Consider the following 142,960-nt stretch of genomic DNA (forward strand, 5'->3'; position numbering starts at 1 on the left):
CGATATTCTGACCTCTGTGGAAGTCTGAGACCACTTTAGGCATAAAGGAAGGGTCTAGCCTAAGGATTATGCCATCCATGGTGATGGTTAAATATGGCTCCTGTATGGACAGGGCCTGCAGCTCTCCTATACGCCTAGTGGTAGTGATTACTAGTAAGAAAGATGGTTTTAAGGGTCAGGATCTTTAAACTGATGACTGGTAAAGGGTCAAATGGATCCTGGGTTAGACTATTTAGGACTAGGTTCAAATTCCAATGAGGGGTCCGGTCATGGAGCCTAGGACGGATCCTAGTTGTAGATGTCATGAAATGTTTAACCCAGTACTAGGTGAGAGTCCTAAATCCAATCCCTTCTGGAGAAATTCTAACATTTGTGCAATATTGGGATGGAATGGATCGGGCTTATCTGGGGATCACCAGGATGAAATTTTTTTCCATATCTTGCCATAGATGGCGTTGGTTACCGGTTTCCTACTTTTTTGTAGGGTTTTGTATTACATCATCTGAGAGACCTCTGGCTCTCAGAATCCCGGCCTCAGTAACCAGGCCGCAAGATTCAACCTGTGTAAGTCCGGGTGTAGCAGGGATCCCCGCTGAAGGTCGACCTTCTGGGGCAGAAGTATCGGGCCCTCTTGAGACATGTCTGTCAAAGCACCGTACCAGATTCTTCCTGGCCATATAGGTGCCACCAGAATCGTTGTGACTGGGTCTGCCCAAATTTTTTGTAGAGTTCTTGCTAACATAGGAATTGGCGGGAAGGCGTATGCCAGAGCAAACTTCCAAGGATGGGAGAAGGCATCCAGCCCTTGTGCTTCGCTTGAGGGGTTGAGGGAGAAAAGTGCTCGACTTTGTGTTCTGACTGTTGGCAAACAGATCTATGTTGGGACATCCCCACCTCCGAACCAGGGACAGGAAGACCTCTTGGTTTAGAGACCACTCCCCCGGATGGATGTCTCTCCTGCTGAGGAAGGCCGATGGGGAATTGTCTGATCCCTTTATATGCACTGCTGTGATGGAGAGAAGATGTTTTTCCGCCAAGGAAAAAATCCTTGCAGCAGTTAGTTTCAGGCTGGCATATTTCGTGCCTCCCTGGTGTTGGACATAGGCCACTGTGGTCGTGTTGTCAGAAAATACATGTACATGGGGACCCTGAATGAGGACAGCTGCGGCTTTTAGCGCTTCCTCTACCGCCTTTAGTTCCCTCAGATTTGAGGAGCTGGACCTGGTGTTTGGGGGCCACAACCCCTGAAAATGAGATCCTTCTACTACGGCGCCCCAGCCTCTCTGGCTTGCATCCGATGTGAGCACCTTCAGAGGAAGTTGATCCCAGCTGACTCCCTGTTGGTGGTTTTGAAAGTTCAGCCACCATGAAAGGAAGGATTTCACGTGACCGGGAAGGGGAATCTTCGTGGTTAGTGCATTCTGATGTCCTTTTGAATGCAGCAAGACATAGGTTTGAAGGACTCATGTGTGGGCCTGGGCCCAGGAGACTGCCTGGATGCATGATGTCAATGAGCCCAGGAGTGACATCGAGTCTCTTAAGGTTGGGCTCCTCTGATTTCTGAATTTGGAAATCCTCTGAACGAGGTCGAGCTGACGGTCTCTGGGTAAGAAGGACATTCTTTTCCCCGAGTCCAGAAGAACTCCCAAGAATTTCTTCCTCGAAGACAGGTGAAAATGTGACTTTTCAAAGTTTGGAATCCACCCCAGGGATCTCAGGATGTCCAGGACCTTCATCCCATCCTGTTTCAGACGAGGAATGGATAGAGCGACAATAAGACAATCGTCCAGATATGGGATGATACAGATCCCCTGTTGTCGGATGAAGATTACTGCTTCCGACATGATTTTGGTAAATACCCACGGAGCTGACGAGACTCCGAATGGAAGGACATTGAATTGATAATGGCTGACCCGATGAAACTGCAAACCTGAGGAACTTTCAGTGGTCAGGATGGATCAACATGATAATATGCGTCCCTCAGATCTACCGTAGCCATTACCCAATCCTGACCAATAAGCGGGATTGCTGATCTGATAGATTCCATTTTCAATCTTCGATATTTGATCACCTGATTTAGGGGTTTCAGGTTTATGATGATCTGATGTTTCCCAGAGGGCCTTTTTTTACCAAAAATGGGTGAGAATAGTGACCCTCCCCTATTTCCTGATATGGTACCTGGGAAATCACCTCTGCCTGAAGCAGACCCTGGAGATCCAATAGCAAAGATTCTCAAAGGTGTTAAGACTATAGGGAGGTAACTGTCAAGTGATGAGGGGGCTGGGGGAGGACTCTCAAATTCTAACCTCAGGCCTTCCCGTATGGTACGCAGGACCCACTGGTTTGCGGTGATGGCCTGCCATTGGGTGAGAAACCCCGAGAGTGGGCCCCCGACCGGATAGCCGTCATTGCCTCTCAGGGACTTGCTGATGTTGGGGGACAAGGATGTTCCTGGTTTTACCCCCTTTTGGGTAACTCCACCAACCTGATTTACCTTTACCTTTGTAATCCCTCTGGGGAGAGACGAAAAAAGCGTTTCCTAGAGCATCTCTCTCTGGAAGAGCTTTCTTTTTATCTGGGGCCTTGTCTAATATTTTATCAAGGGCCGGGCTAAACACCCTGAAAGGGAATACCGCACAGTTTGGACTTGGAGGTAATGTCACCTCACCAGGATTTAAGCCATAGAGCTCTCCTAGATGAATTGGAGAGGACTGCAGACCTAGCGGCTACACGGACACACTCAGCAGAGGCATCCGCAAGGAACCCCGTTGCCTTCTGGAGTAGAGGCAAAGCGTTTAGTATCTCTTCCCTTGAAGTCACCAGAGAAAGGTGATTTTCTAATGTATGTAGCCAGAGGAATAGGGATCTGGCAACACATGTTGAGACCACATTTGTTTTTAGTAGATTGGTGGATGTGTCCCAGGATTTTCTTAACAAGCTCTCGATTTTCCGATCCATGGGATCTTTGAGTCGAGAGGAATCTTCAAAAGGAAGAGCCGTCTTTTTGGTTACCCTGGACACCTACCTTGAGGGTCTCCCATAAAGAATACTCCCCATCAAGAGGGAAGCGATTCTTTAAATCTGAAGGAACATTCAGATCTTTCTCAGGTAGGCCCCATTTATAAAGGACAAGGTTCTTAATGTTTTCATGTATGGGAAAACCTTTTTGGGTCTTGGGTTTTAACCCCCCCAAACATATCGTCCTGAACGGAGTGACTCACTTCCTCCTCCTCCACCCCCATGGTGCCCCTCACCATAGTAATTAGCTCTTCCATATCTTCAGAAGGTAAAACATATATTTTTTATTATCTGGTTTGGGGGGTGGAAGTGGAATCCTCATTCTCCCAAATGTCCTATGAACCCGAGGTACGGATCTCGCCTGAGTCAAAGTCATATTCCACGGGAGCCATTTTCCTTTTCTTAGGAGGGGGCTTTGGTGTCAGGGCCGCCATAGAGGACTGAACCTCCTGTCTGATGAGGGTTCTGATACTGTCCAGGAGAGAGGGCTGTTCATTACATAGCACTTCATCCGTGCATGGTTGGCAGAGCTTTTTCTTATATGTGGAGGGAAGTTTGGAAGCACATGCACCACACTTGCAGCTGGACATCTTATCCTTTTAAGGGGCAGGGACCTTATCTCCCTAAAAAGAGAAAGGTAAACTACGTCACCTTACAAATAGACAGCAAGGGACCTCATCCGCTACTTACAGTAGGAGGGAGAACGCTGGGCTCTGCAGAAGCAGAGTGTAGGGGTTTGTCGCCATCCATATGGTTAGTCATTCACCAGTCACAGAGGGACATAGACAGATGGGCCTTACCTGGTGGCTTTCCCCCCAACCAGGAATTTATATCATCAAAGTCTCCAGCGTGATTTGGTGCTCCTCCTCCCCCTGGTCCGTAGGGGGTAATCCGTAGAAGAAACGTCCGTAATGGCTGCTGCTGGAAAAATGCCGGCCGGCGCGCGCCCCATCATGGAACGCAGAGGAACAAAACCAGAAGTTCGGGAACGTCACTTCCGTTGCATGCGTGGCTTCCGAACAGCAACGAGGAGGGAGGACAATGCCGGGGAGTGGAAGAGGGTAGGGGAATATCAGATATTAGACTTATCTATCTGACATCGGAGGGGCGCTGGGTCACACCTATTTTGGCAGAACACGGATGGTGGAGACACCAGCACTCCAATTGGTGGAGAGATAACAAATGATGATTTGGCATCCAAAGAGGTCACTACTGTGGAGGGCACGGTGAAAAAAGATGGAGGAAATCAACAAGACCTAGAATAAAACAGAGAATTTTTTAAAGAAACATCCTGCCTAAATTGTACAAAAAGCGCACCAGCAGGGAAGGCGGGCCCAGTGCCTCACAGCGCCGATGCTGCAAGGCTGAGTCCCCAGGGACAACACCAGTAATTGAAGAGTCCCATATTGGCAAAATGTTCAGCCCCATTGACACTCCGCCCAGGATTCATCTCCACCTATCAAACCTTCCACAGTCCCACCTCCCACTCTTGGAAAAACTCCACTTCTGCACCATGTCCTCAGCAATCACACAGTAACAGTGCCCATCACCAGATCACATAATAGCCAGCCGCACAAAGAGACCCCCCAACACAAAGAGACCCCCAACACGCAGCCCCAAGAGCAACATAACCTCCTTCCTCATGCAGACTCCTAGCATGAAACATCACCCTCTTCCCCAGGAAGACCCTAGTATGACCACGCAAGCAACATCACCTCGTTACCCAGACGAGACCCCCAGCACGCACACGCAGCCCCACACAAGCAACATTGCCCCTTCCCCACAGAGACCCCCAGCCCCATGCGTCACCCCCTTCCCCAGAGATCCCCAATACGCAGCCCAATGCAAGAAACATCACCCCTTTCCCCAGGAAGACCCCCCAGCATGCACAACCTCAGTATGCAGAAGCACCCCCATGCAAGCGTCACCCCATTCCCCAGAGATCCCCAGCACGCAGCCCCCCCAAGCAAGCAACATGATCCCCCTTCCCCACAGAGACCCCCAGCCCCGCTCGCAAGGAACATGACCCCCTTCCCCACAGAGACCCCCAGCACACAGTCCCCCTTCCACAGCTTCCCGCGCAAGCAACATGACACCCTTCCCCAGATATACCCCCAGCATGCAGTCCCAGGCAAGCATCACCCCCTTCCCCAGGCAAGCATCACCCCCTTCCCCAGGCAGACCCCCAGCACGCAGTCCCATGTAAGCATCACCCCCTTCCCCAGGCAGACCCCCAGCATGCAGTCCCATGTAAGCATCACCCCATGCCCCAGGCAGACGCCCAGCACGCAGTCCCATGTAAGCATCACCCTCTTCCCGAGGCAGACGCCCAGCACGCAGTCCCATGTAAGCATCACCCCTTTCCCCAGACCCCAGCATGTAGCCCATGCAAGCAACATCATTCCCTTTCCCAGGCAGACCCTCAACCACGGCCGGACTGGCCATCGGGCAGTTTGGGCAAATGCCAGAAGGGCCCGTGCCAGTAGTGGGCCACTGCACGCCGACTCACCCTCCCCCCCAGCGACGCCGCATTCAACTATACCAGCGTCTATGACGCCGGTACAGTTGAATGCAATGATGGAGGTGAGAGCGTCACCTGACACTCTCTCTCCCACCATTCCCCGCTCTGCCTCTGCCACTGCAGGTGCGCGCCCACTCACTGTGTCCCAGGCAGTGCAGCGGTAGCCGCCGAGATAGGAGCAGATAGCACCGCAGGCACGAGGGGAGGTGAGGAGTGTTTTTTTTTTTACTGGACTGTGGGGCCATTCTGAAGGGGGGGGGAGAGGTGTGGGCTCTGCTATATACTACTACGTGGGCAGTGCTGTATACTACTACGTGGGCAGTGCTGTATACTACTACGTGGGCAGTGCTGTATACTACTACGTGGGCAGTGCTGTATACTACTACGTGGGCAGTGCTGTATACTACTACGTGGGCAGTGCTGTATACTACTACGTGGGCAGTGCTGTATACTACTATGTGGGCAGTGCAGTATACTGCTATGCGGGTTGTGCTATATACTATGGGGGGTATATCATTTTATGGGGGAGACTGTTACATACTATGTGGCTGTGTTATATACTATTGTGGGGGTATATTATATTCTATGGGGGAGGCTGTGTTATACTATGGGGGCTGCATTATATTCTATGGGGGCTACATTATATATTATGGGGAGGTGGGCTGTATTATATTCTATGGGGTGGCTGCACTATATTCTGTAGGGTGGTGGCTGCATTATATTCTGTAGGGTGGTGGCTGCATTATACTGTATCGAGGATTATGGGGAATACGTTATACTATATGAAGAACTATGGGGTGCATTATACTATGGGAAGTGAATTGTACTACATGGATGACAATGGCGGTGCATTATACTATATGGAGCACTATGAGGAGTGTATTATGCTATATGGAGCACTATGAGGGGTGTATTATACTATATGGAGGACTATGAGGAGTGTATTATACTATATGGAGGACTATGAGGAGTGTATTATACTATATGGAGGACTATGAGGAGTGTATTATACTATATGGAGGAGTGTATTATACTATATGGAGGACTATGAGGAGTGTATTATACTATATGGAGGACTATGAGGAGTGTATTATACTATATGGAGGACTGAGGAGTGTAGTATGCTATATGAAGGACTGAGGAGTGTATTTTACTATATGGAAGACTGTGGTGCACATTATAATATATGGAGGACTATGGGGTGTATTTTACTAAACAAGTAAAATGCTGCATATTCAGATTGTTTATGCTGGAACAAAAATCCATGTTCTCAGCAGCACATCGCCAGAATAAACTGTAGATGTGCTGCTGATAACATGATACTGTATGGTGATCTGTTATTGTTCTGTCCCCTTCATTCCTTCTCAGACGGGAGAAAGAGTCCGGGAAACAAGCGTCAAACGACTTCAGTACTGTCGATCACACTCGTTTAGCGGCCTGAACTCAGCGCATGTAAATACAATAGAAATGCTTCTGTGTGATGTGCAATATGTTAGCATTTTGGGCCCCATTTTAAACTTTGCCTAGGGCCCCACTTTGCCTAAAACCGGCCCTGCCTACAAGTGTACAAAGATATTATACAGTCACCATGTGACAAGTGGGCCTGTGTAACTTCATATGCCAGGGCTGAATTTTAGTCCCAGTCTGGCCCTGCCCTTAACATGCAGTCCCATGCTAGCATCACCCCCTTCCCCAGGCAGACTTCCAACACGCAGTCCCATGCAACCTGCACCCCCTTTCCCAGACAGACCCCAGCATGCAGTCCCATGCAAGCATCACACCCTTCCTCAGGCAGACCCCCAGCATGCAGTCCCATGTAAGCATCACCCCATTCCCCAGGCAGACCCCCAGCACACAGTCCCATGCAAGCATCACCCCTTTCCCCAGGCAGACCCCCAGCATGCAGTCCCATGTAAGCATCACCCCATTCCCCAGCACGCAGCCCACGCAAGCAACATCATTACCTTTTCCAGGCAGACCCCCAGCATGCAGTCCCATGCAACCTGCATCCCCTTCCCCAGGCAGACTCCAAGCATGCAGTCCCATGCAAGCATCAGCCCCTTCCCCAGGCAGACTCCCCGCACCATGCAACCTGCAGCCCCTTCCCCTGCTGGGGCATGTGTATGAACATCCATTTACCTGATCTGCGACCCCAAAACACTCAAGATCCCACCATGACACCCGCAGCTTCCTCCTGCCTGCTCTGTTCTATGGAGTAGGAAGAGGCGCCGCCCCTACCTGTGACGTCACCAGAGGTCCTTCTGGCCTGGATTTATCCTCATGGTGTGTGCTGTGCGGCTCTGCAGGTGGAGGTAGGTGCTGGAGATTCCCCATTACTAGGGAGGCAGTAACCCCTTCAGTGCTGAGAGCTTTTTGGAGCTTTTCTGCTGCCACTTTCTAAGAATCATAGCGTTTTGTTCCTTTCCCTCTGATACATATGACCCAACTATGGTAAACAGGAAGTAAGGGAACAGGTATTCCTCACATAGCACACTGCCCCTTTCCTGCCCCCACACAGTATAATGTTTCCCCAGTACTGCCATCCCCCCCACACAGTATAATGTTCCCACAGTACCGCCATCCCCCCACACAGTATAATGTTCCCACAGTACCGCCATCCCCCCACACAGTATAATGTTCCCACAGTACCGCCATCCCCCCACACAGTATAATGTTCAGCCAGTACCGCCATCCTCCCCACACAGTATAATGTTCCCACAGTACCGCCACCCCCCCCACACAGTATAATGTTCCCACAGTACCGCCATCCCCCCCACACAGTATAATGTTCCCACAGTACCGCCATCCCCCTCACACAGTATAATGTTCCCCCAGTACCGTCATCCCCCTCACACAGTATAATGTTCCCCCAGTAACGCCATCCCTGTTGTGAATTCCGCTCTTGGGCTCCCTCCGGTGGTTGTAAGTGGCACTTTTGTGAGTTCTGCTCTTGGGCTCCCTCCGGTGGTTTTAAGTGGTATGGCTGCTCCTTGGATTTAGCTGTCAGCAGCTGCTTCCACTGATTGTCTATTCTGCTCGGCTATTTAGCCTGGCTCTTTCCTTCAGCTTGTGCCACTTGTCAATGGTTCCTGGTTGGATTCACATCTCTTTGGATTTCCCTGTTATCCTGACCAGTTCAGCAAAGCTAAGTCCTTGCTTGCTCTTTTCTGTCCACAGGTTGTGGACTTATCCGTTCTGTGCTTTTTATGTTTGTCCAGCTTGTCAGTATGAATTAATTCAGTGTTGCTGGAAGCTCTGGGAAGCAGATTTACCCTCCACACCTTTAGTCAGGTGTGGAGATTTTTGTAAACTCTGTGTGGATTTTTTGTAGTGTTTTATACTGACCGCACAGTATTCCATCCTGTCCTATCTATTTAGCTAGACTGGCCTCCTGTGCTCATCCTGGTTTCATTCTGTGTATGTCTTTTCCCTCTCCACTCACAGTCATTACTTGTGGGGGGCTATCTATCCTTTGGGGATTTTCTCTGAGGCAAGATAGTTTTCCTGTTTCTATCTTTAGGGGTAGTTAGTTCTCAGGCTGTGACGAGGTGCCTAGGGAGTGTTAGGAGCATCCCACGGCTACTTCTAGTGTTGTGTTGAGCTTAGGGACTGCGGTCAGTACAGGTACCACTTCCTTCAGAGCTCGTCCCATGTTGCTCCTAAACCACCAGATCATAACACATCCCCCTCACACAGTATAATGTTCCCCCAGTACCGCCATCCCCCTCACACAGTATAATGTTCCCACAGTACCGCCATCCCCCCACACAGTATAATGTTCCCACAGTACCACCATCCCCCTCACACAGTATAATGTTCTCACAGTACCGCCATCCCCCCCACACAGTATAATGTTCCCCCAGTACCGCCACCCCAACACGGTGTAATGTTCCCACAGTACCACCATCCCCATACACAGTATAATGTTCCCACAGTACCGCCATCCCCACACACAGTATAATGTTCCCACAGTACCGCTATCCCCCAACACACAGTATAATGTTCATACAGTGCCGCCGTCCCCCACACACAGTATAATGTCCCCACAGTACCGCCATCCCCCCCCACACAGTATAATGTTCCCCCAGTACCGCCACCCCCACACGGTGTAATGTTCCCACAGTACCGCCATCCCCACACACAGTATAATGTTCCCACAGTACCGCCATCCCCACACACAGTATAATGTTCCCACAGTACCGCTATCCCCCAACACACAGTATAATGTTCCTACAGTGCCGCCGTCCCCCACACACAGTATAATGTCCCCAGAGTACCGCCATCCCCCCACACAGTATAATGTTCCAACAGTACCGACATCCCCACACAGTATAATGTTCCCCCAGTACAGCCATCCCCCCACACACAGTATAATGTTCCCCCAGAACAGCCATCCCCCCACACACAGTATAATGTTCCCCAGTACAGCGATCCCCCCCACACACAGTATAATGTTCCCACAGTACCGCCATCCCCCCACACACAGTATAATGTTCCCACATTACTGCCATCCCCACACAGTATAATGTTCCCCCAGTACAGCCATCCCCACACACAGTATAATGTCCCCACAGTACCGCCATCCCCCTACAAACAGTATGTTTCCACAGTACTGCCATCCCCCACGTACAGTATAATATTCCCACAGTACCGCCATCCTCCACACAGTATAATATTCCTACAGTACTGCCATCCCCCCACAAACAGTATAATGTTCCCCCAGTACCGCCATCCCCCCGCACACAGTATAATACTCCCCCAGAACCGCCATCCCCCCATACACATTATCGCTGGTTTCAAATGTCTGTATATTTCCGGAAAAAATGGTACCGGAGATGTCCGTGTGTGTACTACGTGTGCCGCATCAGTACTACGTGTGCCGCATCAGTACCACACGGACAGCCGCCGGAGAAGAAGCGCTTACAGTAACAACTGTTCCCTGCATACGCATAATCAATAGTAAAAAGTTGGTCACACAGGGTTAATAGCTGCGTTAATGGAGTGCGTTACACCGCGGCATAACGCAGTCCATTAACGCTGCCATTAACCCTGTGTGAGGGCTGACTGGAAGGGAGTATGGAGCAGGCACTGACTGCGGAGAGGAAGGAGCGGCCATGTTGCCGCCAGACTGTGCCCGTTGCTGATTGGTCGTGGCAATGGTCGTGGGCGTTTTGCCACGACCAATCAGCGACTTGGATTTCCATGACAGACAGAGGCCGCGACCAATGAATATCTGTGACAGACAGAAAGATAGACGGAAGTGACCCTTAGACAATTATATAGTAGATATATGAGGAGATGACATACAGGTAGGTATATACTATATACAGGAGGAGATGACACGTATATACTATATACAGGAGGAGATGACATACAGGTATATACTATATACAGGGGAGATGACACAGGTATATACTATATAAAGGAGGAGATGACACACAGGTATATACTGTATACAGGAGGAGATGACTTACAGGTATATACTATATACAGGAGGAGATGACAAACATATATACTATATACAGGAGGAGATGACTTACAGGTATATACTATATACAGGAGGAGATGACTTACAGGTATATACTATATACAGAAGGAGATGACACACGTATATACTATATACAGGAGGAGATGACATACAGGTATATACTATATATAGGAGGAGATTGTTGTGAATTCTGTTGTCAAGCTCCCTCCTGTGGTCGTGAATGGTACTTCGGTGAGTTCTGTCCGTGGGCTCCCTCTGGTGGCTGTCAGTGGAGCTGCTGCTTCTGAGGTTCCTAAGGCTAGGGTCACATTGCGTTAGTGCAATCCGTTTAGCGCTAGCGGATTGCGCTAACGCAATGTTTTCTATGGGGCTGCGGTCGGGGTCGCGGTAACGTCCCCGCTCTCACAGATCACCGATCTGCGAGAGCGGGGAACGGACCGCGGGCGCGCCTCGGACGCTGCAAGCAGCGTCCGGTGGCGCGCCAGGAATCACCAGCGCGTCGCTAGCGCGTGCCGAACAGGGCACGCGCTAGTGAAGCGCGTTCCCATTGCCTTCAATGGGCGCGTTAACGGCCGCGTTGCACGGCGTTAATTTCGCCGTGCAACGTTGTCCGTTTAACGCGGTCCCATAACGCAATGGGAACCCAGCCTTACACAGGTGACGTGGTTTATCCTTTGGTTGGCTTCTCTAACTCCACTTAGATCGTTACTCCATGCCAGCTGTCAATGTTTCTGCATTGGTTCAGTTCGCTCTTGGATCTTTCTGGTGACCTGTCTACTCCAGCAGAAGCTAAGTTCCTGATAGTATCTAATTAGTTCATTGTTTTCTTGTCCAGCTGGATATCATGATTTTGTCTTGCTAGGTGGAAGCTCTGGGATGCAGAGTGGCATCTCCGCACTGTTAGTCGGTGCGGAGGTCTTTTTGCACACTCTGCGTGGTCTTTTGTAGTTTTTTGTGCTGATCGCAAAGCTACCTTTCCTATCCTCTGTCTATTTAGTAAGTCTGGCCTCCCTTTGCTGAAACCTGTTTCATTTCTGCGTTTGTGACTTTCATCTTTACTCACAGTCAATATATGTGGGGGGCTGCCTTTTCCTTTGGGGAATTTCTCTGAGGCAAGGTAGGCTTTATTTTCTATCTCTAGGGCTAGCTAGCTCTTAGGCTGTGACGAGGCGCCTAGGGAGCGTCAGGAGCGCTCCACGGCTATTTCTAGTGTGTGTGATAGGATTAGGAATTGCGGTCAGCAGAGCTCCCACATCCCAGAGCTTGTCACAGTCAATATATGTGGGGGGCTGCCTTTTCCTTTGGGGAATTTCTCTGAGGCAAGGTAGGCTTTATTTTCTATCTCTAGGGCTAGCTAGCTCTTAGGCTGTGACGAGGCGCCTAGGGAGCGTCAGGAGCGCTCCACGGCTATTTCTAGTGTGTGTGATAGGATTAGGAATTGCGGTCAGCAGAGCTCCCACATCCCAGAGCTTGTCCTGTTTGAGTTTTAACTATCAGGTCATTCCTGGTGCTCCTAACCACCAGGTCATAACAGTACAGCTGGCCAAAAGTATTAATGCATCTCAATAGAGGGATAAGAGAAGTTCTGAGACCATTTTTTTTTCTTTGCACTGTGTTTTGTCTTTCTTTTCCCCTAAACCTTTGGGTGGTTCAGGGCACAGGTGTAGATATGGACCTTCAAGGTCTGTCCTCTTGTGTGGATCATCTCACTGCAAGGGTACAAAACATTCAAGATTTTGTGGTTCAGAATCCGATGTTAGAGCCTAGAATTCCTATTCCTGATTTATTTTCTGGGGATAGATCTAGGTTCCTGAATTTCAAAAATAATTGTAAACTGTTTCTAGCTTTGAAACCCCGCTCCTCTGGTGACCCTGCTCAACAAGTAAAAATCATTATTTCTTTGTTGCGTGGTGACCCTCAAGACTGGGCATTTTCCCTTGCGCCAGGAGATCCTGCATTGCGTGATGTTGATGCGTTTTTTCTGGCGCTTGGATTGCTTTATGATGAACCAAATTCAGTGGATCAGGCAGAGAAAATCTTGCTGGCATTGTGTCAGGGTCAGGATGAAGCGGAGGTGTACTGTCAGACGTTTAGAAAGTGGTCTGTGCTTACTCGGTGGAATGAGTGTGCCCTGGCGGCAGTTTTCAGAAAGGGTCTTTCTGAAGCCCTTAAGGATGTCATGGTGGGATTTCCCACGCCTGCTGGTCTGAATGAGTCTATGTCCTTGGCCATTCAGATCGATCGGCGCTTGCGTGAGCGCAAAGCTGTGCACCATTTGGCGGTGTTCTCTGAGAATAGGCCTGAGCCTATGCAGTGTGATAGGACTTTGACCAGAGCTGAACGGCAAGAACACAGACATCGGAATGGACTGTGTTTTTACTGTGGTGAATCCACTCATGCTATCTCCGATTGTCGTAAGCGCACTAAGCGGTTCGGTAGGTCTGCCACCATTGGTACGGTACAGTCTAAATTTCTTTTGTCCGTTACTCTGATTTGCTCTCTGTCGTCCTATTCTGTTATGGCATTTGTGGATTCAGGCGCTGCCCTGAATTTGATGGACTTGGAGTTTGCCAGGCGCTGTGGTTTTTCCTTGGAGCCCTTGCAGTATCCTATTCCATTGAGAGGAATTGATGCTACGCCTTTGGCCAAGAATAAACCTCAGTACTGGACGCAATTGACCATGTGCATGGCTCCTGCACATCAGGAGGATATTCGCTTTTTGGTGTTGCATAATCTGCATGATGTGGTCGTTTTGGGGTTGCCATGGCTACAGGTCCATAATCCAGTATTGGATTGGAAATCTATGTCTGTGTCCGGCTGGGGTTGTCAAGGGGTACATGGTGATGTTCCATTGCTGTCAATTTTGCCTTCCACTCCTTCTGAAGTCCCTGAGTTTTTATCAGATTACCGGGATGTATTTGAGGAGCCCAAATCCGGTGCCCTACCTCCTCATAGGGATTGCGATTGTGCTATTAATTTGATTCCTGGTAGTAAGTTTCCTAAGGGCCGTCTGTTTAATTTATCTGTGCCAGAGCACGCTGCTATGCGGAGTTATGTAAAAGAATCCTTGGAGAAGGGTCATATTCGCCCGTCGTCGTCACCATTGGAAGCAGGGTTCTTTTTTGTGGCCAAGAAGGATTACCGCCTTCTTAATAAGATCACAGTCAAATTTCAGTATCCTTTGCCGCTGCTGTCTGATTTGTTTGCTCGGATTAAGGGGGCTAGTTGGTTCACCAAGATAGATCTTCGAGGGGCGTATAATCTTCTGTGAATTAAACAGGGCGATGAATGGAAAACAGCATTTAATACGCCCGAGGGCCATTTTGAGTACCTGGTTATGCCATTCGGGCTTTCTAATGCTCCATCTGTGTTTCAGTCCTTTATGCATGACATCTTCCGAGAGTACCTGGATAGATTCATGATTGTATATTTGGATGACATTTTGGTCTTTTCGGATGATTGGGAGTCTCATGTGAAGCAGGTCAGAATGGTGTTCCAGGTCCTTCGTGCGAATTCCTTGTTTGTGAAGGGGTCAAAGTGTCTCTTTGGAGTTCAGAAGGTTTCATTTTTGGGTTTCATTTTTTCCCCTTCTACTATCGAGATGGACCCTGTTAAAGTTCAGGCTATTTATGATTGGACTCAGCCGACATCTGTGAAGAGCCTACAGAAGTTCCTGGGCTTTGCTAATTTTTACCGTCGCTTCATCGCTAATTTTTCTAGTATTGCTAAATCGTTGACTGATTTGACCAAGAAAGGTGCTGATGTGGTCAATTGGTCCTCTGCGGCTGTAGAGGCTTTTCAGGAGTTGAAGCGTCGTTTTTCTTCTGCCCCTGTGCTGTGCCAGCCAGATGTTTCGCTCCCGTTTCAGGTCGAGGTTGATGCTTCTGAGATTGGTGCAGGGGCTGTTTTGTCGCAAAGAAGTTCTGATGGCTCGGTGATGAAAACATGTGCCTTCTTCTCTAGAAAATTCTCGCCTGCTGAGCGCAATTATGATGTTGGCAATCGAGAGTTGTTGGCCATGAAGTGGGCATTTGAGGAGTGGCGACATTGGCTTGAAGGAGCTAAACATCGCGTGGTGGTCTTGACGGATCACAAGAATTTGACTTATCTCGAGTCTGCTAAACGGTTGAATCCTAGACAGGCTCGATGGTCGCTCTTTTTCTCCCGTTTTGATTTTGTGGTTTCATACCTTCCGGGATCTAAGAATGTGAAGGCTGATGCCCTGTCAAGGAGTTTTGTGCCTGACTCTCCGGGTGTTCCGGAGCCGGCGGGTATTCTTAAAGAGGGGGTAATTTTGTCTGCCATCTCCCCTGATTTGCGGCGCGTGCTGCAGAAGTTTCAGGCTGATAGACCTGACCGTTGTCCAACGGAGAAACTGTTTGTCCCTGATAGATGGACTAGTAGAGTTATCTCTGAGGTTCATTGTTCGGTGTTGGCTGGTCATCCTGGAATCTTTGGTACCAGAGATTTGGTGGCTAGATCCTTTTGGTGGCCTTCTTTGTCACGGGATGTGCGTTCTTTTGTGCAGTCCTGTGGGACTTGTGCTCGGGCTAAGCCCTGCTGTTCTCATGCCAGTGGGTTGCTTTTGCCCTTGCCGGTCCCGAAGAGGCCCTGGACGCATATTTCCATGGATTTTATTTCTGATCTCCCTGTTTCTCAAAGGATGTCGGTCATTTGGGTGGTTTGTGATCGCTTCTCTAAGATGGTCCATTTGGTACCCTTGTCTAAATTGCCTTCCTCCTCTGATTTGGTGCCATTGTTTTTCCAGCATGTGGTTCGTTTGCATGGCATTCCGGAGAACATCGTCTCGGACAGAGGTTCCCAGTTTGTTTCAAGGTTTTGGCGGTCCTTTTGTGCTAAGATGGGCATTGATTTGTCTTTTTCTTCGGCTTTCCATCCTCAGACTAATGGCCAAACCGAACGAACTAATCAGACTTTGGAAACATATCTGAGATGCTTTGTTTCTGCTGATCAGGATGATTGGGTTTCCTTCTTGCCTTTGGCTGAGTTCGCCCTTAATAATCGGGACAGCTCGGCTACTTTGGTTTCTCCTTTTTTCTGCAATTCTGGTTTCCATCCTCGTTTCTCTTCAGGGCAGGTTGAGCCTTCGGACTGTCCTGGTGTGGCTGCTGTGGTGGACAGGTTGCAGCAGATTTGGACTCATGTGGTGGACAATTTGACATTGTCCCAGGAGAAGGCTCAACGTTTCGCTAACCGCCGGCGCTGTGTTGGTCCCCGACTTCGGGTTGGGGATTTGGTTTGGTTGTCATCTCGTCATGTTCCTATGAAGGTTTCCTCTCCTAAGTTTAATCCTCGTTTCATTGGGCCATATAAGATTTCTGAAGTTCTTAATCCTGTGTCATTTCGTTTGGACCTTCCGGCTTCTTTTGCCATCCATAATGTGTTCCATAGGTCGTTGTTGCGGAGATACGTGGCGCCTATGGTTCCCTCCGTTGATCCTCCTGCCCCGGTGTTGGTCGAGGGGGAGTTGGAGTATGTGGTGGAGAAGATTTTGGATTCTCGTGTTTCAAGACGGAAACTCCAGTATCTGGTCAAGTGGAAGGGTTATGGTCAGGAAGATAATTCCTAGGTTTTTGCCTCTGATGTTCATGCTGCCGATTTAGTTCGTGCCTTTCATTTGGCTCATCCTGATCGGCCTGGGGGCTCTGGTGAGGGTTCTGTGACCCCTCCTCAAGGGGGGGGTACTGTTGTGAATTCTGTTGTCAAGCTCCCTCCTGTGGTCGTGAATGGTACTTCGGTGAGTTCTGTCCGTGGGCTCCCTCTGGTGGCTGTCAGTGGAGCTGCTGCTTCTGAGGTTCCTTACACAGGTGACGTGGTTTATCCTTTGGTTGGCTTCTCTATTTAACTCCACTTAGATCGTTACTCCATGCCAGCTGTCAATGTTTCTGCATTGGTTCAGTTCGCTCTTGGATCTTTCTGGTGACCTGTCTACTCCAGCAGAAGCTAAGTTCCTGATAGTATCTAATTAGTTCATTGTTTTCTTGTCCAGCTGGATATCATGATTTTGTCCTGCTAGGTGGAAGCTCTGGGATGCAGAGTGGCATCTCCGCACCGTTAGTCGGTGCGGAGGTCTTTTTGCACACTCTGCGTGGTCTTTTGTAGTTTTTTGTGCTGATCGCAAAGCTACCTTTCCTATCCTCTGTCTATTTAGTAAGTCTGGCCTCCCTTTGCTGAAACCTGTTTCATTTCTGCGTTTGTGACTTTCATCTTTACTCACAGTCAATATATGTGGGGGGCTGCCTTTTCCTTTGGGGAATTTCTCTGAGGCAAGGTAGGCTTTATTTTCTATCTCTAGGGCTAGCTAGCTCTTAGGCTGTGACGAGGCGCCTAGGGAGCGTCAGGAGCGCTCCACGGCTGTTTCTAGTGTGTGTGATAGGATTAGGGATTGCGGTCAGCAGAGCTCCCACATCCCAGAGCTTGTCCTGTTTGAGTTTTAACTATCAGGTCATTCCTGGTGCTCCTAACCACCAGGTCATAACAGGAGATGACACAGGTATATACTATATACAGGAGGAAATGACATACAGGTATATACTATATACAGGAGATGACATACAGGTATATACTATATATAGGAGGAGATAACACACAGGTATATACTATATACAGGAGGAGATGACATACAGCAGGTATATACTATATACAGGGGAGATGACATACAGGTATATACTATATACAGGGCAGATGACATACAGGTATATACTATATATAGGAGGAGATGACATACAGGTATATACTATCTACAGGAGGAGATGACATACAGGTATATACTATATACAGGAGATGACATACAGGTGTATACTATATATAAGGGAGATGACAAACATGTATATACTGAGGAGAAAGTGAGAGGTGTGAGGTGAAAATTAAAAGCTGTGAGTGCAAAATGAGAGGAGTGAGGGAAAATAGTGGAGTGATCGGAAAATGATAGATGTGAGGTCGAAATGAGATGTGTTAGGGGGAATGAGAAGAGTGAGGGGGGAAATAAGAGGAGTGAGAGGGAAAATGAGAGGTTTGAGGGAGAAAATGAGATGTGAGGGGGAAAATGAGAGGCGTGATGGGAAAATAAGAGAAGTGAGGTGCTATAACTAACCACAGATATTTACTATGCCCAGGCAACGCCGGGCTCTTCAGCTAGTCTATATATATAATTGTCTAAGGGGTACTTCCGTCTGTTTGTCTGTAACTAACCTCCGTAACGTAAATCCCGCGTCACTGATTGGTCGCGCCCGGCCGGCCGCGACCAATCAGCGACAGGCTTAGTTTGGCCGCGAATTGACCCCTCCCTTCTCTCCTCATTTCAGTCCCCTCTCCCTACTCCCCTCCAGTCAGTGCCAGTGTGTCGCCCCATCCCGGACCAACTTTTTACTATTGATGCTGCCTATGCAGCATCAATAGTAAAAAGATATAATGTTAAAAATAATTTAAAAAAACAAATTGTGCTATTCTCACCTTCCGCCGTCCACCGATGCGTGCGATGCTGCCGCCAGCTTCCGTTCCCAGTGATGCATTGGGAAATTACCCAGATGACTTAGCAGTCTCGCAGACAGCTTTGGTGGATGCCGGAGGGTCAGTATATAACTCTTTTATTTTTTTTTAATTTTTTAACAAGGATATGGTGCCCACACTGCTATATACTGCGTGGGCTGTGTTATATACTACGTGGGCTGTGTTATATATTACGTGGGCTGTGTTATATATTACGTGGGGTGTGTTATATACTGCCTAGCTGCTATATACTACGTGGTCAGTGTTATATACTGCGTGGCCTGTGTTATATACTACGTGGCCTGTGTTATATATTGCTTGGGCTGTTATATATTACGTGAGCTGTGCTATATATTACTTGGGCTGTGCTATATACTACGTGGCTGTGCTATATACTACGTGGCTTTGTTATGTACTATGTGACTGTCTTATATACTACGTGGCTGTGCTAAGTGCGACATACATACATTCATACATATTCTAGAATACCCGATGTGTTAGAATCGAGCCACCATCTAGTATGTTAAATAAACACACAGCCAGAATAAAATCCTTTATTTGAAAAAATTACAGAGACTCCTTTAATATTCTAAATTAAACCATAATTACCGCATCACCCAATTCCTGTGAAGCCCTCGATCTCCTGTAATAAAAGTAAAATAATAAACCAACAATATATCATATCTGTCCATTGTTGTGTCCCATGCTGTAATCCATATCTGGGGATATACAGTTTTCAATCTGGATGGTGCCAAGATGCGACTGTCCCAGCTGAAAACCACTGGTAAATAGTGTTGAGCATTCCGATACTGCAAGTATCGGGTATTTGCCGATATTTGCTGTATCGAAATTCCGATACCGAGTTCCGATATTTTTGTGATATCGGAATCGGAAGTTCCTAGTCATCTTCGGCGTGTACGGTGCGTGTGGTTCCCAGGGTCTGGAGGAGAGGAGACTCTCCTTCATGCCCTGGGATCCATATTAACCCCTTCCCGACCTTTGACGCCACATAGGCGTCATGAAAGTCGGTGCCAATCCGACCCATGACGCCTATGTGGCGTCATGGAAAGATCGCGTCCCTGCAGATCGGGTGAAAGGGTTAACTCCCATTTCACCCGATCTGCAGGGACAGGGGGAGTGATAGTTTAGCCCAGGGGGGATGGCTTCACCCCCCCCGTGGCTACGATCGCTCTGATTGGCTGTTGAAAGTGAAACTGCCAATCAGAGCGATTTGTAATATTTCACCTATTATAACTGGTGAAATATTACAATCCAGCCATGGCCAATGCTGCAATATCATCGGCCATGGCTGGAAACACTAATGTGCCCCCACCCCACCCCACCGATCGCCCCCCCAGCCCTCCGATCTGTCCGGTACACTGCTCCGGCTCCCCTCCGTCCTGTGCTCCGCTCCCCCCATGCTCTTGTCCGCTCCCCCCGTGCTCCAATCACCCCCCCCCCCCCGTGCTCCAATCACCCCCCCTGCACTCCGATCCACCCCCCTCCGTGCTCCGTTACACCCCCCCGTGCTCCGTTCCACCCCTCCCGCGCTCCGATCCACCCCCCCCATGCTCCGATCCCCCCCCATGCTCCCCCCCACCCCATCATACTTACCGATCCTGCTGGGGTCCGTCCGTCTTCTCCCCGGGCGCCGCCATCTTCCAAAATGGCGGGCGCATGCGCAGTGCGCCCGCCGAATCTGCCGGCCGGCAGATTCGTTCCAAAGTGCATTTTGATCACTGAGATAGATTATATCTCAGTGATCAAAATAAAAAAAATAATAAATGACCCCCCCCCCTTGTCACCCCCATAGGTAGGGACAATAAAAAAATAAAGAATTTTTTTTTTCCACTAATGTTAGAATAGGGTTAGGGGTAGGGTTAGGGCTAGGGTTAGGGGTAGGGTTAGAGGTAGGGCTAGGGTTAGGGCTAGGGTTAGGGCTAGGGTTAGGGTTTCGGTATGTGCACACGTATTCTGGTCCTCTGCGGATTTTTCCGCTGCGGATTTGATAAATCCGCAGTGCTAAACTGCTGCGGATTTATGGCGGATTTACCGCGTTTTTTTCTGCGCATTTCACTGCGGTTTTACAACTGCGATTTTCTATTTGAGCAGTTGTAAAACCGCTGCGGAATCCGCACAAAGAAGTGACATGCTGCGGAATGTAAACCGCTGCGTTTCCATGCAGTTTTTCCGCAGCATGTGTACAGCGATTTTTGTTTCCCATAGGCTTACATTGAACTGTAAACTCATGGGAAACTGCTGCGGATCCGCAGCGTTTTCCGCAGCGTGTGCACATACCTTTAGAATTAGGCTATGTGCACACGGTGCGGATTTGGCTGCGGATCCGCAGCAGTGTTCCATCAGGTTTACAGTACCATGTAAACATATGGAAACCAAATCCGCTGTGCCCATGGTGCGGAAAATACCGCGCGGAAACGCTGCGTTGTATTTTCCGCAGCATGTCAATTCTTTGTGCAGATTCCGCAGCGTTTTACACCTGTTCCTCAATAGGAATCCGCAGGTGAAATCCGCACAAAAAACACTGGAAATCCGCGGAAAATCCGCAGGTAAAACGCAGTGCCTTTTACCCGCGGATTTTTCAAAAATGGTGCGGAAAAATCTCACACGAATCCACAATGTGGGCACATAGCCTTAGGGTTAGGGTTGGAATTAGGGTTGTGGTTAGGGTTGTGATTAGGGTTATGGCTACAGTTGGGATTAGAGTTAGGGGTGTGTTGGGGTTAGGGTTGGAGGTAGAATTGAGGGGTTTCCACTGTTTAGGCACATCAGGGGTCTCCAAACGCAACATGGCGCCACCATTGATTCCAGCCAATCTCGTATTCAAAAAGTCAAATGGTGCTCCCTCAATTCCGAGCCCTGACGTGTGCCCAAACAGTGGTTTACCCCCACATATGGGGTACCAGCATACTCAGGATAAACTGCGCAACAATTACTGGGGTCCAATTTCTCCTGTTACCCTTGTGAAAATAAAAAAATGCTTGCTAAAACATCATTTTTGAGGAAAGAAAAATGATTTTTTATTTTCACGGCTCTGCGTTGTAAACGTCTGTGAAGCACTTGGGGGTTCAAAGTGCTCACCACATATCTAGATAAGTTCCTTGGGGGGTCTAGTTTCTAAAATGGGGTCACTTGTGGGGGGTTTCTACTGTTTAGGCACACCAGGGGCTCTGCAAACGCAACGTGACGCCCGCAGACCATTCCATCAAAGTCTGCATTTCAAAAGTCACTACTTCCCTTCTGAGCCCCGACGTGTGCCCAAACAGTGGTTTACCCCCACACATGGGGTATCAGCGTACTCAGGAGAAACTGGACAACAACTTTTGGGGTCCAATTTCTCCTGTAACCCTTGGGAAAATAAAAAATTCTGGGCTAAATAATTATTTTTGAGGAAAGAAAACGTATTTATTATTTTCACGGCTCTGCATTATAAACTTCTATGAAGCACTTGGGGGTTCAAAGTGCTCACCACACATCTAGATAAGTTCCTTTCGGGGTCTAGTTTCCAAAATGGGGTCACTTTTGGGGGGTTTCTACTGTTTAGCCACATCAGGGGCTCTGCAAACGCAACGTGATGCCCGCAGAGCATTCCATCAAAAGTCTGCATTTCAAAACGTCACTACTTCAATTCCGAGCCCCGGCATGTGCCCAAACAGTAGTTTACCCCCACATATGGGGTATCACCATACTCAGGAGAAACTGGACAACAAATATTGGGGTCAAATTTCTCCTGTTACCCTTGGGAAAATTAAAAAATTCTGGGCTAAATAATTATTTTTGAGGAAAGAAAACGTATTTATTATTTTCACGGCTCTGCATTATAAACTTCTGTGAAGCACTTGGGGGTTCAAAGTGCTCACCACACATCTAGATAAGTTTCTTTCGGGGTCTAGTTTCCAAAATGGGGTCACTTGTGGGGGGTTTCTACTGTTTAGCCACATCAGGGGCTCTGCAAACGCAACGTGACGCCCGCAGAGCATTCCATCAAAGTCTGCATTTCAAAACGTCACTACTTCAATTCCGAGCCCCGGCATGTGCCCAAACAGTAGTTTACCCCCACATATGGGGTATCACCGTACTCAGGAGAAACTGGACAACAAATATTGGGGTCAAATTTCTCCTGTTACCCTTGGGAAAATAAAAAATTGCAGGCTAAAAGATCATTTTTGAGAAAATAATTTTTTTTTTTATTTTCATGGCTCTGCGTTATAAACTTCTGTGAAGCACTTGGGGGTTCAAAGTCCTCACCACACATCTAGATTAGTTCCTTTGGTGGACTAGTTTCCAAAATGGGGTCATTTCTGGGGGATCTCTAATGTTTAGGCACACAGGGGCTCTCCAAACGTGACATGGTGTCCGCTAATGATTGGAGCTAATTTTCCATTTAAAAAGCCAAATGGCGTGCCTTCCCTTCCGAGCCCTGCCGTGCGCCCAAACAGTGGTTTACCCCCACATATGGGGTATCAGCGTACTCAGGACAAACTGGACAACAACATTTGGGGTCCAATTTCTCCTATTACCCTTGGCAAAATAGGAAATTCGAGGCTAAAAAATCATTTTTGAGGAAAGAAAAATTATTTTTTATTTTCATGGCTCTGCGTTATAAACTTCTGTGAAGCACCTGGGGGTTTAAAGTGCTCAATATTCATCTAGATAAGTTCCTTGGGGGGTCTAGTTTCCAAAATGGGGTCACTTGTGGGGGAGCTCCAATGTTTAGGCACACAGGGGCTCTCCAAACGCGACATGGTGTCCGCTAACAATTGGAGCTAATTTTCCATTCAAAAAGTCAAATGGCGCGCCTTCCCTTCCGAGCCCTGCCGAGTGCCCAAACAGTGGTTTACCCCCACATATGAGGTATCGGCGTACTCGGGAGGAATTGCCCAACAAATTTTATGATCCATTTTATCCTATTGCCCATGTGAAAATGAAAAAATTGAGGCGAAAAGAATTTTTTTGTGAAAAAAAAGTACTTTTTCATTTTTACAGATCAATTTGTGAAGCACCTGAGGGTTTAAAGTGCTCACTAGGCATCTAAATAAGTTCCTTGGGGGGTCTAGTTTCCAAAATGGGGTCACTTGTGGGGGAGCACCAATGTTTAGGCACACAGGAGCTCTCCAAACGCGACATGGTGTCCGCTAACGATGGAGATAAGTTTTCATTCAAAAAGTCAAATGGCGCTCCTTCCCTTCCGAGCCTTACCATGTGCCCAAACAGTGGTTTACCCCCACATATGAGGTATCAGTGTACTCAGGAGAAATTGCCCAACAAATTTTAGGATCCATTTTATCCTGTTGCCCATGTGAAAATGAAAAAATTGAGGCTAAAAGAATTTTTTTGTGAAAAAAAAGTACTTTTTCATTTTTACGGATCAATTTGTGAAGCACCTGGGGGTTCAAAGTGCTCACTATGCATCTAGATAAGTTCCTTGGGGCGTCTAGTTTCCAAAATGGGGTCACTTGTGGGGGAGCTCCAATTTTTAGGCACACGGGGGCTCTCCAAACGTGACATGGTGTCCGCTAAAGAGTGGAGCCAATTTTTGATTCAAAAAGTCAAATGGCGCTCCTTCCCTTCCAAGCCCTGCCGTGCGCCCAAACAGTGGTTTACCCCCACATATGAGGTATCAGTGTACTCAGGACAAATTGGACAACAACTTTCATGGTTCAGTTTCTCCTTTTACCATTGGGAAAATAAAAAAATTGTTGCTAAAAGATAATTTTTGTGACTAAAAAGTTAAATGTTCATTTTTTCCTTCCATGTTGCTTCTGCTGCTGTGAAGCACCTGAAGGGTTAATAAACTTCTTGAATGTGGTTTTGAGTACCTTGAGGGGTGCAGTTTTTAGAATGGTGTCACTTTTGGGTATTTTCAGCCATATAGACCCCTCAAACTGACTTCAAATGTGAGGTGGTCCCTAAAAAAAATGGTTTTGTAAATTTCGTTGTAAAAATGAGAAATCGCTGGTCAAATTTTAACCCTTATAACTTCCTAGCAAAAAAAAATTTTGTTTCCAAAATTGTGCTGATGTAAAGTAAACATGTCGGAAATGTTATTTATTAACTATTTTGTGTCACATAACTCTCTGGTTTAACAGAATAAAAATTAAAAATGTGAAAATTGCGAAATTTTCTAAATTTTCGCCAAATTTACGTTTTTATCACAAATAAACGTAGAATTTATTGACCTAAATTTACCACTAACATGAAGCCCAATATGTCACGAAAAAACAATCTCAGAACCGCTAGGATCCGTTGAAGCGTTCCTGAGTTATTACCTCATAAAGGGACACTGGTCAGAATTGCAAAAAACGGCAAGGTCTTTAAGGTCAAAATAGGCTGGGTCATGAAGGGGTTAATGTAAAAAATAAAGAATAAAAATAAAAAATATGGATATACTCGCCCCTCCGAGGAACCCTGGCTGTCACCGCTGCGAGCGTCTGCCTCCGTTCCTGAGAATGCAGAGAGTGAAGGACCTTCGATGATGTCACGGTCACGTGAGCGGTCAGGTGACAGCCAGGCAGACGCTCGCAGCGGTGACAGCCAGGGTTCTTCGGAGGTGTGAGTATATCTATATTTTTTTATTTTTATTCTTTATTTTTTACATTAATATGGATCCCAGGGCCTGAAGGAGAGTTTCCTCTCCTTCAGACCCTGGGAACCATCCAGGATACATTCCAATATTTGTGTCCCATTAACTTGCATTGGTATCGGTATCGGCGATATCCGATATTTTTTGGATATCGGCCGATACCATCCGATACCGATACTTTCAAATATCGGAAGGTATCGCTCAACACTACTGGTGAATGAGCTGCTCAGAGTGCAGCATCATTCACCAGCGGTGACATCATCTCCGGCTTTTCCCACGGTCCAGAGGTCACCTCAGTTCAGCCCGGCTGTGATGATGTCACTGCTGGTGAATGATGCTGCGCTCTCAGCAGCTCATTCACCAGTGGTTTTCAGCTGGGACAGTCGCATCTTGGCACCATCCTGGTTGAAAACGATTTAGCCCCAGACGTGGATTACAGCGTGGGACACAACGACAGACAGATATGGTATTTTGTTGGTTTATTATTTTACTGTGTACGTGTCTCCGGTATGTGTGATAACTGTCACTACATGTACCAGAGACAGGGACGTGTGAAAGGGGCCTTAGATAGTACAAGTTGCCCCCACAATATGGCACCACCCACCCACCTCCTAATAAATAACCCTTCCCTTCCCCCACTCCTGGTGCAGATACAGATGACCCCAGGACATAGCACCGACATCCTTTATCAGTTTCCCAGGGCTGGAGATGTGGCCCCGGGGCCGGTGCTATAGATGTATGAGGGGCTGTTATCTGCGGTGTGAGCTGTACATGTAATGGAGACATTCTGGGGACAGGTTAACTCAGAAGTAGAACTTCTTATCTTGTTAGACAATGGAGCTGGATTTTAGTTTATATTTTTTCACTTTCTATTCTTAATGTCTCCGTTCTAGGACCCCATTGTTAGGCCCCAGCTGTCATGGTCATATATTGGCATGCGTTGCTGGGAACAGAGGCCCCGCTCCCTCTCTATGCCCCAAATATAGTAAAAAATAATCATATTTCAGAGCGAGCTGAGACCCTCACACAGCTGTTAACCTGTTAAATGCTGCTGTCAGTCTCTCACTGCAGCATTAAACACATGTCAGCAGGGGGTCGCGTCATTCCATTTGCCCATTGGCACGCCGTGACGTGATAAACCATGTGTATGTCAGAGTACAAGAAGAATACCAATCGGGTGATTCTATAGAGGACTGCACATGTTGAAAGCAAGATGGCCGAATATGCCAAAGCTATAAATGCTTTAGTGGATGAAAATAAAGCTTTGAGGGAGGATATGGATATGGTTCAAGATAAGATGCATGACTTGGAAGATAGATCACGGAGAAATAATGTGCGTGTCAGGGGTATACCGGAGGACATTCCAGACAAAGATCTAGCTGAATTTTTACTTCAATTCATGCAATCTGTGCTCCCTTCCTTGCTCCCCAGGGATTTCCTAATTGATAGGATACATAGACTCCCTAAGCCACGGCATGTGAACCCAACCTTGCCCAGAGACACTTTGGTGCGCATACACTTCTATTCTACCACAGACGCCTTCATGCAGAAGATGAGAAAAACCCCTGAGCTCCCTGCTGAATACCATGGCTTACAAGTGTTCCCGGACTTATCAGCGCCCACGCTGGCAAAGAGGCGAGAATTTGCTCATGTCTGTAAAGCACTACGTGATGTTCATATCCGATACAAATGGGGTTTTAACCCTGTCAAGCTGATAATTTCCTATGAAGGTCGTGGTGTAGTCTGTCAATCTCCCAAGCAGGCTGAGATCATGCTAACTGAATGGAAGATTTCCTTCGCTCCCCGTCAAAATCCGACAGGAAAGAAAATCGTCCAGGACCGGTTTCAAACTTGAAGAGGAGAATGAGATGATGTCCGGATGCAGGACTATGCTGTGAGGGTGCTACGGATTTTATACCCTGTTTTTCTATTTTTGTTGTTTTTTCTTTCTCTCTCCACCTTTTTTCTCTCTGCTCCAGCACCCCGTCCAAGATAACTCCCGGTTATTTTCATCTGTTTGGGAGTAACTCTTGGAAGTGCCCTGAGCTGGCATCCACCTACGGTCTAGGACTGACCTTTTAGGTGTTTATTGCCTGACCAGCCTGGCCATTGGCCTAGTGGCTACATGACTTTGTGTTTAGAAGTTCTTCTAGTTTTCTTTGTGTTTTGTTCCCCTTGTCTTCCTTTCTTTAGGTACTCCTTCGATATGGGTCTTTTTAATGTGGTTCCTGTGATCTTTTATGTGGCTAACACAGGTGCACTGATGCGGGTTAATGAAGATATATGTGTGATAGCAAGGTTTAGAATGTTCAATTATGAGTGTTACCATTATGTCTCTAAATGTTAGGGGGTTGAACTCCCCCTGTAAGAGGTCCATCCTATGGAAAGAAATGAAAAAATCAGGTGCAGAGATCATCTGCCTGCAGGAGACACATCTGATAGAAGCTGATAATTTTAGGCTTTGTCACCCGCAATTCTCTAATATCTACTTCGCTAATAATAACACTAAAAAAGCTGGGGTGTGCATCATCTTTAAAAAATACCTTAGCCTTTAAGTGTATTCAGAGGGTGGCGGATCCTGCGGGCAGATTTCTGATCCTCATATGCACATTGAATGGCGAGTTGCACACTATCACAGTCCTGTATGCCCCAAATCACTCGCAGCAATCATTTATCCGCATGGTATTACAAAGAGTGGATGATTTGGCACAGGATGAAAAGTTATATTGCGGAGACTTTAATCTCCCCATGGATAGAGATCTAGACTGCTCACGAGGTGGTATTCGGCCTAGGGGGGAGTTGAAAGGTTTAACCAAAGAATATCATCTACATGATTTCTGGAGATACTCCCATGCGAGCGAAAAAGATTATACCTTCTATTCTTTCCGACACCGTACATACTCTCGGATAGACCACATTTTGGTAGATACTACGGTTCTTTCCAGATGCATCTCCTCCAACATAGGACTAATTACTTGGTCTGATCATGCCCCCATTGTGTTACAGTTAGCATTAAAACATCATGTGAACCCTGCCTTTAGATGGCATCTGAACCCTTCTCTCTTGCTAAATGAGAGGGTGACGTGTGGTATCTCTAATGAGCTGACCCACTATTTCCACGTTAACGATAATGGGGAAGTTTCAGATGAAACGTTATGGGCTGCACATAAAGTGGTTATTCGGGGATATCTCATCCAACAAGCCTCCATACTGAAGCGCAATAGGGGGTTACGGGATGACTTCTTAACTAGACATGATCAATTGGAATCACTGAACAAAACCTCACCCTCTCAGGCAGTATCAGATGAGATATACGGGGTTCGCTTTAATTTGCGGGAGAATTTGCTCTCTACCTATGCCCATAATTTACGTAAATTCAAAACTCACTTTTATGCCACTGGAGACAGGGCGGGAAATATACTGGCCCGTAGGGTACGCAAACGAGAGGCTAAATCCAGATTGGATGGTTTGCTATGTCAGAATGGGTGTTTGGTTAGGAATCCGATTGAAATCGCAGAGACTTTTGCAAAGTATTACTCCCATTTATATAACTTACATTCTGACCAGCAGACCCGTCAACCCACCCAGGTAACAATAGACTCATACCTATAGTCAGTTAATTTACCATGTGTATCCCAAGAACAATTACTCTTGTAAAATGCCCCATTTACAGAGGAGGAGATTAAAAAAACCATTAAAAGTAGTAAGCTGCATGCCGCACCTGGTTCGGATGGGCTATCAAATGAATATTATCGCACTTTCCAAGATATTCTGGCCCCATATCTATTGAGGTTGTTTTCAAGTTGGCGGGATTCAGGCAACGTTGCTGTCTCCAATCTGGAAGCTATTATTACCACTCTCCCTAAGCCAGGTAAGACCCCTGATAGTCCTGGAAATTTTAGGCCCATTGCTTTATTGAATTGTGATTTAAAGATATATACCAAATTGTTAGCCTCCCGCCTTCATTTGATAATCCCCTCTCTTGTCTCTCCCGACCAGGTCGGTTTCGTGGCTGGCCGAGAAACTAAGGATGGTACCCGCCGAATGTTGAATTTCATCAGGGTGGCGGAACTGTCAGGCCTTCCCAGTGCCTTTCTGTCTTTGGATGCTGAGAAGGCTTTTGATAGGATACATTGGGGTTATTTGGGAAGTGTTCTTCGGAAGTTCGGTTTGGAGGGCCCCATCCTATCAGCGATTTCAGCCATATATTCCACTCCATCTGCCAGAGTTCTCGCCTCTGGAGTAGTGTCTGCTCCCTTTCTGATCACCAATGGGACGCGGCAGGGATGTCCACTATCCCCCATTATATTTGCATTATGCATGGAGCCTTTGGCGGAGAAAATCCGTGTTAGCTCTGATATTTCAGGTTTGATGGTTGGCCCGGCTGCTCATAAGATTGGTCTTTACGCGGATGACGTTATCATAACCTGTGTGGATCTGGAGCGGTCGTTCTCGGCCGTCATGGCTGAACTAGAGGAGTTTGCAGCAGTATCCTATTACAAACTGAACGCATCCAAATCTTTGGTATTCCCTGTCGCGGTCCCTTTGGTCGTCAGAACTGAATTAGAGAATAAGTTTCCCTTTCGTTGGACTGATCAGGGTATCCCTTTTCTTGGTATAAAGCTTACATGTTCTCAACATATTATAGAGGTGAATTATTCTGCTCTATCCAGGGAGATTTAGACTCCTTGCATATGTTCATGACATCCTGGGTGGCCAGAATCAACATTTTCAAAATGAAAATTCTCCCCAGGATATTATATTATTTTAGATGTCTCCCTTTGAGGGTTCCAAGCAAAATTATAACAAACCTTCAACGCTTAACAAATAGATACATATGGGCCCACAAAACTCCTAGAGTGGCTAAATCTCTTATGTACTACCCTTATGATTTGGGGGGGAATGGGATTACCAAACTTGATGGCGTACTATAAGGCTTCGGTGGTGGCAGGGTTGCGGGACTGGTGGCAGCTTGATAAGGATCATAGATGGTTGCAAATTGAAAATTTCTATGCAACTAGAGGTTCCACCCGATTCATGTTAGAGGTTGAAGCTTTGGGGCCACGGACAGGTAGGCTCCCTCTACCGACCATGTCTACTGCACTGCATTTTTGGAGACAGACGGTCCCGACCCTTATTAAAATTCCATTAACTGAAGTGTCACTGAAGGCGCTAGAATTACATATTCCATATTTAGATTTACAGCCATGGATACGGGCTGGTGTAAAATCACTTCATCAGCTGCTTGATGACACAATGATTAAACCGTTTGATCGCCTAGTTGCGAAACACCCTGATATTCGGCATAGATTTTATCAGTATTTACAATTAAGACATCTTATACACACTAAATAGCTGACATTTTTTTTTAATAACAACTTACCGTATATACTCGAGTATAAGCCGACCCGAGTATAAGCCGACCCCCCTAATTTTGCCACAAAAAACTGGGAAAACTTATTGACTCGAGTATAAGCCTAGGGTGGAAATGCAGCATTTACCGGTGAATTTCAAAAATAAAAATAGATCATTATTTCCCCATAGCTGTGCCATATAGTGCTCTACACCGTTCATTATTTCCCCATAGCTGTGCCCCATATAGTGCTCTGCACCGTTCATTGTGCCCCATAGCTGTGCCATATACGGTGCTCTGCACCGTTCATTGTGCCCCATTGCTGTGCCATATACAGTGCTCTGCACCGTTCATTGTGCCCCATTGCTGTGCCATATACGGTGCTCTGCACCGTTCATTGTGCCCCATTGCTGTGCCATATACGGTGCTCTGCACCGTTCATTGTGCCCCATTGCTGTGCCATATACAGTGCTCTGCACCGTTCATTGTGCCCCATTGCTGTGCCATATACGGTGCTCTGCACCGTTCATTGTGCCCCATTGCTGTGCCATATACGGTGCTCTGCACCGTTGATTGTGCCCCATTGCTGTGCCATATACGGTGCTCTGCACCGTTCATTGTGCCCCATTGCTGTGCCATATACAGTGCTCTGCACCGTTCATTGTGCCCCATTGCTGTGCCATATACGGTGCTCTGCACCGTTCATTGTGCCCCATTGCTGTGCCATATACGGTGCTCTGCACCGTTCATTGTGCCCCATTGCTGTGCCATATACAGTGCTCTGCACCGTTCATTGTGCCCCATTGCTGTGCCATATACGGTGCTCTGCACCGTTCATTGTGCCCCATTGCTGTGCCATATACGGTGCTCTGCACCGTTCATTGTGCCCCATTGCTGTGCCATATACAGTGCTCTGCACCGTTCATTGTGCCCCATATCTGTGCCCATATACGGTGCTCTGCTCCGTTCATTGTGCCCCATTGCTGTGCCATATACGGTGCTCTGCACCGTTCATTGTGCCCCATTGCTGTGCCATATACGGTGCTTTGCACCGTTCATTGTGCCCAATTGCTGTGCCATATACGGTGCTCTGCACCGTTCATTGTGCCCCATTGCTGTGCCATATACGGTGCTTTGCACCGTTCATTGTGCCCCATTGCTGTGCCATATACGGTGCTCTGCACCGTTCATTGTGCCCCATTGCTGTGCCATATACGGTGCTCTGCACCGTTCATTGTGCCCCATTGCTGTGCCATATACAGTGCTCTGCACCGTTCATTGTGCCCCATTGCTGTGCCATATACGGTGCTCTGCACCGTTCATTGTGCCCCATTGCTGTGCCATATACGGTGCTCTGCACCGTTCATTGTGCCCCATTGCTGTGCCATATACAGTGCTCTGCACCGTTCATTGTGCCCCATATCTGTGCCCATATACGGTGCTCTGCTCCGTTCATTGTGCCCCATTGCTGTGCCATATACGGTGCTTTGCACCGTTCATTGTGCCCCATTGCTGTGCCATATACGGTGCTCTGCACCGTTCATTGTGCCCCATTGCTGTGCCATATACAGTGCTCTGCACCGTTCATTGTGCCCCATTGCTGTGCCATATACGGTGCTCTGCACCGTTCATTGTGCCCCATTGCTGTGCCATATACGGTGCTCTGCACCGTTCATTGTGCCCCATTGCTGTGCCATATACGGTGCTCTGCACCGTTCATTGTGCCCCATTGCTGTGCCATATACGGTGCTTTGCACCGTTCATTGTGCCCCATTGCTGTGCCATATACGGTGCTCTGCACCGTTCATTGTGCCCCATAGAAATCTCTGCCGCCGCTGCTGCAATAAAAAAAAAAAACACATACTCACCTCCCTTGATTGCAGCTCCCGGCGTCTCGTTCCGGCGCCTCCATCTTCCCGGCGTCTCTGCTCTGACTGATCAGGCAGAGGGCGCCGCGCACACTGTATGCGTCATCGCGCCCCCTGCCTGAACAGTCAGAGCGCAGACGCCGGGAAGATGGAGGCGCCGGCCGGGAAGATGGAGCGACGCTCGGTGGCTGGAACGCGGACAGGTGAATATGCTATACTTACCTAGTCCTGGCGATCCTCGCGCTGTCCCTCTGCCTGGTCTTCGGTGCCGCAGCTCTTCCTGTCAGCGGTCACCGGCACCGCTGATTAGAGGAATGAATAGGCGGCTCCGCCCCTATGGGAGGTGGAGCCGCTTATTCATATCTCTAATGAGCGGTCCCACGTGACCGCTGAAGAGGGGAAGAAGCTGCAGCACAGAAGCCCGTGGGACGGCAGGGACAGCGCGAGGATCGCTGGGACTAGGTAAGTATACCTCAGCGCCCTCACCCCCTCACCCGCCGACCCTGCCACCCACATTGACTCGAGTATAAGCCGAGAGGGGCACTTTCAGCCCAAAAATTTGGGCTGAAAATCTCGGCTTATACTCGAGTATATACGGTAGTTCGTACAGTAAATGGTCTTTTCTTGGTGCCTGGTCCTAGTACTCGCAATACATCTATTTTGTATAGAGCCCTGAATGATCCTGATTCAGAGGTTAAGTTGAAATTCATGAGTCAGTGGGAGGATGACTTGCAAGTCACCCTAGCGCCTGATGGGTGGCGGGATGCGGTGTTAGAGGTTCGGAGAGTTTCCTCCTGTGTAAACCATCTGGAGCAATTGAAAAAAGTCCACTTACGCTGGTACTACTACCCAGTTAAAGTTGCCCATTTTGGCCCTCAATGCTCCCCATTGTGCTGGAGAGACTGCGGTATGTTGGGGACGCTTAGCCATATGTGGTGGTCGTGTCCGAAATTACAGTATCTTTGGGTTAGTTTGCAGGACGTGATAGCGGAGGCGACTGGGATTCGGATGGCCCTGCGACGTAGAATGGTTTTATTGCATATTGGTTTGGATGAGATCCCACATGAACTGAGAGGTGTGTTCTCACATTTGTTTATAGCCGCTAGACTGGCAATAGCTTCCAAGTGGAGAGTGACTAGCGCACCGACCATACAATCTGTGATTGATAGGATGAACTTTCATTGCCAATACGAACGGGCGCTGGTGTTATTTGCGTCATCAAAAACAAAAAAGTCTCAGATCTGGAAGCCGTGGCTTGATAGCCGGTTTTCCTTTATCCCTTCGTGAAGAGGATTGTGCTGTGGTGATCCGGGATCTGATATCTCGGCCTGTGACAAATTCTTGCTTTGTGCCTGGCTGTTTAGTTTATACGGAGCTTTGACTTTCAGGAACCGGTATTTTGGTAGATTAGCTAATGTTTAGACCTTCGATCTAAATAATCTACAGTTGCATACCTATGTATACCTACCCCCTTCCCCCCCCCTTGCGTTGGATTGTCTGTTTTCTTATTGTATTATTATTCTACTCTGCTCTGTTTGCAGAATTGTTGTGTTTATCTGTTTAATCTGAAAAAAAATATTTTTTTTTTAATAAATATGATTCAGCAGATTACACAGTCTGAGAATACAACATCTACACATTCTATCTCCTGATAGGTTTCCCATATTATGTCCTGTAATTGTATTATTCCATGGGAGTCCTTATGATGTTACATCTTCATCTTCTTCCCATTCAGGTCTCTACAATATTGGATCCTCTCAGTGGAGATCTTCTATATAGGAGGATTTCTCTGATTGACCCATCAAGGATGGAGAGAGACAGAGACAAGATGGAGAGGATATTACCCCTCACCCTAGAGATCATCTTCCGGCTTACTGGAGAGGTGAGAGATTCTGATGACGTCACATTACATCATTCTTATCTATGGGAATAACAGATGGACGGAACTGGAGAGGTGAGGACTCTGGAAATGTCTGTAGTGAGATTTATTAATGTGTCTCTCCATAACCAGGATTACACAGTAGTGAAGAAGACCTCTAGTGAGCGCTGTCAGGACCCTGTTACTGAGGGATGGGGAAGACTCCAGAGCCCAATCACAGGGCCTTCACCTCACCCCATGCTACATGAGGATGTCAATGACCAGAAGATCCAAGAACTCACCTACAAGATGATTGAGCTGCTGACTGGAGAGGTGACACTGCTGGGAATGCTGGGACATTATACAGTAATGCTATGAAGGGATCAGGGGATGACGGTATCATTGTATGGGGTCAGGTTTCTATAAGATGCCAGGATGTCACCGTCTATTTTTCCATGGAGGAGTGGAAGTATTTTAAAGAACACAAGGAGGTTAACCAGCCCCTCACATCACCAGGTAATAGGACTAAATACACATGACCTATAATTATCTATATGTAAAGAATGAATTCAGTCCCTGTATTTGTTTCCTCCAGTTTTATCCAGTAAGAGGACAACACCAGAGAGATGTCCCCAACCTCTTCTTCCACAGGACTGTAAAGAAGAAGATCCCAATGTTCCTCAGGATCATCAGGTAGATGGAGAGAAGGTGTCATGAGATCTGCCCTATGATGTGTAGACGGCTGTGAAGGTCTTGTGCTCAGTCTTGTTTTATCCACCAGTATTATATGTTTTATACTTCTGTAATGAAAATGAGGGAGCCGATTCATTAAGACTCCCATTGTGCTTCCTGGTCTTAATGAAAGCTCTCGGTGGAGTTCAGTGAACCTAATTCACTGAAATAAATGTAACCACTAAAGTGACGGAACATCATAAATTTGATTACTGGGTATAGTGATGCCGTGCCCCGCCCATGCTACGCCTTGGCACAGCTTGTCAGGACTGGAATGTAAACGGCAAATGTCACAATATCCTTCCGCGTTGCGGAAAATTATTGTGACTTATGAAGATGCCTCAACAGCTGCGATCGATGCTAGTACTGATCATAGGCATTTAATCCCTTAAATGCCGCTGTCAATAGTGACAGCAGTATCTGGACCAGGGATGTCAAACTTATATACACAGCCAAAATTAAAATCTTGGACAAAGTAGCGGGCCAACCTTGATATTTATTATTAAAAAAAAAGACCAAAATTGATGTTTTTCTTTAGCAACAAATATAACAATTAACTTTTTAACATGGAAACAAACTTAAGGGAGTTGTCCCATGAACAAATACCCTTTTAATTGATAGATCTTAGAATAAAATATTGGAATAATAGAATACGTTATTTAAGAGCAGTAAAAAGCTCATGGCCCAATGGCCAAATTTATATATGTAATAACAAAGGATAACAAAACTTGAATAATACAGTGTAAGGTGGCAGCTGGCCAGGTGGTGGATGGGAGGTGTGTGTCCCTGAGGTGCCAAGCCTCGGTGTTGTAGGACTCGGAGAAGCAGGCTCAAGCTCATAGTGTTGAGAGGTGTTTTTATTAGCCTGGATTGTGGGTCCAGGTCTTAGGAGCAGCTGAAAGAGCTGGGTGGGATCGGCTGCTCACTTTCCTCCAGACTGGATCTTTGGTTCTCTGATTTAAGGCATCTGGAGCTGTCTCACTTGGTCTGCTTGTTTTGCAAGGTGAGGAAGCTTTGCATGTGCTGTTCAGACTCTGCTGGAGTCTGAGAGGAAAACACTCACATTTAAACAGCTGAACCCATGTGTTATATGGACTTGTTATTTTCCGTTTTGTTCTGTTGTACCTTTGTTTACCTGGAAGAGGCTGATTTAGTTTGTAACTCTGACCATAAACTACAGCTCATCCAGCATCGGGGGTAACCACTATGAGACCACCTTGTCTGTCTAAAGTTATTACACCCCCAATGTACATTTCTCACCTATGAATGCTCTGTTCTACAGCCAAACTGCTTCAGAGACAAAAACAGTTGAACGTAACTAATGTTGTAATGCTGAAAATGAATGAGGCTTAAATTTGCTTATAAGCTCTAATTTTCAAGATCCAGAGAAGGTTGTAATTACTTTTGACACCTGTGATGCTGCGATCACTAGCGCGTTGGGGAATACTCGCTTGGCAGCGATATAACACACAGCAAGACCTTTTTTTCTTTCAAAGTTCAACTGGATTTATTACTCCATAAACCCCAGCGGCACACACACAAAGTAACAGCCTTCAGAACCAGCAACATAAAGTAACAGTGTTCATAACATGGCTCTGCTCCATCAGGACTGTGACCATACACAAATGGTAGAGTCCAATATTCTGGCTCGCTCTTGAGCCAAACACACACAGTCTGGATTACCTGCTTGACAGCGTTGCAGGTTTTCACCGGCTGACATCACACAGGTCCTGTCCTCCGGAAAAGCTGCCTTACGGGGATCACCAACTTGCCTGGCAGGCACACATCAGTTAGTTCCAGACCCACTGAAGGACGGTAACTTCCCCCAACCCAGATAGCCGTCACAGTCTCTGCAGACACGGCCTCTCTGTGTGCTGTTCAGGATGTCCGTCCCCACTTGGAACCCTCCAAAACACAGGCCACCAGGTCCAAAGCCTCACCATGTGCTCTCCTCCAGGAAGTTAGCACCTTCAACACGTAGGCCTTCCAGGACCTTACACACAGTCCAATCAGACCTCAGTCACATTATAAAGCCGTAACCACTCCCATAGGTGGGAGGTTTGTGTGATTAGTCAGACCCGCCCAGCTCTCCGACTAACCCTGTAAGCCTCCCTTATTATAAACTACACAAAACACTTGTGGGACTACAGGTCCCAGAGCAACATTACTTCAGGCTTACAGCGCAGAGTATCTCCTGTTGTGAATTCTGTTGTCGGGCTCTCTCCTGTGGTCATGAATGGTACTTCGGCTGGTTCTGTCCATGGACTTCCTCTGGTGGGTGTTTCTGAGTTTCCTTCCACAGGTGACGAGGTTAATTCGTTAGCTGGCTGCTCTATTTAACTCCACTTAGATCTTTGCTCCATGCCACCTGTCAATGTTCCAGTATTGGTCTAGTTCACTCCTGGATCGTTCTTGTGACCTGTCTTCCCAGCAGAAGCTAAGTTCCTGCTTGTATTTCTTTGGTTTGCTATTTTTCTGTCCAGCTTGCTATTTTTATTGTTGTCTTGCTTGCTGGAAGCTCTGGGACGCAGAGGGAGCGCCTCCGCACCGTGAGTCGGTGCGGAGGGTCTTTTTGCGCCCTCTGCGTTGTCTTTTTGTAGGTTTTTGTGCTGACCGCAAAGCAACCTTTCCTATCCTCGGTCTGTTCAGTAAGTCGGGCCTCACTTTGCTAAATCTATTTCATCTCTGTGTTTGTATTTTCATCTTTACTCACAGTCATTATATGTGGGGGGCTGCCTTTTCCTTTGGGGAATTTCTCTGAGGCAAGGTAGGCTTTATTTTTCTATCTTCAGGGCTATCTAGTTCCTTAGGCTGTGCCGAGTTGCATAGGGAGCGTTAGGAGCAATCCACGGCTATTTCTAGTGTGTTTGATAGGATTAGGGATTGCGGTCAGCAGAGTTCCCACGTCCCAGAGCTCGTCCTTTATTATCAGTAACTATCAAGTCATTCTGTGTGCTCTTAACCACCAGGTCCATTATTGTCCTCACCACCTGGTCATAAAAGTACAGGTGGCCCAAAGTACTAATGCATCTCAATAGAGGGATAAGAGAAGTTCTGAGACCATTTTTTTTTCTTTGCAGTGTGTTTTGTCTCTCTTTTCCCCTTTACCTCTGGGTGGTTCAGGACACAGGTGTAAACATGGACATTCAAGGTCTGTCCTCTTGGATGGATAATCTCACTACAAGGGTACAAAACATTCAAGATTTTGTGGTTCAGAATCCGATGTCAGAGCCTAGGATTCCAATTCCTGATTTGTTTTTTGGTGATAGATCTAAGTTCTTGAATTTCAAAAATAATTGTAAATTGTTTCTTGCCTTGAAACCTCGCTCCTCAGGTGACCCTGTTCAACAAGTAAAGATCATTATTTCTTTGTTACGTGGTGACCCTCAAGACTGGGCATTTTCCCTTGCGCCAGGAGATCCGGCATTGCGTGATGTTGATGCGTTTTTCCTGGCGCTTGGATTGCTTTATGACGAACCTAATTCAGTGGATCAGGCAGAGAAAATCTTGCAGGCTCTGTGTCAGGGTCAGGATGAAGCGGAGATATATTGTCAGAAGTTTAGAAAGTGGTCTGTGCTCACTCAGTGGAATGAATGTGCCCTGGCAGCAATCTTCAGAAAGGGTCTCTCTGAAGCCCTTAAGGATGTCATGTTGGGATTTCCCATGCCTGCTGGTCTGAATGAGTCTATGTCTTTGGCCATTCAGATCGATCGACGCTTGCGTGAGCGTAAAGCTGTGCACCATTTGGCGGTACTATCTGAGCATGGGCCTGAGCCTATGCAATGTGATAGGTCTTTGACCAGAGCTGAACGGCAAGAACACAGACGTCGGAATGGGCTATGTTTTTACTGTGGTGATTCCACTCATGCTATCTCCGATTGTCCTAAGCGCACTAAGCGGTTCGCTAGGTCTGCCACCATTGGTACGGTACAGTCTAAATTTCTATTGTCCGTTACTCTGATTTGCTCTTTGTCATCCTATTCTGTTATGGCATTTGTGGATTCAGGCGCTGCCCTGAATTTGATGGACTTGGAGTATGCTAGGCGCTGTGGTTTTTTCTTGGAGCCCTTGCAGTATCCTATTCCATTGAGAGGAATTGATGCTACGCCTTTGGCCAAGAATAAGCCTCAGTACTGGACCCAATTGACCATGTGCATGGCTCCTGAACATCAGGAGGATATCCGCTTTCTGGTGTTGCATAATCTGCATGATGTGGTCGTTTTGGGGTTGCCATGGCTACTGTTGTGAATTCTGTGGTCAAGCTCCCTCCTGTGGTCATGAGTGGTACTGCAGCTGGTTCTGTCTGTGAGCTTCCTTTGGTGGATGTGAGTGGGGCTGCGGCTTCTGAGTTTCCTTCCTTAGGTGACGAGGTTAAGTCGTTAGGTGCTGCTCTATTTAACTCCACCTAGTTCTTTGTTCCTTGCCTCCAGTCAATGTTCCAGTATTGGTCTTGCTCTCTCCTGGATCGTTCTTGTGGCCTGTCTTCACTGCATAAGCTAAGTTCTGCTTGTGTTACTTTTGTTTGCTATTTTTTCTGTCCAGCTTGCTATATTGGTTTTTCTTGCTTGCTGGAAGCTCTGGGACGCAGAGGGAGCACCTCTGTACCGTTAGTCGGTGCGGAGAGTCTTTTTGCGCCCTCTGCGTGGTTGTTTGTAGGTTTTTGTGCTGACCGCAAAGCTATCTTTCCTATCCTCGGTCTATTCAGTAAGTCGGGCCTCACTTTGCTAAAATCTATTTCATCTCTGTGTTTGTATTTTCATCTTTACTCACAGTCATTATATGTGGAGGGCTGCCTTTTCCTTTGGGGAATTTCTCTGAGGCAAGGTAGGCTTATTTTTCTATCTTCAGGGCTAGCTAGTTTCTCAGGCTGTGCCCGAGGCGCCTAGGTCTGGTCAGGAGCGCTCCACGGCTACCTCTAGTGTGGTGTGATAGGATTAGGGATTGCGGTCAGCAGAGTTCCCACGTCTCAGAGCTCGTCCTATGTCATTAGTAACTATCAGGTCAATTGTGTGCTCTTAACCACCAGGTCTGTTGTGGTTCTGAATCACCAGTTCATAACAGTACTGGAGGCCCAAAGTACTAATGCTTCTCAATAGAGGGAAAAGAGAAGTTCTGAGACCATTTTTTTTTCTTTGCACTGTGTTTTGTTTTTCTTTTCCCCTAGACATTTGGGTGGTTCAGGACACAGGTGTAGTGATGGACATTAAAGGTCTGTCTTCTTGTATGGATCATCTCACTGCAAGAGTACAAAATGTTCAAGACTTTGTGGTTCAGAATTCTATGTTAGAACCAAGAATTCCTATCCCTGATTTGTTTTCTGGAGATAAAGCTAAGTTTCTGAGTTTTAAAAATAATTGTAAACTGTTTCTGGCTTTGAAACCCCGCTCCTCTGGTGACCCAGTTCAACAAGTTAAGATCATTATTTCTTTATTACGTGGCGACCCTCAAGATTGGGCATTTTCCCTTGCGCCAGGAGATCCTGCATTATGTAATATTGATGCGTTTTTTCTGGCGCTCGGATTGCTTTATGATGAACCTAATTCAGTGGATCAGGCAGAGAAAAATTTACTGGCTCTGTGTCAGGGTCAGGATGAGGTAGAGATATATTGTCAGAAGTTTAGGAAGTGGTCTGTGCTCACGCAATGGAATGAATGTGCGCTGGCAGCAATTTTCAGAAAGGGTCTCTCTGAAGCCCTTAAGGATGTCATGGTGGGATTTCCTATGCCTGCTGGTCTGAATGAGTCTATGTCTTTGGCCATTCAGATCGATCGACGCTTGCGTGAGCGTAAAACTGTGCACCATTTGGCGGTATTATCTGAGCAAAAACCTGAGCCTATGCAATGTGATAGGACTTTGACCAGAGCTGAACGGCAAGAACACAGACGTCGGAATGGGCTGTGTTTTTACTGTGGTGATTCCACTCATGCTATCTCCGATTGTCCTAAGCGCACTAAGCGGTTCGCTGGGTCTGCCACCATTGGTACGGTACAGTCGAAATTTCTTTTGTCCGTTACTTTGATCTGCTCTTTGTCATCCTATTCTGTCATGGCATTTGTGGATTCAGGCGCTGCCCTGAATTTGATGGACTTGGAGTTTGCTAGGCGCTGTGGGTTTTTCTTGGAGCCCTTGCAGTATCCTATTCCATTGAGAGGAATTGATGCTACGCCTTTGGCAAAGAATAAGCCTCAGTACTGGACCCAACTGACCATGTGCATGGCTCCTGCGCATCAGGAGGATATTCGCTTTTTGGTGTTGCATAATCTGCATGATGTGGTCGTGTTGGGGTTGCCATGGCTACAAGTCCATAACCCAGTATTGGATTGGAAATCTATGTCTGTGTCCAGCTGGGGTTGTCAGGGGGTACATGGTGATGTTCCATTTCTGTCTATTTCATCATCCACCCCTTCTGAGGTCCCAGAGTTCTTGTCGGATTACCGGGATGTATTTGATGAGCCCAAGTCCAGTGCCCTACCTCCGCATAGGGATTGTGATTGTGCTATCGATTTGATTCCTGGTAGTAAGTTTCCTAAAGGTCGACTGTTTAATTTATCTGTGCCTGAGCACCCCGCTATGCGGAGTTACGTAAAGGAATCCTTGGAGAAGGGTCATATTCGCCCGTCGCCGTCGCCATTGGGAGCAGGGTTCTTTTTTGTGGCCAAGAAGGATGGTTCGCTGAGACCTTGTATTGATTACCGCCTTCTAAATAAAATCACAGTCAAGTTTCAGTACCCCTTGCCGCTGCTGTCTGATTTGTTTGCTCGGATTAAGGGGGCTTGTTGGTTCACCAAGATAGATCTTCGTGGTGCGTATAATCTTGTGCGTATTAAACAGGGCGATGAATGGAAAACGGCATTTAATACGCCCGAGGGCCATTTTGAGTACCTGGTTATGCCATTCGGGCTTTCTAATGCTCCATCAGTATTTCAGTCCTTTATGCATGACATCTTCCGAGAGTACCTGGATAAATTCCTGATTGTATACTTGGATGATATTTTGGTCTTCTCGGATGATTGGGAGTCTCACGTGAAGCAGGTTAGAATGGTGTTCCAGGTCATGCGTGCGAATTCTTTGTTTGTTAAGGGGTCAAAGTGTCTCTTTGGTGTTCAGAAGGTTTCATTTTTGGGTTTCATTTTTTCCCCTTCTACTATTGAGATGGACCCTGTTAAAGTTCAGGCCATTTATGATTGGACTCAGCCGACATCTCTGAAGAGTCTTCAAAAGTTCCTGGGCTTTGCTAATTTTTATTGTCGCTTCATCAATAATTTTTCTAGTATTGCTAAACCGTTGACTGATTTAACCAAGAAGGGTGCTAATGTGGTCAATTGGTCTTCTGCTGCTGTGGAAGCTTTTCAGGAGTTGAAGCGTCGTTTTTCTTCTGCCCCTGTGTTGTGCCAACCAGATGTTTCGCTCCTGTTCCAGGTCGAGGTTGATGCTTCTGAGATTGGAGCAGGGGCTGTTTTGTCGCAAAGAAGTTCTGATGGCTCGGTGATGAAACCATGTGCCTTCTTTTCCAGGAAGTTTTCGCCTGCTGAGCGTAATTATGATGTTGGCAATCGAGAGTTGCTGGCCATGAAGTGGGCATTCGAGGAGTGGCGTCATTGGCTTGAAGGAGCCAAGCATCGCGTGGTGGTCTTGACTGATCACAAGAACGTGACGTATCTCGAGTCTGCCAAACGGTTGAATCCTAGACAGGCTCGTTGGTCGCTCTTTTTCTCCCGTTTTGACTTTGTGGTTTCGTACCTTCCGAGCTCTAAAAATGTGAAGGCGGATGCCCTGTCTAGGAGTTTTGTGCCCGACTCTCCGGGTTTGCCTGAGCCGGCGGGTATTCTCAAAGAGGGGGTAATTGTGTCTGCCATCTCCCCTGATTTGCGGCGGGTGCTGCAAAAATTTCAGGCTAATAGACCTGACCGTTGCCCAGCGGGGAAACTGTTTGTCCCTGATAAATGGACGAGTAGAGTTATCTCTGAGGTTCATTGTTCGGTGTTGGCTGGTCATCCTGGAATCTTTGGTACCAGAGATTTGGTGGCTAGATCCTTTTGGTGGCCGTCTCTGTCGCGGAATGTGCGTTCGTTTGTGCAGTCCTGTGGGATTTGTGCTCGGGCTAAGCCCTGCTGTTCTCGTGCCAGTGGGTTGCTTTTGCCCTTGCCGATCCCGAAGAGGCCCTGGACACATATCTCTATGGATTTTATTTCGGATCTCCCCGTGTCTCAAAAGATGTCGGTCATTTGGGTGGTTTGTGATCGCTTCTCTAAGATGGTCCATTTGGTACCCTTGTCTAAATTGCCTTCCTCCTCTGATTTGGTGCCATTGTTTTTCCAGCATGTGGTTCGTTTACATGGCATTCCGAAGAACATCATTTCTGACAGAGGTTCCCAGTTTGTTTCGAGGTTTTGGCGAGCCTTTTGTGCTAGGATGGGCATTGATTTGTCTTTTTCCTCGGCTTTCCATCCTCAGACAAATGGCCAAACTGAACGAACCAATCAGACCTTGGAAACATATCTGAGATGTTTTGTTTCTGCTGATCAGGATGATTGGGTGTCCTTTTTGCCTTTGGCTGAGTTCTCCGTTAATAATCGGGCCAGATCGGCTACTTTGGTTTCGCCGTTTTTCTGCAATTCTGGTTTCCATCCTCGTTTCTCTTCAGGGCAGGTTGAGTCTTCTGACTGTCCTGGTGTGGATACTGTGGTGGATAGGTTGCAGCAGATTTGGACTCATGTAGTGGACAATTTGACATTGTCCCAGGAGAAGGCTCAACGTTTCGCTAACCGCCGGCGCTGTGTGGGTCCCCGACTTCGTGTTGGGGATTTGGTTTGGTTGTCTCGTTATGTTCCTATGAAGGTTTCCTCTCCTAAGTTTAAGCCTCATTTCATTGGTTCGTATAAGATTTCTGAGGTTATCAATCCTGTGTCATTTCGTTTGGCCCTTCCTGCTTCTTTTGCCATCCATAATGTGTTCCATAGGTCGTTATTGCGGAGATACGTGGCGCCTGTGGTTCCATCCGTTGATCCTCCTGCCCCGGTGTTGGTTGAGGGGGCGTTGGAGTATGTGGTGGAGAAGATTTTGGATTCTCGTGTTTCGAGACGGAAACTCCAGCACCTGGTCAAGTGGAAGGGTTATGGTCAGGAAGATAATTCCTGGGTTTTTGCCTCTGATGTTCATGCTGCCGATCTGGTTCGTGCCTTTCATTTGGCTCATCCTGGTCGGCCTGGGGGCTCTGGTGAGGGTTCGGTGACCTCTCCTCAAGGGGGGGATACTGTTGTGAATTCTTTTGTCGGGCTCCCTCCTGTGGTCATGAATGGTACTTCGGCTGGTTCTGTCCATGGACTTCCTCTGGTGGGTGTTTCTGAGTTTCCTTCCACAGGCGACGAGGTTAATTCGTTAGCTGGCTGCTCTATTTAACTCCACTTAGATCTTTGCTCCATGCCACCTGTCAATGTTCCAGTATTGGTCTAGTTCACTCCTGGATCGTTCTTGTGACCTGTCTTCCCAGCAGAAGCTAAGTTCCTGCTTGTATTTCTTTGGTTTGCTATTTTTCTGTCCAGCTTGCTATTTTTATTGTTGTCTTGCTTGCTGGAAGCTCTGGGACGCAGAGGGAGCGCCTCCGCACCGTGAGTCGGTGCGGAGGGTCTTTTTGCGCCCTCTGCGTGGTCTTTTTGTAGGTTTTTGTGCTGACCGCAAAGCAACCTTTCCTATCCTCGGTCTGTTCAGTAAGTCGGGCCTCACTTTGCTAAATCTATTTCATCTCTGTGTTTGTATTTTCATCTTTACTCACAGTCATTATATGTGGGGGGCTGCCTTTTCCTTTGGGGAATGTCTCTGAGGCAAGGTAGGCTTTATTTTTCTATCTTCAGGGCTAGCTAGTTCCTTAGGCTGTGCCGAGTTGCATAGGGAGCGTTAGGAGCAATCCACGGCTATTTCTAGTGTGTTTGATAGGATTAGGGATTGCGGTCAGCAGAGTTCCCACGTCCCAGAGCTCGTCCTTTATTATCAGTAACTATCAGGTCATTCCATGTGCTCTTAACCACCAGGTCCATTATTGTCCTGACCACCAGGTCATAACAATCTCCTCTGCGACACATACCGGCCATTTACAATAATGCCGGACGTTGCTTCACCATCACAGTTATGCCTGTGACTGCCATTCATTCCCATGGCCTCAATACGCCTCCTTGTGTATTCTGAGAAGAGCATGCAGCGCCCCCCAGTTGTAACAGGGATCACTCACCTTTCACGCAGGCTTATAGGAAAACTAGCTATTGAACCCGTTCTACGCCCGGGTGGCGAGCATTTATATTGGTATATGGTCTCCATCCTGTCATGTGCTGCTCCATCCTGCGCCTCCATTCTGTCATGTGCTGCTCCCATCCTGCGCCCCCGTTCTGTCATGTGCTGCTCATATCCTGCGTCCCCATCCTGTCTTGTGCTGCTCCATCCTGCGCCCCCATTCTGACATGTGCTGCTCCATCCTGTGCCCCCATTCTGTCTTATGCTGCTCCATCCTGCGCCCCCATTCTGACATGTGCTGCTCCATCCTGTGCCCCCATCCTGTCATGTGCTGCTCCCATCCTGCGCCCCCGTTTTGTTATGTGCTGCTTCCATCCTGCGCCCCCGTTCTGTCATGTCCTGCTTCCATCCTGCGCCCCCGTTCTGTCATGTGCTGCTGCCATCCTGCACCCCCGTTCTGTCATGTGCTGCTCCCATCCTGCGCCCCCGTTCTGTTATGAGCTGCTCCCATCCTGCGCCACCGTTGTTTAATTTGCTGCTCCCATCCATATGCCCCATACGCTGCTCTATAAGATGCTCCATAGTATATGCCCCGTATCAGGTGGCGTAAGTAACAAATAGCTGTGGCATTAAGTGCCACAACCTTATGCCACAGCAATTTGTTACTTGCGCCACCTGATTCCTTTCCGACGCCATTTTCTTGGTCCTCCTGCTGGCGAAATTGGCGCCTGCGCAGTCCGTGCTTTCCGGCGCCATTTTCTTGAAGACACACTGCAGTGTGTCTTCAAGAAAATGGCACCGGAAAGCGCGGACTGCGCATGCGCCGATTCCGGCAGCAGGACCAAGAAAATGGCGGCGGAAAGGAATCAGGTGGCGTAAATAACAAATTGCTGTGGCATGAAGTGCCACAGCTTCATGCCATAGCAATTTGTCACTTACGCCATTCCTTTCCGCCCATTTTCTTAGTCCTCCTGCTGCCGGAATCGGCGCCTGCGCAGTCCGCGCTTTCCGGCGCCATTTTCATGAAGACACACCTGCAGTGTGTCTTCAAGAAAATGGCGCCGGAAAGCGCAGACTGCGCAGGGGCCGATCCCGGCACCAGGAATCGGCGTCCGCGCTTTCCGGCGCCATTTTCTTGAAGACACACTGCAGTGCGCAGGTGCCGATTCCGGCAGCAGGACAAAGAAAATGGCGGCGGAAAGGACTCAGGTGGCGTAAGTAATAAATTGCTGTGGCACTTCATGCCACAGCTATTTGTTACTTACGCCATTCCTTTCCGCCCATTTCTTCGTCCTCCTGCTGCCGGAATCGGCGCCTGCGCAGTCCGCGCTTTCCGGTGCCATTTTCTTGAAGACACACCTGCAGTGTGTCTTCAAGAAAATGGCGACGGAAAGCGCGGACTGCGCAGGCGCCGATTCCGGCAGCAGGAGGACGAAGAAAATGGGCGGAAAGGAATGGCGTAAGTAACAAATTGCTGTGGCATGAAGTGCCACAGCATAATCAGGGCGAAAATATGTGCACGGTGTCCCCCTGCTCCCGACCCCCTGCTCCCGGCAGTCTGCGCCTTCCGGCGCCATTTTTTTTCCCCTTACACTCTATAATGTAACGCTAGGAGCGTCGCGCCTGCGCAGTCTATAAAGGCTTCGAACAGAGTGACGCTCCCAGCGTTATATTATAGATGGTGTCTTTATTATTTCATCACCATTATTGCATTGTTAATAGCTGGTCTATTACATCATCTATTTAGTGTATTTAGTTTTTTATCATCTTAAGGCGACCAATCAAAAAATGCCAACTCCGCTCTGATAAAGTAATCCTAATTACAGTAGCATCACCTACTGTATATACTCGAGTATAAGCCTAACCGAGTATTAGCCGAGGAACCTAATTTTGCCACAAAATACTGGGTAAGCTTATTGACTAGAGTATAAGCCGGATATGCATTGTCCCCTTATCCTGGTTTGCGTGGTTCCCTTGTCCCTGTCGTGGTATGCATGGCTCCCCGATCCCTGTCGTGGTATGCATGGCTCCCCGATCCCTGTCGTGGTATGCATGGCTCCTCCGTCCCAATTGTATGCATGGCTCCCCTATCCTTGTATGGATGTTTCATATTAAAAAAAAAAACCCCGAACATCCTACTCACCTTCTGATGCCAGCAGCTCTGTTTTCCGGCCGAGCGATCACTTGGCCCCGCTCATTAACCCCTTCACCCCTGAGGGTGGTCTGCACATTAATGACCTGGCCAATTTTTACAATTCCGACCACTGCCCATTTGTGAGGTAATAACTCTGGAACGCTTCAACGCATCTTGTCGATTCTGAGAATATTTGTTCTTTAATGACATATTGTACATCACGTTAGTGGTAAAATTTATTCGATATAACTTGCATTTATTTGTGTAAAAAAACGGAAATTTGGCAAAAAATTGGAAAATGTTGCAATTTTCAAACTTTGAATTTTTATGCCCTTAGAACAGAGAAATATGTCACACAAAATAGTTAATAAATAACATAACCCACATGTCTTCTTTACCTCTGCACAATTTGGGAAACAATTTTTTTTTTGTTAGGAAGTTATAAGGGTTAAAAGTTGACCAGTGATTTCTCATTTTTACAACAATAATTTACAAAACCATTTTTTTTAGGGACCACCTCACATTTGAAGTCAGTTTGAGGGGTCTATATGGCAGAAAATACCCAAAAGTGACACCATTCTAAAAACTGCACCCCTCAATCTAATCATTCAAGAAGTTTATTAACCCTTCAGGTGTTTTACAGGAGCAGAAGCAACGTGGAAGGAAACAATGAACATTTAACTTTTTAGTCAAAAAATGATATTTTAGCAACAATTTTTTTATTTTCTCAAGGTGAAAAGGAGAAAATGGACAGATAAAGATGTTGTGAAAATAAAAAATCATATTTTTTCCACAAACATGATCTTTAGTCCCCAATTTTTTATTTTCCCAAGGGTAACAGGAGAAATTGGACCACAAAAGTTGTCCAATTTGTCCTGAGTACGATGGTACCCAATATGTGAGAGAAAACTACTGTTTGTACACAAGTCGATGCTCGGAAGAGAAGTAGTGACGTTTTGGAATGCAGACTTTGATGGAATGGTCTGCGGGCGTCATGTTCCGTTTGCAGAGCCCCTGATGTGTCTAAACAGTAGAAACATCCCACAATGCCCCTTTTTGGAAACTAGACCCCCAAGGAACTTATCTCGATGTGCCCCCTTTTTGGAACTAATCTACTGTTTCCTGTTATGTAAATTTTAAGTAAATTAGTAGTGCATGGAGGTGTGGTACAGTTTGAAGCAATCTTTCATACAGAGGCCAGGTTTTTCAGGGCAGGTGTCGCCCTGAAAAACCATTGATAAATGGTTTCCTTGCATATTCCCCTTTTGTAACACACTCGGCACCTTTTTTGCAACTTACCTTTTTTTCCAATTTGTGGGACCACCCCTGAGAAATGATGACATGTTACGATACGAGCACCTTCAGTTCCGGAAGAAGTGGGGCCCGCTCCTTCCTAAGTGCCAAATATCAGGGCCTTAACCACTATCTCCTGGAACTGAAGGTATAACGTATCGGTGTGGCCTGCACATCGTGACAGCAGGAAAGCGTTGAGCATTGCCATTTGTACGATGTGCACGGCCAGCTTTTTGTACCACATCTTGGCCTTTCTCAAAGCACTGTACGGTTGGAGAAGTTGATAAGAGATCAATGTAACATAGTAACATAACATAGTAACATAGTAACATAGTTAGTAAGGCCAAAAAAAGACATTTGTCCATCCAGTTCAGCCTATATTCCATCATAATAAATCCCCAGATCTACGTCCTTCTACAGAACCTAATTGTATGATACAATATTGTTCTGCTCCAGGAAGACATGCAGGCCTCTCTTGAACCCCTCGACTGAGTTCGCCATCACCACCTCCTCAGGCAAGCAATTCCAGATTCTCACTGCCCTAACAGTAAAGAATCCTCTTCTATGTTGGTGGAAAAACCTTCTCTCCTCCAGACGCAAAGAATGCCCCCTTGTGCCCATCACCTTCCTTGGTATAAACAGATCCTCAGCGAGATATTTGTATTGTCCCCTTATATACTTATACATGGTTATTAGATCGCCCCTCAGTCGTCTTTTTTCTAGACGAAATAATCCTAATTTCGCTAATCTATCTGGGTATTGTAGTTCTTCCATCCCCTTTATTAATTTTGTTGCCCTCCTTTGTACTCTCTCTAGTTCCATTATATCCTTCCTGAGCACCGGTGCCCAAAACTGGACACAGTACTCCATGTGCGGTCTAACTAGGGATTTGTACAGAGGCAGTATAATGCTCTCATCATGTGTATCCAGACCTCTTTTAATGCACCCCATGATCCTGTTTGCCTTGGCAGCTGCTGCCTGGCACTGGCTGCTCCAGGTAAGTTTATCATTAACTAGGATCCCCAAGTCCTTCTCCCTGTCAGATTTACCCAGTGGTTTCCCATTCAGTGTGTAATGGTGATATTGATTCCTTCTTCCCATGTGTATAACCTTACATTTATCATTGTTAAACCTCATCTGCCACCTTTCAGCCCAAGTTTCCAACTTATCCAGATCCATCTGTAGCAGAATACTATCTTCTCTTGTATTAACTGCTTTACATAGTTTTGTATCATCTGCAAATATCGATATTTTACTGTGTAAACCTTCTACCAGATCATTAATGAATATGTTGAAGAGAACAGGTCCCAATACTGACCCCTGCGGTACCCCACTGGTCACAGCGACCCAGTTAGAGACTATACCATTTATAACCACCCTCTGCTTTCTATCACTAAGCCAGTTACTAACCCATTTACACACATTTTCCCCCAGACAAAGCATTCTCATTTTGTGTACCAACCTCTTGTGCGGCACGGTATCAAACGCTTTGGAAAAATCGAGATATACCACGTCCAATGACTCACCGTGGTCCAGCCTATAGCTTACCTCTTCATAAAAACTGATTAGATTGGGTTGACCCTTATGTTTTTGTTGTACCCCAGTACACAGTCCGGTTTGCTGACCTGTGTTAGAAGTACCTCGTACAGTGCTGAGGGTGCAGCTATCACCATGTATGGTGGTCAAGAAAAAGACATCCCTCTTGACCTTGTACTTGACCATCAGCAGGTGCTTGCTACATTGGGCCTTGCTCTCACCCCTTCTGAGCATCTGCCCAAGTAGCATCTTCTGGAGGCCTCTCTGATTTTTGCAGACAGTACCGCAGGCTGCGGTACCTCGTGCAAAGAGGGATTTGAACAGTGGGATGCTGGAATAAAAGTTATCGGTGTAGAGGTGATAACCTTTATCCTGCAGTGGGTGCACCGAATTCCATACAATTTTCCCTCTCAATCCCAGGACAGGGGGACATTCAGGGGGTTCAATCCTGGTGTCCTATCCTTCATAAACTCTATACCTGTGGGTATACCCTGAGGTACTCTCACACCGCCTATAGAGTTTGATTCCATACCTGGCCCTCTTGCTGGACAGGTACTGACGGAATCTGAGCCTTCACTTAAAATGAACAAAGGGCTTAACCACGCAGATGTCCCTTTGGGGCACGTACACATCAACAAACTTTTTATTGATGTGTTCGGTAACAGGCCGAACTTTGAACAGACTGTCAAAGTCGGGGTCCTCTCATGTGGGACACTGTGCATTATCGGTATATTGCAGGAATTTGTGGATGGCCTCAAAATGCGGAACACTGGAGGGTTGTATAAAACATCAACCCTCCAATATTGCCGAAGTTCTGGCTTGTTCAGGATCCCCATGTTAAGGACCAGGCCCTGCATAATTTCAATTGCATCTACAGGAGACCAGTTAGAAAATGAGGAACCAGGGTTTTATGCCAAAAATTGACAAGCATATAAATTAGTTTAAAAAGAAAAAAAAGAGCATGAACCGCACCTCCAAAAATCATACGTTGATCTAAAGCAGCTAGGCAAAAATTTATATAACTGAACATGAGGTTTTCAGTTTAACATTCTTATCAGACTGTATGAAGCCCACTGCCATGTCACGGCAAACCTCGTAGTGGGTCCTACCGCCTTAACGGAATAGTTTGGCCCACCATGAGGTTAACAAAATCCTAAGAGAAAAAGACTTTGAAAGAGTCTATTTCTGTGAGGCCGGCGGTGTCAAACTTGATTCCTGATTCTGCCACAAAATCAGGAATCAGTGGCTCGTACATTTTGGCCAACACCAAAGAGCTGTCTCGTGCGGTAAGTCTGATTCTGAGAGAGGTCAGGAATCAGCCCAGAACTACACAGGAAGACCTGCTCAATGACCTGAAAAGAGGTGAGACCACAGTCTCAAACATTACTATTCAAAACACACTATGCCGTCATTTATTAAAATGCTGCAGAGCATGCAAGGCCCACCTGCTCATGTCAGCACATGCCCAGACCTGTTTGATGTTTGCCAATGACCATCTGGATGATCCAGAGGAGGAATGGGAGAAGGTCATATGGTCACATGAGACAAAAATAGAAATGGGGGATCATTTTTCTCCCTCATTGGGTTGTCCCAGTATTTAGGGCTTCCTTGTTCTTTGGGTATTTTTCTCTATTCTTGTTATTTAATAAAGTATCTATTTTATGGGGGGTTTTCTTTTGTAAACTGTTCCTTTCCCTTTGGATATACATTATTTGTGAGCTAATTTTGAAGTATACCTACAATAAAAATTACAGCCTCTTCATTCAAGGTTGGAAAACTTACAAATTTTGCCCTGTTGTTTTTATAGCAGAAAATCATCGATGAAACACCAATATTAAAAACTGACACAATGATAAAACTCAGACCGTTTTTTTGCTAGCAATAAAAATTATTATTGTCTGAACGAAGGCTAAAGCATTTTAATTGGCATTAACAAATGCCAATAAATCAGTGTTCCCTTACATGCCTTTGCAGACAGGCTAACAACAACTTAACTGTTCTGTCTCCATACAACATTGTCAAGGATAACAAGCTGCCACCAGCTTGTCAAGGGTAAGCAACTCCGTTGCCTCCAATCATCAGGAAAATTACTCAATTGGCTAGCAAGTGATGGATGAGGCTGTTTTGCTTCCACTACTAGGCTAGTTATTGAGAAAATCAAAGTGAGCGTATAGTATATACATCTCAGATTCAACCGTATAGAATATATATACCCTGGTGCAGTCACTGTCAACTCCACAATAACAAAAAGAACTACTAGCTGCAACCATCAATTCATTTATGGAGGCTGATTCGACATGGTTCAGGTAGCGTATGACTTTCATGATGCGGTTTACAGATCGAGAGGCAGAGTTTTCAATTTTATATAGCTAATCCAGAAAGATAGGCAGTTTTTATAAAAAATATATGTATCAAAATGGAAACAAAACAATACCGTATATACAATTACATGAATTAAAATGTATAACAAAAAAAAAATTGCTAAACATGATGTCACTGAAATGACTCAGAGCTTAGCGGACGGAGGTACTTTTTAGGAAAACGGACAGAACCCGTAGCAAGCTGTACCTTCCAGGACTGACAAATGACCAAACCTATATTCTGCTTTTTATTAGCTCTAGACTACAACCACACAACTTCCCTACCTGTTGATATCACATGGGGGTCGACTGTGGGATGTGCTGAGTCTTCCCGAATTCTATGAGATCCCCAAAATACACTCTCGCCCCTGGTGTGGTGCCAAGGGGCAAACACTGTCGCCATGATTCCCACTGTGATTCCACCCTCACATTTAGATGAAACAAGGCCTGGACAGCATCATTCATTGGACCGCAACTAAGTTTGAGGAGCTAGAAGGGTCTTAAGATGATGTGTGTGAATGCATTATGTTCGTCCCTTTGCTGTGATTCAAAAAATATATCACCCATAAATATTGGATCAATTAAAACCTCAATATTTATCACTGACTACTGGCTCCGAAAAGTCTAGGAGACGTGCTTTGATAAGAGGAAGCTTATGCCTGGGAAGTGTACTTCCATGTCTCTGTGTAAAGGAATCTTAGTCTTAGTGTATTTTTCCCAGAGGAAATATTGTGTTGTAATTACCCTGTCACAGCAGGACACCCCTACTTCCATGGAGGTTGACATGTCAGTAGTTTCTCTCTTCCCCAGCCACAATTAATCCTACATGTTCAATGTCATGTGATATGTCCCCTCTCCGAAGAGGTCTCATAGATTTAATTTTTCTCTATGACCATTATCATATTTTATTATTATATTTTGTTCATTATTGGGAGATTTCCTGCCTGCGTACACATCTCATCATCGGGAACAAGCGTTTTATAGAAATGCTTGTTTTTCAGTTATCGGCGCCTTTAAATGGGTCTTTAGGCATTCACTTGAGTGGAGTCTGTGAGATAACAAGTCTGGAGCATCTGCTCTGTGTTGACAGATTCCTCTGTTATTTCTCCTGGAAATGACTGGCCTACTTGAAGACTTTGTGATGCAACTAACTGATTTCACCTATGGAACTACAGCTGCCATGCAAAACCATTTATTGCATCTTGAAAACTTCAGCTCTAGCTCAGTGGTTAAGATCAATTTGTGGCACTTCAAAAAGTGCAGCCGAGAGCTAAATGACAACTGGGCTTTACTCTTCCCCTTCTCATTGGGATGTGTTCTTACACAGTCTGATATTGTGAGGGATAATTGGACACTGCCAGATTGTTGGTACACACAAAAATAATGGCAATTTATTCAATTAAGTTAGCATTCACACATCTGTGTGTCGCGGTCCTTGTTCAGACCAGGACTGGCCGCAGGTCACTTGATCAGAAATTGACAATCTTTATAGCCTCATATGGATGAATAAGTTCAGGACAGGAGACCTGTGGCCAGTCCATGAATAACTGTCTGCACTCACACCGTGACTCACAGATGTGTGAATTCAGCCTTAGGAAGGGGTCACACTTGCAAGTGTGATGCGAGACACTCGCGCATCAATACCTGGCACTGCCGCCGTCACTTGGACTGGAGTGTGTGGCTGCATGTATTTCTATGCAGCCGCACACTTTGGTCCCGAATGTTGGAGGCAGAGACAAGTATTGATGCGAAAGACTCGCATGAGTTTCTCGCATCACACTCGCAAGTGTGACCCTGGCCTTATTCATAGATTTCCAGCATGGGGTCTCATGGGAAGTCCAAGATTGGTTATTATTTATATAGCACCATTAATTTTCAGGTTTTCAGGTTCCGTTTGAAGGATCCAAATGTGGTGGATATTTGGATGTGTTGGGGCAGAGAATTCCAGATGATGGGGGATATACGGGAGAAGTCTTGGAGGCGATTGCGTGAGGAGCGAATAAGATTGGAGGAGAGAAGGAGGCCTTGGGAGGACTGGAGATTACGTGAGGGAAGATATTGAGAGATTAGCTCGGAAATGTACGGAGGAGAAAGGTTATGGATGGCTTTGTAGGTCAGTGTTAGTAGTTTAAACTGCATACGCTGGGAAATTGGGAGCCAGTGAAGGGATATGCAAAGAGGGGAAGCAGGAATGTAGCGGGGAGAGAGATTAATTAGTCGGGCAGCAGAGTTAAGGATGGACTAGAGAGGTGCGAGAGTGTTAGAACGTAGGCCACAGAGGAGGATGTTGCCATAGTCGAGGCGGGAGGTGATTAGGGTGTACACAAGCATTTTGGTAGAGTGAGGGTTGAGGAAAGGACGGATTCTGGAAATATTTTTGAACTGTATGTGACAGGAGGTGGCGAGAGCTTGGATGTGCAGTTTGAAGGACAGGGCAGAGTCAATGGTTACTCAGGCAGTGGATTTATGGGACAGGGGAAAGTGTGAATTCATTTATTGTGATAGATAGATAGATCACGTAGGGAGGGTATGCGAGATGGAGGAAAGATAATTAGTTCAGATTTGTCCACATTGAGCTTGAGGAAGCGAGAAGAGAAGAAGGACGATATGGCTGATAGACACTCTGAGATTCTGGAGAGCAGAGTGGTGACATCTGGGCCAGAGAGGTAGATCTGAGTGTCATCGGCATGTAGATGGTACTGGAAGCCATAGGACTTTGAATTGTCCCAGGCCAAGGGTATAGATTGAGAAGAGAATGGGTCCTAGGACAGAGCCTTGAGGGACACCAACAGAGAGGGGGCGAGATGAAGAGGTAGTATGGGAGTAGGAAACGCTAAATGTGCAGTTGGTAAGGTATGAGGAGATCCAGGATAGAGCAAGGTCTTTGACACTAAAGGAATAGAGGGTTTGTAGTAGGAGGCAGTAGTCAAATGTGTCAAAGGCAGAGGACAGGTCTAGAAGGAGGAGTATAGAGAATTGTCTGTTGGCTTTGGCTGTAAGTCGTTAATAAGGTTGGTCAGGGCAGTATCAGTGGAATGGTGGGGACGGAAGCCAGATTGTAGGTTGTTGAAGAGCTAGTTAGATGCAAGGTGAGAGGAAAGTTCAGCATGGACGTGCTTCTCAAGGAATTTGGAAGCAAATGGGAGCAAAGATATGGGGTGATAGCTGGGTCAAGAGAAGGCTTTTTGAGGATAGGTGTGATTGTGGCATGTTTGAAAGCAGAGGGGAAGGTACCAGAACTTAGTGAAAGATTGAAGAGATGGGTTAGGGATGGGATCATTGTAGTGGTGAGGTTTGGGAGGAGGTGGGATAGATTGGGGTCAAGTGCACAAGTGGTGAGGTGTGATTTGGAGAGAAGATGAGCAAGCTGTCCTTGAGTGATTTTGGAGAGGGAAGTTATGGGTTAGGGCATTGGTCTGGCATACAAAGGGTTGTGGTGGTTGGATAGCAAAGACTTGCCTTGTTTGGTCGATCTTATTTTTGAAGTGCGTGGCAGAGGTGAGGGAGGTTGAAGGAGGCAGTGGTGGGCGGAGGAGGGAGTTAAAGGTGTTGAACAACTGTTTGGGGTTGTGGGATAAGGAAGATACAAGGGATGTAAAGTAGGCCTGTTTAGCAGAGATGAGAGCGGATTTGAATGCGAGTATTGCTTGTTTGATTGCAGTTAAATCATCTTGCGAATGCGTTTTCTTCCAACGCCGTTCTGCAATTCTGGATACTTTCTGAAGCTTTTTAGTGATGTTATTGTGCTAGGGTTGTCTATTGATTCTTCGCACTCTGCTATGCATGACAGGGGCAGCCGTAGCATAGCGCAGCAGGGGAGGCTGTGTCAGAGGGTGTCAGCCATGTTTTGGTGAGGTCCAGGAAGGAAAGATTACAAGAGGTAAAGAGGTTGTGAATCGCATGGAGTTTATTGCAGACGGAGCTGGCATTCCAGAGTGATCGAGAGAGCGGGAGCAGAGTGGTGGGCGTCAAGGGCACGGGTTTGAGGTGGGCAATATTTCGGGTGTTTATATTGGGTTGGGAGCGATAGAAGGGGGTAATAATGGGAGGTATGAGATGTGGCGGTCCAGGATTGGGAGATATGTCGCCAGCAGTGAGGAGAAGCACAGAGAGACAGAGCAGGTGGGAGAAGGAGAGTGGGCGGCTTGTTTTGTGTTTTATTAGGGGAGATCTGAGGTTGAAGAGCAGGTCAGCGGAGGAGGTCAGGTGGGGAGGCAAGAGGGAAGGAGAGATTATTACTTGGTTAGAGGGTGCTTGGGTTTGGGGATGGAGAAGGAGAGTGAGGAGTAATGGAGCCAAAACTGTTAGAATGTATGTCAGCATGATGAGTGTAAGTGTGGAGGAAAAGAGAAAGAAATGTAGTATATTTAATAACCGTGGTTAAGCGTACCTTTTTAAGCGTACCTTTTGTTCACTTCTGGCATATTTCTGCTGTATCCTTTTAGAGACACCTCCTTATAGAGACAGACAGTCTCAGACAGACAGTGAACACCAGTACTTAGTAAATCAGACATGTCAGGAGAGCATTATTATGTACTATATTCTGCCTGTGATTTTTGTCTCATCAGTGCCGTATGTGTAATGTCTAGTCACTATATGGTCACTGCAGCTTACGTATTCAAAGTGGTTGTCCAACATATTCAAGCGAGTGGTGTAACAAGTAAAGCTAAAGTCGGCGTGACCTGTCGTTGATGTACGTTTTGAGTGAGTCCACTTATTGCATATGGGCTGGTATATTCTGTGTGCCAGGGCTGCTTTTATGTCCCAGTCCGGCCCAGGTCCTCAGTGATTGGTAATTTTTAATGGCTGACAGAAAAACTGGTAACAAATATAATAAGACTGATGAAGAGACCGGAGGAGTCTGGAAAGCGGCTATTTGTTTAGGTACCGTCACACATAACGATATCGTTAATGATATTGTTGCTTTTTGTGACGTAGCAACGATATCGTTAACTAAATCGTTGTGTGACAGCGACCAACGATCAGGCCCCTGCTGGGAGATCGTTGGTCGCTCGGGAACGTCCAGGACTTTATTTCGTCGCTGGATCACCCGCTGACATCGCTGGATCGGCGTGTGTGCCGCCGATTCAGCGATGTCTTCACTGGTAACCAGGGTAAACATCGGGTTACTAAGCGCAGGGCCGCGCTTAGTAACCCGATGTTTACCCTGTTTACCATTGTAAATGTGAAAAAACAAACACTACATACTTACATTCCGGTGTCTGGTCACGTCCCTCGCCTTCAGCTTCCCGCACTGACTGTGAGTGCCGGCCGGCCGTAAAGCAGAGCACAGCGGTAACGTCACCGCTGTGCTTTATGGCCGGCGCTTACAGTCAGTGCGGGAAGCTGAAGGCGAGGGACGTGACCAGACACCGGAATGTAAGTATGTAGTGTTTGTTTTTTTTTACATTTACAATGGTAACCAGGGTAAACATCGGGTTACTAAGCGCGGCCCTGCGCTTAGTAACCCGATGTTTACCCTGGTTACCCGGGGACGTTGGTCGCTGGAGAGCTGTCTGTGTGACAGCTCTCCAGCGACCAAACAGCGACGCTGCAGCGATCGGCATCGTTGTCTAGATCGCTGCAGCTTCGCTAAATGTGACTGTGCCTTTACCCTCTCTTCAGTCTAGAAAACACAGTACAGATATTTATTTTTCCTGTCAGACAAGATGGAGGAGGCTCTATATCTTATCTCTTTCTGCATCAGGTAAAATAATGGATGCTGTCTTTTTCCATCATACATGACGGCACCACGAGAGAGGGTATCCGCCCATCAAGGACAGGAAACCTTCAAGATAAAATGGGCGGCTCTTCTCTCCACATCAGTTGGTTTCCTGTCCTTGACGGGGAACCCTCAAGATGGAAGTCGTCTGAAGACAGAAGAGGATGCCGGGGCCTGGGTCGGGTGGATTTGGGCAGGCGCTGTCTGCTGCACCCGTCACCAGGTACCCGTAGTCGCCTCGGGGGTCAATGTATATCATGCCCCCCCTGAGCGAAGCATGGCCACAGCCCGCGAGGCGAACGCCCGGGTGAAGATACTCCACGGGGGCCGCAGGCGCGTTCCCCCCCCTGTCGAGCAGAAATCCTGCCTGTCCACGGGGGTCACTTTATGGTGCCCCCCCTGTTGACCAAAGGTGGCCATGCAGCCCGTGAGGCACATCGGTGCCCGGGCGAGGTAAGCTCCTCGGAGGTTTGGTGCCCTCCCTGTCGAGTGCAGGTTTCCCCCCTTCCCCCTCCTCCTTGACGGTACCTGAGGCAGAGGTTTGAAGCAGAGTCTTGTGAGTGAAGAGGCGCTGCCTGACGTTGTGGCGTGGATACTCCCGGAAGTCCCTCCAGCTGACACCAGGTATCCGGGGAGGTATGGGCGCAGCAGGGGGGGGACAGATTCTTCGGCACGCACCGCAGGCAGAGCCGGGTGCGCGCCTGGAGGTAAAGCGCGCACAGGCGCTGAAGCCGGCGGCAGCGGGAACCCTCGTGCAGGAGCATGGCGCCGGGGGGACCCAAAAAGGCGGCGCGCACCGGAAGTGGTGACCGGATGCGCGCCTGGAGCATAATACAGCGGCGCGCATCGGTAGTGAGGCCGGGTGCGCGCGCGCTGCTCTGCCAGGCAGGATCAACCAGGTAAATGGGGGATATGAAAGCGCGCACCGGAAGTAAGGTCCGGATGCGCGCGAACTGCTCAGACAGAGGCAGGAACAACCAGGTAAATGGTGGATATTAAAGCGCGCACCGGATGTGGTTGCCAGGTGCGCGCTTGGACATATGCATATAGCGCAGGGTCGCGCTGACAGCTGACAGGCGTAGGATCAACCAGGTAGTTGATTGTTTCACGTGCACCGGAAGTGGTGCAGGCACGATCAGCCAGGTAATCATTCATGATTAATGAAGCGACCAATGGTAGCAGGATCAACCAGGTGATTCATTAAAAAAAAAAAAAAGAAGAGTGAATCTATTTAAACAAGCCAGCTGCGCTGCCCTGTGTCACTAAACCAGGCAGGTTGAAGGTGACTACTCTTGTTGCGTGCGGGTGCGTATAATGGAGAGTTTCTCGCCAGAGCATGTGATGCCACAGCAGGAGGTGCAGGAGAGGCGGTCTCGCTCAAGCGAAAAGAGCCAGACCCGCCATGGCAGCAGCAGAAGCCGCTCGGACAGTATACGGCATACCAAGGAGGGGTCCCTAGTCTCATTGGGAGACACGGAGAAGACCAGCCAACCTCCGGATCCGGTACCCGTACTTTGAAAACGTCCGAGTGGTGAGTGAACTACGAGAAAGTCCAGTACGCTAATGCCTGTTCTTTTCTCTTCTCTTATCTCCGTCTCTCCCCTCTTTTCTTACATACATTGCGGGGTGGAGTATAGGAGGTCACCAAAAAATATAAAACGAAGACTAAAAATAGAGAATGTCCCTTATGTAAAAAGCCCTTAATATCATCTTGGGGTAAAAAACTGTGTCAGGACTGTATTAACCAGACTGTGGCGGAGGAAACACCCTCCTTTACGGACAGCTTAAGATCTCTGATCCAGTCCGAAGTCTCCAAATCCGTAAGAGCATTACAGACACCTGACACAGATGCCAGATCTAGGGACAGATCCAGCCCCTCTATAGCATCCCAAAGGGATTCCTCGGGGTCAGAGCAGGATTCTGACACGGCCTGCTGTTCTGATAGTAGCTCTGAGGAGGAAGACACCTTTCCGGCAGAGGCTACAGATAAACTTATTAAAGCTGTTCGCTCTACCATGGGGCTGGTAGAGGAGAAGGCCAAAAAGACAGCCCAGGAACTCATGTTCAGTGGCCTACAAAAGAAGAAACGGAGATCATTCCCTGTTAATGATCAAATTCAAGAACTAATCAAAAGGGAATGGCAAAGGCCGGAAAAGAGGTCCCAGATAACTACCTCCCTTAAAAGACGGTATCCCTTTGAAGAGGAAGCATCCTCATCTTGGGACAGAGCCCCAAAAATCGATGTGGCGGTCTCAAAAGTGGCCAGGAAGTCCTCCCTGCCGTTCGAGGACCTAGGTTCTTTAAAAGAACCTCTGGACAGGAGGGTGGACAGTTCCCTGAAGACAGCTTGGGAAGCCTCAGCGGGAGCACTAAGGCCAGCTATCGCGGCCACTTGTGTCGCCAGATCCCTTAAGATCTGGATAGACAACCTGGAGGAACAGGTGGAGCAAAAAGCTCCCAGGGAAGCTATTCTAGAGTCACTTCCAACTATGAGGGCAGCGGCTATGTTTCTGGCTGAAGCATCAGCAGACTCTGCTAGGCTGGCAGCAAAATCAGCAGCATTAGCTAACACTGGACGCCGTGCCGTATGGCTCAAATGCTGGCCAGGGGACACTCAGGCCAAAATGAAGCTTTGTTCTTTGCCTTGTGAGGGAAACTTCCTGTTCGGACCGGCATTAGATGAGGTACTGGAGAAGGCCGGTGATAAAAAGAAGAACTTCCCAAGACAGCCGTTTCAGCCCTTTCGTCGCACCTTTCGGAGAGGCCAAAAGTTCCGAAGGCAGCAATACAGAGACCGGGACAGGAGCAACCTGGACAAGCGACCCAGGGGAGGAAAGGGCTTCTACTTCGGCAAGTCCCCCAGAGACACCAAAAAACCCTCCCAGTGACGGTCCTTCTCAGGTGGGAGGGAGGCTCTCTCACTTCCTTCCAGCCTGGGAGAGGATCTCCTCCAGCATATGGATCCGGCAGATCGTAGGATCAGGCCTAAAGCTAAAATTTCACCACTGGCCTCCAAGAAGGTATATGCAGACCCCAGTACAGTCCTCCCAAGAGAAGCAAGACAGTCTGGAGGGGGAAGTAACATCACTCCTAGACAAGCACGTCTTGGAAGAAGTTCCTATAGACGAAAGGAGGGAAGGATTTTATTCCCCTCTTTTTCTCATAAAAAAACCGGACAACTCTTGGAGGACAATTATAAATCTAAAAGGCCTCAACAAATTTCTTGTAATACCATCGTTCAAGATGGAGACCATAAAATCTGCGGTGAAACTTCTCTATCCCCAGTGCTACATGTCCGTCCTCGACCTCAAGGACGCTTATTATCACGTCCCAATCAGACAGCAAGATCGTCAGTTCCTCAGAGTGGCAGTTCAGATGGGGTCCCAGCTGCGTCACTTCCAGTACAGGGCTCTGCCCTTTGGGATAGCAACCGCCCCACGCGTATTTACGAAGCTGATTGCAGAGGTCACAGCACATCTCAGGGAAAAAGACACTCTAATAATTCCCTACTTGGACGACTTCCTGATAGTGGGGAAAAACTTTTCTCACTGTCAGGAGCAGGTCAGGATAGTGATGGACACTCTTCAGACACTGGGATGGCAACTAAATCTCAAGAAGTCCAAGTTAGAGCCGGCAATGGTCCAGAATTTCCTGGGGATAACGGTGGACTCCGTGACACAGGAGTGCCGCCTCCCAGAAGAAAAAGAGGAAAAAATCAAAGAGATGATTATGGCCACATTAAAAAAGCCGGAAATGACCTTGAGAAGGGCCATGTCGGTGTTAGGGTCCCTAACCTCCTGCATACCGGCAGTAAAATGGGCCCAGTTCCATGCAAGAGAACTGCAATGGTGTGTGCTGCAGAACGACCGAGAACTTCAGGGACAGTTAGAGCAGAAGCTCACTCTCCCACTCTCTGTGCTCCAATCTCTCAGATGGTGGTTACAGATAGAGTCATCCCCCAGAGGAGTTCCCTGGACATTCACAGCCTCCATGGTAATCACAACGGACGCCAGTCCATGGGGATGGGGAGCTCACTCAGACACACTATGGGTCCAAGACCCCTGGGCTCAAGAGGAGAAAGATCTATCCTCAAACGAGTGGGAGCTCCTAGCAATAGAAAGGGCGCTAGAGAGATTACTTCCACACTTGGCAGGGCATCATGTGAGAGTCCTATCGGACAACCGAACAGCGGTCGCATACGTGAACCACCAGGGAGGCACCCGCTCTCGGGCACTGATGCACATAACCACAAGACTCATGTCTCTAGCCGAAAAGCACTTCCTGTCATTATCGGCCCTGCATATCCGAGGTGTGGACAACATAAAGGCAGACTTTCTAAGCAGGAACCACTTGAGGCAAGGGGAATGGTCCCTAAAAAAGTCCGTTTTTCAACGGATAGTGCACATGTGGGGAAAACCCAGGGTGGACCTCTTTGCCTCAAAAGTCAACAAGAAAGTCCAAAAATTCTGCTCCCTGAACCCTACAGACAGGCCGTTGGCAGTAGACGCCTTCAGCATAAAATGGACATCTGGACTCCTGTATGCCTTCCCACCGATATGTCTAATCCCAGTGGTTCTGAGGAAGATCAGGGAAGACAAGGCCAGAGTGATCGTGATAGCGCCCTTCTGGCCGAAAAGACCGTGGTTCTACTGGCTGAGAGTGATGTCAGTGACGGACCCGTGGGTTCTCCCGGAAGACCAGGACCTTCTAACTCAGGGTCCCTTCAACCACCCGCAGAACTCCGGGCTTCATTTGACAGCCTGGCATTTGAGTGGTCGTTACTAGAGAAAGAAGGGTTCTCAGCTGGGTTAATATCCACCTTGCTCAGCAGCAGAAAACCAGTAACGACCAAGATCTATGGGAGGATATGGAAGAAATTCCTGTCCAGCTCAGGGCCAGTACGGGAAGGGGAGGTCCCGATAGGGGCAATACTGGAGTTCCTGCAGAAGGGCTTAGATCTGGGGTTAGCTGTTAGTACCCTCAAAGTACACATTTCAGCCTTAGCAGCCCTATTCAACTGTGACCTGGCAAGTAATAGGTGGGTGGTGAGATTTATCCGAGCCTGTAGTAGAGCTGACTCTGTCCCATCTCCTACTCCTCCACCATGGGATCTAAATCTAGTGTTAACTGCCCTGACGGAAAGCCCCTTTGAGCCGTTAAATACAACTTCTGATAAAATACTAACATTAAAAACAGCTTTGTTAGTGGCACTTACGTCGGCCCGTAGGGTGGGGGATTTACACGCGTTGTCAGCTGACCCCCCTTACACACAAATTATGGACGATAGGGTTGTATTAAAATTAGATCCGGCATATCTCCCCAAAGTGGTATCGAGATTCCATAGAGCTCAGGATATAACCCTACCCTCTTTCTGTCCCAATCCCAGTAACAAAAAAGAGGAGAGACTCCATTGCCTAGACGTTAGGAGATGTATCCTACAGTATCTAGAGGTGACTAAATCCTGGAGGAAACAGAGGGCTTTATTTGTTTCATTCCAGGGGTCAAGGAAGGGCCTTAAAGCCTCAAAACAGACTATAGCTAGATGGGTGAGAGAGGCCATTATTCTAGCATATAGTAGTGCAGGCAGGGTTGTTCCACAGGGTCTGAAAGCCCACTCCACGAGGGCCATGGCGACGTCGTGGGCGGAGAGAGCAGATGCTACCATCGACCAAATCTGTAAGGCGGCCACTTGGTCCTCTCCGTCTACATTTTTTAAACATTATAGGCTAGACCTATCTGCTACCTCTGATCTCACTTTTGGGAGAAGAGTGTTACAAGCAGTGATCCCTCCCTAGAAGAGAATACAAATCTCTGTAACTCTCTCGTGGTGCCGTCATGTATGATGGAAAAACACGGGTATTACATACCTGGTAATGTGTTTTTTCATGAGACATGACGGCACCCTTATATTCCCACCCTTTTGATCACGTCATTAGTTGGGTGCATTATTAGCATTATTTGTATTATACACTCCCTGGGGTATCGGTGAATAGAACCATATAGGATGTATTATTTATGTGTACACTAACCAGCGCAGTTCCTCTCGTACTCTGTAAAACAACTGATGTGGAGAGAGGAGCCGCCCCTTTTATCTTGAAGGTTTCCTGTCCTTGATGGGCGGATCCCCTCTCTCGTGGTGCCGTCATGTCTCATGAAAAAACACATTACCAGGTATGTAATACCCGTGTTTTGGTTACCTCAGATATAGAAGATTTCTTCTCTCTATCTTCAATGAAGATTGGGGAATGTTTTCTTTCTGTTTTGCTAAAATTTAAGATAGTTTCTTGTTATGATACGGTGGTCTAAGAGCAACATGGAACGAGCTCTGAAGGAAGTGGTAACTGTACTGACCGCAGTCCCTAAGCTCAACACAACACTAGAAGTAGCCGTGGAATGCTCCTAACTCTCCCTAGGCATCTCGTCACAGCCTAAGAGCTAACTACCCCTAAAGACAGAAGCAGGAAAACTATCTTGCCTCAGAGAAAATCCCCAAAGGATAGATTAGCCCCCCACAAATAATGACTGTGAGTGGAGAGGAAAAAGACATACACAGAATGAAACCAGGATGAGCACAGGAGGCCAGTCTAGCTTGATAGATAGGACAGGATGGAATACTGTGCGGTCAGTATAAAACACTACAAAAATCCACGCAGAGTTTAAAAAAAAATCTCCACACCTGACTAAAGGTGTGGAGGGTAAATCTGCTTCCCAGAGCTTCCAGCAAGACAGAATTAATTCATACTGATAACGCTGGACAAACATAGAAAGCACTGAACGGATAAGTCCACAATCTGTGAACAGAAAAGCGCAAGCAAAAACTTAGCTTTGCTGAACTGGTCAGGATAACAGGGAAATCCAAAGAGATGTGAATCCAACCAGGAACCATTTACAAGTGGCACTGGCTGAAGGAACAGCCAGGCCTAAATAGCCGAGCAGAAGAGACGATAAGTGGAGGCAGCTGATGACAGCTAACTCCAAGGAGCAGCCATACCACTTGAAACCACAAGAGGGAGCCCAAGAGCAGAACTCACAAAAGTGCCACTTACAACCACCGGAGGGAGCCCAAGAGCGGAATTCACAACAGTTTCTTCACTTAAAACATTTTTTTTAAATTTCCTTCAAGAATCCTCATTAGTGCGATCATACAACATACAAGCCTCTAATTGCTCCGGTGATGCACCGTTCTACTGTAGTGTGGGGTATTATCCCTGCCTGTCAGTGTAATACTATTAGCCCCACACACGAGATAACTGTTGGCCTAATGATTAGGGTTGAGCGACCTTTACTTTTTTAGGGTCGAGTCGGGTTTTGCAAAACCCGACTATCTCAAAAGTCGAGTCGAGTGGAATCGGCCGATTATCGCAAAAAGTCGGGGATCGACCGAAACACGAAACCCAATGCAAAGTCAGTGGGTTTTATTTCTCTCTCTCTCTCTCTCCTGCGTTTACATATTTCAAATCGCTACAGCGCACAAGCAAAAAAAATGCCGATAGATGTGCACGCCCCTGACACCTATGTCTTCACTCTGCCCACGCTCCTTCATTGGCTGAAAAAATGGCGCTAAACACGTCATACGAAACGCGACTTTGGCGCCAAGATCGCCGACCGCATGGCCGACCCCACACAGGGATCGGGTCGGGTTTCATGAAACCCGACTTTGCCAAAAGTCGGCGACTTATGAAAATGAACGACCCGTTTCGCTCAACCCTACTAATGATCATTCTCTCCTGACTGCTCCATACACGCAAACATTCTTAGAGACGGCCGGTGGTGATGTAGTCAGTCAGGGGCTGACTGGCAAATTTTGGCCTGGGGGGCAAGCACACAGCAGTGGCCCATGAGTAGCGGCTCATCCTTAAAGGGGTTGTCGGAACTTATGCTACGTGTCTACAGACACTATGTGTGAATCCTCATATCGTGCGCTGTGAAGATTCTCTGGTGCCGGCAACAGGTGGTCTTGTGACTGCAAGCATGCGATATATATATTGCCAGCCACATTTTGACTAGACTGTTTTGGGCCTTGTTCAATACAGTTGCATTAGGCCATGCAAGTCTAGTCGGCATGTGACCACATGTATGCAAATCACAAACTTACAGCCACACACCTGCCAAATGACCACAGCACTGCCAGCAATGTGAGAAGCACAAGTCTGCAGTCCAAAGAATGACAGAGTGAATGCACCAATGACACACACACACGCACAGCCCCACTGTATAATGACAGACACACGCACAGCCCCACTGTATAATGACACAAATGCACAGCCCCACTGTATAATGACACACACACACAGCCCCACTGTATAATGACACACACGCACAGCCCTACTGTATAATGACACACACACACAGCCCAACTGTATAATGACACACACGCACAGCCCTACTGTATGACACACACACGCACAGCCCCACTGTATAATGACACACACACACGCAAAGCCCCACTGTATAATGACACACATGCACAGCCCCACTGTATAATGACACACACACACAGCCCCACTGTATAATGACACACACACACAGCCCCACTGTATAATGACACACACGTACAGCCCTACTGTATGACACACACACGCACAGCCCCACTGTATAATGACACACACACGCACAGCCCCACTGTATAATGACAGGCACATGCACAGCCCCACTGTATAATGACACACACACGCACAGCCCCACTGTATAATGACAGGCACATGCACAGCCCCACTGTATAATGACACACACCCACAGCCCCACTGTATAATGACACACACACCCACAGCCCCACTGTATAATGACACACACGCACAGCCCCACTGTATAATGATATAGCCACACAGCCCCACTGTATAGTGACACACACGTACAGCTCCACTGTATGACACACACACATGCACGGCCCCACTGTATGACACGCACGCAGCTCACACACACACGCACAGACCCACTGTATAATGACATACCCACACAACCCCACTGTATAATGAAAGGCACACGCACAAGCCCACTGTATAATGACACACATGCAGCTCACACACACACGCACGCAGCTCTCACACACACACGCACGCAGCTCTCTCACACACACACGCACGCAGCTCACACACGCACACAGCTCACACACACATGCATGCAGCTCACATGCACGCAGCACACACACGCACGCAGCTCACACACACACGCACGCAGCTCACACACACGCACGCAGCTCACACACACACGCACAGCCCCACTGTATAATGACATACCCACACAGCCCCACTGTATAATGACACACATGCAGCTCACACACACATGCACGCAGCTCACACACACACGCACGCAGCTCACACACACGCACGCAGCTCACACACACACGCACGCAGCTCACACACGCACGCAGCTCACACACACGCACGCAGCTCAGACACACGCAGCTCACACACGCACGCAGCTCACACACACGCAGCTCACACACACACGCAGCTCACACACACACGCACGCAGCTCACACACACACGCACGCAGCTCACACACACACACGCACAGCCCCACTGTATAATGACATACCCACACAGCCCCACTGTATAATGACAGGCACACGCACAAGCCCACTGTATAATGACACACACATGCAGCTCACACACGCACGCATGCAGCTCTCACACACACACACAGCTCAGACACACATGCACGCAGCTCACACACACACGCACAGCCCCACTGTATAATGACAGGCACACGCACAACCCCACTGAATAATGACACACACATGCAGCTCACACACACATGCACGCAGCTCACACACACACACACACACGCACGCAGCTCACACACATGCACGCAGCTCACACACGCACGCAGCTCACACACACATGCACCTCACACACAAGCACGCAGCTCACACACACACACGCACGCAGCTCACACACACACAAGCACGCAGCTCACACACACACGCACGCAGCTCACACACACATGCACCTCACACACAACCACGCAGCTCACACACACGCACGCAGATCACACACACATGCACGCAGCTCACACACGCACGCAGCTCACACACGCACGCAGCTCTCACACACACGCACGCAGCTCACACACACGCACGCAGCTCACACACACGCACGCAGCTCACACACACACGCACGCAGCTCACACACACACGCACGCAGCTCACACACACGCACGCAGCTCACACACACACGCACGCAGCTCACACACACACACGCACACACACGCACACAGCCCCACTGTATAATGACATACCCACACAGCCCCACTGTGTAATGACAGGCACACGCACAAGCCCACTGTATAATGACAGGCACACGCACAGCCCCACTGTATAATGACACACACATGCAGCTCACACACACACGCACAGCCCTACTGTATAATGACATACCCACACAGCCCCACTGTATAATGACAGGCACACGCACAAGCCCACTGTATAATGACACACACATGCAGCTCACACACGCACGCACGTAGCTCTCACACACACACGCACGCAGCTCACACACGCACGCAGCTCACACACACACGCACAGCCCCACTGTATGACAGGCACACGCACAACCCCACTGTATAATGACACACACATGCAGCTCACACACACACGCACGCAGCTCACACACACACACACACACACACGCACGCAGCTCACACACATGCACGCAGCTCACACACACGCACGCAGCTCACACACGCACGCAGCTCACACACACGCACGCAGCTCACACACACACGCACGCAGCTCACACACACACGCACGCAGCTCACACACACGCACGCACGCAGCTCACACACACGCACACACGCAGCTCACACACACACGCACGCAGCTCACACACACACGCACGCAGCTCACACACACGCACGCAGCTCACACACACACGCACGCAGCTCACACACACACGCACACACACGCACACAGCCCCACTGTATAATGACATACCCACACAGCCCCACTGTGTAATGACAGGCACACGCACAAGCCCACTGTATAATGACAGGCACACGCACAGCCCCACTGTATAATGACACACACATGCAGCTCACACACACACGCACGCAGCTCACACACACACCTCACACACACACGCACGCAGCTCACACACACACGCACGCAGCTCACACACACACACATGCACAGCCCCACTGTATAATGACATACCCACACAGCCCCACTGTATAATGACACACACATGCAGCTCTCACACACATGCACGCAGCTCTCACACACATGCACGCAGCTCACACACACACGCACGCAGCTCTCACACACACGCACGCAGCTCTCACACACGCACGCACGCAGCTCTCACACACACACACGCACGCAGCTCTCACACACACACACACGCACGCAGCTCTCACACACACACGCACGCAGCTCTCACACGCACGCAGCTCTCACACACACGCACGCAGCTCTCACACACACACGCACGCAGCTCACACACACACGCACGCAGCTCACACACACACCAATTACCTCATACACACACCAGTTACCTCAAACACACAAGCACGCAGATCACACACACACACCAGTTACCTCATACACACATCACACACCAGTTACCTCATACACACATCACACACACCAGTTACCTCATACACACATCACACACTCTCCTCTGTGGTGCAGAGGCGGCTGATGTCCATGTGCAGCTCTTCAGTTTCTCCTGCTCACAGCTCTGCACTGTCCCGGGCCCGGCACCTCCCCCGTCTCTCCTTCTCTGCCGGGATAGCAGATAAGAGCAGGAAAAGTCGGAGCTCCGTGCACACACAGGCCGGTATGCCGGTATGCTGACCTTTCATCTTGGCTGCTGGCTCTCTCCCTCAGAGTGGCAGTGGTGCATAGGAGCTTGCTCATCACATACCCCTGCAGCCTGCATGTCAGGGCTGCTGGCCGCGGGATGACACCACCGCGCACTACAGGTGCGCTAGCGGCCCTGTGCAGTTGCTTAGACACCGGCCCGGGGGGCATATGCATTTCTGCCACCCGCCCCAGCCCGCCCCTGTAGTCAGTGACGGACTCTTGCCAGATATGTTTCTAGAGCCATAGTGGAAGATGAAGATGTCTTCCTCATCATGAAGTAGTTATTTCTCATATCACGTGTAATTAATATCTCCTGTAGTATTGCTAATGCCGATTCCAGTGTCGGTAAATGAGATGAGAATAAGTGAGAAAAGTCTCTGTGAGAAACTTATTCAGCTGCCGACTCCGAGGAAGAAACTGCTTGTTGTGTGTGGCCTATAATATATAGGATATATTAATAGATTGAAAGAAAACTGACTACTGTTAAATAAGCCGGCTTACTCACCGGTAATACTCTTTTAGTGAGTCCACGACAGCACCCCACTGGAGAGAGGGATCCGCCCCGCAGGAACAGGAAACCTACCGAGAAATAAAAGGGGGCGGTCCGCCTCTCCTCCTCAGTTTTGATTTCAGAGTACCCGGAGGACCGCCAGTATTAGGCAAATATAATTTATTTCATTTTCAAACTTATTTGCTCATATATGATTAAAAGAATTTTACTCAATAGTAAGTACTATATTAATATAGGGAGGGATATAAGAGGGTGCTGTCGTGGACTCACTAAAAGAGTATTACCGGTGAGTAATCCGGCTTTTTCCCTTTCGCCACGACAGCACCCCACTGGAGATCTTACAGAGACCATCACCTAGGGGGGGACCACCGTGCTGAGGACAGTCCTGCCAAAGTCTAGGTCAGAAGTTGACGATAGGTCAAGCCTATAGTGATTATAGAATGTAGAGGGATTTGACCAAGTTGCCACCTTACATATAGTCTCAATTGGGACCTCTCCCCTTTCTGCCCAGGTGGATGCCATAGCTCTGGTAGAGTGCGCTGTTATGCCTTCCGGAGGGTTTTCTTTACTCGCGGAATAGGCCAGTCTGATAGACTCTCTGATCCACCGGGATAACGTGCTTTTCGTTATTCCATGACCCTTCTTGTGACCCTGGAAGGAAATAAACAGAGCCCTACACTGTCGCCAGCTACAGGTTCTTTCAATGTACTTTAACACTACTCTTTTAACATCTAGAGTGTGGTACTTTTGTTCTTCAGGAGTGGAAGGATTACTGAAGAAAGTGGGCAAGATTATTTCCTGAGACCTATGGAATGTCTTAGCTACTTTGGGAAGGTAGGAAGGGTCTGGTTTAAGGACCAACTTATCCTGAAAAGTTAGCAGGAAAGGTGGATCTATAGAGAGTGCTTGGATGTCACTGATTCTCCTAGCTGAAGTCAGTGCTACCAAGAGGGCTGTTTTTAGTGATAGGATCTTGATTGGTATTGAATCTATTGGTTCGAATGGAGAGTCTGTTAGGGCTTGTAAAACTAAGTTTAGATCCCAGGGAGGAACTCTAGGTATATTAACTGGATTTATCCGTTCACAGGCTGTAATAAATCGGGATACCCATCTATTCCCCGCAATGTTATGGCCATAGAGAGCTCCTAGTGCTGAAACATGAACTTTTAAGGTGTTTGCAGTTAAACCTAGTTCTCTCCCTTTTTGAAGAAATTCCAGGATAGACTGTATCGGAATTTCTGACGTGTTTGAAGATGTATGGAATTGTAAGAATTTCTTCCATATTTTTGTGTAAATTTTTGTAGTGGAAGGTTTTCTACTCTGGAGGAGCGTGTTTATCAATCCCTCCAAGAACCCCCTTGATTTTAGCATCTGCCTCTCAAATTCCAGGCCGTGAGATGTAGACTGTCCACTTGAGGGTGGAAAAACGGACCCTGGAAGAGAAGACTGGGTGTTGAGGGGAGGACCCAAGGATCTGAGATCGACATGGTTTGCAGCCACGAGAACCATGGTCTCTTGGGCCAGAATGGAGCTATTAGTATCACCCTCGCTCCTTCGGTTCTGATTTTGCGAATGACTTGGGGCAGCAGTATGATCGGTGGAAAAGCATATGCTAGACTGAACTGCCAAGGGGCTTGTAGAGCGTCCAGAATGTCCGGATGATCCGCTAGAGATAGGGAGGCAAATTTCCGGACTTTTTTGTTTCTCCTTGTGGCGAAGAGATCTATTTGAGGTTGACCCCATAGGGATACTATATCTCGAAAAATCTGCTGGTTTAGGCACCACTCTCCTTGTTTCAAGGTGTGTCGACTTAAGAAGTCCGCCTGCTGGTTGTTTTCCCCTCTTATGTGCAGTGCAGTAAGGGATGTTAGGTGACTTTCTGCTAGATTCAGGATTTCTGTAGCAGAAGACATCAGAGTCTCTGATCGCGTGCCTCCTTGCCTGTTTAGATACGCCACTGTGGTGGTGTTGTCGGAAAGGATTCTGACGTCCTTCCCTCGTAGCTGTGGGAGAAAATGGCATAAGGCATATTTTACTGCATTTAATTCTTTAACATTAGAGGAGTAGCAGCTTTCCTCCATGTTCCAAAGCCCTTGGCAAAAATCATTCCCCATATGAGCGCCCCATCCATGAGGACTGGCGTCCGTGGTTATGGTATGAGATGGCGTTATTATCCATGGAACACCACTCATTAAATGGTCTGAATTCAGCCACCACTTTAAGGAAGTTAAAACTTCATGAGATAAGGTTATTTTCACATTTAGGTGACCAGATAACCGTCTATCTTCTTGTAAAATCTGCTGTTGCAGTGTACGGGTATGATGTTGAGCCCATTTTACCGCAGGTATACAAGAAATAAGAGATCCTAGTAAGGACATAGCTTGTCTTAGGGATATACGTGGATTGTTTATCGCCGCTAGGACTTTGTGTTTGATCAGTAGTATTTTTACCTGAGGCAGGAGACACTTTTGAGATATGGAGTCTAGATGGAACCCCAAGAACGCCTGGCAGGATAGCGGAGTGAGTCTGGATTTGTTGGTATTGATTATCCAGCCTAGATCCTGTAGAGAGGAAATTGCATGAGCCAAACGATCAGCACATTGAGTAACTGAATTTCCAATGACCAAAAAGTCATCCAGATATGGAACAATTAAGGTTTCTTTCTGGCGAAGGTAGGCCATCACCTCTAGCATTATCTTGGTGAAGATCCTCGGTGCTGTTGAAAGGCCGAAGGGCATGGCTGTATACTGGAAATGATGAATCTCGCCGTTGATTGTCACTGCTACTCTGAGGTACTTTTGGTATCTGTCATGGATAGGGAGATGATAATAAGCATCTTTTAAATCAATGCCCCCCATCATACAGTTTGGAAAGAGGAGTTTTATAGTGGATCTAATGGATTCCATCTTAAATGTATGGTTTTTGACAAATGAATTGAGCTTTTTAAGGTTTATGATGGTCCTGAAAGAACCGTCGGGTTTAGAAATCAGGAATAAGGGAGAGTAGAATCCTCTGCCTTCCTGTCCCTCGGGAACTTGGACTAAAACCCGCTTTGATAATAGGGTTTGAATTTCTAGCTCTAGAGCCTGCTGTTGTGCGGGCGAGCTGAGGGATGTTATAATATATGACTCGTGGGGAACACGAGAGAATTGTAGTTTAATTCCATCTCGGATGATGTTTAAGACCCACGAGCTAGATGTTATTTTGTACCATTGGGTGGCGAAAAACTTCAGTCTGCCCCCTACTGGTATATCCTCAGAATTTATTGTCTTTTGGGGGGTTGGGTCTTCTAAACATGGTACCTCTTTGCCTGTCCTCTTTAGCAGTCCACGGTCTCCTCTTAAAGGCTCTCCTGTAAAAGGGAATAGAGGAATCAGGGAAAGCTTTCTTCCTGTCCTTTGCCTTTTTGAGTATCTCATCTAAGGTTTTACCAAAGAGGTACTCACCCTCACATGGGATTGCGCATATTTTAGATTTAGACTGCGCGTCCCCCTTCCAACTTTTCATCCAAAGTGCGCGTCTTGCATTGTTCACAAGACCTGCGGATCTCGCTGCTAACCGAAGAGAGTCGGCAGATGCGTCCGCCATAAAAGCTGCTGCTCCACGTATTAAGGGGATGGCTGCTCGAAGTTTCTCTCTCGAGACTTTATTTTCGATCTGCTGGTCCAACTGATCAATCCAAATGATCATTGACCGGGCAGCGCAGGTGCTGGCTACTGCAGGTTTAAAGATTCCTGTAGCTGCCTCCCAAGATCGCTTAAGGGATGATTCAGCTTTGCGATCTAATGGATCGACCAGAAGTCCCGCATCCTCCACAGGCAGAGTGGATTGTTTGGAGGTAGAAGCTACGGCTGCATCGACCTTAGGGACTTTGGTCCATGTAAGGAGCTCCTCATCACTAAACGGATATTTACGTTTAGACGCGGAGGGTAAAAAGCTTCTTTGATCCTGCTTCTCCCACTCTCTTTTAATTAATGCTTTCACCGCTGGTATAACCGGAAAACATCTCCTCTTTCTCTCTGCCAAACCCGCAAACATAATTTCCTGCGTGGTTTGCGCACCCTTTACCTCCTCACACCCCATGGTATTGCGGATTGATTTTACCAAGTTGTCCACACTGTCTAAGGGGAAACATGAACGACCCTCGATTTCTGAGGAAGATGATGATGATGATGACGATAGGGAGGCTTCTGACAGTACCTTGTGGTCACTTTCGGAGTCTGACATAAGTGTTGGTGTTTTGGACTTAGCTTTACGCGGTTTTTCCTGGGTCATATTTTTTAGTTCCTCCCTAATAATGGCCCGTAAGTCCGTAACGGACACTGTCGCTCCCTGAGTTGTTTCCTCAAAACAGTCTTTGCACAGTTTTTTGGGGTATGAGTCCGGAAGGGGCTGGCTACACAAGGCACATTCCTTATGCTTCGTTTTTTGTCGCTTTTTAGACTGGGCGTAATAAGTAGCGAGAGAGAGAGAAAACAGAGAGAAATAGGGAGACAGCGTCAGCTTAATAGGCAGAGTTTAAACACTCACCCAGTGAAGCGAATAGTACCGGATCAGAAGGCCGAGATCCTGTTCTGGAACCGTCACTCTTACGAGCGGACTCCGAGGATCCTTTGGTGTGATCTTTGGTGGGGGGCCCTGGATCTCCAGCTGTGGGGTCCATGGCACCTGGGGATGACATTTCTGCATCGCCGCATTATTGTTTCTGGGCGTTTTTAAATAGTGCGCCCTTTTTTTTTTTTTTTTTCCTCCCGCTGCGCAATGCGCATGCGCGGGTTGCCGCTGGCTCCCCCGCCCCAGATCCGGCCTAGGCGCCCCGGAAGTGACTCCTTCAGTTCCGGGGTAGCCAGTATTGCGGCGGTCGGCGCATGCGCGGTCCGGGACTCAGCGCCGGACCGCAATGGAGGTTCTCTTACCCGCTCCTGGCCGCGCCGCTCGCAGGAGAGAACGCCGGGCGGCCCTCCCCGGACCCGGCCGTCTGCTCCATCCACCAGCTGAGGAGGGAGCCGTCTAGCGGAACTCCCCCGACGCTGCTTCTGAGCTGCAGCCCCTGCCGTTCTCACGGACACCGTATAGGCGGCATGCTAGCCCAGGTATGTTGATCCTGTCGTTCCTGGATTGTTCCCGCAGGAACAGGAAACCTAAACTGAGGAGGAGAGGCGGACCGCCCCCTTTTATTTCTCGGTAGGTTTCCTGTTCCTGCGGGGCGGATCCCTCTCTCCAGTGGGGTGCTGTCGTGGCGAAAGGGAAAAATTAAAATAATAAATCCCCCACAAGTCTTGCGCCACCAATTCTTGGGTTCCCCTGCCAGTCTCTGTATTTTGTGGCCACTCTTAAAGGGAATCTGTCACCTAATTTTGGCCCTATAAACTGCTGCCACCGCCATCAGGGGCTTATCTACAGCATTCTGTAATGCTGTAGATTAGCCCCCCGATGTAACCTAAAAGATAAGAAAAACAAGTTAGATTATATTCACCCTGGGGCGGTCCCGGTGCGGTTTGGGTCCGATGGGCGTCACGGTCCGGCTCCTCCCATCTTCATACGATGTCGTCATCCTCCTTGCTTCTGTTGTGGCTTTTGTGCAGGCATACTGATTTGCCCTGTTGAGGGCAGCGTAAAGTACTGCAGTGCGCAGGCACTGGTTGTTAGGGTTGGAGGAACGCACAGAGTGTGTATTATTAGGTACGTTCGCTAGGAGAGGAACCTGCTGCTGGCAAATGGCGGCGCTATATGGCGGAATATGCAAACTCTGTTATCTCCACAGAGTCGCTAGGAACAAGATGCTGTGCCCTGTTAACCTCACAGAGGTACACAGCTACCAACCAGAGCAAACTGTGGTCATGCAGTCAGAGAAAACAGACAAACAACTCCTCACCGGAGGTGCCGGTATTCTAGCGGCTTATTTCAGCCAAGGCCCTGAATACACTCATACAAACTCTTCACCGGAGGTGCCGGTATTCTAGGGGTTAATTAAGCCAAACCCTAAACGCATCCAGACATGAGCACACTGGCGCTGAGCTCATAGACATTGCTTTGATACTAGCGCATGGCTGTGTGGCCAAGCAAACCTTTTATAGCTGCAGCAACTTCAGGACCTTCCTAGAGGACCAATGGGAGCTGCTACAGTACCTGAGCAACTTCTGGACCTTCCTAGAGGACCAATGGCAGCTGCTGCAGTATCTGAGCATGTGACCCCCGACCTCCAATGAGAGGTCTTACCCTGGGCATGCTCAGAAGGGGAAAAGCAGGACTTAGTCCCAGAGAAGTCTGCTCACCGCTGACCAGTACTGGCAACAAAAGCAGAGCCTGGAAGACCAGTAGTAACCAGTCGCCAAGTATCAGCCTGAGCCAGATGCTGGGACTGACGTCTCCGCTGAGCAGGCTCCACTGCGGCTGGCGAAGAATGGGAGACCGCAGCGGAGGTGGTTTGAGATTCCCCCTCCGCAGAGGCGGGAACTCGACACCTAACACTGTGCCTCTCTGACCTTTCATGACTCCTGCACCCTGCAGTACTTTGCTCTGCCCTCAACAGGACAGATAAAGTATTCCTGCGCAGAAGCCGTGACAGGAAGCAAAGAGCATGACATCATATGAAGATGGGAGGTGCCGGGCCCAGACCTGCGACGCCCATCGGACCGGACCGCCCTTAGGTGAGTATAATCTAACTTGTTTTTCTTATCTTTGAGGTTAAGTCGGGGGCTTATCTACAGCATTACAGAATTAGCAATTCAACTTATGTTCCATGTTATGGATTGTGCTCAGGATCAGATAAATCACAATCATTGAAGCTTCCTCTGTGTAAGTATATTTATTATAAGTAGCTGACAGTTTCCGGAAGAACAAACGTTTGCTCTGTACTTCATTAGCAAATAGCTCCTACATCAAAGGTGAAGATAATTGTCCCTGAGGCAGACTGGACATCTCTAGCATCACATGGCACAATGGAAATGCAAAATTACTATGCATATCAATATTAATCTAATATAATCAACATCCAGATATATCTGTGATCCGGGGACATAATTCCTTCTGTGGGTTAAACCATTAGGATTTTCAGCCTCAACAAACCACAGAAATACACTGCTCCAAAAAATAAAGGGAACACTAAAATCCCACATCCTAGATATCACAATTAAATATTCCAGTTGTAAATCTTTATTCATTACATAGTGGAATATGTTAACAATAGAACCTAAAATTTATCAACATAAATCACAACTAATATCCCACGGAGATCTGGAGTTGGAATGATGGGTAAATTTACACAAGGTTTTTTTGCGGCTTTTTTTATGCAGCAAAGCCCGATCTTCTTGGCAGGAAAGAAGCGGTGTCAAAAACACAGGTTTAGGTGCGTTTTTTGTTGCATATTTGTTGCGTTTTCGGTGCTTTTTTTGGTACGTTTATTTATACTCTTTGTCCATTCTAATGTCCTTGGATTTTCAGAAGCAAAAACGCAGCAAATAATGATACCTGTGTTTTTACTTTTTTTTTTTTCAACACTCATTCAAGTCAATGGGTGAAAAAATGCAGCAAGAATGCTGAAAGAAGTGACATGCCCTATGTCCAAAAAACGCAACAAAGCACAAAATACTGATCAAACAAAAAACCAATGTGTGTGCATGAGATTTCTTAAAGCCCATAGGCTTTGCTGGTGTTGTAAAAAGCAGCTGAAAATTAGCATAAAAAAAGCATTAAAACTGCCCTGTGTGAACTTACTCTAAAACCTAAAAATTATCAACATAAATCACAACTAATATCCCAAGGAGGACTGGAGTTGGAATGATGCTCAAAATCAAAGTGGAAAATGAAGTTACAGTCTGATCCAACTTCAGTGGAAATGCTTCAAGACAAAGAAATGATGCTCAGTAGTGTGTGTGACCTCCACGTGCCTGTATGACCTCCCTTTCTACGCCTGGGCATGCTCCTGATGAGGCGGCGGATGGTCTCCTTAGGGATCTCCTCCCAGACCTGGACTAAAGCATCCGCCAACTCCTGGACAGTCTGTGGTGCGTGATGTTGGTGGATGGTGCGAGACATGATGTCCCCGATGTGTTCAATCGGATTCAGGTCTGGAGAACGGGCGGGCCAGTCCATAGCTTCAATGCTTTCATTTTGCAGGAACTGCTGACACACTCCAGCCACATGAGGTCTGACAATGTCATGCATTAGGAGGAACCCAGGGCCAACCGCACCAGCATATGGTCTCACAAAGGGTCTGAGGGGCTCATCTCGGTACCTAATTACAGTCAGGCTACCTCTGGCGAGCACATGGAGGGCTGTGCGGTCCTCCAAAGAAATGCCACCCCACACCATTACTGATCCACTGCCAAACCGGTCATGCTGAAGGATGTTGCAGGCAGCGGATCGCTCTCCACGGTGTCTCCAGACTCTGTCACGGTTGTCACATGTGCTCAGTGTGAACCTGCTTTCATCTGTGAAGAGCACAGGGTGCCACTGCCAGATTTGCCAATCCTGGTGTTCTGTGGCAAATGTCAAGCGTCCTGCACGGTGTTGGGCTGTGGACGTCGGGCACTCAGACCATTCTCATGGAGTCAGTTTCTAACCGTTTGTGCAGACACATGCACATTTGTGGTATGCTGGAGGTCATTTTGCAGGGCTCTGGCAGTGCTCCTCCTGTTCCTCCTTGCACAAAGGCTGAGGTAGTGGTCCTGCTGCTATGTTATTGCCCTCCTACGGCCCCCTCCACATTTCCTGGTGTACTGGCCTGTCTCCTGGTAGCGCCTCCAGCCTCTAGACACTACGCTGACAGACACAGCAAACCTTGCCACAGCCCGCATTGATGTGCCATCCTGGATGAGCTGCACTACCTGAACCACTTGTGTGGGTTGTAGAGTCCGTCTCATGCTACCAATGAGTGTGAAAGCACAACCAACATTCAAAAGTGACCAAAACATCAGCCAGAAGTCATTGTGTTACTGAGATGTGGTCTGTGGTCCCCACCTGCAGAACCACTCCTTTTATTGAGTGTGTCTTGATAATTGCCAATAATTTCCATCTGTTGTCTATTCCATTTGCACAACAGCATGTGAAATTCCAAAGTGCACAGTTTAGTTTCACAGAAGTTTGATTTACTTGGAGTTATATTCTGTTGTTTGTGCTCCCTTTATTTTTTTGAGCAGTGTATAATATGAAGTCTTTGCATCATCTTTCTGTGCATATAATTGCCCATCTTCCTCTCACCTGAGACCCTGTATAATATCTCCTCCAGAAAATCTCATTGTTAGATCCAGGAGAGTTAACGTCCTAATTTCTGCTGCGATCTCCTCCTCCAAAAGGTTCAATCTGTAAGATGTTTCTGTGTTTAACCCGTTTACTTTTGTACTATTTTTGCCTTATGTGTAAATCTTATCAGTTCATTTTTTGTCATTTTTTAAGCACCGTACTTTTTATATATTAAATCTAAAGCTTGATAAGTTTGTTCCTTGCTGCTCTAAATGTAGCCACAACCTCAGAGGAAAAGTTTAGCTTGGTTGTTTTACTCTGTGTATGCCAAAGTCGAAGAAGAATACTTATCAGATGCTTTGAAAAGTTAGTTGTGAATGTGTACTAGAAGGCAGGTGCAGGTGTCACGGTGGCCTAACAAAGTGGCGAGTTGTGGCTGCAAGAAGTGTGGATGTGTGAGCTGGCTGTGAATGGACAGGTAAATGTGGGAAGCAGAGTCCTATTTTATAGTTGCATCCAAGTTACTAGTGCAGCAAGTGGGTGATGTTTATGACATATCAGTTTACACCATCTGAGAATACATTTACACGTTATATTTTTCTGATATACTTCCCTTTTAGTTCTCAAGTAATTGTATTATTTCTTGGATTCTTTATGACATTCGTTCATCTTCTTCCCATTCAGGCCTGTATAATATCGGAACCTCTCAGTGGAGATCTTCTGTGTGAGAAAATTTTCCTAATTGACCCGTCAGTGATGGATGGGGACAAAGACAAGATGGTGGAGAGGATATTACACCTCACCCTAGAGATCCTCTTCCGGCTTACTGGAGAGGTGAGATATTCTGATGACGTCACATTACATCATTCTTATCTATGGGAATAACAAATGGACAGAACTGGAGAGGTGAGGACTCTGGAAAAGTCTGTAGTGAGATTTATTAATGTGTCTCTCCATAACCAGGGTTACACGGTAGTAAAGAAGACCTCTATGGAGCGCTGTCAGGCCCCTGTGTCTGAGGGATGGGGAAGAATTCTGAGCCCAATTATGGGACCTCCACCTCACCCCCTGTTATATGAGGACATCAATGACCAGAAGATCCTAGAACTCACCTACAAGATGATTGAGCTGCTGACTGGAGAGGTGACACTGCTGGGAATGCTGGGACATTATACAGTGATGCTATGAATGGATCTGGGTAATGAAGGTATCATTGTATGTGTCAGGTTCCTATGAGATGGCAGGATGTCACCGTCTATTTCTCGATGGAGGAATGGGACTATTTAGAAGCACACAAAGATCTGTACAAGGACATCATGATGGCGGTTCCCCAGCCCTTCACATCACCAGGTAATAGACAGGACTAAATACACACGGCCTATAATTATCTGTATGTAAAGAATTAATTCAGTTCCTATATGTGTTTCCTCCAGTTCTATCCAGGAAGAGGACAACACCAAAAAAATGTTCCCGTCCTCTTCTTCCAGATGTCTGTAAACAAGAAGATCCCAATGTTCCTCAGGATCATCAGGTAGATGGAGAGAAGGTGTCATGAGATCTCCCCTATGACGTGTAGACGGCTGTGAAGGTCTTGTTTTCAGTCTTGTTTTATCCACCAGCATTATATGTTTTACTAGCTATCGAACCCGTTCTACGCCCGGGTGGCGAGCATTTATATTGGTATATGGTCTCCATCCTGGTATGTGCTGCTCCATCCTACGTCCCCATCCTGTCATGTGCTGCTCCATCCTGCGTCCCCATCCTGTCATGTGCTGCTCCATCCTGCGCCCCCATTCTGTCATGTGCTGCTCCATCCTGCATCCCCATCCTGTCATGTGCTGCTCCCATCCTGCGCCCCCGTTCTGTCATGTGCTGCTCCCATCCTGCACCCCCGTTCTGTCATGTGCTGCTCCCATCCTGCGCCTCCATTCTGTCATTTGGTGCTCCCATCCTGCGCCCCCGTTCTGTCATGTGCTGCTCCCATCCTGCACACCCGTTCTGTCATGTGCTGCTCCCATCCTGCGCCCCCGTTCTGTCATGTGCTGCTCCCATCCTCCTCCCCTGTTCTGTCATGTGCTGCTCCCATCCTGCGCCCGTTCTGTCATGTGCTGCTGCCATCCTGCGCCCGTTCTGTCATTTGCTGCTCCCATCCTGCGCCCGTTCTGTCATGTGCTGCTGCCATCCTGCGCCCGTTCTGTCATGTGCTGCTGCCATCCTGCGCCCGTTCTGTCATGTGCTGCTCCCATCCTGCGCCTCCATTCTGTCATTTGCTGCTCCCATCCTGTCATGTGCTGCACCCATCCTGCGCCCCCGTTCTGTCATGTGCTGCTCCCATCCTGCGCCCCCGTTCTGTCATGTGCTGCTCCCATCCTGCACCCCCGTTCTGTCATGTGCTGCTCCCATCCTGCTCCCCTGTTCTGTCATGTGCTGCTCCCATCCTGCGCTCGTTCTGTCATGTGCTGCTCCCATCCTGCTCCCCTGTTCTGTGATGTGCTGCTCCCATCCTGCGCCCGTTCTGTCATGTGCTGCTCCCATCCTGTCATGTGCTGCTACCATCCTGTGCCCCCGTTCTTTCATGTGCTGCTCCCATCCTGTGCCCCCGTTCTGTCATGTGCTGCTGCCATCCTGCGCCCGTTCTGTCATGTGCTGCTGACATCCTGCGCCCGTTCTGTCATGTGCTGCTCCCATCCTGCGCCCGTTCTGTCATGTGCTGCTGCCATTCTGCGCCCGTTCGGTCATGTGCTGCTTCCATCCTGCGCCCGTTCTGTCATGTGCTGCTGCCATCCTGCACCCGTTCTGTCATGTGCTGCTGTCATCCTGCGCCTGTTCTGTCATGTGCTCCTGCGATCCTGCACCCGTTCTGTCATGTGCTGCTGTCATCCTGCGCCCGTTCTGTCATGTGCTGCTGCCATCCTGCCCCCGTTCTGTCATGTGCTGCTCCCATCCTGCGCCACCATTGTATTATATGCCCCCCATAAGACGCTCCAGTGTGTATGCCCCCATATGCTGCTGCCATATTAAAAAAAAAACTATACCATAATCACCTATCGTCCGGCTCCACTGCAGGTGTGTCTTCAAGAAAATGGCGCCGGAAAGCGCGGACTGCGCAGGCGCCGATTCCGGCAGCAGGAATCGGCGCCTGCGCAGTCCGCGCTTTCCGGCGCCATTTTCTTGAAGACACACCTGCAGTGGAGCCGCAGTGTGTCTTCAAGAAAATGGCGCCGGAAAGAGCGGACTGCGCAGGCGCCGATTCCGGCAGCAGGAATCGGCGCCTGCGCAGTCTGCGCTTTCCGGCGCCATTTTCTTTAAGATACACTCCGGCTCCTCTGCCTGTGACTGGTCAGAGGGCGGCGCCGGCGCGCATTAAGCGCGTCATCGCGCCCTCTGAACTGTCACAGCAGAGGTGCCGGGAGACGGAGCCGCACGCAGCGCTGGAACGGGGAAAGGTGAATATACTTACCCTCCTGGCGGTCCCTGACTCTCCGGTGGAGATCGCGGTATGCGTTCAGTGCTTACGCATACCGCGATCTCCTGTGAGCGTTACTCTGTGGGGGCCAGACTGCGCCGGCGCTTGCGCCTGCGCAGTCTATAAAGGCTTCGGACAGAGTGACGCTCCCAGCGTTATATTATAGATACTTGTGTAATGAGAATGGTGGAGATGGCAGGATTAGAGCTGATCATAGATGTGACTTCTCCATCTGTCTGTGACTTGTACAATATGTGTTTCAGGGTGAAGATCTGACCCATATTAATACCACAGAGACACATGTGAGGGGAGGTGATGAGCGATGTAAAGAGGAGATTTCTACATATGACTACCCAGGTGAGTAGTAACCACTAACTCCAGAGAAGTTACAGATTCTCAGTCACTGGCTGACTCTGCTATACCTATGATGTTGTCCAGTCATCATATCACAATCAAAAGGTCACGATGTTGCCACTGTACCATTGTTTGCTCCTCCATCCAAAACCAGAAAATAAAAATCCCGTTTTATGAAATTTATTGTACTGTACTAATGTTTTTTTTTTAATTTTGTCCAAATGTGAATTTCTGTACAATTGCAGAAGAGTTTCCCTTTAGCCTGACTTTTCAGTTTCTATGAGAAAGAACCAACGAACTTCAAAAAAGTTGATGCTAAACTACATGAAAAAAACGTTACATGTATGCCATTATACAGTGGCTTGCGAAAGTATTCACCTCCTTTGGCTTTTTACCTATTTTGTTACATTACAACCTGTGTGTAAATATTTTTGTAATCTGATTTGTGTGCAATGCATCAGCACTAAATAGTCTAAGTTGGTGAAGTGAGAAAAATACAGACATAAATTAAATTTATGGGATCAAATAAAATTGTCATGTGCATATGTATTCACTCCTTTTGCAATAAAGCCCAAAAAAATTCTAGTGCAAGCAATTATAAGTCGCATGCTTAGTGAAAGGAAGTTGACCTGTGTGCAATCTAATTGTCACTGGTTTGTCAGTATGTACACACTGTAGATCTTGCATCTCTGCCCACAGTCCCTCTCTCCCTGCAGAGACACCGGCGTACTCACCGCCAAGCCTCCTGTCTTGCTCCTTCCCGGTCTGCTGCTGCTCGGGGTGCACGTACTCCTAGCAGGTCTCCAGGCACTGTGCTTAAAGCACGCGCACACACTTCCTTTTTCTTAATGATGCCCGCGAGTTCCTCTAAAGTGTTCCAAGCCAATAGCTGGAAGTCTTACTATTTAAACCGCCTCCTCCAACATGGAAGTGCCTGTGCAATGTTGTGAGTTTGTTCCTAACAAGCTTGTCAGTTCTCAGATCCCTGTACTAGTATATGTCTGCTGCACCCGCCAGTGCTTCCTTCAACGGCAGCAGAGCCAGCTGCATCCGCCAGTGCTCACCTCAATGGCAGCATAGCCAGTGCTCATCTATCTGTCTAGACTGTCCTGTCTGCATCGGCAGTTCCTGTCATCTTCTCTACCTTCCTGCATCTGTTGGACATTCCCCTGGGCCATTCCAGCTATCCGCTCCTAGGGGTCAGCCACCATCTACCCAAGATCAGTCCTGGAGTAGCACCTGGATCACCTCCCTAGTGTCTCCACGGACTGCGGTGTCGTTAGCTGATGTGTGTCTGTGGTCCGATTGGGTGAGGCTCCTAGTCACGCACCTTCAGGTCTTCCTTGGGCTTTGACACAGTGGTTCCACCACCCAGCCCGTTACACACACCTTTACTGAAATGCCAAAGAGGCTGCAACACCATTAAGCAAAAGGCACCAGTAACCAAACAACACCATGAAGACAAAGAAGATCTCCAAACAAGTCAGGGACAAAGTAATTGAGACGTACACGTCAGGGTTGGGATAAAAAAAAATCTGAATCTCTGATGATCCCACGGAGCGCCATCAAATCCATTATTAAATGGAAAGAATATGATACTACAACAAACCTACCAAGAGAGGGCCCCCTACCAAAACTTTCAGCCCAGACAAGGAGGGCATTAATCAGAGAGGCTGCACAGAGACCAAAGGTAACCCCGAAGGAGTTGCACAGTTCCCAAGTAGAGACTGGAGTATCTGTGCATACGATCACAATTAGCCGTCCACTCCACAGAGGTGGCCTTTATAGAAGAGTGTGAAGAAGAAAAGTCTTTATTTACACACAAAAATTGTATGGCTCATGTTGAGTTTGCAGAAAGACATGTTCCCTTCCTAAATATATAGAGGATGGTGTTGTGGTCAGATAAAACCAAAACTGAACTTTTTGGCCACCAAGTAAATGCTATGTCTGGAGTCAAACCAACACAGCTCATCACCCAAGAATATCTTTTCCACAGTGAAACATTGTGGTGGTCAAATCATGCTCTGGGGATGTTTTTCCACCGCAGGGATAGTAAAAATGGTCCGAGTCAAGGGGAAGATGGATGTGCAAAATCCAGGGATATTCTTCAGCAAAACCTGTTTGTCAGTAATTTGAGACTGGGATGGAGGTTCACCTTTCAACAAGGCCAAACCAAAAGCATACTGCTAAAGGAATTCTCAAGTTATTTCAGGGGAAACGTGTAAATGTCTTGAATTGTTTGAGTCCAGACCTTAATTCAATTGAGAATCTGTGGTCAGACTTGCCTTGAGGAAATGGCAAAAATCCCAGTGACAAGATGAGGAAAGCTCATGGAAACTCATCCAAAGTGACTTTCAGCTGTAATTGCCAAAACAGGAGGCTCTACATAGTACTGACTTTAGGGGGATGAATAGTTATAACTGAAGTTTTCACTTATTTGGTCGTATTTTCTGATTGCTTCACAATATTAGGAAACCAAACATTCACAGTTGTAGCCATGTTCTTTACATGAACTGATGCAACCTCTCAAAGAAAAACGTGTGGTTCCAGGTTGTGAGGTATCAAAACACAAAAAATGCTACTTTTGCAAGCCACTGTATGTTTCTGTGCGTGATTCACGCTAATGACTTATGTTGGAAAGTTCTCTTTAAATGTCTAACATTTCTTAAAGAAGGTTATCTGACAGCTATTGTCCCCAAGACAGATTGGATTTCCAATTGCTAACATGTCACACGATATGATCACTCCAGAGATGTCACAGTTTTTGTTTACAGTAGTTGCTGCACAAGATCCTCTCATGTAATCATTTTCTGCCGCAGACAGTTTTCTTCCTTCCCAGGCCCCATATTTTACATCTGACGTGTCACTTTACGTAGTAATAGCTTTAACCCCTTCATGACCGGAGATTTTTTCGGATTCGTGGTTTCGTTTTTCGCTCCCGCACTTCCCAGAGCCATAACTTTTTTATTTTTCTGTCAATATGGCCATGTGAGGGCTTATTGTTTGCGGGACGAGTTGTACTTTTGAACGACACCATCGGTTTTACCATGTCATGTACTAGAAAACGGGACAAAAATTCCAAGTGCGGTGAAATTGCAATAAAAGTGCAATCCCACACTGGTTTTTTGTTTATTTTTTTTTTTGCTCGATTCACTAAATGCTAAAACGGACTGCCATTTTGATTCTCCAGGTAATTACGAGTTCACAGACACCAAACATGTCTAGGTTCTTTTTTATCTAAGTGGTGAAAGAAAATTCCAAACTTTGCTTAAAAAAAAAAATTCCAAATTTTCCGATACCTGTAGCGTCTCCTTTTTTCGTGATCTCGGGTTGGATGAGGGCCCATTGTTGCATATTAATGCAATGCTGCGGAGACCAAAAAACGTAATTCTGGCGTTTTTACTTTTGTTTTAATCGCTGCGCCATTTAGCGATCATGTTAATCCTTTTTTTTTTTTATTGATCAGGCGATTCTGAAAAACGCTGCGATACCAAATATGTGAAGGTTTGATTTTTTTTAATTGTTTTATTTTGAATGGGGCAAAAGTGAGGTGATTTGAACTTTTATTTTTTTTTTATTTTTTAAAAAACATTTTACTTAAACTCTTGGCATGCTTCAATATTCTCCGTAGGAGACTAGTAGTTGCCATAGCCCGATCGGCTCAGCTACGATCAGTCACCTCTATGTAGCTGAATTACTGACTTGCTATGAGCACCGCCCACTGGGTGGCGCTCAAAGCAGTCCGGCACTGACAACCATAGAGGTCTCCAGGAGAGACGACAAACAAATGACCCCCGATCACGTGACAGGGTCACTGTTGTGCGTATTTCTGCCACGATTGCCAAAAGCGCCATTTAAATGCCGCTGTCAGAGTTTGACAGCAGCATTTAACTAGTTAATAGCTGCAGGTGGATCGCGATTCCACCTAAGGCTGTTACGGATACATGTCAGCTGTTGAAAATAGCTGACATGTCCCGGAAAAGATGTGGGCTCACCTTTGGAGCCCACATCAAAGGGGGGGGGATACCGACGTCGGCGTACTATTACGCCCGACGTCGGTAAGAGTTTAAAATCTTAACCTGATCCAAGTGATTCTGGGATTGTTGGGTTTTCTTTCTGTGAAACGTTGTTTTCATTAGTGGTACCGTATTTTTCAGATTATAAGACACACTTTTTTTTCCTACAAACTTGGGAGGATAATGGGGGGGGGGGGGTTTATAATCCAAAGTGATCTTTCCGGGGCTGGCGACGGTGAAGCTCGTCTCCAGAGATCTCAATCTGCGCATATGCCACCTGCAGCGGCCACTTTCCTGAGGCCCACCACAGGAATATGATAGGGAAATGGACTCTGCTTACCGGTGCTGACCTCTTCTGAGATCCCAGGCACTGCAGCATCGCCCTGCTCCTGCCGCTGCTGGCCTCCTGAAGCGGCAACCCTGTTTCCTGTGTCCCCGTCGCACCATAGCCACCCCCCCAGCTAAGGCTACGTTCACATTTGTGTCGGTACTCGCCCGTCACAAAGCGTCGGCGCAACATACCGACGGAAGTTTGTCCTTTCACATTTCCGTGTGTAGTCTCGGGGGGGAAAGAGTGAGTGCGAGATTTCCTGCTGGGCATGCGCAGTCAGAAACACTGGATACAACATACAGAAAAACATTCCCTTGAACGTTTTTTGCAAAGGACGGGCCGTCACATTTCACAGGATCCAGTGCCCGGCGGACAAAATGTGAGTAGATATGTCGCTAATACAAGTCTATGGGAAAATGCAGGATTCTGCAAATTTTTTTTGCAGGATTCTGCATTTTCAAAAATCAACGTATTGCGACGGCAGAGGAAAGACGGAAATGTGAAAGTAGTCTAAGCTACCTTTAAAAGGGAATATAAAACGCACCACCACTTTATTTAAAAAAAAATAAAAAAAGGTTTTCCTATTTTGCATCCCAAAATTTGTGGTGCATCTTATAATCCGCAAAATATGGTACTTGGAGGGGTATATAGTTTAGAAATTTGCACTTTTCACAGTATCAAAAAGCACATTCAGGAAATGTAACCCTTAAGGTGTGTGTGTATCACATTAATAAAAAAAAAATTGAATAGCAAGAATGAAAAATGGGAATTAGAAAAAAAAACGGACATCAGAATATATATATATGTCTCAACTTCTCATGAATTGGACAATACTATATAGTTTGGGCACATGGCGGGGCTGAGAAGTAAAGGAGTGGCATTTAGTTCTGGGAATGCAAATTTTGCTGAAATAGTTTGCGAGCTCCATTTGCAGATCATCTAAGGTGCCAGAAAGGCAGAAAACCAGAACCGTAGTAAACAGCTAAAAGTTGAATCAGTTTTCCTCAGTGAATTCATCTGTAGGAGTAGTGACTATTTTGACTCCACAGGTATTCTCTGGAAACTAGCACGCAGTCAATATTGGAGAATGAAAATGACAAATATGCCATTTTAGTGCCCAATTAATGATGCCCAGCTTGTACTTCTAAAGACACGCTTATCGTAAATTTTTGTGTGTTTTTCCCATTTTTGCATGTGGACGCTAACAGTGTTTGGGTAAACCTCATTACTCAAAAGCAAGGAGGGAATTTTGCTTTGAGAGAGCAGATTTTGCAGGATTGGTTTATGGAAGCCATGTTGCTTTTCAAGAGTCCTCCATCTACTAATAATGTGAAAACCCTGTATTTTTCCATTGACAGATGATGGGCATAAGTGGGTCTTGTTGTTTGAGGGGTGGATTAGAAGTCCTTTTCAGTGTCATTTTAGCTTACATAGCATTTTTTATGGATTATTATTCCAATATTTGCGAGGCAGAACGGACCGAGAGGATGGATCATCGTGTTCTACTGGTTGTGCTATGAGGTCTAGTGTTGGATTGTTAACTGTTCTTGTCTTAGTAAATAACTGTATTTTGCTACATACAGCTGGTGAAATAAGTAATGAATACATCACCAATTTTCTAAGTACCGTATTTTCCGCTTTGTAAGACGCACTTTATTTCCCCCAAATTTGGGGGGGAAATGGGGGTGCGTCTTACAAAGCGGATATACCACTTACAGGCTGGGATGAGGGGGTGTCCGCCGCCGCTGCGGCCCGCCACCGCTGTCACCTCGCCCGCCACCGCTGCTGCCCCGGGTGATGCTGGAGGCTCTGGTGCTGCGGGGGGCTCTGGCGACATTTTGTGAAAGACCAGAGCCCCCCGGCACTTCTTCCATGCGTTCCTGAAGAACAAAGCTCTCAACACAGAGATCCTGAACCAATGAGAACGTGACAGGGAATGATTATATATAAGAAAAAAGGAGAAACAGGAGCATATAGTCAATATATAAAATGAACAATCTTTATTTGTACAAGAAAATTTAAAAGAAGGGTATAGGACATAAATATACGTAATAATATTACCATGACATAACATAGATAGGGGAAAAAATCCCACATCCCACTGCCCCAACGTAAAGTAATCAGATGGTCGTAATATAACACCAGGTGGGCACCTATGCGGGTGACCACATAACGACACCAGACAAGTAAGGGCCAAAAAAGCACACTGGCAAGAGGCAGAAATATCTACATCAATGCTGGCACTAAGCTAACAAATGACTATCTGTGTGCGGGGCTAGAAAAAATGTTTATGCTAGCACTAATGGTCCCTGCCACGCAAAAAAGACGTAACATGTCTAGAGCAAGTAATACAGTAATATAGCGTGACAGGAAACCACCACCACACATAACACTGAATAGGGATGTATAGCTAGTGTGTATAGAAGACCGGAAAACGGTCACACTCCCCTTGAGGAAGCGGCGTCTTTACGCCGCGAAACGCGCGTCGGGGCGTCTCTACCGGCGGGTCCCCTGCATCTCTCTCCCCCCACGGATATCAGGTGAGCACCTGGCATGTTCCTTAACTGTCGGCACTAGGGCCGTTTTCCGGTCTTCTATACACACTAGCTATACATCCCTATTCAGTGTTATGTGTGGTGGTGGTTTCCTGTCACGCTATATTACTGTATTACTTGCTCTAGACATGTTACGTCTTTTTTGCGTGGCAGGGACCATTAGTGCTAGCATAAACATTTTTTCTAGCCCCGCACACAGATAGTCATTTGTTAGCTTAGTGCCAGCATTGATGTAGATATTTCTGCCTCTTGCCAGTGTGCTTTTTTGGCCCTTACTTGTCTGGTGTCGTTATGTGGTCACCCGCATAGGTGCCCACCTGGTGTTATATTACGACCATCTGATTACTTTACGTTGGGGCAGTGGGATGTGGGATTTTTTCCCCTATCTATGTTATGTCATGGTAATATTATTACGTATATTTATGTCCTATACCCTTCTTTTAAATTTTCTTGTACAAATAAAGATTGTTCATTTTATATATTGACTATATGCTCCTGTTTCTCCTTTTTTCTTATATTTGATATTTGGAGCGATTATATAGAGTCTGGGGGATTATTACATACACGTGTCCGCTTTTTCCAGATTTCTGTTAATATGCATTTAGCTTCTTGGTAGGGAATGATTATAGTATAAAAATCAATTTTTATTTATTTCATAACAATAGTGACAAACATTTAAAAAAATATATTATTAAAAAAAATATATATATATAGTTTCCAAGAAAATTGTGCACAAATCAAGCCGCAAATAATAGGGCAAGCCAGATCCTCATAATATACCACAGGGTAAGATGGGCGTCTATCACGTATGCACACCAAGGGTAAAAAAATATATAAAAAATGTGAAAAAAATATATATGGAAAGACCAATGTGTGCCTAGTGGTGTATAAATATATGCATCAATATCAAAAAAATCTCACAAAAGATCACAGAAAATCATGGTGAAAATAAAAGTGCTATATGTATCAATTTAATCCTCACCAGAGGAATATGTGCAAAATGCGAGTAAAAAAAAACATGAATAAAAAGTGCTATGTGCAGATGCAATAAGATTGCCAATTTACTTACAATGAATCAGGGGAATGTTCCCAGGCTGCCAGCGACTAGGTAATGTGCACATTACCTAGCCGCTGGCTGCCTGGGAACATTCCCCTGATTCATTGTAAGTAAATAGGCAACCTTATTTACTTAGTAATATTTTCACCATGATTTTCTGTGATCTTTTGTGAGTTTTTTTTTATATTGATGCATATATTTATACATCACTAGGCACACATTGGTCTTTCCATATATATTTTTTTCACATTTTTTATATATTTTTTTACCCTTGGTGTGCATACGTGATAGACGCCCATCTTACCCTGTGGTATATTATGAGGATCTGGCTTGCCCTATTATTTGCGGCTTGATTTGTGCACAATTTTCTTGGAAACTATATATATATATATATATATATATATATATATATATATATATATATATATATACATATTAATAATATATTTTTTTAAATGTTTGTCACTATTGTTATGAAATAAATAAAAATTGATTTTTATACTATAATCATTCCCTGTCACGTTCTCATTGGTTCAGGATCTCTGTGTTGAGAGCTTTGTTCTTCTCTCTTTAGTGGGTTTCCACTATATCTGTGGCACATGTGGTGACCTATTGACTATATTGGAACTTTTATTTTAGTATATTGGTTTTTAAATTTGTTTATTATTTAGGTATCACTACTGTGTCTTTTACTACTTCCATGCGTTCCTGTATGACTGACTCCGGGAAAATGGCCGCCGGAATCTCGGGAGATGAGATTTCAGCGCTGAGATCTCATCTCTCGAGATTCCGGCGGCCATTTTCTCGGAGTCAGTCATCCATGAACGCATGGAAGAAGTGCCGGGGGCTCTGATCTTTCACAAAATGTCGCCATAGCCCCCCGCAGCACCGGAGACAGCCCTGCAGACCCCCTAATCCCAGCCTGCAGCACAGGAGCCCCCTGCAGACCCCCTCATCCCAGCCTGCAGTACAGGAGCCTCCTGCAGCACCGGAGCCCCCTGCAGACCCCGTCATCCCAGCCTACAGCACAGGAGCCCCCTGCATCACAGAAGCCCCCTGCAGATCCCCTCATCCCAGCCTGCAGCAATGCTCCACTCTTGCCACCAGCAACGACCCTGGGACCTTGATCCACCGCAGCCACAACCCCTCGTAAGTAATAAGACGCATGGATTATAAGACGCCCCACCAATTTATTAAAAAAAGTTTTTTCCTATTTTTCTCAAAATTTGGGGTACGTCTAATAATCCGGATCGTCTTACAAAGCGAAAAATACGGTACATACATTTCTATAGATGTTATTGACATGAAATTCTCACCAGATGTCAGTAACAACCCATTCAATCCATACAGACAAATCAAACCATAGATGTCCATAAATTATGTGTAATAATGAGAGATGACACAAGGGAAAGTATTGAACATGCTTATTTAATTTGAATTAATACTTTGTATGTAAGCCTTTGTTGGTTATGACCGCTTCAAGATGCCTCTGGTGTGGAGAAACTAATAGCAGGCATTGCTCAGGTGTCATTTTGACATATTTTTTCCACACAAACACTCCTCAAATTCTGAAGGTCCTGTGTGATCCTTCTATAAACTCTGAGTTTCAGTTCCTTCCATAAGTTTTCTATTGGATTCAGGTCAGGTGATTAGGTCGGCCATTCTACCAGCTTTATTTTCGTTCTCTGAAACCAATTTAGAGTTTTCTTGGCTGTGTGTTTGGGATTATTGTCTTGCTGAAATATCCATCCTAGTTTCATTTTCATCATCATCATAGTAGATGGCAGAAGATTTTTTTTCAACAATGTTTCAGTACATTTGTCCATTCATCCTTCTTTCAATTAACTGAAGTTTGCTAGTGCCGTATGCTAAAATACAGCCCCAAACCATGATGTTCCCACCTCCAAACTTCAATGTTGGTATGTTATTTTTGGGGTCATATGCCATTCATGTTAGCCCCCAAACATGGTGTGTATTATGGCATCCAAAGAGTATAATTTGGTCTCTTGTGACCAGACTATATTCTCCTTGTATTTCACAAACTTGTCTAAATGTGGGTGAGCAAACTTTAAACGTGCTAGAATATGCTTTTTGTTCAGTATTGGAGTCTTGTGTGGTGAGCGTGCATACAGTCCATGGAGGTTTAGTATATTATTCATTGTTTTCTTTTAAACAATTGAACCTGTGATTCCAGGTCTTTCTATAGCTCTTTAAAAAACGCTCTCATTTTTCATATTTCTAGTGCAGTAATGCAGTTCAATTTTCGTCTTTCATGTTTGCATGTTTTAGCGCTGCAGTGTGCTGCCTTATTTACTTGACTATATATGAGTTGGTGACTCTAGGTTCAGCACCTGTTCACACTTAGTCTATGTTTGGATGTGACGGTCAGTTTTTTTTCTTAAATGTATTCTTTAGCCTTCTGACCGAGCACTCCGCCTCCTAGCCACAGGTGTTTTAATCGCAACAGGTCCATAACCCCTCCACAGAGAGAGAGAATTTTAGTCTAAGAAGAGGTTTCACAGGTACCCATTCAGATGGAGACATTTATTCTCAGCGAGGAAAGGCAATTGTAGGACCTGGTATAAGAGAGATGCCGTAAAGTGGCTACCAGGTACACATAAAATTGGCCATTTTTATGCGCTAAACGCTCTCATTTTTCATATTTCTAGTGCAGTAATGCAGTTCAATTTTCATCTTTCATGTTTGCATGTTTTAGCGCTGCAGTGTGCTGCCTTATTTACTTGACTTTTCTATAGCTCTTGACAGGTCGTCTATTGCTCTTGGACAGCTCTTCTGACAAATCTTTTCACACCTCTGTCTGAAATCTTGCATAAAGCAACCTGGTTGTGGCTGGTTTATGGTGAAATAATGTTCTTTCCACTTCTGGATTATTGCCCCAACAGTGCTCACTGGAACACTGAGTAATTAACAAAGTCTTCTATAACAATGCCAACAGTATATTTTGCAACAATAAGGTTGCAACAGTTTTGAGACAGGTCACTGGTTTTACCCATCATTGAATGTTTCTTTTGTGGCACCTTGGTAATCAGACACTTTTTTCTAGGCCAATCAGTTGAACCAGCTTGTATTTTCACTAAGTGGAAGGATTGCTTTCTAAATACTACTAGATTTCACCTGATGTCATAACTTTCCATGGCTTTGTGCACCTGTCTTTCTTCATGAGTTCAATACTTTTTCCCTGTGCCATTTTTTATTATTACACATAGTTTATGTACATTTATGGATTGATTGATTTACCTGTGTGGATTGAATGGGTGGTTGCAAACATCAAGTGAGAATTTCATGTCAATAACAACTTTAGAAATATATTTACTTAGAAAATTCAATACTTATTTAACCTGCTGTAACCTGCAATTTTTGGGGGTATTTTAGAAATGTTAAAAATATATAGTTCAGGATATGTTGTTAAAAATAATCTTTATTTTTGGCAGATGACTTTACCAGAAGCTCAGAAGGACATCTGATATCTTCAATTTTCAAATCTGATGACATTGATGTCACACAAGATATAAATGACATCTATGTCGCTATTCCAGATATTCCTTCATCCCTTCACAGTAAAGATCTATCATTTGATCCTTTTAAACAGGTCCTATCTTCAGATTCATCTCAGACTAGTAAGAAAAATAAAAGTCACAAAAGTGGCGTTAAAAATCAAACTGCTCTTACAGCAAACAAACCATTTTCAAGTGCAGAATATGAAGAAAGATTTTCCCTCAAAACAGCTTTTACACATCAAAAAATTCACACAGAGGAGAAAAGTTTTTCTTCAGACTGTGGGAGGGAGTCTAACCAGAAATTGAAGCTAGTTGGACAAGAAAAAATTCACACAGGGAAGAAGTCATATTCATGTTCAGAATGTGGTAAATGTTTTTCAGTGAAATCTAAACTTGTTGCACATCAAAAAATTCACACAGGGGAGAAGCCATATTCATGTTCAGAATGTGAGAAATGTTTTTTAGTTAAATCTAAACTTGTTAGACACCAAAGAATTCACACTGGGGAGAAACCATTTTCATGTTCAGAATGTGGGAAATGTTTTTCGCGGAACTCACATTTTGTTACACATCAGAGAAGTCACACAGGGGAGAAGCCATTTTCATGTTCAGAATGTGGTAATAGTTTTGTAAATAAAATAAATCTAGCTAAACATCAGAGAACTCACACAGGGGAAAATCCATTTTCATGTAAAGAATGTGGGAAATATTTTGCATATAAATCAAATCTTGTTACACATCAGAGAACTCACACTGGGGAGAAGCCATTTTCATGTTCAGAATGTGGGAAATGTTTTGCAAAGAAAAGTCATCTTGTAACACATCAGAGAAGTCACACAGGGGAGAAGCCATTTTCATGTTCAGAATGTGGGAAATGTTTTGCAAAGAAAAGTCATCTTGTAATACATCAGAGAAGTCACACAGGGGAGAAGCCATTTTCATGTTCAGAATGTGGGAAATGTTTTGCAAAGAAAACTCATCTTGTAACACATCAGAGAACTCACACAGGGGAGAAGCCATTTTCATGTTTAGAATGTGGGAAATGTTTTGGAGATAAATCACATCTTTTTACTCATAAAAGAACTCACACCGGGGAGATGCCATTTACATGTTTAGAATGTGGAAAACAGTTTAAGCAAAAATCAAATATGGTTAGTCACCAGAGATATCACACAGGGGAGATGCCATATTTATGTTCAGAATGTGGAAAATGTTTTGTATACAAATCAATTCTTGTTTCACATCAGAAAACTCACACAAGGTAGAAACCATTTTCATGTTCAGAATATGGGAAATATTTTAGCAATAAAAGGAATGTTACTAAACATTAAATATATCACAAATTGAGAAGTCATTCTCATACCTAGAAGTTGGGAAATGCATTACTTGAAAATCATATTGTGTTGACCGCAGAGGAAAACTCACATAGAATTAAACCATATATTTTTGAGAAACTGCACAAGAAAACACACAACAGAAAGTCAAAGTAACGACATATAAGTAAATTAGAAAACAAGTTAGAACTTACATTTGAATTAAAACTTATTCAGTTATTAATATACATCTGTTGTCTAAAGAGCAAATTAAATGCAATATTCCAATTATTCCAATTCAATTATATATATATTCACTATGTGGACAAGAGTATTGCTACACCTTCCCCTAAGCATCACCAAAATACCCAACATTTCCCTCTCCCTCTTCTTCCTAACTCCCAATCTCTGTGATCTGCCATTCATCAATCTCTTTCAATCCACAATATGTGTGTGAACAAATGTTTTTAACTTTTCTATAATAAACATGCTGACAATGTAAATTACTATTTACATGTATGATCCAGTCCTTCTTTGTTGGAACGTCTGTTGTGATCCATTCCAGTTAAGATAAAATGTCTCCCTCTTCCCACCTTCCTAATCTCAATCCATAATACTGGGGTAAGATCATATATTCAGAGACCCTCTGTACAGAAATATTAGGGCTACAGCAACATCATATATATTATACAGAAGAATTACGCTCTCTCCGTAGTTCTCTGTACAATGACATATAGGTCAGTCAAGGTCCTTATATTTAGGCAGTTTATATTATTCTCTAACACTCTTTATATGAACAAGATCAGAGTCTCATTATACCGAGTAGAGAAGCTCCAGGGACAAAGACTCCGCCTCGTACTAACATGCTGGAGGCCCGGAGTTGCCAGCTATGGGGCCCGGATTCTCTCATTTTTGGCTTTAGTGTTTAGAATAAATCCCTTTTTCATACAGTCCTGTAGTAATGACTTTGTTATTCACGTTTTGCAGGATGGTTCGTCTGAATCCATCTAAATAATATCAATTTATGTGCAAGCAACAATAAACGTCCTACTGCAGTTTTACTGTGTGTGTCCAGTGCCTATTCTTTTACATTCCCTAATAAAAAAAACATGAAGTCTTCAGTCAAAACTGCTGATTATGATTTTGCAATTGCAATTTTAAAGGGACTCTGTCACCTGAATTTGGCGGGCTCTCTGTTCAGTCCGATGGACAGTGTTTTCTCTCCTTTCATTTACCCCTTCCTTTCCCGCTAGCCGCAATATTATCTTGAATATGAATCTGTTTCCTCCGTAGTTCACGCGTGCACAATGCAATCTTACCTTGCGCACACGCAGTATGCTTTGCCCAACTGCGGGCAAAGCCGAAAAACATTAGTGCGCATGCACAGCCGCACTATGTCCCGAAACACAGCAAAATACTTCCGGGACGTGCGTTCAGCAGGCACGTCAAAATGCAGCACGGGGACGCATCCGCATACAACGAATGACCACGCATGTCCCTGCGTATACAATATTAAAGATAGGTACACAGGATGCATGCAGATCTGAAGGTAAGTGTTTTCCAGTTGCCCTTTCCTCATTTCAAAATGTAATTAAGAAATTACATTTAACAAGAACATTGGAAGCCAAGATAAGGTCTTCCAAAAGCAAAGCAAAATTTCAGTGAGAGCTGCTCTAGGATTGCTAGAGAGACAAATCAGACCCCCATTCTTGACTGCAAAAGGCCTTCAGAAAGATTTAGCAGACTCTGGAGGTGTGGTACATTTTCTAAAAGTCAGATACCTGAACAAATATGGCCTTCATAGAAGTCATTAGAAGAAAACCTCTTCTATGTCCTCACCATAAGGCCCGGATCACACTTGCGAGAAACTCGCACGAGTCACATATCTCAATACTCGGGACCGGGGCGTGTGCCTGTATGTATTTGTTACGGATCTGCAACACAGGACTAAGGTAGAAGGAGGAAAACTAAAACAGATTTTAACAGTACCTCCCCTTTTGCGAGGATCATCTAGGCCGGGCCTTATTCGGAAATCTCTAAAAAGCCTTAATTAACCTTGAGGCTGAGAAGTCCACAGCTTTCACCCAGGAATTGTCCTCGGGACCGAAACACTTCCAGGACACAAGATACTGTAACCCTCCTCTATGCTACCTGGAATGAAGTATGCTTGAAATCTCAAACTCGCAGTCCTCATCACTTGGAGGAGCAGACAGCATAGCCACCTTATCTGGCATGTCAACCTTCTTCACCAAAGACATGAAAAACAATTTTCCAAGACGAAGGAATGTCTAATCTCATCGCTACCGAGTTGACAATGTGAACCACTTTGAAATGTCCTACAAACTTCGGCCCCAACTTTTTAGAAAGGATCTACAAGTGCAGATTCCTAGAGGACAACCAAACCACGTCCCCAACAACAAACCTCGCCTTCCTTCTCTTGTCAAAAAATTTCTTAGATTGCCTATTAGCCTGTTTAAGATTATGGCGCACACTGGTCCAAACCCTTTCCAAATTTCCAGAAAAACTCTCCTCAAGCACCGCCGCCCCAATCCTAGAAAAAGGACCGAAAGATGGATTCTTCCCAGTACAGCAAAAGAATGGAGAACACCCAGTTGAAAAAGACGTATGATTATTGAAAGCAAACTCAGCTAATGGTAGATATTTCGACCACATCTGATTGTCCGCTACAAAACATCTCAAAAATTGCTCAGCGTCCTGGTTCTTCTTCTCGGTCTGTCCATTGCACTGCAGATGATAGCCCGACAAAAATGACAAATGAACCTTAAATCTGTCACAAAAGGAATGCCAAAAAGAAGCCACAAACTTTGGTCCCCTATCGGAGGCAATGTCCGTGGGAACACCATGGAGTCTGACAATCTCTTTCACAAATGCCCTGGCAAGTGTCTTAGTGCAGGGTCATTTATTGAACGGGACCAGATGACACATCTTACTAAACTGGTCCACAACAACCCAAATAACAAAAACCCTCAGAGACCGGCAGGTCGGTGATAAAATCCATTGCAAGAGGCGTCCATGGAGAACTAGGAACCTCTAACGGGCAAAGCAACCCTGCCGCCGGAGCATGAGAAGTCTTAGACCTAGCACACACGGTACACTGACGCACCCACTTGACAATTTCTCTTAACCACCCCGGCCACCAGAAACTCCAACTGATCGACTTTCTTGTTTTGGCAATCCCTGGATGACCCGCCAAACAAGACTCATGACATTCCGTAAACAAAGCTCTCCTCAGGGCTTTAGGCACAAATAATTTCCCATACGGAGTGTTAGTTGGTGCCGCATCCTGGGCTTTAAGAATGCTATTTTCCAACTCCGAACCTAATGCTGCCGCTACCACCCCTCTCTGCAGAATAGATTTTTCCTTTTCAGTATTAACCGCTGGGGAGAAACTTCGAGACAAAGCATCAGCTTTAACATTTTTTGTCCTAGGGATATATGTCACAGAGGAATGGAACCAGGCAAAAAACAATGCCCACCTAGCTTGACGGGCATTCAAAAGTTTAACAGCATCCAGATCGATCAGGTTCTTATGATCAGTAAAGACTTGTATAGGATATATATAGCACCCTCCAAAAAATTGCCAATGCTCAAACGCAAGCTTAATAGCCAGCAACTCTCGGTTCCCAACATTGTAGTTGAGCTCTGCCTCTGAAAATTTCTTAGAAAAGAAAGCACAGGGACGCACCCCATTCTCTCCCTCCTAGGACTGAACAGCCCCCACTCCTACTGATGAGGCGTCCACCTCTACCAGAAAGGGCTTAGTCTCATTTGTCTGGATCAAAACAGGAACAGAGCTAAACCTCTCTTTGAGATGCTCAAAAGCCTTAACAGCCTCAGGGGACCATTGGACAGTATTGGAACCCTTCTTAGTAAGATCAGTAAGGGGTTTTGCGATAACAGAAAAATTCTTTATGAATTTTCTACAATAATTAGCAAACCCCCAAAATCTCTGAATAGACTTCAAGCATTCAGGTCTACAGTCATGGACAAAAATTTTGAGAAGGAGACAAATATTAATTTTTCCAAAGTCTACTGCTTCATTTTTTCTAATGGCAATTTGCATATACTCCTGAATGTCAGAGTGATCAGCTTAACAGCAATTACTGTACTTGCAAAGTCAATATTTGCCCAGAAAATGAACTTTAACCCCCAAAACACATTTCAACATCATTGCAGTCCTGCCTTAAAAGGAGCAGCTAACACCGTTTTAGTGATTGATCCATTAACACAGGTGTGGGTGTTGATGAGGACAGGGCAGGCGATCAGTCATGATTAAGTAAGAATGACATCACTGGACACTTTAAAAGGAGGCTGGTGCTTGGTATCATTGTTTCTCTTCAGTTAACCATGGTTATCTCTAAAGAAACACGTGCAGCCATCATTGCACTGCACAAAAATGGCCTAACAGAGAAGAGTATCGCAGCTACAAAGATTGCACCTCAGTCAACAATCTATCGCATCATCAAGAACTTCAAGGAGAGAGCTTCCATTGTCAAAAAGGCTCCAGGGCGCACAAGAAAGACCAGCAAGCGCCAGGACCGTATCTTAAAACTGTTTCAGCTGCGGGTTCGGACTACCAGCAGTGCCGAGCTTGCTCAGGAATGGCACTGTGAGGCGGAGACTCTTTGAGCAAGGCCTGGTTTCAAGGAGGGCAGCAAAGAAGCCACTTCTCTCCAGAATAAACATCAGGGACCGACTGATATTCTGCAAAAGGTACAGGGAGTGGACTGCTGAGGACTGGGGCAAAGTCATTTTCTCTGATGAATCCCCTTTTCGATTGTTTGGGACATCTGGAAAACAGCTTATTCGGAGAAGAGGTGAGCGATACCACCAGTCTTGTCTCATGCCAACTGTAAAGCATCCTGAAACCATTCATGTGTGGGGTTGCTTCTCAGCCAAGGGAATCGGCTCACTCACAGTGTTGCCTAAAAACACAGCCATGAATAAAGAATGGTACCAGAATGTCCTCCAAGAGCAACTTCTCCCAACCGTCCAAGAGAAGTTTGGCACCCAACAATGCCTTTTCCAGCATGATGGAGCACCTTGCCATAAAGCAAAGGTGATAACTAAATGGCTCATGGAACAAAACCTAGAGATTTTGGGTCCATGGCCTGGAAACTCCCCAGATCTTAATCCCATTGAGAACTTGTGGTCAATCATCAAGAGACGGGTGGACAAACAAAAACCAACAAATTCTGGCAAAATGCAAGCATTGATTATGCAAGAATGGACAGCTATCAGTCAGGATTTGGTCCAGAAGTTGATTGAGAGCATGCCAGGGAGAATTGCAGAGGTCTTGAAGAAGAAGGGTCAACACTGCAAATATTGACTTGCTGCATCAACTCATTCTAACTGTAAATATAACCTATTGGTACTCATAATATGATTGCGATTATATTTCTGTATGTGATATAAACATCAGACAAACACTAATAAAAACCAGAGGGCAGCAGATCATGTGAAAATATAATTTTGGTGTCATTCTCAAAACTTTTGGCCATGACTGTAGGCCACTCCAATACCACCTGAACCTTCACCGGGTCCATCTCAAAACCATCATTGGAAACAGTACACCAAAAAACTAATTTTCTGTACCGCAAACTCGCATTTCTCCATTTTAGCAAAGAGTGTTTTCTCTCAGAATCTGCAGAAACTCACGGACTCGCTGCCAATGTGACTCCAGATTGGGTGAATAGATCAAAATATCATCCAAATAAACAATCACACTCCTACCGATCAACGGCCTAAGGATGTCGTTAATGAAACTTTGAAAGAATGCCGGAGCATTTATAAGGCCGAAAGGTATAACTAGACTCTCAAAATGACCTTCCGGGGTATTAAAGGCTGTCTTCAATTCATCGCCTTCTTTAACCCGCAGCAAATTATATGCACCATGGAAATCGATCTTAGAGAACCACTTGGCTTCAACTAATTGGTTAAACAAATCAGGAATTAGCGGCAAGGGGTAAGGATTGCGCACAGTGATCTTATTAATCTCCCTGAAATCCAGGCATGGCCTAAGGCTGGTTTCACACTTGCGTTTTAAAACGCATGCGTTTAAAAAAAAAAACGCATGGTGAAAAAACACATGTAAACGCGTGCAAACGCTGCGTTTTTTAGACGCATGCGTTTTTCCATGTGGTGAAAAATATGCGGCGTTTTGACGCGTTTACATGCGTTTGCGTTTTTTAAACGCATGACGAGAAGTGTGTGACAGCTGCCAATCATCAAAATCAAGTAAAAAACCCACTATAAACAGAAATAGCTAGGGTTAGGGGTAGGGACCCTAACCCTAAAGGGATCCTAACCCTAACACTAAAGGAATCCTAACCCTTAGTGGTAGGGTTAGGATCGTTAGGGTTAGGATCCCTTTAGGGTTAGGATCCCTTTATCACCTTTATGGTGGGTGTTGTGAATTCCGCTCTTGGGCTCCCTCCGGTGGTTGTAAGTGGCACTTTTGTGAGTTCTGCTCTTGGGCTCCCTCTTGTGGTTTCTAGTGGTATGGCTGCTCCTTGGAGTTAGCTGTCTTCAGCTGCCTCCACTTATCTTCTCTTCTGCTCGGCTATTTAGGCCTGGCTCTTTCTTCAGCCAGTGCCACTTGTAAATGGTTCCTGGTTGGATTCACATCTCTTTGGAGTTCCCTGTTATCCTGACTAGTTCAGCAAAGCTAAGTTTTTGCTTGCTCTTTTCTGTCCATAGATTGTGGACTTATCCATTCTGTGCTTTCTATGTTTGTCCGGCTTATCAGTGTGAATTAATTCTGTCTTGCTGGAAGCTCTGGGAGGCAGATTTGCCCTCCACACCTTTAGTCAGGTGTGGAGATTTTTTGTAAACTCTGCGTGGATTTTTGTAGTGTTTTATACTGACCGCACAGTATTCCATCCTGTCCTTTCTATCAAGCTAGACTGGCCTCCTGTGCTCATCCTGGTTTCATCCTGTGTATGTCTTTTCCCTCTCCACTCACAGTCATTATTTGTGGGGGGCTAATCTATCCTTTGGGGATTTTCTCTGAGGCAAGATAGCTTTCCTGCTTCTTTCTTTAGGGGTAGATAGCTCTTAGGCTGTGACGAGATGCCTAGGGAGAGTTAGGAGCATTCCACGGCTACTTCTAGTGTTGTGTTGAGCTTAGGGACTGCGGTCAGTACAGTTACCACTTCCTTCAGAGCTCGTTCCATGTTGCTCCTAGACCACCGTATCATAACAGGTGGGGGGTGGCATATCAGTGTGTTTTCTGTTTTTTTTCTATAAAAACACATTCGTTTTTAACGCAACCAAACTCATGTGCTTAACAACGCATGCGTTTAGATAGACAGCAATAGGTTTTTTTGCCGCAAAAAAAGCATGCTTTTTTTGCCGCAAAAAAACGCAGCTAAAATTACTACATGTTGCATTTCTGCAACACAACGCATGCATAGAAAAGACGCATGCGGCTGCAAAAAGGGGCAAAACGTATGCAAAAAAAGCATACGTTTTTAATGTTAAGTATAGGGAAAAAAAGCATGCCTTTTTTTTGCGCAAAAACGCAGCGGCAAAAAACGCAAATGTGAAACCAGCCTAAGACCCCCATCTTTTATTTTGACAAAAAAAAAAAACAGCCACAGCGGACTTAAGAGTGTCTTGTATGACCTGCACCAAGACTAGTCTGCAGGTATTCCTTTAATGCCTCCCTCTTGGGAATTGTCAGATTAAATAAATGACTCTTAGGGAGAGTAGCACCTGGGACGAACTCAATAGCGCAATTGTAATGTCTACGAGGTGGTAGAGCTTGTGACTCCACTTCTGAAAATACTTTCCAGAATTCCTGAATGGCTTCTGGTAGCTAATTTTTCACAACAGCAGCAATGTGTACATCACAACAGTTCCCATAACACTTCTGACCCTAGGATCTTATCGTACTTGACGACCAGTCTAGTACAGGATTGTGTATTTTTAACCAGGGTAACCCCAGGACAACTGGAAAAGGCAATTTATCAACTACAAACAAATCTAAAGATTCCTGGTGTTCCATATTCACCGTGAGTGGAAACCCGGTGACCTTTCGAGAAACTCACCCATGCTCTAGAGGAGTGTTATCAGTCGCCACTACAGGAAAATGGCATGATAAAGGAACAGAATCAATCTTATACTTGTCTACAAATTGTTGATCAATCAAATTAAGTGCAGAACCACAGTCCACCTTCACTTGAAAATCAATCGAATGACCACGACAGGTAGAACTACCAGAAAAAGAAACTCCTGCCTACCGTAAAAATGCAATGCAAAAGGGAGGGTTATTCTGATTGACTTTTTTTTTCTCTTTTCCTTGTTTATGCGTCCTTCACATTGCTTAATAAAATGGTCAGCCTTACCACAATAAAGGCATAGCTCCTCAGAGAATCTTTTCTGCCTTTCCTGGGAACGAGATGACATCGCCCCAAGTTGCATAGGCTCCCCACAGTCAACGGGGCTCTCCAGCAAAATTGAAACCTCCTTATTCTGTCTACCTCTAAATCTTCTATCCACCTGGATAGCTAATTGCATAGCAGCCTCAAGCGTAGCAGGTGCAGGATATGCAATGAGCAAATTTTTAACCCTGGCTAGGGTTAGGGGTAGGGACCCTAACCCTAAAGGGATCCTAACCCTAACACTAAAGGAATCCTAACCCTTAGGGGTAGGGTTAGGATCCCTAGGGTTAGGGTTAGGATCCCTTTAGGGTTAGGATCCCTTTATCACCTTTATGGTGGGTGTTGTGAATTCCGCTCTTGGGCTCCCTCCGGTGGTTGTAAGTGGCACTTTTGTGAGTTCTGCTCTTGGGCTCCCTCTTGTGGTTTCTAGTGGTATGGCTGCTCCTTGGAGTTAGCTGTCTTCAGCTGCCTCCACTTATCTTCTCTTCTGCTCGGCTATTTAGGCCTGGCTCTTTCTTCAGCCAGTGCCACTTGTAAATGGTTCCTGGTTGGATTCACATCTCTTTGGAGTTCCCTGTTATCCTGACCAGTTCAGCAAAGCTAAGTTTTTGCTTCCTCTTTTCTGTCCATAGATTGTGGACTTATCCATTCTGTGCTTTCTATGTTTGTCCAGCTTATCAGTGTGAATTAATTTTGTCTTGCTGGAAGCTCTGGGAGGCAGATTTGCCCTCCACACCTTTAGTCAGGTGTGGAGATTTTTTGTAAACTCTGCGTGGATTTTTGTAGTGTTTTATACTGAGCGCACAGTATTCCATCCTGTCCTTTCTATCAAGCTAAACTGGCCTCCTGTGCTCATCCTGGTTTCATCCTGTGTATGTCTTTTCCCTCTCCACTCACAGTCATTATTTGTGGGGGGCTAATCCTTTGAGGATTTTCTCTGAGGCAAGATAGCTTTCCTGCTTCTTTCTTTAGGGGTAGATAGCTCTTAGGCTGTGACGAGATGCCTAGGGAGAGTTAGGAGCATTCCATGGCTACTTCTAGTGTTGTGTTGAGCTTAGGGACTTCGGTCAGTACAGTTACCACTTGCTTCAGAGCTCGTACCATGTTGCTCCTAGACCACCGTATCATAACAGTACAAGTGGCCAAAAATGAATTAAATGCATCTCAAAAGAAGGAAAAGAAAGTTCTGAACCATTTTTTTTTCTGTGCTCTGGTTTGTCTTTTTTTTCCTCTTGATATCTGGGTGGTTCAGGATATATGCTTTGGCATGGATGTTCAGGGTTTGTTTTCTCGTGTGGATCAACTTGCTGCAAGAGTACAGAGTATCCAGGACTATGTTGTCCAGACTCCGGCTTTAGAGCCTAGAATTCCTACTCCTGATTTGTTTTTTGGGGACAGATCCAAGTTTTTGAACTTTAAAAATAACTGCAAATTGTTTTTTGCTTTGAAACCCCGTTCTTCTGGTGATCCCATTCAGAAAGTAAAAATCATCATATCCTTGCTGCGTGGTGACCCTCAAGACTGGGCTTTTTCTCTTGAAACAGGGGATCCGGCATTATTGAATGTAGATGAATTTTTTCAAGCGCTCTGATTATTGTATGACGAACCTAATTCTGTGGATGATGCAGAAAAAACCCTGTTGGCCTTGTGTCAAGGTCAGGAAGCGGCAGAGTTATACTGCCAGAAATTTAGAAAATGGTCTGTGCTCACTAAATGGAATGAAGAGGCTCTGGCTGCTATTTTCAGAAAAGGTCTTTCTGAAGCCCTTAAAGACGTTATGGTGGGCTTTCCTACGCCTGCCTGTTTGAGCGAATCTATGTCTCTAGCTATTCAGATGGAGCGGCGTCTGCGCAAGCGCAAAGCTGTGCACCATATGGCAGTATCCTCTGAGCAAAGTCCTGAACCTATGCAATGTGATAGGATTTTGACTAGAATAGAACGGCAGGAATTCAGACGTCAGAATAGGCTGTGTTTTTACTGTGGTGATTCTGCTCATGTTATCTCTGATTGCCCTAAGCGTACTAAGAGAGTCGCTAGGTCTGTTACCATTAGTATTATACAGCCTAAATTTCTCTTATCTGTGACCCTGATTTGCTCATTGTCGTCCTTTTCTGTCATGGCAGTTGTGGATTCAGGCGCTGCCCTGAACTTAATGGACTTAGAATTCGCCAGGCGCTGTGGTTTTTCCTTGCAGCCTTTGCAGAGCCCTATTCCTTTGAGGGGTATTGATACTACACCCTTGGCCAAGGATAAACCTCAGTACTGGACACAGATGACTATGTACATGGATCCTGCACATCAGGAAGATTGCCGTTTTCTGGTGTTGCATAACCTGCATGATGTTGTTGTACTGGGATTTCCATGGTTACAGGAACATAATCCGGTGCTGGATTGGAAAACTATGTCGGTGAGTAGTTGGGGTTGTCGAGGAGTACATAGTGACGTTCCTTTGATATCAATTTCCTCTTCCCCCTCTTCTGAGGTCCCTGAGTTTTTGTCGGATTTCCAGGATGTATTTGATGAGCCCAAGTCCAGTTCCCTTCCTCCACACAGGGACTGTGATTGTGCTATTAACTTGATTCCTGGTTGCAAGTTCCCTAAGGGCCGACTTTTCAATCTGTCTGTGCCAGAGCATGCCACCATGCGGAGTTATGTTATGGAGTCTTTGGAGAAGGGGCATATTCGGCCCTCTTCGTCACCATTGGGAGCGGGTTTCTTTTTTGTTGCTAAGAAGGATGGCTCCTTGAGACCCTGTATTGATTATCGTCTTCTTAATAAGGTCACGGTCAAATTCCAATACCCCTTGCCTTTGCTTACTGATTTGTTTGCTCAGATTAAGGGGGCTAGTTGGTTTACTAAGATTGACCTCCGAGGGGCATATAATCTTGTTCGTATTAAACAGGGTGACGAATGGAAAACTGCATTTAATACGCCCGAAGGCCATTTTGAATACCTTGTGGCTCTCTAATGCTCCATCTGTGTTCCAGTCTTTAATGCATGATATTTTCCGCAATTATCTTGATAAATTCATGGTCGTATATTTGGATGATATTTTGATTTTTTCCGATGATTGGGAGTCTCATGTGAAGCAGGTCAGGATGGTGTTCCAGATCCTTCGTGATAATGCTTTGTTTGTGAAGGGGTCTAAGTGCCTATTCGGAGTTCTGAAGGTCTCTTTTTTGGGTTTTATTTTTTCTCCCTCGTCTATGGAAATGGATCCTGTTAAGGTCCAAGCTATTCATGACTGGATCCAACCCACATCTGTGAAGGGTCTTCAAAAATTTTTGGGCTTTGCTAATTTCTATCGCCATTTCATTGCCAACTTTTCCAGTGTGGTTAAGCCCCTTACTGATTTGACGAAGAAAGGCGCTGATGTGACGAATTGGTCCTCTGAGGCTGTTGAGGCCTTTCAGGAGCTTAAACGCCGATTTACTTCTGCCCCTGTGTTGCATCAGCCGGATGTTTCTCTTCCTTTTCAGGTTGAGGTCGACGCTTCTGAGATTGGGGCAGGGGCCGTTTTGTCTCAGAGGGAGTCTGATGGTTCTTTGATGAAACCGTGTGCTTTTTTTTCCAGAAAGTTTTCGCCTGCGGAACGCAATTATGATGTCGGCAATCGGGAGGTGTTGGCTATGAAGTGGTCGTTTGAGGAGTGGCGACATTGGCTTGAGGGAGCTAAACACCGTGTTGTGGTCCTGACCGATCATAAGAATCTGATTTACCTCGAGTCGGCCAAGCGGCTGAATCCTAGACAGGCTCGATGGTCCCTGTTTTTCTCCCGTTTTGATTTTGTGGTCTCGTATCTTCCGGGATCTAAGAATGTTAAAGGGAGGGTGCCGTGATTTTAGTTTTTGTATTAATAATTATTGATTATATAATCAATTATTTTTAATACAAAAGTAAATGTAGTACTTTAATACTTTTTTATTTATTCATTTTTACTTTTGCCACTGGAGGCCGCCATTTTCATTAGTGTGGGTGTAAGTGTCTGGACACGACACTTGCACACCTCACTTACGGCAGCCATGGGCATAGGAGCCAACAGTCGGGCTCCGACCGCTTCTCCTGCCTCTCAGCTGTGACTTGGGCACGCCCACTGGGCTGCTACGTCACAGCTGTGAGAGGAGATCGCGGCCATTTTGTTTTTTCCTCCGTCATCGCACACACAGCTCAGTGCGTGCGATCATAGCAGGAGCTGCCAGGGAGAAGCTGCTGCTGGGAGCGAGGTCCGGGGTGAGTATCTGCAGCCAGGAGCTGTGATTGCAGCCTGTACTTAGTATTACAGCACAGGCTGCAATCACTGCTCACTGCCACCCTGTTCAGAGCAGGGAGATCGTCACACTGCTCTGCCCTAAACATGATTCAGCACTTCCTGGAAGAGGACTGAAGGTAAGTACAGAGTTTTTATTTTCTTATGCATCTACCACTGCTACCAGCCCCTATATACCACTGCTACCAGCCATTATATACCACTGCTACTAGCCCCTATATACCACTGCTACTAGCCCCTATAGACCACTGCTACTAGCCCCTATAGACCACTGCTACTAGCCCCTATATACCACTGCTACCTGCTCCTATATACCACTGCTACCTGCTCCTATATACCACTGCTACCTGCTCCTATATACCACTGCTACTAGCCCCTATATACCACTGCTACTAGCCCCTATATACCACTGCTACCAGCCCCTATATACCACTGCTACTAGCCCCTATATACCACTGCTACTAGCCCCTATATACCACTGCTACCTGCTCCTATATACCACTGCTACTAGCCCCTATAGACCACTGCTACTAGCCCCTATATACCACTGCTACTAGCCCCTACATACCACTGCTACTAGCCCCTATATACCACTGCTACTAGCCCCTATATACCACTGCTACCAGCCCCTATATACCACTGCTACCAGCCCCAATATACCACTGCTACTAGCCCCTATATACCACTGCTACTAGCCCCTATATACCACTGCTACCTGCTCCTATATACCACTGCTACCTGCTCTTATATACCACTGCTACCTGCTCCTATATACCACTGCTACCAGCCCCTATATACCACTGCTACTAGCCCCTATATACCACTGCTACTAGCCCCTATATACCACTGCTACCAGCCCCTATATACTACTGCTACCAGCCCCTATATACCACTGCTACTAGCCCCTATATACCACTGCTACCAGCCACTATATACCACTGCTACTAGCCCCTATATACCACTGCTACCTGCTCCTATATACCACTGCTACTAGCCCCTATATACCACTGCTACTAGCCCCTATATACCACTGCTACTAGCCCCTATATACCACTGCTACTAGCCCCTATATACCACTGCTACCAGCCCCTATATACCACTGCTACTAGCCCCTATATACCACTGCTACCAGCCACTATATACCACTGCTACTAGCCCCTATATACCACTGCTACCTGCCCCTATATACCACTGCTACCTGCCCCTATATACCACTGCTACCTGCCCCTGTATACCACCGCTACCTGCCTCTGTATACCACCGCTACCTTCCTCTGTATACCACCGCTACCTGCCTCTGTATACCACCTACCACTGCTGCCTGCCTCTATATACCATCTACCACTGCTGCCTGTCTCTATATACCATCTACCACTGCTGCCTGCCTCTATATACCATCTACCACTGCTACCTCTGTCCTGTGTAGCTAATCTAGTCCTGTGTAGCTAATCCTGTCCTGTGTACAGTATCACACAAGATAGGATTAGATACACGGCGCAGCACAGTATCACACAGGACAGGATTAGATACACGGCTCAGCAGTCAGTATCTAATCCTCTCCTATGCACTCCTCTCCCCCCTGCGTGTCTTTCCCCATTGTGGTTTATTATTTTTGATGTGGGAGATGAGGGAGTCGAGGATTATGCGTTCGGTATGGTATAAAAAAGATTAATAAAGGACTTTATTCTGGCCGAGTCTTTATTTACAATACATGTGAGATCTATTTGGCGGCATTATGGGTGATCTATATGGCGGTATTATGTGAGAAGCATATGGTGGTATGTGAGAACACTGGCGGTATTATGTGTGATCTATATGGTGGTATGTGAGAACACTGGCGGTATTATGTGTGATCTATATGGCGGTATGTGAGAACACTGGCGGTATTATGTGTGATCTATATGGCGGTATGTGAGAACACTGGCGGTATTATGTGTGATCTATATGGTGGTATGTGAGAACTGTATGACAGTATTGTGTGATCTATTTGATAGTATTGTGTGTGATCTATGTGGTGGTATTATGTGAGAACACTGTGGCAGTATTATCTTCAGAAAGCGGACCCATTCTATGGTGGTTCTGGCTGAGCACCTGCACGCAGGTCTGGGGTAATAGAGGGTAAAGCATGACCTCCAGTTAGGTGCAGTCAGGGCTGGTGAGGCAGCTGAAGAGAGGGGTCTCATTTTTATCGTTACTATATGGCTACATTTCCTTCCCAGCGTCACCCCAGACTGCGCCTGTCGCCTCGCTTTCACACATTGCCAGGACAGGATGGGGAAGACAGGATCTGAGGAGAGGAATGGGGTCTGCATGCAAAGTCTGGATCAGACCAGGCCATCAATCCGCAGAAATGTTTCCTGGATTTCTGTGGAGCAGACGGTCCATCCATGTGTATAAAGACAGCGCTGGCTGCTCCGCGCACCAAACAGGGGGCCCCTATAGACCAGCACACTGCTCTCCTGAAATACTCTGTGCTGCTGTCACCCTGCTCCCTCCACCACATATCTCCCAGAATCCTTTTGCTGCCTGCCATCCTTGGTGACTGTCTACTTGTCAGTATAAGGCTGCCTGCACACTATCATTATTTGGTCAGTATTTTACCTCAGTATTTGTAAGCCAAATCCAGGAGTGGGTGATAAATGCAGAAGTGGTGCATATGTTTCTATTATACTTTTCCTCTATTTGTTCCACTCCTGGTTTTGGCTTACAAATACTGAGGTAAAATACTGACCAAATACTGATAGTGTGACGGCAGCCATACTCTGCAGTCACCAACAAAATGGCTGCTCACTGGGTTCCTGAATATCATCCTCTCTAATCCCTTAGCAAACACCCATAAGGAGAGGAGAGGAGACATCACACAGGTCAGCAGACTCCGCCCATAATTACTGCAGTGCAGTAATGTGAGCTATTTGTACACTAGGTTTTTCTGAAATTTCAGCAGCTGCTCCCCCTAGTGTTGAAAAGTGGAAATTCCAAAACTTTTCAAATTATTTTTCATATTTTACTAAATTATAAACAAATGATAATATTTTTTTAAGAAAATGTAATCATTAATTCTTTACATTTTTACAATTTCTGAAAAAAATTTTTTTTTGATGGCACCTTCCCTTTAAGGCTGATGCCCTCTCTAGGAGTTTTTCGCCTGATTCTCCTGGAGTCCTTGAGACATTTTGGCATTCTTAAGGAGGGGGTGATTCTTTCTGCTATGTCCCCTGATTTGCGGCGGGTGCTTCAGGAATTTCAGGCTGATAGGCCTGACCGCTGTCCAGTGGGGAAGCTGTTTGTTCCTGATAGATGGACAAGTAAGGTAATTTCTGAGGTTCATTGTTCAGTGTTGGCTGGTCATCCTGGGATTTTTGGTACCAGAGATTTGGTTGCTAGGTCCTTTTGGTGGCCTTCCTTATCGCGCGATGTGCGTGCTTTTGTGCAGTCCTGTGGTACTTGCGCCCGGGCCAAGCCTTGCTGTTCCCGCGCTAGTGGGTTGCTTTTGCCTTTGCCGGTCCCTGAGAGGCCCTGGACGCATATTTCCATGGATTTTATTTCGGATCTTCCTGTTTCCCAGAAGATGTCTGTTATCTGGGTTGTTTGTGACCGGTTCTCTAAAATGGTCCATCTGGTACCTTTGCCTAAGTTGCCTTCCTCCTCAGATCTGGTTCCATTATTTTTTCAGCATGTGGCATTCCGGAGAATATTGTGTCTGACAGAGGTTCTCAGTTTGTCTCTAGATTTTGGCGGGCCTTTTGTGCTAGGATGGGCATTGATTTGTCTTTTTCTTCGGCGTTTCATCCTCAGACTAATGGCCAAACTGAGCGAACTAATCAGACCTTGGAGACCTATTTGAGGTGCTTTGTGTCTGCTGATCAGGATGATTGGGTGTCTTTCTTGCCGTTGGCCGAGTTTGCCCTTAATAATCGGGCTAGTTCGGCTACTTTGGTTTCACCTTTCTTTTGTAATTTTGGTTTTCATCCTCGTTTTTCTTCTGGGCAGGTTGAGCCTTCTGATTGTCCTGGTGTTGATTCTGTGGTGGACAGGCTGCAGCAGATTTGGACTCATGTGGTGGACAATTTGACGTTGTCTCAGGAAAGGGCTCAACGTTTTGCTAACCGCCGTCGGTGTGTTGGTCCCCAGCTTCGTGTGGGGGATTTGGTTTGGTGGTCTTCTCGTCATGTTCCTATGAAGGTTTCTTCTCCTAAGTTTAAGCCTCGGTTTATTGGTCCTTATAAAATTTCTGAAATTATTAATCCGGTGTCTTTTCGTTTGGCTCTTCCAGCCTCTTTTACCATTCATAATGTTTTCCATAGATCTTTGTTGCGGAGATATGTGGTGCCCGTTGTTCCCTCGGTTGACCCTCCTGCCCCGGTGTTGGTTGAGGGAGAGTTGGAATATGAGGTTGAGAAGATTTTGGATTCTCGTTTTTCAAGGCGGAGGCTTCAGTATCTTGTCAAGTGGAAGGGTTATGGCCAGGAGGATAATTCTTGGGTTGTTGCCTCCGATGTCCATGCCACCGATTTGGTTTGTGCTTTTCACTTGGCTCGTCCTGATCGGCCTGGGGGCTCTGGTGAGGGTTCGGTGACCCCTCCTCAAGGGGGGGGGGTACTGTTGTGTATTCCGCTCTTGGGCTCCCTCCGGTGGTTGTAAGTGGCACTTTTGTGAGTTCTGCTCTTGGGCTCCCTCTTGTGGTTTCTAGTGGTATGGCTGCTCCTTGGAGTTAGCTGTCTTCAGCTGCCTCCACTTATCTTCTCTTCTGCTCGGCTATTTAGGCCTGGCTCTTTCTTCAGCCAGTGCCACTTGTAAATGGTTCCTGGTTGGATTCACATCTCTTTGGAGTTCCCTGTTATCCTGACTAGTTCAGCAAAGCTAAGTTTTTGCTTGCTCTTTTCTGTCCATAGATTGTGGACTTGTCCATTCTGTGCTTTCTATGTTTGTCCAGCTTATCAGTGTGAATTAATTCTGTCTTGCTGGAAGCTCTGGGAGGCAGATTTGCCCTCCACACCTTTAGTCAGGTGTGGAGATTTTTTGTAAACTCTGCGTGGATTTTTGTAGTGTTTTATACTGACCGCACAGTATTCCATCCTGTCCTTTCTATAAAGCTAGACTGGCCTCCTGTGCTCATCCTGGTTTCATCCTGTGTATGTCTTTTCCCTCTCCACTCACAGTCATTATTTGTGGGGGGCTAATCTATCCTTTGGAGATTTTCTCTGAGGCAAGATAGCTTTCCTGCTTCTTTCTTTAGGGGTAGATAGCTCTTAGGCTGTGACGAGATGCCTAGGGAGAGTTAGGAGCATTCCACGGCTACTTCTAGTGTTGTGTTGAGCTTAGGGACTGCGGTCAGTACAGTTACCACTTCCTTCAGAGCTCGTTCCATGTTGCTCCTAGACCACCGTATCATAACAGGTGGGGGGTGGCATATCAGTGTGTTTTCTGTTTTTTTTCTATAAAAACACATTCGTTTTTAACGCAACCAAACTCATGTGCTTAACAACGCATGCGTTTAGATAGACAGCAATGGGTTTTTTTGCCGCAAAAAAAGCATGCTTTTTTTGCGGCAAAAAAACGCAGCTAAAATTACTACATGTTGCATTTCTGCAACACAACGCATGCATAGAAAAGACGCATGCGGCTGCAAAAAGGGGCAAAACGTATGCAAAAAAAGCATGCGTTTTTAATGTTAAGTATAGGGAAAAAAACGCATGCCTTTTTTTGCGCAAAAACGCAGCGGCAAAAAACGCAAATGTGAAACCAGCCTAAGACCCCCATCTTTTATTTTGACAAAAAAAAAAAACAGCCACAGCGGACTTAAGAGTGTCTTGTATGACCTGCACCAAGACTAGTCTGCAGGTATTCCTTTAATGCCTCCCTCTTGGGAATTGTCAGATTAAATAAATGACTCTTAGGGAGAGTAACACCTGGGACGAACTCAATAGCGCAATTGTAATGTCTACGAGGTGGTAGAGCTTGTGACTCCACTTCTGAAAATACTTTCCAGAATTCCTGAATGGCTTCTGGTAGCTAATTTTTCACAACAGCAGCAATGTGTACATCACAACAGTTCCCATAACACTTCTGACCCTAGGATCTTATCGTACTTGACGACCAGTCTAGTACAGGATTGTGTATTTTTAACCAGGGTAACCCCAGGACAACTGGAAAAGGCAATTTATCAACTACAAACAAATCTAAAGATTCCTGGTGTTCCATATTCACCGTGAGTGGAAACCCGGTGACCTTTCGAGAAACTCACCCATGCTCTAGAGGAGTGTTATCAGTCGCCACTACAGGAAAATGGCATGATAAAGGAACAGAATCAATCTTATACTTGTCTACAAATTGTTGATCAATCAAATTAAGTGCAGAACCACAGTCCACCTTCACTTGAAAATCAATCGAATGACCACGACAGGTAGAACTACCAGAAAAAGAAACTCCTGCCTACCGTAAAAATGCAATGCAAAAGGGAGGGTTATTCTGATTGACTTTTTTTTTCTCTTTTCCTTGTTTATGCGTCCTTCACATTGCTTAATAAAATGGTCAGCCTTACCACAATAAAGGCATAGCTCCTCAGAGAATCTTTTCTGCCTTTCCTGGGAACGAGATGACATCGCCCCAAGTTGCATAGGCTCCCCACAGTCAACGGGGCTCTCCAGCAAAATTGAAACCTCCTTATTCTGTCTACCTCTAAATCTTCTATCCACCTGGATAGCTAATTGCATAGCAGCCTCAAGCGTAGCAGGTGCAGGATATGCAATGAGCAAATTTTTAACCCTGTCATTCAAACCTGCTAAAAACTGACTCGAGTGCTGGATCATTCCAGCTTACCTCTGCAGACCATCGTCTGAACTGGGTAGAATATCTCAGTGTAGCCAGAACCCTGTTTCATCCACCTGAGTTCTGCCTCAGCTGTAGTGACCCGATCAGGATCATCATATAATACCCCCAGAGCAGAAAAAAACGCTTCTACTAACATCAAGCAAGGGTCATCCAGACGCAATGAAAATGCCCAAACGTGCGGCTAACCTTGCAATAATGACATAGTAATCCCCACACGCTGTAATTTAGCCTTTGAAGACCTGGGTCTAAGCCGAAAATAAAGTAAACATGCATTTTTAAACAAAAAAATTCCTGCCGTTTACCAGAAAAACATTCAGGCAAACCCACCTTAGTTTCTTCAGAGAGGATTCCAGGGCAATTACGCAACTTCCAACGTTAACCCTTGGAGACGTTGAGCAAGATCTTGAACGGTGTTCATATTTCAGAAATCCGGGATGGGTGTTTGTTTTTTTTAAACCTCTTTCCGGCTGGATATACTGTTACAGATCTGCAACACAGGACTAAGGTAGAAGGAGGAAAACTGACCCTGCACTATGACTAGGCTGAAACTCTTTGATGGGATGGGGGACCCATTCTTTGCGAATAGACCCACCGACGATCCTAGGTTAATCTCAAGCGAAGACCTGTAGATAAGGGGAAGGGGTTCCCTAAAAGAACTAAGGACTGGGTACAAAAACGGGTAACATACTAATAGAAAACAAAGAAGGCTGCAGAAACCAATAGAAAACAGAAACTAAGGCTATCAGAACCAGAGGTACCAGCACTGCACAAATAACACAGAAGACAAAGCAAAGCACCAAGCTAGAGCTCAAGCAGATAAACACTGTTGTCCAGCAAGGCCTGGGAGGCAGGTGCTGGTTAATAAAGAGTGAAACAAACACTTGACCCAAGACAAACCCAGCACCAGAGGTAAAAGACCAGCAGTCTGAACTCCACAAGAAAATGGTGGATAGTCACAAACTATAGATTCTAACAGTATTTCTATGCAGCTGAGCACTCTGGTCCGAGCGCTGGTGGCAGTGCCGGGTATTGAGTTGCGAGACTTGTGCGAGTTTCTTGCAAGTGTTATCCCGGCCTAAAATTCAGCATCAGTAGTATGCAAAAGAAGATCTAAACAAGACTGATGCATTTTGTAAACTAGTCATGTGGACCGATGAGGTTAAAATAGAACTCTGTGGCCACAATGATCAAAAAGTATGTATGGAGGAAAAAAAGGGCACAGATTTTCAGGAAAAGAACATTGAACATTTCGCCAACCATTCAGCATGGGGGGGGATCAATCATGCTTTGGAGTTGTGTTGCAGCCATTGACACAGGCAAAATTTCACACGGGTAGAGGGAAGACTGGATTCAATAAAATTTCAACAAATTATTCATGCAAACATAACACCATCTGTAAAAATAAAAAGTTAAAAAGAGAATGGTTTCTACAAATTGGCAATGATCCTAAACACATGTCAAAATCCACAATAGACTACCTTAAAAGGCAAACTAAAAGTTTTATAATGACCCTCATAGTCCCCTGATCTGAACATCATTTAAAATCTGTGGCTAGACCTCAAAATAGTGCATGCAAGATGACCCAGGAATCTCACAGAACTGGAAGAATTTTTCAAGTAGGGATGAATGAATATCCCTCAAACAAGAATTGAAAGACTCTTGGCTGGCTACAAAAAATGTTTACAAGTTATGATACTTGCAAAAGGGTAGGTATATGAAAAGCAGGGTGCCCAAACATTTGCACCTGCCCATTTTCCTTTTTCTAATTTTTAAAATGTAAAAACTGGTTATATATATATTTTTTGTCTAAAATACAAAGTAAATGTGTCATCTTTAACTTGAGCCTTTGTAGAGATCATTTCATCTTCAACTTGCTTAATTGTTTACTATAGTAATTTTGACGAAGGGTGCACAAACTTTTACATTCCACTGTATGCGTGACGTCAGAGATCACGTATCCAGGCACGTGACAATGTACATAGCTCTGTATGGACCAAGTCCTATGCGTTTCAGAATACACGGATTCCTTCATCAGGGATGGTCCATTGATTGACAGAGCTGTCTTTTATCTTCAAAGTGTGTCATATAACATAGAGTTTAATCAGTGAAGGAGAAGAGTCCTACTTCACTGTTGAGACCTCTAGGTGAATTCTGTCGTTCCGTTTGAAATATTTAATTGTTTACCTGTTTGCAATGTTTTCCCTGTAATTATGAAAATGGTAACAGCAAGCTATATATAGAAATCATGGAATACTGGCGAACCTGGTCCTCTGGCATCGTTTTATAGACATAGGAATTGTTCTAAGACCCATGACTTTAATAAAGAGGCTGATTTTCTGACAGAAAAATTCATCAATAAAGGGTACGACAAAAGCCAATTGATGCAAACAAAAGAATTAGTGGAAAATATACCGAGGATAAATTTACTCCAAAACAAAGAAATGAGAGACCCTAACATTGGGGAAGATATCCCTATCACTATTCAATACAATGCAAACAGCCATATTTTAAAGGAATATAGTGGAAAAACATTGGAATGTTCTAAAAGAAGATAAAATTATCGGAGATCATTTACCAGTTCATCCCAAATTTATTTACACGAAAACTAGAAACTTGGGCAATCTAATAGCCCCCACAATTACTAATCCATCAATAAATCATCCTTCACATTATTTACAAGACGATAAAGGGTTTTACCCCTGCCGCAAGTGTAAGACTTGCAAAACATTGCAAACAGGTAAACAAATATTTCAAACGGGACGATTGAATTCACCATTAGGGACTGTATTACAGTTGTGGCCAAAAGTATTGTCACCCCTGTAATTCTGTCAGATAATACTCAGTTTCTTCCTGAAAATGATTGCAATCACAAATTCTTTGGTATTATTATCTTTATTTAATTTGTCTTAAATGAAAAAACACAAAAGAGAATGAAGCAAAAAGCAAAACATTGATCATTTCACACAAAACTCCAAAAATGGGCCAGACAAAAGTATTGGCACCCTCAGCCTAATACTTGGTTGCACAACCTTTAGCCAAAATAACTGCGTCCAACCGCTTCCGGTAACCATCAATGAGTTTCTTACAATGCTCTGCTGGAATTTTAGACCATTCTTCTTTGGCAAACTGCTCCAGGTCCCTGATATTTGAAGGGTGCCTTCTCCAAACTGCTCCAGCGAATGCTGCTGAAGAGAAGAAATGAATGGCGGCTTCAGCACCACAAGCTGGGGGGACATCGCTTACTGTAGCGCTGTCTCCTGCACGGCACACGGACTGCACACGGACAGCATCCGTGTGCGGTACGTGTTTTACATGGACCCATTGACTTTATTGGGTCCGTGTGATCTGTACGCTCCCACGAACACTGACATGTCTCCATGTTTTTCAAACGGACACCCGGTCTGTGAAAACACGCTGACATGTGCAGAGACACATTGATTTTAATGTGTCTACGTGAGTCACTGTCTCCAGTACGTGAGGAAACGGACACCTCACGTCCCGAAGCCACTGACGTGTGAAACCGGCCTTATGCAGCTCATTACCAAGAATCAAAATACTACATCCATACATCAAAATCCATTGATCAACTCTACTCTGGCTAACTGATGACTTAATTGGACACAGACCAGCACAGGTTTAATTAATCATCTATTAGGATAGAGACCTGCAGGGCTCAGGGTGCTGGTATATATATGCACAAATGCACACATATTACAACATATCCCTATTCTTAACCTGCAAGTGTCAATTGCTGCCTCCACCTACACCGCAGTAAGGCCGGCGTCACACTGGCGTTTTAAACGGCCGAGTGCAATGCGATAAAAAAAATCGCATTGCACTCAGACCAATGTTAAGCTATGGGGCAGCTCCCAGCAGCCGACTTTTTGTCGGCCGTTTTCCTCAGTCCGAGACAATCGCAGCATGCAGCGATTGTCTCGGACCAAGGAAAACTCTCGGCTCACTCGCACCCATATAAGCCTATGGGTGCGAGTGACACAGCGCACACCACTCGGATATCATCCGAGTGATGTGTGTTATAAGCGGACCCCAGCAATGGAGGAGATGGAGAAATTCATTTCTCCGTCTCCTCCGCAGCTGTGCTCCGATCCTCCCTGCGCGAGAGAATCGGAGCACAGACGCATGACACTCGGCTCCTGCTCTGCTGTGAGCAGAAGCCGAGTGTCATTAGCATATCACATCCGATGATCTCGCATCCGATGCAATACGCCAGTGTGACCCCGGCCTAAGTCTCAAATACTCAGAGACTCGTATTTAGGTGTAGGGAACACATTCATTAATCATATAACATATTGTTATCCCCTGAAGCGCTAAATACACACAAAGCATACTACTAGCAGAACCGCTTCATGCTAGAACCCAGAACCCAGTCCAAGAAGTCTATCATCGACATTCGCACCAAGTAATAAGTACCAAAAATTTTGTAGTCAGCAGTACTACTGGTAATTCTATTTCTGTATATGATCTATACTATTTTTTATTGGCAGTGACCACCAAAAGGATTTAATTATTAGGAGTTTCCCTTATATATGCTCCATACTAACACAATCACAGAGCGCAGTGAATTGGTATCTCGTTTATTAACCAATAAATTCCGTTCAACTTCACAATTGTGTTCCACTTGTTGTTGATTCTTCACCAAAAATTTGCATTTGGTATCTTTATGTTTGAAGCATGATATGTGGGAAAAGTTCCAGGGAGCCGAATACTTTCACAAGGCACTGTATAACAAATTCTAGTGGGCAACGCAGTCCAACAGGGATTCACCAATCTGATGTGCTCTAATGATTTCACCGGTTCACTGTCGGACTTCCATACTGTAGTGCCGCCGTGTCAAACAGGGGGCAGTCCGGCAATCCAACATACTACACAAAAGGCAGGGAGCCAGCACACCGAGGAAATGCAGGAAGCACGGATCTCCGTCCTGACGTGACGTGAAGAATATCCAAAAAACGAAAAGATGATCCAGCTTCCAAATAAAATATAAAAGTTTAATCCAACATATTAAAATGAGGAGACAACTCCTGGGACGGCATCATACACATAGTAAGGCGAGCGACGCGTTTCGACCAAGCGGTCTTTATCACAGCTTGGTCGAAACGCGTCGCTCGCCTTACTATGTGTATGATGCCGTCCCAGGAGTTGTCTCCTCATTTTAATATGTTGGATTAAACTTTTATATTTTATTTGGAAGCTGGATCATCTTTTCGTTTTTTGGAAATCCAACATACTACAGTGATTCCGCCAGGTTACGCGTATTGCCGTTCACTGTGCTCCTTGAGTTCACCTCGAGTGACAGTTGGCGGCTTACAGAGGGTACTGTGATAACCGCAAACAGTAATCTCCAGTTACCTCACAAGTGTGCGGCTTCCATGCTACCCTTAGTGTGTGTACAGCGGACATGGGGAGAGGTCACGTTTTATGATTTCACTGTGGCCTCTGTATTTATTGGAGCCAGGGATCGTCTTGGGACCTCGATGGGGATTACGCGAGACCTTGTGGATTAGAGTATACCTGTAGGTGGGTTTTTTTTTGTAAATAAATGGGTGAAAGAGGGTTTCTGTTTTTATATTTAACCCCATAGTGACAGAGGCAATTTTGTACTTGATGATCAGGCCAATTATTACAATTCTGACCACTGTCTCTTTATGAGGTTATAACTCTGGAACGCTTCAACGGATCCCACTGATTCTGAGAATGTTTTTAGGGTCATATTGTACTTCATGTTAGTGGTAAAATATCTTCAATAAAATTTTTCAATTTTCAAACTTTTTGAATTTTTATGCCCTTAAATCAGGGATGTCACAAAATTTTTTAATAAATAACATTTACCACGTGTCTACTTGACATCAGCACAATTTTGGAAACAATTATTTTTTGTTAAGAAGTTATAAGGGTTAAAAGTTGACCAGCGATTTCTCATTTTTACAACACCATTTATTTTTAGGGACTACATCACATTTGAAGTCACTTTGAGGGGTGTACATGACAGAAAATACCTAAAAGTGGCCTAATAAAACTGCAATCCTCACGGTGCTCAAAACCACATTCAATATATTAACCCTTTACGTGCTCCACAGGAAGTGAAGCAATGTGGAAGGAAAAAATGAACATTTAACTTTTTTCACAAAGATTTTATTTCATAACCAGTTTTTTTTTATTTTCACAAATGTAAAAAGAGAAAAAGAACCACAAAATTTGTTGTGCAATTTCTCATGAATACACCTATATCCCATATGTGGGGGTAAACCACCGTATTGGCGCATGGCAGAGCTCGGAAGGGAACGAGCATCCTTTGACTTTTTCAATGCAGAATTGGCTGGAAGTGAGATCGGACCTCATGTCGCGTTTGAAGAGCCCCTGATGTGCCTAAACAGTGGAAACCCCCCAATTCTAACTCCAACCCCTAACCCTAATCTCAACCACACCCGTAACCCCAACACACCCCTAACCCTAATCCCAACCCCACCCGTAACCCCAACACACCCCTAAACCTAATCCCAACCACAGCCGTAACCCCAACACACCCCTAAACCTAACCCTGACACACCCCTAACCCTAATCACAACCCTAACCCTAATCCCAATTGTAAACGTAATCCTAACCCTAAGGGTATGTTTCCACATTCAGGAAACGCTGCGTTTTTGACGCTGCATTGAGCCGCAGCATCAAAAACGCAGCGTCCAGATGTTACAGCATAGTGGAGGGGATTTAATGAAATTCTGTCTCCACTATGCATTAAAAGACACATGCGGCATACCCGCGGAAACGGACATGCGGCGCGTCTTTTAAGAACGCAGCATGCCCTTGCATTGCTGAAACAACGCAAGGACAACGCAGGTGACCTGCCAGTGACCTCAGGTGCAGATTTGGTCAGGATTTTACCTGCATAAAATCCTGACCAAATCCTGATGCAATCCTGAACGTGGACACATACCCTTACCCCAACTTTAGCCCCAACCCTCACTTTATCCCAACTCTAACACTAATGGAAAAGTGGAAATAAATATAATTTTTTTATTTCATTATTGTTCCTTAACTAAGGGGGTGATAAATAGGGGTTTTATTTACTTTTTTTTTTATTTTGATCACTGTGATAGGGTCTATCACAGTGATCAAAATGAACCAATAGGAAAAACCTCCTATTCTTGCCTGGTGCCGGCTGGCAGATCTCGGCGGGCGCACTGCTCATGCGCCTGCCATTTTCTTACCGGAAGAAGATGCAGGCAGCTGTGGGGGCAAGCAGGAAGAGCCAGGAACACTGGGAAGTAGCGGGGGAGGGGGGGGTCAACGGGGACCCCATTTCTCTCTTCTCTGGAGTGCGATCACTTCAGAGAAATTAAGTGGCAAATCGGACTTTTTGCGTCCCCATTATACGGTTAGTAATGATGATCGCAACCCTGGGGTTGGAAAAAAACGACCCGGATCATGTTTTCTGGGGTCTCGGCTACCCCCAGCAGCCGAGACCCTGGAGAAATTCTGACTCTGTGGGGTGCTATTCAATTTTTCCACAGCGCCGTTTTAACTGCACTGTAATTTAAATACCCTTAATTGCCGCCGTGAAAAGCCGAATCGGCGGTCATGAAGGGGTTAAAATACATGTTTTTAATATGTGCATTTCTTTATTTTTACTTACAGCGTTAGTAATCAGGGTGTTTCATAGACACCTCTCTCTTACTAACCCTGGGCTTGATGTCAGCTGTAATTTTTGACAAGTCACAGCTGTAATTATACTTATATATTACCCCAATTGCCACTGCAGAAAAGCAATCAGGAAGAGGTGAGGCGAAGCGCAAGAATTAGTGCAGGTAATAGATGCTCCATTTTTCGTGCGGCTGAGGACTAGTCTTGTTAGTGTGGGAAGGGGCCAATATCCATGGACCTTCACAGCTTTTTAATATCAGCTCTTAGCTGTCTGTTTTGCCCTAGCTGGTTATTAAAAATGGAGGTGACCCCAATTAATTTTTGGGGGAGTCCTCCCATTTTTTAATAACCAGCAAAGAAAAAGCAGACAGCTGTTGACTGATTAATAGGCTGAAAAGGTTCATGTTTATTGGGCCCTTCCCAGCATAATGAGACCAGCTCACAGCCAATAGAAGCCAACGTGGTCTTGAAGGGAGTAGTAAGGGGTAAAGATGAAAAAGGGAACAAAATGGGGGTAAGCAGGACAATCGCCCTGAAAACAAATGTGGATAGTGAGATCACTTAAAATAACTGAGAATAATAAAAAAAAAATCTACAAAAAAAAGAGGCATAGGTCCAAATGTAGGAGGAGGTGTAGTAGGTGGATGAGCTTGAGGCGGATGTAGCAATGAAGGTGGAAGGGGATGAGGTATCAAACACAGTTTTTATGCTTTTTTTTTTTTAACAATGTAGATACAGTAGTTCGATGTCCAGGTGGAGGAGGTGGTGTAGGTGGACCAGCAGTAGGTGGACATTACGGTGTAGGTGGAAGAGGCAGGGCAGATGGTATCTAACATTATTCTTGTATTTATTCTTGTATCTTCTTGGATTTTTTCTCTTCCTTTTTGGCAAAAGCCTCAAAATAAAACAAATGGTAAATAGAACATAATGTCTGGGTGCAGGTGGTACATTTGTCTGATCAGCCAAAGGTACAGACAAGTCCTGTGGGCACCACTCCTGGTTTATTTTAATGAATGCAAGAGTGTCCACGTTGGCTTTGGACTGGTGGATGCGCCTATGTGTGATTACATCTCCTGCTGTGATGAACACTTGTTCAGACATTATGTTTGCCACGGGGCAGGCCAACACTTCCAAGTAAAAAAGTACAAGCCTAGGCCATGTGTCCAGTTTGGAAACCAAAAAGTTAAATGGGCAGACCCATCACTTAGTACGTGCAGACGTGTGGATATGGACACGTACTCTTCCACCATGTTGTTATAAGGCTGGCAGCTGGTTGTATTGCCATATCAGATGGTGGTGCTGGATGTTGTAGAGTGCTGATGATTTTTTTTCACATTTCAGCCATGCTAACCCTCCCTTCCAAGGTGGTGCCCTAGCTGGGCTGGCGACAACCTCATCTGCCTTGTGTTTCCTCTGTCAGGTGCGAACGCAGTCAGTAGTGCCTCTACCAGCGTGTGCTTGTACGCACACATTTTGCCATCCCTCTCCAGTGACGGAAGTAATGATGGTACTTTGTCTTTGCAGCAGGGATCCAGCAGGGTGTCCACCCAGTAATCAGTAGGGGTACGATCTGGACAACTCTGCGGTTGTTGCGCAGGCAAAGCAGCATGCATTGGCTTATTTGTGCCAGGTTGCCCAGAGCCAAAGACAATCTGTCCTCTGTGGGAGGTGTATGGTCTATGACCTATATCCTCCCTGCCATGCTCACATATTATACAGGGCAGAACTGGCAGGACATAAAACAAGTGAAGCAGAATTATCAATATGGGAGGGGGAAACAGTTGTGGCCATAAATATTGCAGCAGTTTATAGAAAAGGAGTGTAAGGTTTTATTGTCCTCTGAATTTAGGTCTGTTCCAGGGTTGTAAAGCCTCCAGGAGGTCTGAGGAACACATTCCCCCTTAATTGATGTAGCAACTGCAAGACATAAATCCATGCGACACATTCATTCCAGCTCCTTCACAGGTCTTTAAAAATTTTGTAAACCATTAGTACAAAAAAAACAAAAATGTGAATATTGTCTATTACAAAGATATATTATTCCTCTGGAAATTATGCCATAGCCTGTCCCACCAGTGATGGCAGCAGCAGTCAAACCCTCCGCAAAAAGCAGCTACGTATTTTTAAGAAAGAGCAATTATGGATAAAAAAAAAAAAATAGGATTATTCTTACCGGGAATTCGGTTTCTAGGAACCTTCCATGACAGCAGTATCGGAGGATGTCTCCCCGCCCTAATAGGGAAACAAAGAGGTTAAATACCCCTCCCCTTCCTGCAACCACCAGTGTTATTTCTGGACACAGTAGCATGTATAAGTACCACTTAAGTGCAGGAATCATCCAATAAGAATATCAGATAGGGAGGGAAATTAGTGCTGTCGTGGAAGGTTCCTAGAAACCGAATTACCGGTAAGACTAATTCTATTTTCTCCAGTCACCTTCCATGACAGCAGTATCGAAGTAATGCCATCAACTAATTTCTTAGGGAGGGACAACTGCCTGCAGAACGCGTCTGCCAAACGATAGATCCCTATTGAAATTTAGTCTGTATTGCCTGGTGAATGTATGGACTGATGACCAGGTGGCAGCTCTGCATATCTGCTCAGATGATGCATTCCCTCTCTCTGCCCAGGAAGTAGAGACTGAATGGATGGAGTGGGCCTTCAGTGATGCCGGGGGTGAAAGATTCTGAGATGAATACGCTAGACAAATGGCTTGCTTGATCCAGTTAGCGATTGTACTTTTAGCCACCTTTTTGCCTTTATTCCGTCCTGTCAACTGGACGAATAGGTTTTGGTCTATCCTCCAGTTTTCAGTCTGTTGGAGGTAGAAGAGAACCACCCTGCGGAAATTCAGGGTGTGAAAGGCTTCTTCCTTCGGATTAGAGGGATTTGAACAGAATGAGGGTAAAACGATATTCTGACCTCTGTGGAAGTCTGAGACCACTTTAGGCATAAAGGAAGGGTCTAGCCTAAGGATTATGCTATCCATGGTGATGGTTAAATATGGCTCCTGTATGGACAGGGCCTGCAGCTCTCCTATATGCCTAGCGGTAGTGATTACTAGTAAGAAAGACGGTTTTAAGGATCAGGATCTTTAAACTGATGGCTGATAAAGGGTCAAATGGATCCTGGGTTAGACTATTTAGGACTAGGTTCAAATCCCAATGAGGGGTCCGGTCATGGAGCCTAGGACCGATACTAGTTGCAGATGTCATGAAATGTTTAACCCAGTACTAGGTGAGAGTCCTAAATCCAGTCCCTTCTGGAGACATTCTAACATTTGTGCAATATTGGGATGGAATGGATCGGGCTTATCTGGGGAACACCAGGATTAAATTTTTTTTTCAAACCTTGCCATAGATGGCGTTGGGTACGGTTTCCTACTTTTTTGTAGGGTTTGTATTACATCATCTGAGAGACCTCTGGCTCTCAGAATCGCGGCCTCAGTAACTAGGCCACAAGATTCAAACTGTGCAAGTCCGGGTGTAGCAGGGGTCCCTGCTGAAGGTCGACCTTCTGGGGCAGAAGTATCGGGCCCTCTTGAGACATGTCTGTAGGTGCCACCAGAATCGTTGTGACTGGGTCTGCCCAAATTTTTTGTAGAGTTCTTGCTAACATAGGAATTGGCGGGAAGGCGTATGCCAGAGCGAACTTCCAAGGATGGGAGAAGGCATCCAGCCCTTGCGCTTCGCTTGAGGGGTTGAGGGAAAAGAAAGTGCTCGACTTTGTGTTCTGACTGTTGGCAAACAGATCTACGTTGGGACTTCCCCACCTCCGAACCAGGGACAGGAAGACCTCTTGGTTTAGAGACTACTCCCCTGGATGGATGTCCCTCCTGCTGAGGAAGGCTGCTTGGGTATTGTCTGATCCCTTTATATGCACTGCTGTGAAGGAGAAATGTTTTTCCGCCAAGAAAAAAATCCTTGCAGCAGTTAGTTTCAGGCTGGCGTATATCGTGCCTCCATGGTGTTGGACGTAGGCCACTGTCGTCGTGTTGTCGGAAAATACATGTACATGGTGACCCTGAATAAGGACAGCTGCAGCTTTTAGCACTTCCTCTACCACCTTTAGTTCCCTCAGATTTGAGGAGCTGGACCTGATGTTTGGGGGCCACAACCCCGGAAAATGAGATCCTTCAACTAAGGTGCCCCAGCCTCTCTGGCTTGCATCCGATGTGAGCACCTTCAGAGGACGTTGATCCCAGATGACTCCCTGTTGAAGGTTTTGATAGTTCAGCCACCATGAAAGGATTTCACGTGACCGGGAAGGGGAATCTTCATGGTTAGTGCATTCTGATGTCCTTTTGAATGCAGCAAGACGTGGGTTTGAAGGACTCTTGTGTGGGCCTGGGCCCAGGAGACTGCCTGGATGCATGATGTCAATGAGCCCAGGAGTGACATCGAGTCTCTTAAGGTTGGGCTCCTCTGATTTCTGAATTTGGAAATCCTCTGGGCGAGGTCGAGCTGATGGTCTCTGGGCAAGAAGGACATTTTTTTCCCTGAGTCCAGAAGAACTCCCAAGAATTTCTTCCTCGAAGACAGATGAAGATGTGACTTTTCCAAGTTCGGAATCCACCCCAGGGATCTCAGGATGTCCAGGACCTTCATCACATCCTGTTTCAGATGAGGAATGGATAGAGCGACAATAAGAAAATTGTCCAGATATGCGATGATACAGATCCCCTGTTGTCGGATGAAGATTACTGCTTCCGACATGATTTTGGTAAATACCCACGGAGCTGACGAGACTCCGAATGGAAGGACATTGAATTGATAATGGCTGACCCGATGACTTTGGGAAACTGCAAACCTGAGGAACTATCAGTGGTTGGGATGGATCGACACATGATAATATGCCTCCCTCAGATCTACCGTAGCCATTAACCAATCCTGACCAATAAGCGTGATTGCTGATTTGATCGATTCCATTTTGAATTTTCGATATTTGATCACCTGATTTAGGGGTTTCAGGTTTATGATGATATGATGTTTCCCAGAGGGCTTTTTTTTTTTTTTTTACCAAAAATAGGTGAGAATAGTGACCATCCCCTATTTCCTGATATGGTACCTGGGAAATCACCTCTGCCTGAAGCAGACCCTGGAGATCCAATAGCAAGGATTCTCAAAGGTGTCTAGACTGTAGGGATGGAAATTGTCAAGTGATGAGGGGGGGAAGACTCTCGAATTCTAACCTGAGGCCTTCCCATATGGAACACAGGACCCACTGGTTTACGGTGATGGCCTGCCATTGGGTGAGAAACCCCAAGAGTGGGCCCCTGACCGCAGAGCCGTCATTGCTTCTCAGGGACCTGCTGATGTTGGGGGACAAGGATGCTCCTGATTTTACCCCCTTTTGGGTAACTCCACCGACCTGATTTACCTTTATTCTTGTAATCCCTCTGGGGAGAGACGAAAAAAGCGTTTCCTAGAGCTTCTGTGCTCTGGAAGAGATTTCTTTTTATCTGGGGCCTTGTCTAAAATTTTATCAAGGGCCGGGCCAAACACATAATGTCCCTGAAAGGGAATACCACACAGTCTGGACTTGGAGGTAATGTCACCTCACCAGGATTTAAGCCATAGAGCTCTCCTAGATGTATTGGAGAGGACTGCAGACCTAGCGGCTACACGGACAGACTCAGCAGAGGCATCTGCAAGGAACCCCGTTGCCTTCTGGAGTAGAGGCAAAGCGTTTAGTATCTCTTCCCTTGAAGTCACCTGAGAAAGGCGATTTTCTAATGTACGTAGCCAGAGGAATAGGGATCTGGCAACACATGTTGAGACCACATTTGTTTTTAGTAGATTGGTGGATGTGTCCCAGGATTTTCTTAACAAGCTCTCGATTTTACGATCCATGGGATCTTTGAGCTGAGAGGAATCTTCAAAAGGAAGAGCCGTCTTTTTGGTTACCCTGGACACATATTACAGAATGATTTATGTAAACTAGAAGCTTGGGCTGACAAATGGCAAATGAGCTTTAATGGAGATAAATGTAAGGTCATGCACTTGGGTAGAAGTAATAAGATGTATAACTATGTGCTTAATTCTAAAACTCTGGGCAAAACCCATCAATGAAAAAGACCTGGGAGTATGGGTAGATGACAAACTCACATTTAGTGGCCAGTGTCAGGCAGCTGCTACAAAGGCAAATAAAATAATGGGATGCATTAAAAGAGGCATAGATGCACATGAGGAGAACATAATTTTACCTCTATACAAGTCACTAGTTCGACCACACTTAGGCTGCCTTCACACTAGCAGTTTTTGGTCAGTATTTTATATCAGTATTTATAAGCCAAAACCAGGAGTGGGTGATAAATGCAGAAGTGGTGCATATGTTTCTATTATACTTTTCCTCTATTTGTTCCACTCCTGGTTTTAGCTTACAAATACTGATGTAAAATACTGACCAAATACTGAATGTGTGACTGCAGCCTTAGAATACTGTATACAGTTCTGGTCTCCGGTGTATAAGAAAGGCATAGGTGAACTAGAGCTGGTGCAGAGAAGAGCGACCAAGGCTATTAGAGGACTGGGGGGTCTGCAATACCAAGATAGGTTATTACACTTGGGGCTATTTAGTTTGGAAAAACAAAGGCTAAGGGGTGATCTTATGTTAATGTATAAATATATGAGGGGACAGTACAAAGACCTTTCTGATGATCTTTTTAATCATAGACCTGAGACAGGGACAAGGTGGCATCCTCTACGTCTGGAAGAAAGAAGGTTTAAGCATAATAACAGACGCGGATTCTTTACTGTAAAGTGCTGCGGAATTTGTTGGCGCTATATAAATAAAAATTATTATTATTACTGTAAGAGCAGTGAGACTATGGAATTCTCTGCCGTATGATATTGTAATGAGTGATTCACTAATAGAATTTAAGAGGGGACTGGATGCCTTTCTTGAAAAGTATAATGTTACAGGTTATATATACTAGATTCCTTATTAGGGCGTTGATCCAGGGAACTAGTCTGATTGCCGTATGTGGAGTAGGGAAGGAATTTTTTTCCCCAATGTGGAGCTTACTCTTTGCCACATGGGTTTTTTTTTTGCCTTCCTGTGGATCAACATGTTAGGGCATGTTAGGATAGGCTATGGGTTGAACTAGATGGACTTAAAGTCTTCCTTCAACCTTAATAACTATGTTACGATGTTACCTGTACGTCTACCTTGGGGGTCTCCCATAAAGAACAGTTCCCATCAAGAGGGAAGCGATTCTTTAAATCTGAAGGAATATTCAGACCTTTCTCAGGTAGGCCCCATTCATAAAGAACAAGGTTCTTAATGTTTTCATGCATGGGAAAACTTTTTTGGGTCTTGGGTTTTAACCCCCCAAACATATCATCCTGAACGGAGTGACTCACTTCCTCCTCCTCCACCCCCATGGTGCCCCTCAGTAATTAGCTCTTCCATATCTTCAGAAGAAAAAAAAGATATTTTTTATTATCTGGTTTGGGGGTGGAAGTGGAATCCTCATTCTCCCAAATGTCCTCTGAACCCGAGCTACAGATCTCGCCCGAGTCAAAGTCAGCTTCCACGGGAACCATTTTCCTTTTCTTAGGAGGGGGCTGTGGTGTCAGGGCCGCCATAGAGGACTGAACCTCCTGTCTGATGAGGGTTCTGATACTGTCCAGGAGAGAGGGCTGTTCATTACATAGCACTTCATCTGTGCATGGTTGGCAGAGCTTTTTCTTATATGTGGAGGGAAGCTTGGAAGCACATGCACCACACTTGCAGTTGGGCATCTTATCCTTTTTAGGGGCAGGGACCTTATCTCCCTAAAAAGAGAAAGGTAAACTACCTCACATTACAAATAGACAGCAAGGGACCTCATCTGCTACTTACAGTAGGAGGGTGAACGCTGGGCTCTGCAGAAGCAGAGTGTAGGGGTTTGTCGCCGTCCATATGGTTAGTCATTCACCAGTCACAGAGGGACATAGACAGATGGGCCTTACCTGGTGGCTTTCCCCCAATCAGGAATTTATATCATCGAAGTCTCCAGCATGATTTGGTGCTCCTCCTCCCCCTGGTCCGTAGGGGGTAATCCGTAGAAGAAACGCCCGTAATGGCTGCTGCTGGAAAAAATGCTGGCCGGCGCGCGCCCCATCGTGGAACGCATAGGAACAAAACCCGAGGTTCGGGAATGTCACTTCCGATGCACGCATGGCTTCCGAACAGCAACAAGGAGGGAGGAGAATGCCGGGGAGCTAAAGGAGAATCCCGGTTTGCACTTCACCGCCCTGCTTTACCCCGCGAGGAGGCGCAGGAAGGACAGGATAACGGGTCCCAAGTCGCGCGGAGATGGAAGCAGGCACCGGAGGAGGAGAGCGGGACCCCTGACCTCGAGTGCCCGGCGCATATAGGTAACAGCGCTCCCGATAGCCGGCCACAGCAGCACTATCTGGAACCTCTCCATGCCCCATAGGGGACAAGAAATACCGGATTACTCACCGGTAATGCTCTTTTATAGAGCCCACGACAGCACCCACTAGAGAGAGGGGATCCGCCCCTAGGAACAGGAAACCTGCAGAGAGATAAAAGGGGCGGCCCCCCCTCGCTCCTCAGTTGTTTTACAGAGAATAGGAGGAACCGCCGCCAGGTTTTAGTTAACAGGTTCAGGTATATACATATATATATATATATATATATATACATACATATTTACAACCCTATGCTACATGCTTCTAATATTTACACCTCACCAAAAAAGCACCACGTGCAACTATATATAGAAAAGGGAGGGATGTGAACGGGTGCTGTCGTGGGCTCTATAAAAGAGCATTACCGGTGAGTAATCCGGTATTTTCTATTCGCCACGACAGCACCCACTAGAGAGAATTACAGAGACTATAGACTGGGTGGGTTTACTGAGTCAAGGACCGATACCCCAAAGGTTAGATCAGAAGCAGAGGATAGATCTAATCTATAATGCTTATAGAAGGTATTAGATGAAGACCAAGTTGCAGCCTTACATATAAGGTCTATTGGCACATTCGCCCTTTCTGCCCAGGAAGTCGACAAGGCTCTTGTAGAGTGTGCTCCTATATGCATTGGAGGATCTCTTCCTCCAGCTTTATATGCCAAAATTATAGCCTCTCTGATCCAGCGAGATAATGTGTTCTTTGTGACTCTGGCACCCTTGGTCTTACCCTGGAAAGACACAAAGAGAGCCCTACTCTTCCTCCAGTCCCTAGTTCTCTCTAAATAGGCTAGGACAGTCCTTTTTACATCTAGGGTGTGAAGTCTTTCTTCTGGAGTTGAGTGGTTCTCATAAAAGGTAGGTAACAAGATCTCCTGGGATCTATGAAAGGTAGAGGCCACCTTAGGGAGATAACAAGGATGTTTTTAAAAGTATCCTATCTGATGTTACTGCTAAAAAGGGAGGATCTATAGATAATGCATGAAGATCACTTACTCTTCTAGCAGAAGCTAACGCCACTAATAATACAGTTTTCAAAGAAATATTTTTTAGTGAGGCTGCATGGAGAGGCTCAAAAGGTGGTTGTGTCAATGCATTTAGGACTATAGATAGATCCCACTGAGGAACCCGTGGTATGCTAATTGGTCTCTATCTCTCACAAGCAGATATAAACCGGGATATCCATTTATTACCCGCAACGTCATAATTAAAAAGAGCTCCTAAGGCTGAAACCTGAACCTTCAGAGTGCTTACGGAGAGTCCTAATTCCAGACCTTTTTGTAGACATTCTAACATTGGAAATATAGGAACTTCAGAGGAAAGTTGTGTAGTATGGAACTGAAGACATTTCCTCCAAATTCTAACGTAAATCCTGGTAGTTGAAGGTTTTCTGCTCTTCATAAGAGTATCGATTAACCCATTAAAAAACCCCTGAGATTTAGTAACCGCCTCTCAAACTCCATGCAGTTAAGTTCATGCCCTTTGCCTGAGGATGGAGGAATGGACCCTGAGAGAGCAAGTCCTTGGACTGAGGCAGAATCCATGGATCTGACACTGACATCACCCTCAGCCATGAGAACCATGGCCTTTTGGGCCAAAATGGGGCTATTAATAGAACTCTTGCGCCTTCCTCCCTTATCTTCCTTATTACTATAGGCAATAGATTCCATGGGGGGGAAGGCATAAGCCAGGTCGAATGTCCATGGTACCTGGAGGGCATCGAGTATGTCCGGCTTGTCCTCCCTGCATAGAGAGGCAAACACCTTGACCTGCCGGTTGGCTCTTGTGGAAAACAAGTCTATTTGAGGAACACCCCATCGAGCTGTTATCAATTTGAAAATTTTTCTGTTTAGCATCCATTCCCCCTGATGAAGAGTGTGACGGCTGAGGAAATCGGCACGAAAGTTGTCTGTGCCTCTGCTGTGCACTGCTAACTCCATGATGTCTGATGCCACCTCCCTGAGTTTGTCCGACCGCGTACCTCCTTGATGGTTCAGATAAGCCACCGCAGTGGTGTTGTCGGAGAATACTCTTGTATGAGAGCCGCTGAGGAAGAAAGTGAAGTAGGGAATAATATATAGCCCTCAACTCTTTGACATTCGAGGAACTATCAAGCTCTGAGCTGGACCAAAGATCCTGAACCCACTGATCCTGAAAATGTGCCCCCCAGCCATCAGGACTAGTATCTGTGGTCACTAGGGTTGAGCGAAACGGATCGTTCATTTTCAAAAGTCGCCGACTTTTGGCAAAGTCGGGTTTCATGAAACCCGACCCGATCCCTGTGTGGGGTCGGCCATGCGGTACGCGACTCTCGCGCCAAAGTCGCGTTTCGTATGACGCGCTTGGCGCCATTTTTTTCAGCCAGTGAAGGGGCGTGGGCAGAGTGATGACATAGGTCTTAGGGGCGTGGACGCCTATCGCCATGTTGTCGCTTGTGCGCTGTAGCGATTTGCACTGGTTGTGTAACACCAGCTGTTCAGTGACGGACGGAGGAGAGAGAGAGAGAGAGAGAGAGAGAGAGAGAGAGAGAGAGAGAGAGAGCGAGAGAGAGAGAGAGAGAGAGAAAAAAAAAAAAAATCCCATTGCCTTTGCATTGGGTTTCGGTCGATCCTCGACTTTTCGCCATAATCGGCCCATTTCACTCGACTCGACTTTTGAGATAGTCGGGTTTCGCGAAACCCGGCTCGACCCTAAAAAAGTCAAGGTCGCTCAACCCTAGTGGTCACTATACTAGAAGGGGAGATTACCCATAGAACCCCCTTTGAAAGATTTTCCTGATCCACCCACCACTTAAGGGAGTGTAATACTTCCGACGTTAGGAAAACTGTTTTATCCAGACATCCTCTATTCTTAGTGTCCTTCTCCAATACAAATTTTTGTAGATGCCTAGTATGGAACTGCGCCCACTGGACCGCAGGAATGCATGATGTTAGACCTGTCTTAGTGACATACTACGCTTTTTTATTGCTAAGGATACTTTATCAACTATGGAAATTTTCTTATCCTCAGGCAGCTTACAAATCTGGTCAACCGAATCCAGAAGGAGCCCAAGGAATTTCTGACACATTACAGGCTGAAGTCTAGATTTTTCCCAATTAACCAGCCAACCCAGGGATTGTAAGGATAACACTACTTCCCGTAACCTCTGCTCACACTGTAGGGGGTTTTTACCTACAATCAATAGGTCATCTAGATATGGAATGACCAAAGTATCCTTTACCCGTAAAAAAGACATTACTTCCAATAGTAATTTAGTAAAAACCCTTGGGGCCATGGATAACCCGAAGGGCATTGCCCTGTATTGTAGATGACGAATTTGCCCCTCTATACAAACTGCTACCTGAAGAAATTGCTGGTGTAAATGATGTATAGGAATATGGTAGTAAGCATCCTTAACCCCTTTACCCCCAAGGGTGGTTTGCACGTCAATGACCAGGCCAATTTTTACAATTCTGACCACTGTCCCTTTATGAGATTATAACTCCGAAACGCTTCAACGGATCCTGGTGATTCTGACATTGTTTTCTCGTGACATATTGTACTTCATGATAGTGGTAAAATTTCTTTGATAGTACCTGCGTTTATTTGTGAAAAAAACGGAAATTTGGCGAAAATTTTGAAAATTTCGCAATTTTCAAACTTTGAATTTTTATGCAATTAAATCACAGAGATATGTCACACAAAATACTTAATAAGTAACATTTCCCACATGTCTCCTTTACATCAGCATAATTTTGGAACCAATTTTTTTTTTTGTTAGGGAGTTATAAGGGTTAAAAGTTGACCAGCAATTTCTCATTTTTACAACACCATTTTTTTTTAGGGACCACGTCTCATTTGAAGTCATTTTGAGGGGTCTATATGATAGAAAATACCCAAGTGTGACACCATTCTAAAAACTGCACCCCTCAAGGTGCTCAAAACCACATTCAAGAAGTTTATTAACCCTTCAGGTGTTTAATAGGAATTTTTGGAATGTTTAAATAAAAATGAACATTTAACTTTTTTACACAAAAAATTTACTTCAGCTCCAATTTGTTTTATTTTACCAAGGGTAACAGGAGAAAATGGACCCCAAAAGTTGTTGTCCAATTTGTCCTGAGTACGCTGATACCCCATATGTGGCAGTAAACCACTGTTTGGGCGCATGGGAGAGCTCGGAAGGGAAGGAGCGCCGTTTGACTTTTCAATGCAAAATTGACAGAAATTGAGATGGGACGCCATGTTGCGTTTGGAGAGCCACTGATGTGCCTAAACATTGAAACCCCCCACAAGTGACACCATTTTGGAAAGTAGACCCCCTAAGGAACTTATCTGGATGTGTGGTGAGCACTTTGACCCACCAAGGGCTTCACAGAAGTTTATAATGCAGAGCCATAAAAATAAAACAAAATTTTTTTCCCACAAAAATTATATTTTAGTCCCCAGTTTTGTATTTTCCCTAGGGTAACAGGAGAAATTGGACCCCAAAAGTTGTTGTCCAATTTGTCCTGAGTACGCTGATACCCCATATGTGGGGGGGAACCACCGTTTGGGCGCATGGGAGGGCTCGGAAGGGAAGGAGCGCCATTTGGAATGCAGACTTAGATGGAATGGTCTGCAGGCATCACATTGCGTTTGCAGAGCCCCTAATGTACCTAAACAGTAGAAACCCCCCACAGGTGACACCATTTTGGAAAGTAGACCCCCTAAGGAACTCATCTTGATGTGCTGTGAGAGCTTTGAACCCCCAAGTATTTCACTACAGTTTAGAACGCAGAGCCGTGCAAATAAAAAATATTTTTTTTTCCACAAAAATTATATTTTAGCCCCCAGTTTTGTATTTTTCCAAGGTTAGCAGGAGAAATTGGACCCTAAATGTTGTTGTCCAATTTGTCCTGAGTACGCTGATACCCCATATGTGGGGGGAACCACCGTTTGGGCGCATGGGAGGGCTCGGAAGGGAAGGAGCATCATTTGGAATGCAGACTTAGATGGATTGGTCTGCAGGCGTCACATTGCGTTTGCAGAGCCCCTAATGTACCTAAACAGTAGAAACCCCCCACAAGTGACCCCATATTGGAAACTAGACCCCTCAATGAACTTATCTAGATGTGTTGTGAGAACTTTGAACCCCCAAGTGTTTCACTACAGTTTATAACGCAGAGCCGTGAAAATAAAAAATCTTTTTGTTTTCCCACAAAAATTATTTTTTAGCCCCCAGTTTTGTATTTTCCCAAGGGTAACAGGAGAAATTGGTCCACAAAAGTTGTTGTCCAATTTGTCCTGAGTACGCTGATACCCCATATGTGAGGGTAAACCCCTGTTTGGGCACACAGGAGAGCTCGGAAGGGAAGGAGCACTGTTTTACTTTTTCAACGCAGAATTTCCTGGAATTGAGATCGGACGCCATGTCGTGTTTGGAGAGCCCCTGATGTGCCGAAACAGTGGAAACCCCCCAATTATAACTGAAACCCTAATCTAAACACACCCCTAACCCTAATTCTAACGGTAACCCTAACCACACCTCTAACCCTGACACACCCCTAACCCTAATCCCAACCCTATTCCCAACTGTAAATGTAATCTAAATCCTAACCCTAACTTTAGCCCCAACCCTAACTGTAGCCCCAACCCTAACCCTAACCCTAGCCCTAACCCTAGCCCTAACCCTAACCCTAGCCCTAGCGGGAAAATGGAAATAAATACATTATTTTTTATTTTTCCCTAACTAAGGGGGTGATGAAGGGGGGTTTGATTTACTTTTATAGCTGGTTTTTTAGCGGATTTTTATGATTGGCAGCCGTCATACACTGAAAGACCCTTTTTATTGCAAAAAATATTTTTTGCAATACCACATTTTGAGAGCTATAATTTCCATATTTTGGTCCACAGAGTCATGTGAGGTCTTGTTTTTTGCGGGACGAGTTGACGTTTTTATTGAAAACATTTTCGGGCACGTGACATTTTTTGATCGCTTTTTATTCCGATTTTTGTGAGGAAGAATGACCAAAAACCAGCTATTCATGAATTTCTATTGGGGGAGGCGTTTATACCGTTCCGCGTTTGGTAAAATTGATAAATCAGTTTTATTCTTCGGGTCAGTACGATTACAGCGACACCTCATTTATATCATTTTTTTATGGTTTGGCGCTTTTATACGATAAAAACTATTTTACAGAAAAAATAATTATTTTTGCATCGCTTTATTCTCAGGACTATAACTTTTTTATTTTTTCGCTGATGATGCTGTGTGGCGGCTCGTTTTTTGCGGGACAAGATGACGCTTTCAGCGGTACCATGGTTATTTATATCTGTCCTTTTGATCGCGTGTTATTCCACTTTTTGTTCGGCGGTATGATAATAAAGCGTTGTTTTTTGCCTCGTTTTTTTTTTTTTTTCTTACGGTGTTTACTGAAGGGGTTAACTAGTGGGACAGTTTTATAGGTCGGGTCGTTACGGACGCGGCGATACTAAATATGTGTACTTTTATTGGGTTTTTTTTTTTATTTAGATGAAGAAATGTATTTATGGGAATAATATATATTTTTTTTTCATTATTTTGGAATTTTTTTTTAATTTTTTTTTACACATTTGGAAAATTTTTTTTTTACTTTTTTACTTTGTCCCAGGGGGGGACATCACAGATCAGTGATCTGACAGTTTGCACAGCACTCTGTCAGATCACTGATCTGACATGCAGCGCTGCAGGCTTCACAGTGCCTGCTCTGAGCAGGCTCTGTGAAGCCACCTCCCTCCCTGCAGGACCCGGATCCGCGGCCATCTTGGATCCGGGGCTGGAGGGAGCAGGGAGGGAGGTGAGACCCTCGCAGCAACGCGATCACATCGCGTTGCTCCGGGGGTCTCAGGGAAGCCCGCAGGGAGCCCCCTCCCTGCGCGGTGCTTCTCTGCACCGCCGGCACATCGCGATCATCTTTGATCGCGGTGTGCCAGGGGTTAATGTGCCGGGGGCGGTCCGTGACCGCTCCTGGCACATAGTGCCGGATGTCAGCTGCGATAAGCAGCTGACACCCGGCCGCGATCGGCCGCGCTCCCCCCGTGAGCGCGGCCGATCGGCTATGACGTACTATCCCGTCCAGGGTCAGATAAGCCCAGGGCACCTCGACGGGATAGTACGTCTAAGGTCACAGAGGGGTTAAGATCCAATACTACCATGTAACAGTTTGGAAATAGATTTTTTATAGCTGAACGAATGGATTCCATCTTAAATGTTTTAGGTCTTATAAAGGAATTCAGCTTTCTTAACCCCTTAATGACCGCCAATACGTCTTTTAACTGACCTGAGATATAAGAGAATAGCCTCCCCATACAGGTGACAATCCAGCAGCTGTCAGCTGTACACTATAGCTGACAACTTGCTGAATCAGCCACGATCAGTGTTGGCACCGTACATATCTGTTTAACCCCTTAGATGCTGCTGTCAATAGTGACTACATAATTATAAATGGTTAACAGAGTGTGGGGGCTTCCTCTTTATACCAAACGGTGCCCTCAGATCATGATTGTGTGGTCCTGATGTTTGCAATGGCAATTCACGACCAAATAGCGGCCTTAGAGTCTGTCGGCTGTTGTAACCTGTTAAGAAGTTACCGTCGTTTAGGTGGTAAAAATACACATTTTCATTTCTCTCATACCACTTTGCATTAATTCCTGTAAAGCATCTGAAGGGTTAATAAACTACCTGACAGCAGTTTTCAATATGTCAGGGGGTGCTGTTTTTAAAATGGTATCACGTTTGGGGGTTTCCCAATGTATGAGACCCCTAGAGTCACTTCAAACGTGGATAAGTCCCTAAAAAAAATAAATGTTGTAAATTTCCTTCAAAAAATGAAAAATTGCTGCTATATTTTTAAACCTTCTAAAATGCTAACAAAATAAAAGAACATTTTACAAATGGTGCTGATGTAAAGCCGACATGTGGGAAATGTTATTTATTAATGGTTTGCTGTGGTATAACCATCTGGATTAAAGGGATAATCATTCAAACTTTAAAAATTTCTAATTGTTTAACATTTTTCTCAAATTTTTGATATTTTTCATAAATAAACACAAAACATATTGACCTAAAATTACCATTATCATAAAGTATAATGTGTCACGAAAAAATCTCAAAATCACTGGGATTTGTTGAAGCGTTGCAGAGTTATTACCACATAAAGTGACACTGGTCAGATTTCAAAAATTTGGCTCCGTCACTAAGGGGTTAAATTAATTATAGTTCTGAAAGAGCCATCCGGCTTACTAATCAGAAACAAGGGAGAGTAAAATCCCCTCCCTATCTGGGAAGATGGAACCTCCACCAGGACTTGTTTGCGTAGGAGGGATTTAACCTCGATTTCAAGTGCCTCTTGCTGAGGCCTGGATCTTAAGGTGGTAAGAAGGAAAGAATCCGGAGGAGTTCTAATAAAGTCTAATGTGAGGCCTGAAGATATTAATTCAATAGCCCATGGATTAATCGTTATTTATTTCCATTGTTGACTAAATTGTTTTAGTCTTCCACCCACCGGAGAAATATAATCAATGGAATTTATCTGCTGGCTTGAAGGGGCGTTTATTAAACAAATTTCCTTTTTGTTTGAAATCTTTATTATTCCATCTGTCTCTGAAGCCTCCCCTCTTTCCGAATGGTGGCTTCCTGAATGCCCTTCTGTAAGACGGAATAAAGGGATTAGGAAACCCTTTCTTCCTTTCGCCCGCCTTAGTGAGTATATCATCAAGGACTGTTCCAAAGAGGTACTCACCCTGACAGGGTATGGCACACAATTTGGATCTAGACTGGGCATCCCCCTTCCAGTTTTTTAGCCATAATGCACGCCGAGCCGTATTGGAGAGATTAGCTGTTCTGGCCGCGAGGCGGAGGGAATCAATTGAGGCATCCGATATAAAAGCAGCAGCACCCTTAATCAAAGGAATGGATGCTCGTAATTTCTCCCTGGATACGCCACTTTTAATATTTTGATCCAGCCAGACTAGCATTGATCTACCAGTACATGTGGCTGAAATTGCCGGCTTGAATGCCGTGACACAGGCTTCCCACGATTTTTTAAGAAGTGCGTCCAATTTTCGGTCCATGGGATCTGATAAGGAACCTGCATCCTCCACGGGTAAGGAGAAACGGCGAGATGTAGACGCAACTGCCGCATCAACTTTTGGTATTTTGGCCCAGGCATTCAAATCCTCGTCATCGAAGGGGTATCGCCTTTTACAGGATATTGGCATAAACCCCTTTTGACCTCTACTCCATTCTTTCTTAACGAGGTCTTTTATGGCCTGGTTTACCGGAAATACGTGGCCTTTTCGCTGAGAAAGGCCAGCGAACATGACTTCCTGTGGTGTTTGGGGTTCTTTTGACTCAGATACCCCCATCGTATTTCTCACTGACTTAACTAAGTTGTTTATTCCCTCAGTTGGAAAACAAAGTCTTCTTCCTCTGAAGAATTGGACAGCTGAGAGACATCTGAGTCGACCTCCCCACTCTCCGCTGACGTATCAGCTTTAGGTGAGGATACTCTTCTCCTTTTTTCAATATTTACTGAAGAACCACCTCCCAACGACTGAAGTTCTTCCCGGATTATAAGCCGTATTTCATTCATTGTAACCGACTCCTCCTGCCGTAAGGTGTTATCTATACACGCCTGACACAGACTTTTAAGATAGGAGTCAGGCAGGGGTTCGGTACATATAGCACATTGTTTGTGCTTGCTCTTTCCCGTCCTCTTTGCCTAGAAACAATATAAGCAAAAGGAATCAATATAAGCTTCAGTGAAGCTATATATACACTCACCCAGCGTATTATTTTATACCGGCTGCGGGGTTGCTTTAGCTTGGGATGTAGAACGGGATGACTTCCTTCCTGATTTGTCAGTGGAGTCACTTATTTTAGAGTGTCCACTACTCCTTTTCCTGGCTTCACCACTAGGTACTAGAGGCTCTTCCATAGGGTGCACACCGACCTCCTCTTGGGACGACATAATGGCACACTGACTGCACTTTATAGTGCAGTAACTCCCTGTACACACCCCTTTTTTTTTTTTTTTACTCACAGAAATCCGGCGTCAGGGCAATGGAACTGCATAGAGGAATCCAATATGGCGGTTCCCCCGGAAATGGTACTCCAATCCCGCGACCCCGGAAGTTCAAGCGTCTTGTTTCCGGGACGCCGACGCTACTGCGCATGCGCCCGCGTCTCTGCCACACCGGAAGACGCTGCCGCAAGCGCTAGACCTACCACCATGTCGCCTCTATCTTAGAGGGACCAGGAGGGAAACCCAGACCGGGGAGTCACCACACAGCCGCTCAGCTCCACATACCTCAGGAGGGCACCGTCTATCTGCTCCAGGTCCGGGCCGGGCAAGGTACTTGTCGCACTGTCAGCGCTTCACACAACGGTGTCCCAGCAGGGAGACCGTTGGTAACCTTCAGGCTTCACGTCAGCCGCGCCAGATGAGGGGGGAGCCCGCAGGATCATTCCCCCGACACTGTCTACCCGCTCTGGGGCCCCTGTCGCTCAGCAGAGTCTACTGGTGAGGACGTCCCTGCAGATAGTTTCCCCAATAACCTGCAATGTGTAAACTCAGCCTGATACAGATCCAGCTACAGTTACTCTCCACTAATGTCACCCCGAGCTTTATAACTATAGAAAGGAAAACTCAACTCACAGCTGTCAAACTATTTTATTACAAGTCAAATAGAACTAAAAAAAGAGAATATATAAATATATGCATACATGCAAATGAATAATAAAGAGATTTAGAAATCAAAACAATGGATTAAAAATTAAAGACATTAGAGATTAATGACAAAAAAGCAAAATACATTTTGTACCAAAGTCCCCTGTGCTTTAGCTGCAAAAATAGTATTGTGGCACTGATCACAAAATTCCTCTCTCAATGAATACACTATAACACGAGCGTGTTTAAATGAAGGGGACCTAGGTGGGCCTGTGCCACAGATAACATGTCCTAGGAGGATGCAAAAAAAAAAAAGGCATAGAGAAGCACGAAAGTCAAGAGTCCAGAGAGTATGTAAAGCAAATACGGTAAAGGTGAGAAAT

General features: G+C 45.9%; 2 protein-coding genes across 2 annotated transcripts; one reads left to right on the forward strand and one right to left on the reverse strand.

Moving 5' to 3' along the window:
- Nucleotides 1–7,787: 7,787 nt before the first annotated feature.
- LOC138663859 (zinc finger protein 182-like) lies at nucleotides 7,788–97,385 on the forward strand. Its single transcript, XM_069750214.1, has 11 exons — nucleotides 7,788–7,851; nucleotides 34,094–34,240; nucleotides 34,370–34,549; nucleotides 34,633–34,732; nucleotides 34,812–34,909; nucleotides 80,399–80,548; nucleotides 80,678–80,857; nucleotides 80,941–81,064; nucleotides 81,148–81,245; nucleotides 83,444–83,537; nucleotides 94,946–97,385. The coding sequence occupies exons 2-11, from the start codon at nucleotides 34,166–34,168 to the stop codon at nucleotides 96,274–96,276; spliced, it is 2,430 nt and encodes an 809-aa protein (XP_069606315.1). The 5' UTR covers nucleotides 7,788–7,851; nucleotides 34,094–34,165; the 3' UTR covers nucleotides 96,277–97,385.
- On the reverse strand, nucleotides 70,529–75,254 carry LOC138663862 (uncharacterized). Its single transcript, XM_069750218.1, has 4 exons — nucleotides 75,062–75,254; nucleotides 73,216–73,336; nucleotides 72,982–73,092; nucleotides 70,529–72,534 (listed from the first exon to the last, which is right to left on the reverse strand). Exons 1-4 carry the CDS (start codon nucleotides 75,218–75,220, stop codon nucleotides 70,886–70,888), a joined length of 2,040 nt encoding a protein of 679 aa, XP_069606319.1. The 5' UTR covers nucleotides 75,221–75,254; the 3' UTR covers nucleotides 70,529–70,885.
- Nucleotides 97,386–142,960: the final 45,575 nt, after the last annotated feature.

Source organism: Ranitomeya imitator, chromosome 2, assembly GCF_032444005.1.
Source record: "Ranitomeya imitator isolate aRanImi1 chromosome 2, aRanImi1.pri, whole genome shotgun sequence".
Lineage (NCBI taxonomy): Eukaryota > Metazoa > Chordata > Amphibia > Anura > Dendrobatidae > Ranitomeya > Ranitomeya imitator.

Bases quoted from the DNA above. Each gene is read 5' to 3' on its own strand.
- LOC138663862 (XM_069750218.1), bottom strand. From the start codon at position 75,220: ATGCAGAAATGTCATCCCCAGGTGCCATGGACCCCACAGCTGGAGATC. The intron at 73,093-73,215 runs GTGATGGCCTAC...TCCTCTCTACAG, and splicing joins TCACCAAGATAATGCTAGAG to GATCTAGGCTGGATAATCAA. The intron at 72,535-72,981 runs GTAAAAATACTA...TTTCTCCCACAG, and splicing joins AAAAGTGTCTCCTGCCTCAG to CTACGAGGGAAGGACGTCAG.
- LOC138663859 (XM_069750214.1), top strand. From the start codon at position 34,166: ATGGAGAGAGACAGAGACAAGATGGAGAGGATATTACCCCTCACCCTA. The intron at 34,241-34,369 runs GTGAGAGATTCT...CTCCATAACCAG, and splicing joins TCTTCCGGCTTACTGGAGAG to GATTACACAGTAGTGAAGAA. The intron at 80,858-80,940 runs GTGACACTGCTG...TGTATGTGTCAG, and splicing joins TTGAGCTGCTGACTGGAGAG to GTTCCTATGAGATGGCAGGA.